The sequence below is a fragment of the Dama dama genome, chromosome 23 (assembly GCF_033118175.1).
Source record: "Dama dama isolate Ldn47 chromosome 23, ASM3311817v1, whole genome shotgun sequence".
NCBI classification, from domain to species: domain Eukaryota; kingdom Metazoa; phylum Chordata; class Mammalia; order Artiodactyla; family Cervidae; genus Dama; species Dama dama.
This window is the reverse complement of record NC_083703.1, coordinates 83005897-83124294: the sequence shown is the minus strand read 5'-3', so window position 1 is coordinate 83124294 and position 118398 is coordinate 83005897. Positions and strand designations below refer to the sequence as shown.

General features: G+C 44.5%; 2 protein-coding genes across 2 annotated transcripts; both read left to right on the top strand.

Annotated features, from left to right (window-relative positions):
- The first annotated feature begins 7426 nt into the window (after nucleotides 1–7426).
- On the top strand, nucleotides 7427–31845 carry LOC133044335 (histone-lysine N-methyltransferase PRDM9-like). The gene is made up of 14 exons (XM_061125726.1): nucleotides 7427–7502; nucleotides 7910–8026; nucleotides 8327–8434; nucleotides 12596–12645; nucleotides 14391–14547; nucleotides 15380–15481; nucleotides 22521–22792; nucleotides 23921–23988; nucleotides 25058–25251; nucleotides 26927–28118; nucleotides 29236–29293; nucleotides 29867–30025; nucleotides 30621–30804; nucleotides 31769–31845. Exons 1-14 carry the CDS (start codon nucleotides 7427–7429, stop codon nucleotides 31843–31845), a joined length of 2814 nt encoding a protein of 937 aa, XP_060981709.1.
- Nucleotides 31846–36458: 4613 nt separating this feature from the next.
- On the top strand, nucleotides 36459–77542 carry LOC133044332 (histone-lysine N-methyltransferase PRDM7-like). Its single transcript, XM_061125725.1, has 13 exons — nucleotides 36459–36493; nucleotides 36610–36753; nucleotides 37597–37817; nucleotides 64061–64158; nucleotides 64566–64689; nucleotides 64995–65102; nucleotides 69271–69320; nucleotides 71064–71220; nucleotides 72052–72153; nucleotides 72367–72638; nucleotides 73661–73728; nucleotides 74799–74979; nucleotides 77441–77542. The coding sequence occupies exons 1-13, from the start codon at nucleotides 36459–36461 to the stop codon at nucleotides 77540–77542; spliced, it is 1662 nt and encodes a 553-aa protein (XP_060981708.1).
- The last annotated feature ends 40856 nt before the right edge of the window (nucleotides 77543–118398 follow it).

Here is a 118398-nt window from a genome sequence, read left to right as displayed (position 1 = left end):
TAAATATAGCAGGCAATATGTAAAAACAAATTTGATATCCCATATGTGAGAGTAAAAGCTACTGGTTTTTGCAGTAGTCATGTATGGATGTGAGGGTAGGACCACAAAGAAGGCAGAGCACTGAAGAACTAATGCTTTTGAACTGTGGTGCTAGAGAAGACTCTTGAGAGTCCCTGGGTCTGCGAGGAGATCAAACCAGTCAATCCTAAAGGAAATCAGTCCTGAACATTCATAGGAAGTACTGACGCTGAAACCAAAGCTCCAATCCTTTGGCCCCCTGATGTGAAGAGCCGACCCACTGGAAAAGACATTGATGCTGGGAAAGACTGAAGGCAAATGGAGAAGGGGATGATAGAGGAAGAGATGGTTGGATGGCATCACTGATTCAACGGACAGCAGTTTGAACAATCTCCAGGAGATGATGATGGGCAAGGATTCCTGGCGTGCTGCAGTCCATGGGGTCACAAAGAGTCAGACACAACTTAGCCACTGAGCAGCAACTACAACAACATGAGAGTGAATGTTTCGTGTCAGACCTGCAGCTGGTACGCACACATTGGTTTAGAACACTCTCCAACACAGATTGTCTCTAAGCTGATGAAGTGTGTCACAAGTGCATGAACCAAAAGGTAATGGATTCAGTCCAGGATGGAAGAGAATGTAACTTTGAACAGTCTGTAAAATTTGCAGAGTCTGTAATCCACTCAAGATTTCAAATAATAAAACATTCACCTGAAATTTAAAGCCTCTTGGAAAGTTGCATCCTATCTATGAAAACATTCCATAGATTTCTTTTCATAATCATTTTTCACAGTGATAACACTGAGAGGGTAACAGGCAGGAAAGCCAGGGGTCTCCAAATGGAGGAAAGAGACTGCAAGTGCCAGACATTTTTATCTCTCTTAAGCAGCAGGAGGAAAAAAACCAGCGATATTTTCCTTCTCTATACAAATTTAAAAGGAGGTTTCTCTTAAAATGCTGTGTTGCCATGACACCTGATTTCACCTAAAGCTAACTACTCTCAAACCTAGAGTTAACCAATACGTTGCTTTTTCTTATGGAAATATTGTCTTAAGCTATGTTAATGAACCCCAGACTCTATCTTCAAGTTGGTTCCACCAAATGGCCCAACCTTCTTACTCAGGTATTCTTCCCCTAATCTATGTAAATGAAACTATTTGTTGGTATTCTGCCCTTCTACAAGATTCAAGTCAATGGTTTTATGGCCAGGGATGAATTATCTGGTGCCATTCTACATTTTATGACACTCCTTTCTTTTCATTAACAGACTGTGAGTGACTATATAACATACAGCTAAAGAGAAGGAGAGGGGTACTCTTTTGCCCCCTTCTGATGCCTATGTCAGAAACTTTCTCTATCTCCTTTATACTTTAATAAAACTTTATTACACAAAAGCTCTGAGCGATGCAGCCTCGTCTCTGGCCCTGGATTGAATTCGTCTCCTCCGGAGGCCAAGAATCCTGGTGTCTTATCCTTCAGCAACAACTTTTAAACATTTTAACTCTTCAGTTGCTGATATTATTACCAAGATAAACTTGTCCTCATGGGTTTGGGAGATGAAGTGGATCCATTGTGATTGCTCTCTGGTCAAATGACTGTCGCAATTTCTAATTATGTTCTATATCCACAATATTTATTTTTACATCCATCGAAGTCTACTTCTCAGATCTTTATGTACACCAAACAATAGATACCTTGTGTGTTCAGATTATATTAAACACTCCTTCCATAACTTTTCCAATGTCAATTGAATCAGAACAAGGTGAAGCAGGGAGAAGTGTTGAAATTTTAAACGATCTTTAAAGACCCCCCCCCCAAAAAAAAAAAAAATTAGACAGAAATCCTAACCATTACTGGTCTATACAAAAGAATCACAATGTGTCTTTTTCATGAAACTCCAACAGTTGACTTACTAGAGTTGCAACAAGTTGGAGTTATGCTTGATTTGAGTTGAAACAGTTTGGATGTGGGCATATGAGGATATATAGGATGATACATACTTAAGGAGGTAACAAGTATGAATCCAAAAATGTATAAGCTATACTTTACAAACAAAGATGAAACATTTAACTAGTTTTCACTATCTCACCCTTCCAGACTGTGCCATCATCTACTGACCCCCTGTGGACTTGTTGGTTTAGTGCCCTCAGATTAAAACTAGTCACATGCATCTTGCTTAGCTGTGTTCTCTTTGTTTGAAATTGTTTGTTTCTCTCTCCTAGTATGCTCTTATAAATGCCACTATCTGTATCACTTATTTTGTCTATAAGGTGGTCTCCTTCATTGTCCACTGTGTAAACATCCTCCGTGTATACAGATATTTACATGTCTATGTATATAGATATCTATGTCTATATGTATCTATAATAGATATTTATATCTGTATATACATAGATAGTTATGTCTATATGTACATATACATTTATATGTCTATGTATATAGATATTTATGTCTCTATGAACCTAAGTATTTATACATCTATGTACCTACAATGTGTATTTCTATGCATATAGACATTTGTATATCTACATACCTAGACATTTATATCTCTATCTGGACATTTACATATCGATGTACCTAGATATTTACATTTATGTACACTTATGCATGTACAAATAGATGTCTTACCAGTATAACAGGGCCTGTAGCAAAGGGAGCGCTCCTACAAAAAGACCTGACTTGGCAACTGAACAAAAACAAAATAGAAAATACACTCGGTTCACCTGCCACCAACAACACATGGTATATCAATGCTACTACAATATGAAATAAAGGTTACTTTAAAAAAATAATGCTTAGGGGGACTTCCCTGCAGTCCAGTGGTTAAGATTCTGTGCTTCAAATGCAGGGGGTGAGGGTTCGACACTTGGTCAGGGAACTAAAAATCCCACATGCCACATGGACCTGCCAGTAAATTTTTAAAAATTTAAAATAAATAAATAAGAATGCTCAGAAAGAACACACAAGGTTTTGGGTGTTTCTTCAGGTACATTCCATATTGAATTACACTCCTGGATTAAAACTTGAAAGTTTTCACTTTCAAGGCAATCACAACTGGGAATGAAAAACTCCTGACGCCTTGTGGCCACTTCCTGCAATAGCACCCTTAAAACTTATGCTTAAGATTTGCATTTCTCTGATAATGAGTGATGTTGAGAATCTTTTCATGTGTTTGTTAGCCATTTGTATTTCTTCTTTGGAGAAACCCACTACAATACTGTAAAGTAATTAGCCTCCAACTAATAAAAATAAATGGAAAAAAAAAAAAAAAACTTATGCTTATGAGAACATTTCACGCAAAGATGGGCTCAGTAAAGGACAGAAATGGTATGGACCTAACAGAAGCAGAAGATATTAAGAAGGGGTGGCAAGAAAACACAGAAGAACTGTACAAAAAAGATCTTCATGAACCAGATAATCAAGATGGTGTGATCACTCATCTAGAGCCAGACATCCTGGAATGTGAAGTCAAGTGGGCCTTAGGAGACAAAACTACAAACAAAGCTAGTAGAGGTGATGGAATTCCAGTTGAGCTATTTCAGATCCTAAAAGATGATGCTCTGAAAGTGTTGCACTCAATATGCCAGCAAATTTGGAAAACTCAGAAGTGGCCACAGGACTGGAAAAGGTCAGTTGTCATTCCAATCCCAAAGAAAGGCAATGCCAAAGAATGCTCCAACTACTGCACAATTGCACTCATCTCATACAATAGCAAAATGATGCTCAAAATTCTCCAAGCCAGGCTTGAACAATACATGAACTGCGAACTTCCAGATCTTCAAGCTGGTTTTAGAAAAGGCAGAGAAACCAGAGATCAAATTGCCAACATCCACTGAATCATCAAAAAACCAAGAGAGTTCCAGAAAAAATATCTATTTCTGCTTTATTGACTATGCCAAAGCCTTTGACTATGTGGGTCACAATAAACTGTGGAAAATTCACAAACGATGGGAATACCAGACCACCTGACATGCCTCTTGAGAAATCTGTATGCAGGTCAAGAAGCAACAGTCAGAACCAGACATGGAACAACAGACTGGTTCCAAATCGGGAAAGGAGCATATCAAAGCTATATATTGTCACCCTGCTTATTTAACTTCTATGCAGAGTATATCATGAGAAATACCACGCTGGATGAAGCACAAGCTAAATTCAAGATTGCCGAGAGAAATATCAGCAATGCAGATGGCACAACCCTTATGGAAGAAAGTGAAGAAGAACTAAAGAGCCTCTTGATGAAAGTGAAAGACGAGAGTGAAAATGTTGGCTTAAAGCTCAACATTCAGAAAACTAAGATCATGGCATCTGGTCCCATCACTTCATGGAAAATAGATGGGGAAACAGTGGCTGACATTATTTCGGGGGGCTCCAAAATCACTGCAGATGGTGACTGCAGCCATGAAATAACACTTACTCCTTGGAAGAAAAGTTATTACCAACCTAGACAGTATATTAAAAAGCAGAGATGTTACTTTGCTGACAAAGGTCTGTCTAGTCAAGGCTATGGTTTTTCCAGTGGTCATGTATGGATGGGAGAGTTGGACTGTCAAGAAAGCTGACTGCTGAAGAATGGATGCTTTTGAACTGTGGTGTTGGAGAAGACTCGAGAGTCCCTTGGACTGCAAGGGGATCCAACCAGTCCATTCTAAATGAGATCAGACCTGAGTGTTCATTGAAAAGACTGATGTTGAAGCTGAAACTCCAAAGCTTTGGCCACCTTATGTGAAGAGCTGACTCATTTCAAAGGACCCTGATGCTGAGAAAGATTGAGGGCAGGAGGAGCAGGGGACGACAGAGGATGAGATGGTTGGATGGCATCACCAACTCAATGGACACGAGTTTGGGTAAACTCCGGGAGTTACTGATAGACAGGGAGGCCTGGCGTGCTACAGTCTATAGGGCTGCAGAGTCAGACACGACTCAGTGACTGAATTGAACCGATAAGGGGAAAGACTATGAAGAAGAATAGATATCTATATCTATATCAAGAATAGATATCTATATGTATACCAGACAAGCTGGAATGTAAGGGATGCTGAGGGTGACTGGTTCTGACTCTCAAGACTTCAATCAACTGAAGCTTAGAGTCTCCCACAGCCCAAGACCCTTAATGAACATGCCTGTAAAGTTAAAGTGTTAGTCACTCACTCATGTCTGACTCTTTGCAACCCCATGGACCACCAGCCTCCTCTGTCCATGGGATTCTCCAGGCAAGAATACTGGAGTGGACTGCCCCGCCCACCTCTTGGGATCTTCCTCATTTAGGGGTTGAACCCGGGTCTTCTGCTATGCACAGATTGTTTACCATCTGAGTCAACACAGAAGCCGGAACATGCCTGTACTCATAGATTAAAGCTTACCCAACTTTGTGGTTTACAAAGACCCTGCTCTGGAAAGCTCGGTGGTGTTCTCCATGGTTCTGCAAGTAATACACTTTTCCTTCCCATGAGCTTTGGCTGTGTTGCACTTTCTGGTTCTACACCCACCAAGAGGTAAACTCGCTTTTCTGGTAACATTTCTCCATCCAGACTCCCAACCACCACTTGAAACTAATTTTACAGTCAGTCGCTTTGCTTCCAATACATGGAAATCACATTATTTTTCTGTGAGCAAAGCTACCTAAGGGCCAGAAACAGTGTCCCTATTTTATCTTGTGAAGCCAGTAGGTGTCAGGCAAACTCAGCTCAGTGGATCCACAGTCCTCCAGATCTATGTCTCGGCTTACAGAAAACACTTGCAGGGCTTTGAGGTTTTACTTATACCTCATTTCTGAAGGCTTTTCATACCTACATTACATATACAGATGGCTCATCAGTGCCACTTCCACTTTCAGGTTAAAAATCCTCCAAGTTTTTTCTAACATCTTTATTCCACGCGTTGTGTTTAAATCTTTGATCATACGGCCTTTATCTCATCAGAATATAGCTAATTACACCGTTTCCCTTGAATAATGCAGTACTCACCACATAAGAGTTCTTGCCAAAACTGGATTTGACAAGGTAGGGCATAGGGGGGCCTAGGATACACTCCGGGAGCACGGTTACAGTCTGGTGGAGCCGATATACCCGGTGAGGGAACTGGAAAGAAACATTCAGCCTGAGGACAACCCGCCCACTTGAGGATCCAGGCCTAAGAAGCCATGCATGAAAACAAAGAAACCAGCCACAAGGCGCATGCGCGCAGGAGGCTTGACAGACACGCCCACAGAGCAGCCAATCCCCGAGCAGTGGGGCGGGGGCTCCATCGCGCTCCCCACCCTCCGGGCACCTATTGGCCAGACTGCCTCAGTCACAACGCCGATTGGTCGCTTGTGCCTGACAGGGTACAGGCAAGCTGCTGGCCCTTCACTTCACCTCAGCGCCGAAGGACTGGACGTCGCTGAACCTCTAGCGCTCCTGGGGACAGGGTGGGCAGCGTGGCAGGACAGCGGGGAGGCTGACGGGAACGCGCCCTGCGCAGCCCTCATAAACTCTTAGCATGACGGCTTCAAATTCTAGGGTGGGAGGCCCGAAATCCGGTCAACTTTGAGGAACCTGAGTCTCGATCAGAAGGGGACTTGCCTCTCGTCAGCTTCAGGGATTACAAGTCCCTTCACCCACAGAAACACCGAATCCCCTAGTGCTGCGACCCTCAAATACCTAGATTAACCCCGGTTCCCCTCAGCCCGAGGCACCCTAAAAATAGCACCCGCAGAGAGACCAAATTTCCTCAACCTCGCAGACCCTGAATCCCTCCGCCTGCGAGCTCTTAAAACTCTCCCTCCTCAAGACCCTAAGTGTCCTGCCTGTGGGAGACCTAAAGTCCCTTAATAAGAAACCCCCGATTTCCTCAGCCTCACAGTTCCCAAGTTTTCTCACCCTGCGCATTCTACGTCAGCCAAAAGATCCCCACTCCCCTCTGTCTGAGGACCCCAGTTACTTCAGCCCGTGGGACCCAGATCTCCTCAGGCCGAGTGACTTGTCCCTTAGTCGTAGAAGCTACGTTATGCCCAGATTTTTCTGAGTCCCCAGGAGGAGATCCTCAAAACATTCTTGGAGAAACATTCCCTCTGCTGCACTGGAACAGAGCCCTGATTTCAGCCTGACCCCAGTCCAGCAGTTAGGGGTTTCTGGGTCTCCTCAAGAATCCCTCCGTCACCCACAGACACATCCCTTCCAGTGCCTTCCCTCAGAGGGGCTGAATTGTAGGGGAACCAAAGAAACCAAATCGAGTTCACATTAGGCTGATCTGTCATATCTAGTCAGGATCCATCCATCCCACCAATACCCTCACCCTGACTTTCCCCTCAACTTCCTGCCCTGGACACTCCACCCAAGGAAGACAGACCAGGCTCTGGACACTGGTCTGGGCTATCTCAGCACCTTCTTCTTCCACAGGCACCTTGGCCTTGAGCACTCCAATGGCCATGAGGCCGAACAGGTCTCCAGAGGAGAGCACTGAGGGAGATGCCGGGAGAACAGAGCGGAAGCCCACGGTGAGAGGTGGAGGCAGCAAAGCTGGGCTCTAAGCCAGCTCTATAGGAAGGACATGGTGCTGGTCCCTGAAGCACCACAGACTGCTTGCCTGGCCAGCTGAGTGAACTTCCCTGTGACCGTACACAGGATGGGAATGCCTGGTCCTGTCTGAGATGGTGGGGGTGGAGTGGGACAAAACAGGACACTAGCTTCGTCAACTGCTCTGTGTCCAGGGAGAGTTAGGAAAATGCTCAGCGTTTGTTCAGGTAAGCAGGACACAGTCGGGAAGGAAAGTCTTCATCCCTGTCTCACACAGACCATCCAGTAGCTTCAGGCTACTCCCTGCACAAAAGGTGGAGGAGAAGGCCCAGCTCTAAGGTCTGACTTAGATTAGTAAATCACTGATGAAATCTATTCTTTTCCTTAGGCCAAAGATGCTTTCAAAGACATCTCCGTATACTTCTCCAAGGAAGAATGGGAAGAGTTGGGAGAATGGGAAAAAATCCGATATAGGAATATGAAAAGAAACTATGAAGCGCTGATTGCTATAGGTAACAGGAAGTGCTGGGTGCCTGTGAGCCTGGGAAACATGAAACAGGTCTTCACCCTCAGTGTTCACTTGGCCAGCTCTTAGGTAGCTTCATCTGCTCACAGTTCCCTTTTGTGTGGAGACTAAGGAAATGTTTAGAGTTTTGTACCAAAGGGAGGTTGACCCTGCAGTGCAGAGCTCACCTCTTGCCTTGTTCTAGATTCCCCCAGCCCATCCTACTGATTCCCTGACTTTGTGACACTTCCCATTGCTTCTATGCTTTGTTTCTCCTTCTTATAACAAATGTTTTGCTTCTTTCCAGGTTTCAGAGCCACTCGACCGGATTTCATGCATCACCGCAGGCAGGTCATCAAGCCCCAGGTAGATGACCCTGAGGATTCTGATGAAGAATGGACACCAAGGCAGCAAGGTGAGAGGCCACGAGGATTTGGAGGTGTCTTCCTGAAACCAGCCTGGGCTTAGGTCTCAACTACATCTCAGCCAGTAGTAAGGAAAACATAATTTTCAGCATTCCGAAGTGGTTGTGGCTGAATATTGACATTAGCCTGAATGAAGATGAATGTATAGGTTTTCCAGTGTAATTCTCAGAAGTTTTATGGTTAAAATTTATCATTCTTTTTACAAAGAATTATTTTTGCTAAACATTCTTAGTGAAAGGCAGTTAAAGAAACCTTAGAAATAAATTCACCAAACAGATTTATTACTAATCTCATTGGTTACTGGATTAAATCTCTTCGAAGAAGAAATGATTAACATATTATGTCAAGATATATTATTTATGTATGTATATTAAACAAAACCTGTGATCTTCTTACCCTAAGGTTAAACTAATTCTATATTTTGATTCTGGGAAAGGGTTTGAGAGAACTATTTATTCTCCATGAACTTTCCCACATTTCACTGACCAGTGATGGCATCAGGTAAATAAAATGAAGTACACTTATTATAAAATAGAGGTGAGCAGCTCACTTCCTCTTCTGCTGCTCAAAGAGTTTAGAAGAGTTAATCTGCCTAGACTGGAGGAAACAATTTAGATAGTTCTATGATTCTCCATCTATGGATTTCTGTTCTCCCAGATTTTTAAAAATTATTTATTTAGTTTTGGCTGCACTGGGTCTTTGCTGCTGTCCATGGGCTTTCTCTGGTTGCGGTGAGTGTCTTCTTGTTGCAGAGCACGTGCAGGCTCTGTAGTTTGTAACACACAGGCTTAGCTGCCCCGCAGAAAGTGGAATCTTCCTGGACCAGCCATCCAACCTGTGTCCTCTGCATTGGCAGGCAGATTCTCATCCACTGTGCACCAGGGAAGTCCCTCTGTTCCCTGAGGTTATTAAAACTAGTGAAAGGGACATGAAAAGCAAACATTTGGTTGTCTGCAAAGGTTTTGACATAAGGAGAGATTCTTCATAGGGAACACAAACACCTCGGTTCACCATACGCCTGCACGTCTTGATTTACCTTTTTACCAATTTCTGAGTGTATGGCACACTGTTGCTAACTATGTGCACGCTAGTGTTAGTGGCCATAGTGCTAATCGCTCAGTCATGTCTGACTCTGCATACCCATAGACTGTAGCCCATCAGGCTCCTCTGTCCGTGGGATTCTCTAGGCAAGAATCCTGGAGTGGGTTGCCATCTCCTGCTCCAGGTGATCTTCCCAACCCAGGGATTGGGCCTGCATCTGTTGCACCTCCTGCATTGCAGGTGGATTTTTTACCACTGAGCCACAGGGGATATATATACACATTGCTGTACAACAAATCTGTAGAAATGATACATCTTGCATAACTGAAGCCCTAACCCACTGAGTAACAATTCTCCAATCCTTCCTCCTCACAGCCCTTGGCAACCACGATTTTATTTTCTGTTTCCATGGATTTGATTAATTTAGATACCTCATAGAAGTGGAATCGGGCAATATTTCTCTTTTTTGATTGGATCATTTCACTTAGTAAAGTATCATCAAGGCCCATCCATGATGTAGCATGTGACAGAATTATTTTTTAAAGCTTCAAAACATTCCGTTGTGTGCATGTGGATATAAGAGCTATAATATATATCTTATATATAGTCTTTATCTTTTATCCACCAATGAACATTTAGGTTGCTTACACATCTTGCATATTGGGAATAATGAGGCAATGACCATTCATGTGCCCACTATTTATTCAATAACTTCCTTTCAACTTTTTATGGAAATACACTTTTTAGTGGGATTCCTAGATCATACAGCAGTTCTAATTTTCTGTGGAAACTCCATACTGTTTTCTAGAAAGCTTGCAACATTTTACATTGCCAACAATAGTGTATAAGTGTTCCAATTTCTCTATATCCTTACCAAGCTTGCTATTGTCTTCTTATACATATTGCCCATCGCAGAAGGTTTCAATTTGTGTTTCCCTATTGATTAGTAATATTGAGCATCTTTTCATATGTTTGTTGGCCATTTGTGTATTTTCTCTGGAGAAATGTCTATTCAATTCCTTCTCTCACTGTTAGTCAGCTCAGACTGCCATAACAAAACAGACTGCATTCCTTAAACCACAGAAATTCGTTTTCTTACAATGCTGGAGCATGGAAATTTGATATCAAGGTGCCATCATGGTCAATCAGGTTCTCTTCGGGGCTTATAGGTAGCCTTCATACTGGTGTATGCTTAGTAACCCCTTATCAGATGCATAGTTTACAAATATTTTCTACCATCCTGTAGGTGACCTTTTCAACTCTGTTCAGTGTCCTTTGCTGCACAGAGGTTTTAAGATTAATCTCATTTGTCTATTTTTACTTTGTTACTAATACTTGTGCACTTGGTACCATATCTAAGAAATCATTGCTGTTTCAGTGTCCTGAAGCTTCACCCTTGTTTTCTTCTAAGAGTCTTATCAAGTCTTGCATTTAGGTCTTTAATCCATTCTGAGTTGATTTTTCTTCAAGATGTAAGATGTTCATTATTTTGAATATGGTTATTTTGTTTCCCCAGCACCATTCATTACAGGGATTAAACTTTCCCCATTTTCCTGACACCCTAGATGAAGATCATTACACCATGTATCCAAGAGTTTATTTCTGGCTGTCTATTCTGTTCCATTGATTGACATATCTGTCTTTATGCCAGCCAGCTTCTTCAGTGGCTCAGCAGGTGCAGAATCTGCCTTCAGTGCAGGAGACACAGGAGATGCGGGTTCACTCCATGGGTTAAGAAGATCCCCTGGAGAAGGAAATGGCAACCCTGTCCAGTGTTCTTGCCTGAGAAATCCCCTGGACAGAGGAGCCTGGTGGGCTACAGTCCAAAAGGTCACAAAAAGTCAAGAAGACTGAGCGACTAAGCATACATTTTTTGCCAAATCTACACTCTTTTGGTTCCTGTACCTTTGTAGTATGTTCTAAAATCAGAGGCCTCCAGCTTTGCTGTTCTTTCTAAGATTGCTTTGCCTATTTGGGGTGCTCTAGGATTCCGTGTTAACTGTTGGATGGATTTTCTATATCTGAAAAAAATTCCATTGGGATTTTAATAGGAATTGCATTGAATCTTTAAATTGCCTTGGGTAGTATGAACAGCTTAATAATATTAAGCCTCCAAATCCATAAACATGAGACACCTATCTATTTATTTATGTCAGATTCCTTTCAGCAATATTTTGTAGTTTTCAACATATAAGTCTTTCATCTCCTTAAGTTTACTCCTAATTACTTCATTCTTTTCAATGCTATTATAAATAAGATTATTTGTCCAGTGGCTAAGACTCCACACTCCCAATGCAGAGAACATGGGTTCAGTCCCTAGTCAGGGAACTAGATCCCACATGCCGCAACAAAGACCTGGCACAAACAAATAAATAAAAATAAATATATTGTTTTTTAATTTAGCTGTTCAGTATAGCTTTAAAAAAATAAAAAATAAATAGGATTGTTTTCTTACTTTCCTTTCTGGAATGGTCATTCTTCATGCATGGAAAGATATTTGAATGTTGATTTTGTACTGTGCAACTTTCTGTGCAGGACTTTTGTGTTTGTGGATTTAAAGATATTTCTGCACATAAAACCATGCCCCTGTGAACAGACATAATTTTACTTCTTTCTTTCCAAATGGAAGCCTTTTGTTTCCATTTCTAACCTATAGACCTGGCTAGGAGTTCTAATATTATGGTGAACAGAAATGTAGATATCAGGCATCCTTGCCTTTTTTTCTTGATCATAGAAGTTTTCAGCTTTTCACTGATGACTAGGATGTTAGAGATAGACTTTCAATATATGACCTTTATTATATTGCAGTCACTTCCTCGTATTTCTACATTGATGAGTAGTTTTCTCATAAAAGGCTACTAAATTTATTACTTTATGAACATCAGATGAGGCACAGATGAAGTTTCATTTTTTCTTTTTTAATTTTAAGAAAATTATGTAATGCTCCCAGTGGAAGCACAGAAGTTGATGATACAGAAATCATCTTCCATTCCTCCTTTGCTAATCATTGTCTTTGTCACTCTCTGGCTTAGATTTATGTCTTCTTAGTTAGAATACCCAGAGTTTGGAAATATTTACCAACCAAAACACTGATTCTCACCATTTTTTAGGTAAACCTTCTTCGATGGCCTTCAGAGTGGACCACAGTAAACACCAGAAGGTGAGTATTTCCCAAATCCTGTTGCCAAAATGTCCTCCTCATGGATCCAGTCACAGGTGAAAATAGGAGAAAACACAGAGATCCTGGAGACGGCTGCCTTCCTGCCCTGGATCTTTAGCATACTGTCTGACATCATCACCGTCTTTACAGTTGGTAAGAATAAGAACAGTAGTAGGCGGTTCTGTTGTTACACTATTTTCATACTATTTCAGACTTTAAGCATTTTATGTGAATAAACTTACCTAAACCTTAAATCAATCCTACAGTACCTATAAGCAGGTATATAGCTATCACCATTGTAGATCCACAAAATGAGGTAAAAAACCTTTGATTATATGCCCAAGATCACAGTATCACTGGTAGTGCAATCTAAACCAAAGCAATTTTTCTAAACTCCTTAAAAAATGATTAAAGCTTCCATGGTTCTATGAAGCTTATTCATACATCTTTATGTCATTCATCTGAGAGATGTTTTCAACCTCAGTTCTTTTGTGCTGTGCTAGGGAGGGATATGCTGAGACATCTGACTGAGGGAAGCTTAAGGACATGTTGGGCAGTTTGTAGAGTGGATGGTCCAAGATGAAGAAGGAGACAGGATCCCTACCTCAGAGCCTCCCACTCCAATAAGAGGAAGCAACTCGCAACCCTGAGAAGCCTCAGGTTTATGACTGAAAAGCAACAAATAAGAAAATAACAGAAGGACGTCACATAGATTACCCACTTTTGAGTAGAAACTCATCATCTGGGCATCATTTCAAATGCTCCTTCTTGCAGGAGGAGTAACAGCTCCTCCTCTGAGCTCTAACAGGCGACTCTCCTGTTTGGAATCATGTGTTTAGCCTGCCCCTGTGTTGTGAGCTTTGGAAGCCTAGCCCACACCCATTCATTCTCAGAAGTCCAGGCCCAGCTCAAAGCCCCTGAGGGACCCTGAATGTTTTGTGAATGAGTGACTCCACATTTGAGCATTCATCTAGGAGTAGAAAGGTCAAAGAATGCTGAAGATAGTGTCTGTGAGCTAGACTTCAAATATAGATGCAGTTTAGGGAATAAATTGATACCAGGGATGTACGCTCACGTTCTTACTGTATTAAATAGCTCACACAACAATTTGTTGAAGGTTATTAAATTTCATGTCCACTATAATATTAAGAATTAGCCTGTATACCAATGAATAGATCAGGAAAATGAGTAGAACCAGCTAGTCGTACAGCCTTGTTCAAGGAGAACTGATGAGACCAGCTACTTTAATTCCAAACATTGTATCTAGGACATGGCAACCTGCAACTCTCATCTCATTTTCTATATTGTCTAAATGTGTTTCTGCCGATCGTCTTTTCTCTTCTTAATCTCACTGCTTTGTCACCTTATTTTCCAGATGTGTTTTGTCCCCTCTGTAATTTTCCATACTTCCTCATCCATCAAAGGGCCACTAATTAATAGAACACCCCCGATTCTCTCTACGAGCTCTTACCCTCTTCTTTCCCTGACCTCCAGCTATTCTTCCTCCCTTGCTCTCACTTTTATGCAGAAAGTTGAAGGGGAAGAACCTTAAGATATGAATTCTAGCTTTGATTCACTATCCACCTAGGTCCTTTTGTTACACTCCAGTGTTCAGACCCACCCCCCCTCCAAATCAGGTATTTCTAAGAATTGTCACAGTATTAACTAAAATCATGCATGTGAAAACACTTCATAAAGTCCTAAAGAACTAAAGAACTGCATGTTGTCTCTTATTCACATGGAAGAGAATGTCCAGGGCACCATTAAGTAAGGAATCTAGTTTGAAGGAATTGCCGGGAGCAGCAAAATCGCTGAAGACAAGTGGCTCCAAGCAGGCTCAGAAACCAGTGCCCCATCACAGAAAAGCAAGGACCCCTGGACAGCACCCCAGACAAAAAGTCGGTAAGAGAAATTTGAGGGAGTTCCTCTAATTAGTTCCTCTAATCCCTGTAGAAAAACTAATAAGTATGGCCTAGGTGTGTGGCACGGACTTTGGGTAGGCATGGGTTTAAGCTGGACTGATCTGAGTCATGAAGTTAGCACTGGGGCCTTGGGAAAATCTTATACATTTTCTGAGGTCCCGATTGCTATGTGTAAAGTGAAGATAAGGATACATAACTCATACAGTGCTTGAAAGCCTTACATTAAATGCAAAAGTCTGACATCTACAAGTAGTTCAATAAATCCAGCTGTGATGATGGGATCCGTGCTTTGTTAGTGTTTATGCCCAGATCTCTGCTCATGTGCCCTTACATGTCATGTGCCCTTAACATATGTTTTCTGAGTAGATGTGTCAGTGAACTATTTCCTAAGTAGGAAGGTTTGGAAGTTAAACCTACTAACGGGAAGTGCAGGATGCTATCACTGAACTGGGCATCTGTGGTCAGTGGAGCCTCAGTCTCCTGAACCTGTAGTTAAAGGGAGAAGAAAGAAAGTATAGAGAAGGGACTTCTTGGGGGTGAAGTGGTTAAGGCTCCATACTTCCACTGCAGGAGGTGTGGGTTCCATTCCTGTTCGGGGAACTAAGATCCCACAAGCCATGCAGTGTGGCCAAGAAATAAATAATGTAACATGAAAACATAAAATTACAAAAGTAAAAGTTTGAAAAATACATGTAAGAAAGTTTTAACAAAGTGTATAGATGGACAGGTAGGAGAACTCACACTTTCTGATAAAACAGGGACTAACTCCCCAGACCCCATCAGCCTTGCTTAGCTTCTGTTCTCCATCTTAGAACTCAGAAGAAAGGAGACTGGAGTGAGGAGGTACAGTCTACGGGAAAGAAAGGGCCACGTGTACCAAGAGGTCAGCGAGCCCCAGGATGACGACTACCTCTGTGAGTGACCCCGCTGGCCCACTCAGGGAGAAGGGGCTACGAGGCCTTGGTCCACTAACCTCACCTCACCATCTGGTCCCCCGGTCATCCCCTTCCTCTATGACTTGGGGTGCAGGATCGAGGCCAAATGCCATTGTTGCAGGAAGGGGGACCCCTTCCAGGGCCTGAAACTGGGCTCTTGTCTAACACTCGGAAATGAATTGTCCAAGGAGACACATGCTGACAAAGCAAGAGATTTTATTGGGAAGGGCACCCAGGTGGAGAGCAGTAGGTAAGAGAACCCAGGAGAACTGCTCTGCCTCCTGGCTCACAGTCTCAGGTTTTATGGTGATGGGATTATTTTCCGGGTGGTCTTTGGTGAATCATTTTAATTCAGAATCTTTCCTGGTGGCGCACGAATCTCTCAGCCAGGATGGATGCTAGCGAGAGGGATTCTGGGAAGTGGACAGACATGCGGTGTCTCCTTTTGACCTTTCCCGAACTCTTCCGGTTGGTGGTGGCTTATTAGTTCTGTATTCCTTATCAGGATCTCCTGTCATAAAACAACTCATGCAAATGGTTACTATGGTGCCTGGCCAGGGTGGGCAGTTTCAATCAGTGTGCTTCCCCTAACAACTCCCCCCGAGAGACTTTATACTCAAGATGCTTCTTGGGAATTGGGGCGGAGGTCTCTTTCTTCTGTAAATTTTTCCTGCTGTGCCTGGGCATAGGCCTGCCTAGCAGAGCAGAAGTCTCTCTCTACCTGATCTAAGTTGGGGTGTTCTATATCTGAAACCAGCTTTGACTCTTGTAATAACAGCAATTTAGTTTGAAACTGTTGGCGCCTCTCAGAGATGAAATAGACAGGGGCCAAACAGGAGACCTTACAGGATGGTCATCACTGGTCCCCAGAAATAGGAGGCAACATTTGGAGTGAGGGCTGCAGGGTTTGTGACTTTTTTTTTTTTTTTTGCTTGGCTGGTGGTGAAGGAACAGAGCTGTGCTCCAGGAATCTTGTGTTTAGTCTGAAGTTACCATCTTCCACCTGGGTGGTGGCTCCAGCTCTGTAGAAGAACTCAAAAGACATTGTTATGCGTATTTCTTTGAGTAGGAACCAGGACCCTGTCTCAAGGCTGTACCACCATTTGATTGTTTCTCCTGTTTCTGTATTCTCTCCCTTCCCTGATTTGCAATCGTTTGAATCTACCCTTTGGAACTCAGGGAAGGTCAAGGAGGCTGAATGAAGCCTATATCTTACAGATAAGAAATGGAGAACACACAGCAGATATGTACTCCAGAGTCGCCACCCACAGAGTCCTGCTCAGTTTTAATTCAGGGAACAGGGCAACTATGACTGTGATAAGTTTTTGTCAAAATGGGTCATAGGACCGCCTCAGATTGGAGAAGAGACACTGAATTGGAAATATTCCTGAGTTCTAAGTCCTAGATCTGAGCCTTGTATGATTAAAATCTCAATCTTTTGGTCTGCCATTTTGTTGTAACAGACCCAATTAGTGGTAGCTGGAGTAGGGATAACTGGAATTTTAATAGACAAAATAAATCTCTTTTTTTTAAGAATAGGCCTGAAACCCAGTCTAGTCCTGGCACTTCACGGAGACTTTTAGCCAGGTGGCCAGTTGTCTAGTTTTATAAAAAGTAAGGTAGAAGTTATTAGCATCCAGCAGACATTGTTTTGAGAATGGTGGCATCTAAGCCTGACACGACTCAGAAAACTCAAGTGTTTAGCAATATAACATCTAATCTGAAATTACACCCATAGTAACACCTGGTTATTTTCCAGGATGTCTGAACCATAGCTGAGTACTCTATTTTGACTTTTAGTTGTAAAATTTTCCTTAATAGCCAAAGCAGATGGCACCATTACTGACGTCAGTGTTTCTCTAGGTATGAGAAGATGCAAGAATTGGGACTCATAAAATCTCTTGAAAAGATCTAACTATCTGAAGGCCTGTTCTGCCAGTTTTTTTCAGAGCACCGAGTGCCTCATTCCTGATTTTCACCCTGAACTCCTTTCAGGGCTGTTGAAAGTCAGCAGTTGCACAGGCCGTGATTTAATCTCTGTAGATGTAGATGGCAAGTGTCAATCTTCAGTTGGCAGAGCCCCTTTTTGCTCATAAACTTGACCATGATTTTGAGGGGGGCATTTCATGACCATTTTATCCCATGGTGCTGAGAATGTCCATTTTCAGGTTTGGCAAAGATTTTGTTGACAGGCCACTCAATGTGCTGTTACTGGACTAGGCCATTAAACAGTATCCAAAATTCTCTGGACCACCTGTCTTACTAGCCTCTTGGTCCAGGAAGACATTCCCTCTTGTTGCTTTTTTTCATATCTAGAGTTACACTGTTATCATCATCAATCTCATAGGGAACAATATATTATTTTATCAGAGGCCTCAGTCACACATTTGGCAGTGTAAGAAACAGCAGTTTTGTAAAACAGGTGAAATACAAAGAGCATAGCCAGCAGTATTAGTAAAGTCACAAGTAAGACTTAAGAGCTTCCATTAGATGTAGCCCAGTATATCCCAGGTCGTCTGACTTAGTCTACTCTGCACGAATCTTTATCTTGCATGGAAATTATACATTGGCACCACCATCTATGAGGCACATAGCCCAGTATATCTCAGGTCGTCTGACTTAGTCTACTCTGTACAAATCTTTATCTTTCAGGGAAATTATACATTGGCACCACCATCTATAAGGCACATAGCCCAGTTTTTTAGTGTTACTAGACTGATTATCCTTAGTATGATTTAATTGTTTCCAACACAGAGGAGACTTTAAACCTAAATTACCATAGCCTGGTGTTATCTATATAAATCCTTCTCATAATTGTGGGAGATTTTTTTTTTTTTTTTTTTTTGCTGAAACTTTTCTTGTTGCTCTGATTAAGCCTGAGTAATAGAAAAAACTCAAATTTATGGCCAGAGTCAGAGCAGGCATTATTAATTGGCCCAGTGAGGGGATCCCGTCTAGTAGCATCACAGTGACCTGAATATGACTATAATTTTTTTTTTTAAGGAAATTTTTACAGGGCCAACCAGTTAGAGTCTTATAGTAGAGAAATTTACCAAGGTAACCCAGAATTAGATACAGGTAATTGGCCACAAACCCAACAATTGGATTTCTAAAACTAGCATAGGATCAGGCCTATGAAAGAAAAACATTTGATTTATATGCAAAGGTCTAAGAAGTCAAGAAAACATTATAAATGATCATACGAAGCAGATCCAGCATCTTGGGCAAGCTGCCTACCTCTGATGTAGTTGTCTTTTCATCCTGGTATAGTGTAGTTTTTACTGTTTGAGCATCATTTGAAGGTGAGATCAGGTCGGCTGTCTTTTCTATAGACCAATCCAGTGTAGGGGCCTTTGGAAGTGGGAATTAATCTAAGAGTTAATTTTCCTTCAGTTTCATTGTGCATGAGCTAGTTAAGAGTACCTGATAAAAAGCCCTTCTATCCAGGTTGGAGACAGTCTCCTAAATTATGTCTTTTTCTAGTCCTGGTTGCAGGTCATGAGGCATCTGATCTTCATCCAAAGATAGATTACTGAGATAAGCTTCAGAAACAAATTTAGGGTGTTCTTTAAGAATTCAATTAAATTTTACATTAATATCACATAACAGCAAAGAACTATCTAAGAAATGAGTCTTACTACATGCAGACCTCCATTAACTGAGATTTAACATTTTTTGAAATATCTTTTTTTTTTTTCCTAAAGTTACCCTCATTTTTATCAAATATAACCAAATTAAGGCTAGTTTGTTTGCAAAACAGGTCTGTTCTCACTAATTTTGGTCTAATGATTTATATAACCATAATTGTTTATAGACTTTTTATTTTGCTGAAACATTTATAGAATCTCAGACTGAACTTTTACTATAAAACAGGGCTGGGAAACTCACACCAAAGGCTTATCACAGATTTTGTCTAACAAATCTAGGTGAACTCTTCCCTTTTTAAGGTCTCAAAAATTCCTTGAGATTTTTCTACCTGTTAGTGAGATAACCTTTCTAGCTCATTTGATTAACTTACTGGAAACCTAAGAGTTTCAAATTTCTGGAGGAGTCAGATAGAGAGAAAATATAATTGTTTTGTTCATAACGTATAATTTTACCAAATTATTTTCATAATTAGTTTGAGAGGAAGGTTTACCTTACTCCCGGAAAACACAAGATTCAAACCTGTAATTTTTTTAGATAGAAACCATAAGTTATAAGCATATTCGCTGGTTCATTCAGTACTTTGTTAACTTTTGTGAAGTCGTCAGGTTTCTAATTAGAACACCAAGACATATCAAAATGTTAAGAACTCCATATAATTTCTAGGATACCTGTATTAGTAATTTTATCATACATTATAACATGAGCAGATTTATTACTCATTTGATAATCTTTTTCATGTAATTTAACCAACCAAATAAACACAGTTTAATATCTCTCTTTGGGATGTTTCAGGGGCCCTCTGAAGCACCCCAAAGTTAGCTAGAGGTCAAAGGAACTTCAAAAGAATTCGATTTAGGAAGTTTTATTGAAAAGATCAATTAAAAGCGTTTAGAACATTTGGTCAGATTTAGTCAATGTTGATGGGTGTATCATTTAGCTTGTTGATATGTCACAATGGGCGCAAATACCAAGGCTCAAGGTCTAGTGAAAGTCAGCTCCGCCATCTTGGACCTAAGTGGCTCTAACCAGTTTTCTTATGACCCTGTCATTCCTAACAAAATTCATTTATCTAACTAATTGTAATCCAATTTTAGAAAATTCTGATCATGCATAACTCTTTTTAGTATTTTCTCATACTTTTTTACTGAAAGCACACTTCCTGCTTTCCTTTAGCAAAAAAGAGCTAATTTTATATTAGCATTTTATAGATTGGTGAGCATAAATACCAGTGATAATTTCTAAAACCCTTGCTTTCTTAAAACATTTTAGGATGGCATCAAACATTATTCATTTATAGTCCCAAATCTCTTTAGTTTTTCTGTAAAAGGAAATCAGTGTTTAGTAGTAAATGTTTCAAAATCTTATTTCATTTGGAAATGACATAATTATTTAATAGACTTCCAATACTTAGTTTAGCACAACTCTTAGAAATTCAAGTTACGCCAATCTGGGGAGACTATTGTAGACAGATATTTTTAAAGACTAATTATTCTTAATAGAGTTTATATACAAACTCATACCTCATTTACATTTTTTAGAAGTGTTTTCACGCGAGGTAATTTCCTTGTTGACAAACTTGTAAGAGGTATAATATTTAACTTATATTAAACCTAGGTACAATGAAAATATTCTACTTGATGTTAATTACTCTAAGACATGTCTATATTAGATAGGTCAACAAACAAACATTAATATCAGGTATTTAGTACTGAATATTTCCCAGTTCACCTAAACCTGGAATTTATTGTTTAATTTAGAATTATTTGATTTGTAAGCACTTACCTTTTTTTAAGCCAATTAAATAGAGCTAATTTACAAATTAACCTAAAAAATATTACCCAGAGACAAAGACATACCAAAACATATTTAGACAGACACAGCGCAAGATCTAGCTTCATTTTCTAAGTTTGGTCATGAATTAGATATTACAATATAAAATTTACTAGTTTATAAAAAAGTTGAAATAAATAACACTTTTAAAGGCTTTCTTCCTTTTTTTCTCAGTCTCAGGGGTTAGAGATGGTCTAGATAAGTGTTCCTGAGAGCCCTGGTCTCAAGGCACAGGGAAAGAAAATCAAGTTCTAACAAAATGGCAGCAGGTCTAAATGGTGGCCAGACAAAGCAAAATGGCCATCACAAATCACAACACAGAGCAGAGTTAAAACACACACATATAAACCTGGCAGTCCTCATCAGACACTCCCTTAAATACAAGAATACAGTCTCTCAGAAAACCTTCCATAGAGACACAAAACTTCAGATGTCTTCAACGATTTCAAAAGGAGGAAAGGAAGCCAGGTTGAAAGAAGGAGGAGGAGGAGGCGGGAAAGGGGGACAAAAGGGGTGGCCTTACAGACATTTCCTGCCACCTACAGACACCCAGGCATTACGGGACTTTTCCCTGGGCTTCCAGAAAAGGGAGGACTGGAACCCGGCCCTACCAGAAACCAGACCAGAAAATTCGAGTTCTCTGCCAAGAGGAGGTGATAGGTCTCCAATCCTCAGCTCAAGCTGAGGCCCTTCAACCAGATTCCTGCGTCCAGGACCGGGGGACTAGAAAAACGGGAAGGATAGGAAGGGCTAGGGAGAGGAAAGAGAGAGGGAAGGGGAGAGGTCAACAAAGTCTCTTGTTCCTTACCGGTCGGGGCACTCTGGCCAGTTGTTCGCATCAGGAGAAGACCAGGGACAAAAAGGTCCCAGTTGCAGTCACTGGGTCTGGCCCATTGGCAGACAAGCTGACCGCTGAGTACCCCGAGTGGTCAGGATGTCAGTCTCAGCGAAGAAGAGTCCCACCAGAGTCGCCATTTGTTGCAAGAAGGGGGACCCCTTCCAGGGCCCAAAACTGGGCTCTTGTCTAACACTCGGAAATGAATTGTCCAAGGAGACACATGCTGACAAAGCAAGAGATTTTCTTGGGAAAGGGCACCTGGGCGGAGAGCAGTAGGTAAGGGAACCGAGGAGAACTGCTCTGCCTCGTGGCTCACAGTCTCAGGGTTTATGGTGATGGGATTATTTTCCGGGTGGTCTTTGGCGAATCATTTTAATTCAGAGTCTTTCCTGGTGGCTGACGCATCCCTCCGCCAAGGTGGATGCTAGCGAGAGGGATTCTGGGAAGTGGACAGACATGCGGTGTCTCCTTTTGACCTTTCCCGACTCTTCCGGTTGGTGGTGGCTTATTAGTTCCGTATTCCTTATCAGGATCTCCTGTCATAAAACAACTCATGCAAGTGGTTACTATGGTGCCTGACCAGGGTGGGCAGTCTCAACCAGTGTGCTTCCCCTAACACCATGAGTGCCCCAGGTCTTTCGAGGAGGTCGTTACGACCAGCAACATCACGATACCTCCTCTCATCCCTGTTCTCACCTCCAGATTGTGAGGAGTGTCAGAACTTCTTCATCGACAGCTGTGCTGCCCATGGGCCCCCAAACTTTGTAAAGGACTGTGCAGTGGAAAAGGGGCATGCCAACCGCTCAGCCCTCACTCTGCCCCCTGGGTTGAGCATCAGACTGTCGGGCATCCCTGACGCTGGACTTGGAGTGTGGAACGAGGCGTCCGATCTGCCCCTGGGCCTGCACTTTGGCCCCTACGAGGGCCAGATTACAGACGATGAAGAGGCCGCCAACAGTGGATACGCCTGGCTGGTGAGAAGCACCCGTTTCCGTGTCCTCTGGGCTCTAATCGCTTGTGTGTGGTGGGGGGTACTTCATGTCTACATGCAAGGACGCAGATGGTGATAAGACAGTTGGCAATGACACAGTCAGCCCTGTGTACTGTGTGCCCTGGGCGTGAACACAGGACTTCCCTCTAAAGGTCAGAGGAGAGGTGGGACCACAGTGTACAGACACTCAGGACCTCTATCTAAAGGTCAGAGGAGAGGTGGGACCACAGTGTACAGACACTCAGGACCTCTATCTAAAGGTCAGAGGAGAGGTGGGACCATAGTGTACAGACACTCAGGACCTCTATCTAAAGATCAGGTGAGAGGTGAGAACTCAGTCTACAGACACACAGGACTTCTATCTAAAGGTCAGAGGAGAGGTGGGACCATGGTGTAGAGACACTCAGGACCTCTATCTAAAGATCAGAGGAGAGGTGGGACCACAGTGTAGAGAAACACAGGACCTCTATCTAAAGGTCAGAGGGGAGGTGGGACCAGAGTGTAGAGACGCAGAGGACTTCTATCTAAAGGTCAGAGGAGATGTGGGACCACAGTGTACAGACACTCAGGACTTCTATCTAAAGGTCAGAGGAGAGGTGGGACCACACTGTACAGACACTCAGGACCTCTACCTAAAGGTCAGAGGAGAGGTGGGACCACAGTGTACAGACACTCAGGACCTCTATCTAAAGATCAGAGGAGAGGTGGGACCACAGTGTACAGACACTCAGGACCTCTATCTAAAGGTCAGAGGAGAGGTGGGACCACAGTGTAGAGATGCAGAGGACTTCTATCTAAAGGTCAGAGGAGAGGTGGGAACACCTTGGTTCACAATCACAGGACTTCTATCTAAAAGTCAGAGCAGAGGTGGGACCACAGTGTACAGACACACAGAAGTGACTCCTCCCTTGTGGAGCCCTTGCCTTCAATGAACCAAGAGACTCAGAGTTGGAATGATGAGTAAGGGGCTTACCGTGTGGTCTGACTGGCAGGTGAATCCATGCAGGCTGAAAAGCACCAATGACTACACAGGAAATAGCTCTTCTATATCTTCCTACCAAGAAAAAATAAAAGAAAGAGGAAAGCTTGTAACTCTTTCTCTGACACTCAGATCACCAAAGGGAGGAACTGCTACGAGTATGTGGATGGAAAGGACACGTCTTGGGCCAACTGGATGAGGTGAGTGCAGTGAGTCTGCAGTGTGTAGACATTGAGACTCCCTCCATCCCACGCCCCTTTCCTTCTCAACCCGGCTCCCTCAACAGCTTTCACATCTTCTTTCTTCTTTTCCCTCCATTTCATGCTCTTTCATTTCAAAAGACACTAGAAAGAAGGAAATAAAAATATGGCATGTACCGTCAAGATACAAGTCTATATGCTGAACAAAACTGGTGGACTTGAAAACAACTTGAGGAGTCTAGATTCACCAGGGACACTTTAACTCACTTAATGGACACTTACCACGCATTTTATGGTTCAGATAGACAGTGAACTTCGTTACTGAAGCAGATCACACAACCCATGTCCTTTTGGAAAACATACTGCAAACAGATATTAGCGAATTGATTTTAGGAACAGTAACCTTATTTTTTTCTCTTTGAGTAACTGCACAGCGCCAGGATAACCTATATACAGGAGACCTTGACTCTATGTGGGCAAAAACCTCCTCAGGCCTGGTTCCAGTGAGAAGTGGGCCCTGAGGCCTCAGAAGGAATGGAGGGCAGGATGGCCCTAGGTGGGGCCATTCTCTGAGGGCCTCCCTTTCATCAGGACAAGCAGACAGTGAACAAACTATTACTGTTCCCTGTCTCAAGCTATATCAAAGCTCTCTCCAAGTTTCCATGGGAGGGGATGGGCAAGCGAATAGGACCCTGGATACACGTGGGGAGATGGGAGAAAGCCTCGGGAGAGAAAGCAGGCTGGGGTGAGTGCTGAGGGCTGCGTGTTAGCCAAGGAGCACCAAGTCCTGTGGATGGAAGAGAACTTAATTCAGAGTTTAGAGGAGCTGGAGGTCACCAGCCTCACGGACAGTCCAGGTGGAGATGAGTCTGGAACTGGGCTGTGGAAAAATGGCTAGTTAGGTAAGGAGAGAAAAGCATGGGAATTCATATGGCCTGGTTGAAGGTGTGAACAGAAGGTCCACATGAGGGGCGGCCTCAGAGGCGGAAGGCAAGGAGCTGGGCATGGTCGGAGAGTGGAGTGCACTCATCACCTGAGGTTTCTTTCCCCTTCCCGGCCTCGCCCCCAGGTATGTGAACTGTGCCCGGGACGACGAGGAGCAGAACCTGGTGGCCTTCCAGTATCACGGGCAGATCTTCTACCGAACCTGCCAGGTGGTCAGGCCGGGCTGTGAGCTGCTGGTCTGGTACGGGGACGAGTATGCTCAGGACCTTGGCATCAAGCGGAACAGCAGGGGGAAGAGTGAGCTCGCGACCGGGAGAGGTGAGTGTCAGCCCTCTTCCAGCACCCCACCCCATCCTGGGAGCCTCCGTGGTCCGATTTCGAAGCAGAGGACAATCCAGTCCAAAGTCAGTTGAGTTGCAATTAAAGTGCCTCAGAATTTGATTCTTTTCATATGATTGTTAGGAAAAATTTCATATTAAAAATGTTAGTTCTAATTTTTAATATTTCATGCAAAAAAAATGTGTAACATCACCTTCTGCTGAAAGGCTGAGAAGCAAAAAGCAACATTTCTAGCACCTACCAGCTCTCTGCCCTTTACCTGTTTCTTCCTCATTTCGTCCCATTTCTAAGCGACACATGTACAGTGATGTGCATTCAGTTACTGTTCCAGTTCGGTGTCATGTGAGTTCACACTCTGTGCCAGACGGGGCTCCACGCACCGAAACAGACAGAACCACTGCCCTGGGTCAGCACGGGCTTCACACCAGACAGGGGCTGGTGCTCTGAGGAAAACCAGTGCAGGGAGCGTGCCTCGGGTCAGCGTGAGCAGAGTGTGGGGTGTGGTGCAGGACGGTGGGGCAGGGTCTGTGCAGAGATAACACCCGTGGGTAAGGATTCCTGGCAGGGAAGCAGCCAGTACCACAGCCTCAGGGCCGGGAAGAGAGGCCATGCCAGGGCTCGCAGGAGGAAGCACAGAGGGAGAGAAGGAGGCTGGACGGGACACGGAAGCCTCAGGGCATGTGTCCACGTGCAGGCCCCAGGGGCCTTCCTGGGTGACACAGAACAATCGCGCGGCTTTCAGCTGCAAGCAGCCTGTTCTCTGTGCTAAGACGATGCTTTGGTTAATTTTGGGGACGAGACATCAGAGGGGAGTCCCCTCAGAGGTCAGTTCATTGCCAGACATGAGGGGAGAGTGGGCTGGCTGAAGATGCTTTGGAGTGAGGATGTGAAGAGTCTGGCTGGAGATGCATTTTTAAATAGGGCTTCCTAGTGCACGTTAAATGGACTAAGACTGAATGAAATAAATGAGGTATGACTACTGGTGAGGCTGGAGAAAGGATATGCCTCTTTTTTATGATTTATGGGAAACGGAAAGAGGAACAATTTGTGAACCTGTCTGGGCAGCAGGGGCCAGAGACCTGTAGTCAGTCGGACCTGGGCCGCTCAGTCTCGTCCAGTCTCAAACCCACTTCCTGCAGAGATCGGCACAAAGGCTGCTCTTTGAACAAGGAGCCACAAAGTCAGATTTACTCACACCTGCTGTAACCACCCCCTGTGCTGCCTCCCATATGCAGAGAGCTCCAGGACAGGCGCCCCTAACTTAATAGACCCTTTCCCCTCACAGGGAGCCACTCAGGGATTTCACCTAAGTCATCAAGTCTTATCCCTCAGTAGGTTAAATACCTGTGGCCACTGTGACATGACATTTCAGACACTTACACGCAGGGAAAGTCCCTACAGATCCACCTCTATCAGGAGAGATGCTGCCTCTGATGCTGCTGGAAAGTCCCTATCTGGGTGATATGTAGAAAAGGCCCCTGACACCAACTTCCTGGATTTCTGTAGAAGTAGAGAATAAGAGTGGAGTGGAAATGTGGACTATAAAGAGACTCGATGGGAGACCACTTGTGCACTGTCAACACTTAGGTGATTACTGGGGAGGGCCTAAATATGGCAAACCAGCTACCTGACCAAGACCTTCCTCTTTCAGCAGAACCGAAGCCCAAGATCCACCCATGTGCCTCCTGCTCTCTGGCCTTCTCCAGTCAGAAATTCCTCACCCAACACACCCAACGCAGTCACCCCTCTCAGACCCTCCTGAGACCATCCGAAAGAGACCTCCTCCAACCAGAGGGTCCCTGCCCAAGCAATCAAAATCAGCGATATTCAGATCCACACAGCCCGAGCGACAAACCTGAGGGTCAGGAGGCCAAGGACAGGCCCCAACATTTGCTGAAAAGCATAAGGCTGAAGAGGATTTCAAGTGTCTCTTCCTACTCACCCGGAGGACAAATGGGGGGTCCTGGGGTGCATGAGAGAATGAAAGACGAGCCCAGCACACGCCAGAAACTGAATCCAGAGGACACAGACACATTACTTACGGGGGCAGGGGTCTCAGGGATTATGAGGGTCACGTATGGAGAGTGTGGGCAAGCCTCCAAGGACAGGTCAAGTCTCAGCACACACGAGAGGACACACACAGGGGAGAAGCCCTATGTTTGCGGGGAGTGTGGGCGAAACTTCCGTCAGAAGTCGGTCCTCATCATACACCAGAGGACACACACAGGGGAGAAGCCCTATGTTTGCAGGGAGTGTGGGCGAAGCTTCAGTCATAAGTCCGCCCTCATCAGACACCAGAGGACACACACAGGGGAGAAGCCCTATTTTTGCGGGGAGTGTGGGCGAAGCTTCTGTCAGAAGTCAGATTTCATCAGACACCAGAGGACACACACAGGGGAGAAGCCCTATGTTTGTGGGGAGTGTGGGCGAAGCTTCAGTCACAAGTCTGCCCTCATCATACACCAGAGGACACACACAGGGGAGAAGCCCTATGCTTGCGGGGAGTGTGGGCGAAGCTTCAGTCACAAGTCCGTCCTCATCACCCACCAGAGGACACACACAGGGGAGAAGCCCTATGTTTGTAGGGAGTGTGGGCGAAGCTTCAGTCACAAGTCTGTCCTCATCACGCACCAGAGGACACACACAGAGGAGAAGCCCCATGTTTGCGGGGAGTGTGGGCGAACCTTCAGTCGGAAGTCCGCCCTCATCATACACCAGAGGACACACACGGGGGAGAAGCCCTATGTTTGTGGGGAGTGTGGGCGAAGCTTCAGTCACAAGTCCGTCCTCATCATACACCAGAGGACACACACAGGGGAGAAGCCCGATGTTTGTAGGGAGTGTGAGTGAGTCTTAACCAAGAAACCACACCTTAGCCACAGGAGGATTCCTGAAGCCACCCCATGTTTCAGCTCTAAGGGGGCCTCAGAAGAGACCTGTGACCCATTACTGTCCACAAGAGTAAGAAAAGAGACTTCCCATGTGGTCCAGGGGTCAAGACTCCAATGCAGAGACCCACGTTCAATACCTGATTGGGGAACTAGCTCCCACAGGCTGCAACTAAGACACAGCACGGCTGAAGAAATAAATATATAATAAATATTTTAAAGAAAGAGTGTGATAAGCACAGAATTACTTGTTAAATAGACCTTCCACTTTCGTGACAGGAGAGGAGGTAGATAAACAGCAGAGGGTTTCCTAAGTGTTCTGGAGATGTTCATGCCAATTGCCTTCATGGTTTTTTAGTACTTGTCTTCTAATAAATTTGTCTCCAAACAAATCTGAATCCCAGACTATGTACTCATTCCCCCCTTATCACTGACAGTAGTGGAGTCCAGTCATAGCTGAACCCCTGGGAAGGCATAATTCTGGAGCCAAGTCAGTTAGGTCACTGGACAGTCAGTTCCTGGGTCAAGGGAGAGGAATCCAAGGTTTGAGACAGACTCACCAGGAAAGGGATTCCCCGGCCTCCTGGGAAGTGGGGCCTCTCCTCCTTATAGACCCCGACTCTCCTTTGGCCTCCCCTGGTGGCCCTCTGGTTCCCTCTGACTTCTGTAGCCGCAAAGGTGAAGGCCATGTGCACGTGTGTGTGTGCGCGCGCGCCTGGTTCAGCATGGGCCATCTGGTCTCTGCCGCCCCCTCAGGGTCATCACAGCATCTGGACTCCAGATGCGACCACAGGGGTCCAGTTCTCAGCCCTGCCCCCAGCAGCTGTGTGAGCTGAGGCAAGATCCTCAACCTTTCTGTATCTCTATTCTCATCTGTGACATGAGGTGGGAGCACCAGCATTTTGGTCTGATGCATAAGCACAGGCGGAATCTGGCAGAGGCTGGCTGAGAATGCAAGCCACACCTTTGCTTTCCTTTTTGTTTTTTTATTCAATCGTTTTTTATTTTTTAATAGAAGGATAATTGCTTTACAGAATTTGTTTCCTGCATGTCCTCCAGCCCCCACACCTTCCAGGTCTTCAGAGCTAGACGAGGAAGGGGCCGTTGAGGCACTGGGCTGTCCTGATGACGGGGTGTGAGGTCAGGGGTGCTAAGGGAGGCCGACCTCCCTTCCCACCCCTGCCGTTCCTGCTGAGCTGGGCAGCCACAGGGCCCCTCCACAGACAGGCAGTCCTCACAGTCGTCCCCCCCTGCCGAGAACAGAGCCTGGAGCCGCGTTTGCAGGAAATCCCTGTCCGCCCCCATCCACCCCCACACGGAGGGTCCTCGAAGCCCACACCCCGGCTTCTCTATGCATGGGCCTCGTACCTTGCCCGTGCGCTCTGGGCAACGCTGTCGCGACCTTGAAATTCTTAACCATGGAATAGTTCCCTTTCATGAGTGAAGTCTGGTGGGCCCGGGTGTGTGCTGTGAGCAGAACAGATGCACACACAGCACGGGTCCCGGGGTGACCAGGCTGCACGAGAGGACAAGGTGAACACAAAGCCCCCCCACCCTGGGTGAGTGAGGGTGGGGACAGCACCAGGAAGCCACGCTTGCTCAGACCCGGAACTGAGCTCCAACGCAGAGTGGGGGCAATGGGGTTCTTAAGGTCGACCACACCCTCCCCTCTGTGAATGACCTCTGCCCTGGCCTGATCCTTCCAGAAGGGGCTCAGGAGGCTGAAGTCCGCCCGGCCACCAGAAGCCACCAAGGGGAGAGTGGGCCACACGGCGGGGGGCGGAGGGTGCGAAGTCCAGGACTCGGGCAACGGACCTCAGTTCCCTCCATGTGCCAGGCTTGTGAAGCGTCTCTACATGAACGGCGTCAGTGATAACCACCCAATATTATTTTCCGGTTTCTATGCTTTCTTAAAGGAACGTGTTTGTCTGTGGATTGGTTTCCCTACAGGAAGGGAAGCCACGTAAACTCCCCATCTTCTGTGGCTTCAGGCCGGAGCAACGGGAGGGAGAGTTAGGGGTGGTGTAGGGAGAGGGGCTTCAACTGAAAAGCGGTGGGGATCCAGAAACCTGCAGGGGCTTCTCACCTGCACCTCCCACCAGAGCTGGGCCTGGAATCCCCTGGAAGGCTGAGCAGGTCAAACCTTCTCCCTCCTCTCCCCTCTGCTTCCCTCCCCTCAAAAAGCTGACTCCTGGGGCCAGCCCACAACACCCCCAAATCCCCCATCACCCACAGCCCCACACAGGCCCTCCCTCACAGAAGTGGGATGACCTGGATGGTGGCACAGATGGTGTGTGACCCCAGAGCTGGGGGTCTCAGCTGACCTTGAGCAAGGGGGTTGATGCTTTACACAGCCTCCCAGCCCAGGGAGCTGCCAGCAGCCACAAGCCATGATCTGAAGCGGAGCTGGGGGATGGGGAGTGGGGATGCGAGCTCTCTGAGGTCCCATCCTGTCCCCAGGACAGCGGCCAGGTCCCACCTGACACCGGGACTGCCCTGCACGGTCACACAGGACACCAGCAGTCATGGGACGGACAGCCAGCTGCCTCCGCCGCACACTCCACCCTGACCACGGCGGCCCCGTGGCTGTACCAGCCCCGCCTGCGCGCGGCTCTGCTTGGCTGCCTGGGCTCGGGGACCCTGGGTGAGTCGGTGAGGGCAGAGCTCCAGAGGCCAAGCCTGTCTTCAGCCACCAGACCTGCCCTGCTTACTGGACTCATGAGCCCAGCCAGTATCTGAAGCCAAGATGCCTTTGGGAGAATGACACCCAGACGCTGACCTCAGAGCTCAGACTCCTGAAAACTTAGTAAACAGATTATTTTTAGCCTTTTTTTAAAATGGGATGTTGGCAGGGAGCGGGGAGGGGAATGACTCCCTTGGTGGTGCTGTGGTTAAGAATCCACCTGCCAGTGCAGGAGACACGGGTTCAGTCCCTGATCTGGGAAGACCCCACGTGCCGTGGAGCAACTAAGTCCGTTCACAACTACTGCAGCCCAAGAGCCTAGAGTCTCTGCTTCCCAAACAGAGTAGCCGCCACAGGGAGAAGTTCAGCGCAGAAACGAGAGAGCAGCCCCCACGCCCGACAGCCAGAGACAAGCCCACACAGCAGCGAAGACCCAGCAAGCCGAAATAAATAAATAACCTTGCTTTAAGTAGGAGATCGCAGCATTCCCTGCTGATCCAGAGCCTAGGACTCAGCTCCCAGCACAGGGGGCCACGTTCAATCTCTGGTCAGGGCACTATTTCCCACATGCTGCAACTGAAGGCCCTGCATGCCACAGGTAAGACCCAGCTCAGCCAATTAAAGGAATACTTAAAAGTAAGAGGCAGTTCATCTGTCACCATAAAAAACTACGACATTTTAGGAAAAGGAAAAAAAATAAGAGCTTATTGTGCAAGTGCTCATGGTTGATTGCAAAAATTTTCTCATAATATGCAGCTGTTTAAAAAAAAAGAAATTTTGAAAATACAGAAACTAAAACCCACCCATAAATGTGTGGGGAACATCAATTACTGCAGCATCCGGCCACCACACATGGGAACACACGTCCGTGTTTTTCCTCTACAAAGAAGTTTTTAGCCTCCACCCTCCTTCCCACCGGCCTCAGCTCTGCTCACCAAGAAGACTGCACTTTGGCCTCGGGACCGGGGGGTTTCTGTTGAACTCAGGGAGGTGGAGGAGTAGGGCTGTGTGGTTGGGGGCACCGTCTGGCCTGCAGTGAGGAGAGAAGCGTGAGTGCTCCGCCTCTGGGTCCGGTAACTCCAGGGGCCTCGGGGAGCCGCCCGGGAAGAAGCCTCTCAAACACCTTCCCTGCAGTCTCCACAGTTACAGCACGTCCCACGTCTCGGGGTTCAGCTGTGGGTTAACAAGACCTCGCTTGTTGGACAGAAAAGTGTTTCCACAGAGAATCTGCCTGGATCTTGGCCTCGGTTGGTACAGATGTAACAGGCAGTACGTTCAGGGCTCAGGGAAGTTAGTTCTGAAGCTCTCTGGGTTTAGGGCTACAGCACCTCCTCACCTCCACCCCTTCCACGGTCATGGAGCCTTCTCTTCCAGGGGAAGGTGTTTGGCAACATCAGCCACAAAGACACATACTGAAGAGGACAAAGCCCATGGCAGGCGGGGCTGGGTGTTCCTGGGGGAGCAGAGGGGCCTTGGACACTCCATACTGGACCCCTGCCCCACCAGCTTCTCCTCCTTCTCGCTGGGCATGCAGCTTTCACCTGCTGGGTGCCCGCCAGTGAGGGGCTCCCAAGACACCAAGCTGGGGTTGGCGATGGGGGAGCTGGATGCCAGGGAACCCGAGACCCTGCAGCAGGTCAGTGCACTGTGGACGAGGGCCGGCCTCACTGACCGGATAGGCCCTGTGCACTCAGGACACCCTCTCTGGACCCCAGGTGGAGGGCTGCTGCCCCCAGGGCCCACCTGAGTCTCAGGAGGTGGAAGAGAGGCCCTGTTGACCTTCCCACCTCCTGCCCAGAGAATGACAAAGGCCAGTTACCAAAAGTCAGAGCAGGGTGGGCAGAGTGAGTCTTGCGTCTCACAGGGTCCCTGTGAAGAGGGGTTCACTGCTCCCTGGATCCCTCTTGGTTGGTTCTCCTTTTGTGTTGTCTTCACACCAAATCTCACAAGGATGAGGCAGTCCAGGTGTCCACAGCATCACTGCCCAGGTGCTGACAAACCTCCTTATTTATTAAGGGCAGGGAGACAGGGTGGCTGATGTGATGCTCCCCTGGACCACAGAGGAGACCCCATAAGTTGTGTTTCTTCTACTCCTGAGACCCAGGAGGGCATTGGGGGCAGAGCACCTCCAGCTGGGGTCTGGAGAGTGTGTCCTGAATGGACAGGGCCTAACTGTCTACTGTGACTTCAGGGGATATTGGAAGAGGGGTACTAAATCCTTTCAAATTTTTCAGACAACCACTGAGTTCCTTTTGGTTTTTGGTTTCAGATCTTTTTATATGGTCCATTTTCAGAGTCTTTATGGAATCTCCTACAATATTGCTTCCATTTTATGTTTTGATTTTTTGACTGCAAGGCATGTGGGATTGTTACCAAGTCCAAGCTCACTCTGCATGCCTCACAACAGGGTGATAAATCAGAGGTGAGGTGCTGAGGCAAGGAATATGGCTTTACTTGGAAAGCTGGCAGACTGAGAAGATAGCAGACTAATATCTCCAAGAAACCATCTTGTCAGGGTCTGGATGCCAGTGTCTTTCATAGAACACGGAGCTGGGAGGTGAGGAAATAAAGTAAAAAGGCCATTAATCTGGCAAATATCTGGAATGGCCAGTCTCGGAGGGAGATGTGTTACTTTCTCCCTGCTGTAGCCATCCACAGGTGGACAGGTCCTGGACAGAGGCAGAGGGGCGGGGTTTCCTGGGGCAGGCCATTATGTATGGACAGCATCCCTGTAGCAAACAGGCCAACAGGAAGCAAAGGTTAAAGGAAAACATTCAACATGGAGTCACATGTTGTTCTTCCCCGTAACAATTCCCCAGTGTCAGCGTCCATTCCACAATCTTATGGGAAAAGGGGTGATGAGGTTTCTAATTGCCCCACTAGTTGCATCTTTTGGGGAGTGCCCACCACTGATGCCAGTGTGCTGAATGTTCAGATTTGTCTTTGATGTCCTTTGGAAAGTCTCTACTTCATATGGATAGACATAATAATATTATAATACAGGTGTTGAGAGTTGTTTTATACAGTACAAATCTTTTAGGACTTCAAAACCAGGTGGCAGCAGCTAAAGTTAAGGAACTTAGCACTTTTCTGTGTGTGGGAAGATGCACCAGCCATCTCACTGAAATCATCCCCTTTGATACACACCTTACCACCTGGGACCAGCATCCTGTCTTCTCCTTCCTGAATTTCCCCAGGGCTCACAGTGGGGAGTGGCTGAGTCTGATGGCTGCTGGAACGCAGGTATTCTTTCCTTTCCTGAGTTTCCTCAGAGCTCACCGTGAGAAGTGGCTTCAGTTTGATGGCTTCTAGACAGTAGGAGGGGGAACCTGGGTCCCCATTGAGATCATCTCAACAGAGAGACCAAGGAGGTCCTGTGACTCCAGACAACCTTCCAACGTTCAGGGCTCAGCGTTCAGCCTGCAGGATCCACAGCCGTCAGCTCAGCCACCATGCTCTGCACTTAGTTGCTATTTAGCCCTGAAATCTACACTGCAGGAGGCCCTCTAAATGTGGCATCCTGTCCAGCAAACTCTTGGTCACACCCTCCAAGCCTGACCCAGGCACAGCTCTGCTGAGAGGGTCTCACTGGGGACCCAGGTTCCCCCTCCTGCTCTCCCACATTCCGTACCTGATTGGGGAGAAGGCAGGGGCTGGGGGCACAGTGCCTCCAAGCAGGTAGGGCAGACCTTCTCCCATCGCCCCTTGTGGTCCATCCCTGGGAGCACAGTCTACTGTCACTTTTAGCAGCAGAGGACATGTGCCCCCAGATCCGGCCCACTCTCTAGGGGGTGTGAGCTGTGAGTATTAATACAGGAAACCCCGAGTGAGCTGCTTAGGCTGGAAGACTAGTTCTTGGGATGTGAGCTGAATTCTGAAAGTAGCTTCTCATTGGGATTAGCCTTCTCCAGACGTAGCTTGGGGGCAGCAAGAGTGCAATAAGTGGCCCCCAGCTGGGGCAGCCACACAGTGCCTCTCGATAGCCCTGTGGAAACTGCACCAGAGTGACCAGGAGCCCACATTCACCCAGCAGATGGCTTCTGAGAGGTCAGTGACAGACTAAAACAACCATGAGCCTGTACTCACAGCAGACAGACTCTAACAGGTCTGTGACAGACCAGAGTGACCACAATCGTACATTCACCCAGCCGATGGCCTCTGATAGGTCTGTGACAGAGCAGAGTGACCACGAGTCTGCACTCACCCAGTGGATGGCCTCTGACAGGTCTGTGACAGACCAGAGTGACCACGAGCCTGCATTCACCCAGTGGATGGCCTCTGACAGGTCTGTGACAGGACAGAGTGACCACAAGCATGTATTCACCCAGTGGACACTCTCTGATACGTCTGTGACAGACCAGAGTGACCACAAGCCTGCACTAACCCAGCGGATGGCCTCTGACAGGTCTGTGTTAGACCAGAGTGACCATAAGCATGCATTCACCCAGCAGATGGGCTCTGGGAGGTCTGTGACAGAGTAGAGTGCCCACGAGCATGCATTCACCCAGTGGATGGCCTCTGAGAGGTCTGTGACGGGCCATAGTGATTACAAGCCTGCACTCACCCAGCAGATGGCCTCTGGGAGGTCTGTGACAGAGTAGAGTGCCCACGAGCCTGCATTTACCCAGCGGATGGCCTCTGATATAGGTCTGTGACTGACCAGAGTGACCAGGAGCCCACATTCACCCAGCAGGTGGCTTCTGAGAGGTCAGTGACAGACCAGAGTGACCACAAGCCTGCACTCACATGTCGGACAACCTCTGAGAGGTCAGTGACAGGCCATAGTGACTACAAACCTGCATTCACCCAGCGGATGGCCTCTGAGAGGTCTGTGACAGGTGATAGTGACCAGAAGCATGCACTCTCCCAGTGGAGAATTCTTGCCTGGAGAATCCCATGGACAGAGGAGCCTGGTGGGCTACAGTCCATGGGGTCACAAAGAGTCAGAGATGACTGAACACCTGAGCACACACACATGAAACAGAAATGGACTCAGGGTCAGAGGGAACAGACTGGTTCTCTCCAAGGAGGAGGGGGCGGTGCAGGGATGGAGTGGGAGGCTGGGGTCAGCAGATGTAGCTTTTGTAAGAAGAGTGGATAAAGAAGGCCCTGCTGCATAGCAGAGAATAATATTCAGTATCCAATGACAAACTATAAAAAATATTTTTAAAAAGAATGTATATATGTGTATAAGTGTATCCCTGAGCTATGCAGCAGAAATTAACACATTGTAAACCAGCTATACTTCAAAAAAAAAAAAAAAAAAACAGACCCTAGCCAATTACAATAGACACTCAACCCAGGAGCACCAAGTCCCGAGCAGTCAGAACATGGACCAACCAGTCAGAAGAGGGGCCGACAGGAGACGGGGTCCCACGGCGGCCCACAGGCTGGCTGGGAGCCCTGGGCGCCGTAAGCCACAAGTGTCGCTGGAGGAAATGAGAACTCTACCCACACGACTCCCCCTCCAGCTCAAAACAAAGCGGCTCTGCTTCCCCTGACCCCTTAACTGAAGGGGCCCTGGGACGCCCTGGCTTGGTGCTGGGACCAGAAATGTACCGGTCAGACCCCAGTGCAGGGGAGGTCTGTGAGGGCAGCTCTGGAGCGGGTAGGCCATGATGAGCGCAGCAGCTCTGCCCATTCCTCGAAGGTCGGACAAAACAGAGCCCAGGAGGCCGGAAAGTGTCCTAATGGAGGGCAGGCCCCACGTCAGAGCCTCCGCTCTCTGGCTGAGGCCCAGCGCTGACCCCCTGTGCCGGTCTGCAGACATTCTGCACACGCCCTGACGGCTCAGCTGCTGAGCCCCAAGGAGAAGGCTTGTGATGGCAGCCATGCCCACAGGCACCAGCAGCACCGAACATCTGGCTCCCGGCCCAACAGCGAGGTCCACCTGAGACCAGTGGACACGTGGTCAGCGGTGCTCCAAAGTGGGCCCCATGTCACCAGTAAATGGCAGTGTCGCGATGCAGGCCAGCAGGACTCAGCCTGTCGGATTGCTAGAATCAGCGGGGACACACCGACTCATGAACACTCCCGGCCCTGGGTCAGGCAGACACCCGAACAGGCAGACAACTGCAGAGAGCAGAGCCCACGGCACAGACAAGGAGCACCCGTCCCCGGGCAGGGAAGGGGTCCCATCTCAGGGGGCGCCCTTGGGATCCCACAGCTTAAGCATAAAGAGGCTTCAGGCACAGGTGGGAGGAACAGACTTGGAGCTGCTTTTAAGTCATGCAGGGCAGGACACGCAGGTGAATGAAGGCCAGAGGGAATGTACCATAGAAAACAGAGTGTCTGGGGAACAGACGGGCTTGGGTGGAGCCGAGCCCAAGGGGGCTGGGAGTCCGGACTCAGAAACCCTGTATGTCTCTCTCCCTTCTCGGCCGCCTAATCTACTTAACCCCCACTCTGCAGCCTGACGCCGCCTGTCCTGCGCATCTCCACACTCGGACCGGCCACTCATTCACAGATATTTGCGTAGCACTTGCCTCTGGCCAGGTCGTGTTCCAGGCACGGGACAGCCGTGAGGAGACAGACAATAACCCCAGTCCGTGGGGAGCAGAAACTCTACCAGAGGCCAGATGCACCGCTTCTGGGGCTGAGCCCCGGCCTTGTCCTCCTCACCCACCGGCCGGCCCGATGGAGCTCCGGGCCCAGATGCAGTTCTGTCTGAGCATGCCCCCTCCTCCAAGAAGGCGCCTCTCTGGACTCGCCGCCCGTCAGCCCCTGCCTCCCCGAGTCCTGTGTCCTTCTCAGCACAGACCACCATCTGAAACGGCCTCCCCGCCACCTGCGTGACCTCAGTGTACCTGGCGATCTCACGTCCTCGGTGAAGGAAGGTCCCGGCTGCCCTCACGGCTTTCTGCTGAGTTCCCACCACAGATTCCCGTCACGACTGCCTGGAAGGACTCTCCAGACGGGTGTGGAGCAGGGCTCGGTGGGGCCCGAGAGAGTGGGCCCCCTGGGCCGCTCCAGTGGTCAGGGTAGACAGGGACCTCCCAGCAGTGGCTCGGACCGGCCGGCAGGCCGATCAGCTTCCTTCTCCCTGGGACCACGAGGGGCGAGGCTCTCATCGCTGCTCAGGGTCCTGGCTGCCCAGGAATGGCTGTCAGTTCCACAGTCGTGAGCACCCTGTGGGCTGTTACACGTTTTACCTGTGTGATCTCAGCTCCCTCAGGCAGAACGCTCTGGGCTACACACTTGGAAGAGTCTACTGGAGTGGTGTCAGTTCAGTTGAGTCGCTCAGTCGTGTCCGACTCTTCGCGACCCCATGGACTGCAGCACACCAGGCCTCCCTGTCCATCACCAACTCGCAGAGTTTACTCAAACCCATGTCCATTGAGTCAGTGAGGCCATCCAACCATCCCATCCTCTGTCGTCCCCTTCTCCTCCCACCTTCAGTCTTTCCCATCATCAGTCAGACATGACTGAGCAACTGAACTGAACTGATGCGACTGTGAATAAATGCAAGAGGAAGAAATCAAAGTCCTGTCCCTTTTGTTTATCATACTGCCTCCTGACTGTGAGCCCTTCCTTCTATGAGCCCCTAGACTCCTCAAGGGGGGCAGGCACAGGTCTTAAGGCATGAGCCTGCTGGGTTCCCCTCTCTGCCAGCTGAGAATTGAAGCCAGCTTTCTATTTCCTCCAGACTCAGTCTCCATGTTCTTTTATTCAGCTTCAACAGGCAGAGAAGGCCAAGATTATGGTCAGCAACTATACCACTAACCTGATCACCAGGTTAATCTGAATTAACACCACCACACATAGCCTACTAATTAGACTCACAAGCCTACTCCTCCTTAATCAATGATAACAGCCTCAATTTCTCATTAGTTTTCTCCCACTCCCTATGGACACCACCACTGATTTTAACTACATGGTTATGACCCCTTATACTAATAGTCAACACCACGTATTAAAAGAGTCTCTACCAGGAAAAGAAATATTATCACTGCTAGTCATACTATAATTACTTTAATTATAACATTTACTGCCATAAAATTAGTTCTTTTATATATTCTATTTGAAGCAACACTAGTTTCAACACTCATTATCATTACCCAAAGAGGAAATCAAGCAGAACACCTTAATGCAGGTCTCTATTTATTTTATACCCTAGTAAGTTCTCTCCCCCTCTTAGGAATACTTGTCTACATTCAAAATACAGTAGGACCTTAAAATATTCTAATACTGAGCCCAATCAGTATCCAACTCTTGATCCAATGGTTTCATAGGGTTAGTATGCATAGTTGCCTTTATAGTAAAAATACCATCTTATGGCCTCCACCTTTGACTACCTAAAGCACATGAAGAGGCCCCTATTGCAGGCTTCCGAGTTCTGGCTATGCTGCCAGCAGTACTAAACTTTGGATGCTATGGTATACTATGAATTACGAATTACAATAATTTGAAACCCTCTAAGAGACTTCATAGGGTATCCACTCATTCTATTGTCCTTATGAGGCATAATTATAACCAGCTCCATTTGCTTATGCCAGACAGACCTAAAATCACTCACTGCATACTCTTCTGTCAGCCACATAGCACTTTGCTAACCTTACCTGAACACCTTGAAGTTGTATAGGAGCCACAGCCCTAATAATTGCCCATAGTCTTACATCCTCGGTATTGTTCTGCCTGGCAAATTCAAATTACCAGGTCCATCACCAAACAATAATCCTAGCCTAAAGCCTACAAATGTTCCTCCTACTAGTAGCAACCTGATGATTACCAGCAAGTTAAACAAACCTAGCTCTACCCCCAACTATTAACTTGATTGGAGAGCTATTTGTAGTAATATGCTTCTCATAATCAAACATTGCAATTATTTTAATAGGAATTCATATAGTAATTGCTGCCCTATACTCTTTATATATAGTCATTACAACACAGTGAGGCAAATACACACACCACATAAACAGTATCTCTCCATCTTTTACATGAGAAAATGCTCTCATATCATTAGCCATCCTACCTCTTCTACTCCTATCCTTAAACCCAAAAATCATTCTACGCCACTATACTGTATATATGGTTTAGAAAAAAACACTTGATTATGAATCTAGTAAGAGAAGACAATACCTTCTTATTTACCACAGAAGTATATAAGAATTGCTGGCTCTATACTCCCATGACTAACAGCATGGCTTTTTCAAACTTTTATCCATTGGTGTTAGGAACCACATATTTGGTGCAACTCCAAATAAAAGTAATAAATTAAATTTCCTCTTTCACTCTAGCCTCACTATGTATATCATCCATCATAATAACAAGCACTAACATTTATAAAACCACCACATACCCTCTATATGTAAGATTATCTCATATGCCTTCACCATTAGCTTAGTTCCAACAATAATAATCATTTATACAGTCCAAGAGATAATTATCTCAAACTGACACTGAATCACACTACAAACCCTTAAGCTATCATTCAGTTCTAAAATAGATTATTTCTCAGTAATGTGTGCTGGTGGCCCTATTTGTCATATGATCAACTATAGACTTCTCAACATGATCCATTCACTCAGACCCCAATATTAACTGATTCTTCAAACACTCCTTTTCCTTGTTACAATACTAATTCTTGTTACCACTAATAATCTCTTCCAATGGCTGAGAAGGAGCAGGGATTATGTCCTTCCTGCTCATTGGATAATGGTGTGGATGGCAGATGCAAACACAGCGGCACTACAGGCAATTTTGTATAACTTCTCAGTCGCTAGATTGTGTCCGACGCCTTGTGACCCCATGGACTGTAGCCCACCAGGCCCCTCAGTCCATGGGATTTTCTAGGCAAGAATCCCGGAGTGGGTTGCCATTTCCTTCCCCAAGGCCAAAACACCTCAGCGAAGCCCAAAAACTGACTGGAAAGAGGAGGCAGATTGCTGGCTTGTGCTGCGTAGATGTGGGGATGCAGGGCACGGGGGCGTGGATGTGAGAAAGTGGGGCCAGGGGGGCGTGGATCTGTTTCGTATAACCCTGTTCTGCTGCTGCTGCTGCTAAGTCGCTTCAGTCGTGTCTGACTCTGTGCAAACCCATAGATGGCAGCCCACCAGGCTCCTCCGTCCCTGGGATTCGTCGGGAACAACACTGGACTGGGTTGCCATTTCCTTCTCCAATGCATGAAAGAGGAAAGTGAAAGTGAAGTCACTCCGTGTTTCTGATTCTTCACGACCCCATGGACCACAGCCTACCAGGCTCCTCCATTCATGGGATTTTCCAGGCAAGAGTCCTAGAGTGGGGTGCCATTGCCTTCTCCAAACCCTAGGCTGATACAGGTTTTATTAAAACAACAGCATGATTCTTACTTAACTTCAATGCATGACACAACAAATTTTTATCCTCAGCTCAGTTCAGTTGCTCTGTCGTCTCCAACTTTTTGCGACCCCATGAACCTCAGCACGCCAGGCCTCCTCGTCCATCACCAACTCCTGGAGCTTACACAAACTCACATCCATTGAGTTGGTGATGCCATCCAACCATCTCATCCTTTGCCGTCCCCTTCTCCTCCTGCCCCGAATCCCTCCCAGCATCAGGGTCTTTACCAATGAGTCAGCTCTTCGCATCAGGTGGCCAAAGTATTGGAGTTTCAGTTTTAACATCAGTCCTTCCAATGAACATCCAGGACTGATCTCCTTTAAGATGGACTGGGTGGATCTCCTTGCAGTCCAAGGGACTCTTCAAGCGTCTTCTCCAACACCACAGTTCAAAAGCATCAATTCTTTGGCGCTCAGTTTTCATTATAGTCCAACTCTCACATCCATACATGACTACTGAGAAAACCATAGCCTTGACTAGATGGACCTTTGTTGGCAAAGTGATATCTCTGCTTTTTAATATGCTGTCTTCGTTGCACGTAACTTTCTTTCCAAGGAGCAAGTGTCTTTTAATTTCATGGCTGCAATCACCATCTGCAATGATTTTAGAGCCCTGCTTCCACTGTTTCCCCAACTATTTGCCATGAAGTGATAGGACCAGATGCCATGATCTTAGTCTCCTGAAAGTTGAGTTTTAAGCCAACTTGTTCACTCTCCTCTTTCACTTTCATCAAGAGGCTCTTTAGTTCTTCTTCACTTCCTGCCATAAGGGTGGTGTCATCTGCATATCTGAGGTTATTGATATTTCTCCCAGTAATCTTGATTCCAGACTGTAATTCCTCCAGCCCAGCATTTCTCATGATGTACTCTGCATATAAGTTAAATAAGCAGGCTGAAAATATACAGCCTTGACATACTTCTTTTCCTATTTGGAACCAGTCTGTTATTCCATATCCAGTTCTAACAGTTGCTTCCTGACCTGCATACAGGTTTCTCAAGAGGCAGGTCAGGTGGTCTGGTATTCCCGTCTCTTTCAGAATTTTTCACAGTTTATTGTGATCCACACAGTCAAAGGCTTTGGTATAGTCAATAAAGCAGAAATACATGTTTCTCTGGAACTCCCTTGCTCAACTTAATTCAGGTTTACCTATATTAGGTTTAGTATTAGCTGCAATGGGAAAATTTGCCAATTTGGGCTACATCCATAATTACCCTCAGCAATAGAGGGCCCACATCAGTCTCAGCCCTACTCCACTCAAGCACAATAGTAGTAGCAGATATGTTCCTACTCATCCGCTTCTAGCCTCTGACAGAAAGCTATAAATGTACCCCATCAGTTACATTATGCCTAGGGGCTATCACAACATTTATAGCAATACGTGCCATTACCCAGAACGATATAAAAAAAAAATCATTGCTTTCTCCACCTCTAGTCAATTAGGCCTCATGATAGTAACAATTGGCATCAACCAACTCTACCCAGCATTCCTCTTTCTCCCAAAAAAATGCTCTTGCCTTTTTAAAAGCCATTCTATTTATGTAACCCAGATTATTCACAACCTAAATGATGAACAAGATATTCAAAAAATAGGAGGTCTGTTTAAAGCTATGACTTTTACTACAACCGCCCTTATCATTGGCAGCTTAGCATTGACAGGAATGCCTTTCCTCACTGGATTCTACTCTAACGACCTAAATATTGAAACTGCGAATATGCCTTATACCAATGCCTGGTCCCCTCCACAAACTGCCATCTCACTCACAGCCATCTCCAGCATCCTCACTCTCTTCTTCATGCTACTAGGACGGCCTCAGTTTTCTACTCTGATTATCATTAACAAGAACAACACCCTCCTCATCAATTAAATGCCTACTAGTTGGAAGGATTTTTGCTGGCTTTATTATCTCCAACAATATTCCCCCAATAGCAGTTCCACAAAGAACCATACCTTACTACCTCAAAATAACTGCCCTGGTCCTGAATATTCTAGGCTTCATCTTGGCACTCAAAACTAGCAGTAACACAAAACCTGAAGTACAACTATTCAAATGTATTCAATGATACTTTTCCACTATCATACACCGCCTGACCCCTTATTTAAACTTAACCAGCCAAAAGTCAGCATCCCCCTTCTAGACTGAATCTGATGAGAGGATATTTTGCAAAAAAACACCTCCCTTATTCAAATAAAAATGTCTATATTGGTATCAGATGGAAAGGGGCTAATCACACTGTATTTCCTCTTTCCTTATCACCTTACTCATCAGCATAATGTAAATTTGCAAAAGTAATTTCTGTAATAACAATTAATTATGACCAACTAGTATCATGGTTGGTTCCCCTTCTCTACAAGCTCATTTATGGCAGCACTTACTATAGTCCACTTACTATCTCTCCATGAAACAGGATCAAATAACTCAGTAGGAATTTCATCTGATAAAGACAAGATCCCATTTCATCTATATTATACATTGAAAGACATCTTGGGTGCCTTGCTACTAGTTCTGGGGTTAAAAACACTATCCCTATTTTCACCTGACCTACTAGGAGACGCAGATAGCTACACCCCGGCAAACCTCTCAACATACCTTCACACATCAAGCCAGAATGGTACTTCTTATTCACATATGCAGTCCTACGATCAAGCCCTGACAAACTAGGCAAAATTTTAGTCCGAATCTTTTCTATCCTAATCTGAGTATTAATGCCATTACTTCATACATGCAAACAATAAAGCATGACATTATGACCATTCAGCCAGTGCCTGTTCTGAATTCTAGTAGTGAACCTCTTAACACTCGTTTGAATTGGAGGACAACCAGTAGAACATGCCTTTATCATCACTGGACAACTAGCATCTATTATATGTTTTTCCTTATCCTACTATCAATGCCAGTAACTAGCATTACCTAAAATAATCTAAAATGAAGCGAAGTCTTCGTAGTATATCCATGCTTCTGGTCTTGTAAACCTGAAAAGGAAAACAATAAAACTCCCTAAGACTCCTTGCACAAATTTGTGTCAGCAACTAGTATTACTCCTTGATGGTGAACAGTAAATAAACATAATCTAATATTAGATTAATAATTGCAGTGTTAACCCAACAGAGGCATTCACTCAAGCAAAGAAGAAAAGAAGAAAAAGAACTCAGCAAACATAAACCCTGCCTGTTTACCAAAAGCATCATCTGTCATCACTAGTATTAGAGGCACTGCGTGCCCAGGGACAATCGTTAAACAGCTGTGGTGTCCTGACCGTGCAAATGTAGCCTAATCATTGGTTCTCTACATAAGGGCTTGTATAAATGGCCGCACAAGGGTTTTACTCTTACTTCTCATCAGTGAAACTGACCTTCCCATGAAGTCAGGAGAAAAAAACGAGACGAGAAGACCCTATGGAACTTCAATTAATTAGCCCCCCCCCAAATAAAATTAAACCATTAAGGGATAGCAAATATTTAATGAGCTAATGATTTTGATTGGGGTGACCTTGGAGAACAAAAGATCCTCCAAGTGACTTTTAAAGCCAAGACCTCCCAGTCAAATCAAATTATCACTTATTGATCCAAGAAATTGATCAATGGAACAAGGAACCCTAGGGATAACAGCACAGACCTATTTTAGAGTTCATATTAACAACAGTGTTTACAACCTTGATGTTGGATCAGGACATCTGAATGTTCTGACCAGTATTAAAGGTTTGTTTTGTTCAACAATTAAAGTTCTACATGATCTGAGTTCAGACCAGAGTCATTCAGGTTGGTTTCCATCTATTATACAATTTTCCCAGTAGGAAAGGACAAGAGAAATAAGGCCAACGTTAAATAAGTGTCTTAAAATAATGAATAACTTTATATTAATTGATAAGTAAAAATTTCCACCCCAAAACAGGCCTTATTTAAGGTGGCAGAACCTGATAACTGCATAAAACTTGAACCTGTATGATCAGAGATTTAAATCCTATCCTTAACAAACTGTTCATAATATTCTAATAGTTATTATGCCCATCCTCCTAGCTATAGCATTCTTATCACTAGTATAATGAAAAGTTCTAGGCTATACACAATTCTGAAAAGGCCCAAATGTACGGCCATACAGTCTACTCCAAACTATTGGCGATGCAGTCAAACTATTTATTAAAGAAGCCCTATGACCAGTCACATTCTCAGTTTCTGTACGGATCCTTGAACCTATCTTTTCCTTGAGCCTAGTTTGACCATATGAACTCCTTTACCCAAACCATCAGTTAAGTCGTTCAGTCATGTCTGACTCTTTGTGAGCCCATGGACTGCAGCACGCCAGGCCTCTGTGTCCACCACCAACTCCGGGAGTTTGCGCAAACTCATGTCCATGGAGTCAGTGATGCCATCTAATGCTCTCATCATCCTCTGTCGCCCCTTTCTCCTGCCGCCTTCAATCATTCCCAGCATCAGGGTCTTTTCCAATGAGTCACTTCCTCACATCAGGTGGCCAAAGTATTGGAGTTTCAGCTTTAGCATCAGTCCTTCCAATGGATATTCAGGACTGATTTCCTTTAGAATGGACTGGCTGGATCTCAATGCTGTCCAAGGGACGCTCAAGAGTCTTCTCCAACACCACGGTTCAAAAGCATCAATTCTCCAGCTCTCAGTTTTCTTTATAGTTCAATACTTACATCCACACATGACTACTCTATAGTCCACCTCACACACCCATACATACATGAAAAACCATAGTTTTGACTAGACAGACACTTGTTAGCCAAGCAATCTCTCTGCTTTTTAATATGCCTTCTAGGTATTCTTTTCTTCTTTTCTTTTCTTCCAAGGAGCAAGCGTCTTTGAATTTCATGGCTGAACTCACCATCTACAGTGATTTTGGAGCCCAAAAATATAAAGTCAGCCACTGTTTCCACTGTTTCCCCATCTACTTGCCATGAAATGATGGGACCAGATGCCATGATCTTAGTTTTCTGAATCTTGAGTTTTGAGCCAACTTTTTCACTCTCCTCTTTCACTTTCATCAACAGGTTCCTTAGTTCTTCTTCACTTTCTGCCATAAGGGTGGTGTCATCTGCATATCTGAGGTTATTGATATTTCTCCCATCAATCTCGATTCCAGTTTGTGCTTCATCCAGTCCAGCATTTCTCATAACGTACTCTGCATATAAGTTAAATAAGCAGGGTGACAATATACAGCCTTGACATACTCCTTTTCCTATTTGGAACCAGTCTGTTATTCCATGTCCAGTTATAACTGTTGCTTCCTAAACTGCATACAGATTTCTCAGGAGGCAGGTCAGGTGGTCTGTTATTCCCATCTCTTGAAAAATTTGCCACACTTAGTTGTAATCCACACAGTCAAAAGTTTTGGCATAGTCAATAAAGCAGAAGTAAATGTTTTTCTGAAATTCTCTTGCTTTTTCAATGATCCAATGGTTGTTGGCAATTTCATCTCTGGTTCCTCTGCCTTTTCTAAATCTAGCTTCAACATCTGGAAGTTCATGGTTCATGCTCTTTTGAAGCCCGGCTTGGAGAATTGTGAGCATTACTTTGCCAGCATGTGAGATGAGTGCAGTTGTACCCTAGTGTGAGCATTCTTTGGCATTGTCTTTCTTTGGGATTGGAATGAAAACTGACCTGTTCCAGTCTTGTGGCCACTCCTAAGTTTTATAAATTGGCTGGAACATTGAGCGCAGCACGTTCACAGCATCATCTTTTAAGATTTGAAATAGCTCAACTGGAATTTCATCACCTTCACTAGCTTTGTTCATAGTGATGCTTCCTAAGGCCCACTTGATTTCACATTCCAGGATGTCTGGCTCTAGGTGAGTGATCACAACATCGTGATTATCTGGGTTGGGAAGATCTTTTGTGTCCAGTTCTTCTGTGTATTCTTGCCATCTCTTCTTAATATCTTCTGCTTCTGTTAGGTCCCTACCATTCCTATCCTTTATCGTGCCCATCTTTGCATGAAATGCTCTCTTTTCTTATCTCTAATTTTCTTGAAGAGACCTCTAATCTTTCCCATTCTATTGTTTTCCTCTATTTCTTTGCACTGATCACTGAGAAAAGCTTTCTTATCTCTCCTGGCTCTTCTTTGGAACTCTGCATTCAAATGGGTATATCTTTCTCTTTCTCCTTTGCCTTTCACTTCTCTTCTTTTCAGAGCTATTTGTAAGGCCTCCTCAGACATCCATTTTGCCTTTTTGTATTTCTTTCTCTTGGGGATGGTCTTGATCACTGCCTCCTCTACAATGTCACAAAGCTCCATCCAAAGTTATTCAGGCACTCTTTCTGGCAGATAAAATCCCTTGAATCTATTTGTCACTTCCACTATATAGTCAAAAGTGTTTTGATTTAGGTCATACCTGAATGGTCTAGTGGTTTTTCTGATTTTCTTCTATTTAAGTCTGAATTTGGCAATACGGAGTTCATGGTCTGAGCCACAGTCAGCTCCCAGTCTTCTTTTTGCTGAATGTATAGAGCTTCTCCATCTTTAGCTGCAAAGAATATAATCAACCTGATTTCGGTATTGACCATCTGGTGATGTCCATGTGTAGAGTCTTCTCTTGTGTTGTTGGAAAAGGGTGTTTGCTATGATGAATGTATTCTTTTGGCAAAACTCTATTAGGGTTTGCCCTGCTTCATTCTGTACTCCACGGCCAAAATTGTCCGTTACTCCAGGTATTTCTTGATTTCCTACTTTTGCATCCCAGTCCCCTTTAATGAAAAGGACACCTTTTTTGGGTGTTAGTTCTAGAAGGTCTTGTAGGTCTTCATAGAACCATTCAATTTCAGCTTCTTCAGCATTATTGGTCAGGGCATAGACTTGGATTACTGTGATATTGAATGGTTCACCTTGGAAATGAACAGAGATAATTCTGTCATTTTTGAAATTGCATCCAAGTACTCCATCGGAATCTTTTGTTGACTATCAGGGCTGCTCCATTTCTTCTAAGGAATTTTTGCCCAAATGAGATAATGGTCATCTGAATTATATTCACCCATCCTAGTCCTTTTTGTTTCGTTGATTCCTGAAATATCAATGTTGACTCTTGCCATCTCCTGTTTGACCACTTCTAATTTGCCTTGATTCATGGACCTAACATGGAGGTTCCTATGCAATATTGCTCTTTACAGCATCGGACATTACTTCCATCAACAGTCACATCCACAACTGGGTGTTGCTTTTGCTTTGGCTCTGTCTCTTCATTCTTTCTTGAGTTATTTCTCCACTGCTCTCCAGGAGCATATTGGGTACCTACCGACCTGGGGAGCTTATCTTTCAGTGTCCTATCTTTTTGCCTTTTCATACTGCTCATGGGGTTCTCAAAGTAAGAATACTGAAGTGGTTTGCCATTCCCTTCTCCAGTGGCCCATGTTTTGTCAGAAATCTCCACCAGGACCCGTTCATCTTGGCTGGCTCTACACAGCATGGTTCATAGTTTCATTGAGTTAGACAAGGCTGTGGTCCATGTGATCAGATTGGTTAGTTTTCTGTGATTGTGGTTTTCAGTCTGTCTGCCTGCTGATGGAAATTCAATTTCATGTTGAAGGGCGAGGCTCTGTTCCCTCTCTGTTTTTTGACCTGAGGCCAAACTATGGTGGAGGTGATGAAGATAACGGCGACCTCCTTCAAAAGATGCCATGCGGGCCCTTCTACAGTCAGGCGCCCAACCCAGCAGCAGGCCACCACCAACCCACGCCTCCAGCAGAGACTCCTGGACACTCACGGGCAAGTCTTGGTCAGTCTCCTGTGGGTCACTGCTCCTTTCTCCTGGGTTCTGGTGTGCATTAGGTTCTGTTGTGCCCTCCAAGAGTCTGTTTCCCAGTCCTGTGGACGTCCTGGCGGCTCTGTAGTGGGTTAACGGTGAACTTCTCCCAGAGGGCTTATGCCATACCCAGGTCTACTGCCCCCAGAGTCCCTGTTCCTGCAACAGTCCACTGCTGACCTCTATCTCCTCAAGACATACCCAGACACAGTTCTGTCTCAGTCTCTGTGTGGCTGAGGTCCTGGTGTGCACAGGGTGTGTTTGAGCCCTCTGAGTGGCTCTGGCAGGTGTGGGGTTTGATTCTGAATGTGATTGTGCCCCTTGTACCATCTTTCTGGGGCTTCTCCTTTGCCCCTGGACGTGGGGTGTCTCCGCAGAGTCACTCGAGTGTGACGCAATTGCTGCTCTAGCATATGATAGAAATATCAGTCAGTCAGTTCAGTTGCTCAGTCGTGTCCGACTCTTTGCGACCCCATGTATTCCAGCACACCAGGCCTCCCTGTCCATTACCAACTCCCGAAGTTTACTCAAATTCATGTCCATTGAGTCGGTGCTCCCATCCAAGCATCTCATTCTCTGTCGTCCCCTTCTGCTCCTGCCTTCAATCTTTCCCAGCATCAGGGTTTTTTCAAATGAGTCAGCTCTTCACATCAGGTGGCCAAAGTATTGGAGTTTCAGCTTCAACATCAGTCCTTCCAATGAACACCCAAGACTGATCTCCTTTCGGATGGACTGGTTGGATCTCCTTGCAGTCCAAGGGACTCTCAAGCATCTTCTCCAACACCACAGTTCAAAAGCACCAACTCTCCTGTGCTCAGCTTTCTTTATAGTCCAATACTCACATTCATACATGACCACTGGAAAAACCATAGCCCTGACTCGATGGAACTTTGTTGGCAAAGTAATATGTCTGCTTTTTATATGCTGTCTTGGTTGCTCATAACTTTTCTTCCAAGTAGTAAGAGTCTTTTAATTTCATGGCTGCAATCACCATCTGCAGTGATTTTGGAGCCCCCCAAAATAAAGTCAGCCACTGTTTCCGCTGTTTCCCCATCTACTTGCCATGAAGTGATGGGGCCGGATGCCATGATCTTAGATTTCTGAATGTTGAGCTTTAAATCAACTTTTTCACTTTCCTCTCTCACTTTCATCAAGAGGCTCTTCAGTTCTTCTCTTTGCGCCATAAGGGTGATGTCATCTGCATATCTGAGGTTATTGATATTTCTCCTGGCAATCTTGATTCCAGCTTGTGCTTCCTCCAGCCCAGCATTTCTCATGAAGTACTCTACATATAAGTTAAATAAGCAGGGTGACAATATACAGCCTTGACATACTCCTTTTCCTATTTGGAACCAGTCTGTTGTTCTATGTCCAGTTCTAACTGTTGTTTCGTGACCTGCATACAGGTTTCTCAAGAGGCAGGTCAGTGGTCTGGTATTCTCATCACTTTCAGAATTTTCCACAGTTTATTGTGACCCACGTAGTCAAAGGCTTTGGCATAGTCAATAAGCAGAAATAAATGTTTTTCTGGAACTCTTACTTTTTTCATGACCCAGCGGATGTTGGCAATGTGATCTCTAGTTCCTCTGCCTTTTCTAAAACCAGCTTTAACATCTGGAAGTTCACGGTTCACCAATTGCTAAGCCTGGCTTGGAGAATTTTAAGCATTACTTTGCAAGCATATAAGATGTGTGCAGTTGTGGGTTAGTTTGAGCAGTCTTTAGCATTGCCATTCTTTGGGATTGGAATGAAAACTGACCTTTTCCAGTCCTGTGGCCACTGCTGAGTTTTCCAAATTTGCTGGCATATTGAGTGCAGCACTTTCACAGCATCATCTTTTAGGATTTGAAATAGCTCAAGTGGAATTTCATCACCTCCACTAGCTTTGTTCGTAGGGATGCTTTCTAAGGCCCACTTGACTTCACATTCCAGGATGTCTGGCTCTAGGTGAGTGATCACACCATCATGATTATCTGAGTCATGAAGATCTTTTTTGTACAGTTCTTCTGTGTATTCTTGCCACCTCTTCTTAATATATTCTGCTTCTCTTAGGTCCCTACCATTTCTGTCCTTTATTGAACTCATCTTTGCATAAAATGTTCCCTTGGTATCTCTAATTTTCTTGAAGAGATCTCCAGTCTTTCCCATTCCATTGTTTTCCTCTACTTCTTTGCACTGATTGCTGAGGAAGGCTTTCTTATCTATCCTTGCTATCCTTTGGAACTCTGCATCAAATGCATATATCTTTCCTTTTCTCCTTTGCTTTTCACTTCCCTCTTTTCACAGCTATTTGTAAGGCCTCCTCAGACCGCCATTTCGCTTTTTTGTATTTCTTTTTCTTTTCTGTATTTTTAGGGATGGTCTTGATTAGTGTCTCCTCTACAATGCCAAGAACCTCCATCCATAGTTCATCAGGCACTCTGTCTATCAGATCTTGTCCCTTAAATCTATTTCTCTCTTCCACTGTATAGTCATAAGGGATTTGATTTAGGTCATACCTGAATGGTCTAGTGGTTTTCTCCACTTTCTTCAATTTCACTCTGAATTTGGCAATAAGGAGTTCGTGATCTGAGTCACAGTCGGCTCCCAGTCTTGTTTTTGCTGACCGTATAGAGCTTCTCCATCTTTGGCTGCAAAGAATATAATCAATATGATTTCGGTGTCATGCATCTGTTGATGTCCATGTGTAGAGTCTTCTCTCGTGTTGTTGGAAGACAGTGTTTGCTATGACCAGTTCATTCTCTTGGAAGAACTCTACTAGCCTTTGCCCTGCTTCATTCTGTACTCCAGGGCCAAATTTGCCTGTTACTCCAAGTATTTCTTGATTTCCTACTTTTGCATCCCAGGCCCCTATAATGAAAAGGACATCTTTTTTGGGTGTTAGTTCTAGAAGGTCTTGTAGGTCTTCATAGAACTGTTCAACTTCAGCTTCTTCATCATTACTGGTTGGGGATAGACTTGGATTACTGTGATATTGAATGGTTTGCCTTGGAAACGAACAGGGATCATTCTGTCATTTTTGAGATTGCATCCAATTACTGCATCTCAGATTCCTTTGTTGACTATGATGGCTACTCCACTTCTGCTAAGGGATTCCTGCCTGCAGTAGTAGATATAATTGTCCTCTGAGTTAAATTAACCCATTCCAGTTCACCTTAGTTTGCTGATTCCTAGAATGTCGATGTTCACTCTTGTCATCTCCTCTTTGACCACTTCCAATTTGCCTTGATTCATGGACCTAACATTCCAGGTTCCTATGCAATATTGCTCTTACAGCATCAAACCTTGTTTCTTATCACAAGTCCCATCCACAACTGGGTGTTGTTTTTGCTTTGGCTCCATCTCTTCATTTTTTCTGGAGTTATTTCTCCACTGATCTCCAGTAGCATATTGGGTACCTACCCACCTGGGGAGTTCATCTTTCAGTGTCTTATCTTTTTGCCTTTTCATACTGTTCATGGGGTTCTCAAGGCAAGAATACTGAAGTGGTTTGCCATTCCCTTCTCCAGTGGACCACATTCTAAACCTAACACTAACCCATCCAACTTAGGTCACTTATTCTTCAAATGTCAATGCTCACTCTTGCTATCTTCTTCTTGACCACTTCTAATTCACCTGGATTCACAGACCTAACATTCCAGGTTCCAATGCAATATTGCTCTTTACAGAATTGGACTTTACTTATACCACCAGACACACCCCCAACTGTTTTTGTTTTTACTTAGTCTTTTCATTCCCTCTGGATTTATTTCTTCACTCTTCTCCAGCAGCATATTGAGCATCTACAAACCAGGGGAATTTATCTTTCAGTGTAATATCTTTTTGTCTTTTCATACTGTACAGCTGAATATTAAATGCCAGCTGAATTGCTAGGCAGTTACTATTCAGGAGGATTCAGGGTTTTGTAGTTGTTCAGTTGCTAAGTCATGTCTGACTCTTGGTGACCCCATGAACTGCAGCACACCAGGCCCCCCTGTCCCTGACTATCTCTGGGAGTTTGCTCAAACTCATGTCTGTTGAGTGGGTAAAGTCATCCAAACATCTCATCCTCTGCTGCCCACGTCTCTTCCTGTCCTCAATCTTTCCCAGCCTCAGGGTCTTTTCCAATGAGTCAACTCTTTGCATCAGGTGGCCAAAAGATTGGAGCTTCAGTACTTCCAGTGAATATTCAGGGTTGATTTCACAAGAACTTTCTTTTCAACACATACAAATTATTAGTACAGCTCAATTAAAAAAAAAAAAAAAAAACCAACAAAAACAATCAGCCAAAGGTCTAAATGCATGTTTCTCTAAAGACGTCATAGAGACGGTGATAAAAGCACATGAAAAGATGCTCAGCATCACTAGTGCTTTGAGAAACACAAATCAAATGTACCATGAAGTATCACCTCACATTGATCAGAATAGCCACATTAAAAACATACAACAATAAATTCGGCAGAGGGTGTGGAAACAAAGAAAGCCTCCTACACTGTTGGTGGGAATGTAAATTGGTACACCCAATAGGTAGAACATTATGGAGGTTCTTTTAAAAACTAAGCATAGAGGTACCCAGTGACCCAGAAATCCAATACCTAGAAGTAAATCCAGAAAAAAAGCAAAATTTTAAAAGATACCTGCACTCCAAAGATCATGGCAGCACTAGGTACAATAGCCAAGACAGGGGAGCAACTTAAGTATACAAGGACAGACGAATGGATACAGAAAATGAGGTACATATACGCAAAGCAATATTGCTCAGACATAAAAAAGGATGAAATTATGCCATTTCCAGTTACAGGGAAGAAACTAGAGGTGATCAAACGAAGTGAAATAACTGAGGAAGGGAAAGATAATAGAGAGTATCACTTCTGTGGAATCTAAAAATGGATACAAATGAGCGTCATTACAAAATGCAAACAGATTCACAGACTCAGAAACTTACGCTTACCAAAATGGAAAGGTGTCAAGTGGTGGGGGTAGTAATTAGCTGGTACAGATCAATATTTACATGTCAAACCTGGTGCGGTTTTTGTTGTTTAGTTGCTCAGTCCTGTCCGACTCTTTGCAACCCCATGGACTATACCTTGGCAGGACAAAGGATGTCCATGGATTCTCCAGGCAAGAATACTAGAGTGGTTTGCCATTTCCTTCTTCAGGGAATCTTCCCAACCAAGAAATTGATCCCAGGTCTCCTGAAAGTCTCCTGCATTGCAGGTGGATTCTTTTACCACTGAGTGAGCAGGGAAGCCATAAAATAGGTGCTGACGGGCTCTAAATAGTCACAAGTTTGACAGGGCTTTAAATGACATCCACCCTCAAGAAATGTCCTGGGGTATTTCATCAGAAAAGAATTCCAAACAGGGCCAAGGTTCAAGAGGACAGTTTCAAGAGATAAATTGTACTCACAAAGTATAAAATAATAAAGCACATGGATAGATAGTCCACACCTATAACTATTAAATCAATGCCAATCAAAACTATAATAAGGTATCACCTCATGCTGGTCATGGTGGCCATCATCAAAATGATCTACAAAGAATAAAGATTAAATAAATATATAAAATAAAACATCTGCAGAGAATATATGGAAAATGAAATCCTCCTGTAATCTTTTTGGGAATTGTAAATGGTGAAGCTACTTTGGGAAACAGCATGAAGCTTCCAAGAAATACAAGACATAGAGGTATCACATGACCCTGCAATCCCACTCATGGGCCTAGGTCCAGAGAATGTGAAGTGAAAGTCACTCAGTCGTGTTCAACACTTTGCAACACTATGGACTATACGGTCCACGGAATTCTCTAGGCCAGAACACTGGAGTGGATAAACTTTCCCTTCTCCAGGGGATCTTCCCAACCCAGGGATCAAGCCCAGGTCTCCCACATTGCAGGCAGATTCTTTACCAGCTGAGCCACAAAGGAAACCCAAGAATACTGGAGTGGGTAGCCCATCCGTTCTCCAGTGGATCTTCCTGTCCCAGGAATCGAACTGGGGTCTCCTGCATTACAGGCGGATTCTTTACCAAATGAGCTATAAAGGGAAGCGCGGTCCACAGAAAATCACCATTCAAAATGACATGTGCACCTTGATTTTCAGGGCAACACTCTTTCAATAGGCAAGACATGGAATCCACCAAAAGGTCCAGTGGAAGAAAAGTGAGGACAAGGCAGTACATCTATAACTGGAACACCACTCAACCGTAAAACAGAGTGAAACAGGGCTGCTGTCAGCAGTGTGGGTGTGCTAAGAAATCATCACACCAGGTGAGGGAACTCAGAGACAGAAAGACAAATATCATGAGACATCACTTACGGGCACAATCTATAAATTCATACCAATGACCTAATGTATAAAATGGACTTCACAGTGTGCGAAAATCAAATTATGATATCAAAAGAAAGAAAGAAGGGGTAAAGAGTTTAGGATTTATACACACACTAATATCTAACAAGTTGATAACCAAATAGGACCTAGTGAAAAGAATAGTGAACTCTACTAGAGAGACTGTAATAATGTATATGAGGGAAAAAATTGGAAAAAGAATAGATTCACTTCTATGTAAAATCAAATTCAGCTCCTGTACAGCTAAAACTAATAAAACAAAGGAAATCAACCTGATTCCAATAGAAAATAAAAATTAAATTACAGAAAATCCATCTAGGGGACCCCAGACAGTGGTGACCCTACAGATTAGGTCTGTGATACACTATGATGTTAATATGACACCGCCAAAGGATTTCACCCAGCAGAACACAGAGCAGAAACCCATTCAAAGGTGCCTGACCTCATGTGAATGTCCCAAGATGAAGAGAAGAAAGACCACAGGTTAATCAGGGCAACACCCTCAATTCAGAGGTTGGGGATCTGCAAGGGGCAAGACACACAGAGGTGAAGGGCAGACACGGGGTCTCTGGGCACAGGATCCGGACCCATGTGGATGGGGTGAGACCCACACGGTCCCCAAACCCTGCCTCTGGGGCCGCATGAGTCTTGGTTAGGACACCAGGTCCCTGATGGCTGGGCCCCAAAGGCAGAAATGAGTGGGTTCCTGGAAACTTCTCTGGTTCCAGAGAAGTCCTCCTCTCCTGCCCTTTGGTTCTGTCTGATACTAAATGTTTTCACAGCTGTCAAGATAGTGTTGAACACACTGCCTTGGTTCCAGCGGGCTCCATTCTTTGTTTCCCCACTGAGCTGTTGAGAAAATACACTGGGCGTGGGGCTAGAAGACGAGGGGCAGGTCTGGTGTCTGCTGAGCAGGGACGGCCAACGGGTAGGCGATCACATAGCAACCTCACCTGCTGCCCGTTGGATTTTTGCCTGATCCTTGTACCCCGGAATCAATTAGCCAGGTGAACCTGCCTCCCTACTCAAATTGAATGCACTGAAAAACTGGAATAATTACCAAGTAGCCCACCTGAGGAGTCTCCATAAGCCTCAGGGCAGGTGACCCTGGCAGGAGGAAAGACTAAGAGCCCTACTGCAGCACTGACCCTGGCAGGGCCATGGAACCCCACTCAGAGGAGGGCACATCACCCAGAGAAGCCCACCTCAGCTCCAGACCCCAGACCTCTGAGCACTGACATTCAGACACAGGCACGGAGTTTTCCAGGACGGAGGCCAGGCCCAGTCCGCACCCAGGTCTCCACGTCCTCATGCACACAGAACATGGTCAGGTGTCAATATTCTCATTGCAGAAAGCAAGCAGTCTTGTCTAAACATAATCAGTGCAGACAGGATTGAAAAGTCAAAGTGTTCTTCGTTCAGACATGTCTGACTGTTTATGACCACATGGATTGTAGACCTCCAGCCTCCTCTGTCCATGGGATTCTGCAGGCAAGAATACTGGATTCAGTCGTCATTCCCTTCGCCAGGGGATCTTCCAGATCCAGAGATGAACCCAGTTCTCCTGCACTGCATGCAGATTCCTTACCATCTAAGCCACCAGGGAAAATCCCAGACAAGACAGAGAGGTCAAAAGCTACTATGCAGACAGAACATGGTCAGGTTTAAACTAGCGTAAAGTTGCTCTACCTGGAGGCACAGGTCTCTCATCATTGGACAGGGGCCTCACCCTCAGGTGGGAACTGGCAAGTAAGTTTTTTAAAGAAAAAATCATCACTGGGCCCCACATGTCACCCACATCAGGAAACCGAAAGAATCTTTGTCATTAAAAACACTTTAACAGGCAAAACAAAACTGTTACCAGTATCTTTGGCCATGTGGTGGTCAGGATCCAGGGAAGATCCAGGGATTTCTTAGAGTTGAGTCCAGTGTCTTGTAAAGACAGACAGAAAGTGACCTGATTCCTTCTCCCATGCTTCCAGCAGGAGGCAGCCACACTGGAAGCCTTCTAGAAAAGGATATTCTGTATCAGAATTAAAATTGTTGAAATGGAAAGCATACTAGTTAGTATTTGCCAACCTAAAATATTCTTAAAAGCTTGGCCCCCAGATCTTTGCGATTCCCACTGGTTCCTTTGTGTTCAGATTGTCAGGGTAGAAACAATCCGTTGTTTCAAATTGGTTTCTTTTAATTCTGTTATTTGCTATTATATGAATGAAAGGTCACACTTGAAAAAATACATAAGAAAATTCTTGCAAAAAAATACTGAGTCAAGGAGCCCATAAGCTGTATGAACTCTGCCTTCTAACAATTTCAATTTCAAAGACTGAGGGCAGGAGGAGAAGGGGATGACAGAGGACGAGATGGTTGGATAGCATCACCAACATAATGAACAGGAGTTTGAGCAAACTCTAGTAGACGGTGAAGGACAGGGAAGCCCAGCATGCTGCAGTCTATGGGGTTGCAAAGAGTTGGACATGACTGAGCAACTGAACCACATCAAGCTTCAATTTTCTGCCTGGAGAAACCTGATAAAATAGGCACCCTGGTTTTGTCACTTCTCTGTTTAAACTCTCCTAAAATGAAATTAATATTCATATCAACATGTAAGAGTTTCTGAGTTTTGAGATGTCACACCAAGGTAAGAGGTGCTGGTGAGAATAGAACACTGCTGGTGGGCAAAACGTTCTTCAAACAAAGCTCTGTTTCAAACTGGATTTAAATACAACACTACATGGGTACATGAAGTATGAACCAAGAGCCTAAATATAGCAGGCAATATGTAAAAACAAATTTGATATCCCATATGTGAGAGTAAAAGCTACTGGATTTTGCAGTAGTCATGTATGGACGTGAGAGTAAGACCACAAAGAAGGCAGAGCAATGAAGAACTAACGCTTTTGGACTGTGGTGCTAGAGAAGACTCTTGAGAGTCCCTGGGTCTGCAAGGAGATCAAACCAGTCAGTCCTAAAGGAAATCAGTCCTGAACATTCATAGGAAGTACTGACGCTGAAACCAAAGCTCCAATCCTTTGGCCCCTTGACGTGAAGAGCCGACCCACTGGAAAAGACCCTGATGCTGGGAAAGGTTGAAGGCAAATGGAGAAGGGGATGACAGAGGAAGAGATGGTTGGATGGCATCACTGATTCAACGGACAGCAGTTTGAACAATCTCCAGGAGATGATGATGGGCAAGGATTCCTGGCGTGCTGCAGTCCATGGGGTCACAAAGAGTCAGACACAACTTAGCCACTGAGCAGCAACTACAACAACATGAGAGTGAATGTTTCTTGTCAGACCTGCAGCTGGTACGCACACATTGGTTTAGAACACTCTCCAACATAAATTGTCTCTAAGTCTGATTAAGGATGTCACAAGTGCATGAACCAAAAGGTAATGGATTCATTCCAGGATGGAACAGAATGTAACTTTGAACAGTCTGTAAAACTTACAAAGTCTGTAATCCACTCAAGATTTCAAATAATAAAACATTCACCTGAAATTTAAAGCCTCTTGGAAAGTTGCATCCTATCTATGAAAACATTCCATAGATTTCTTTTCATAATCATTTTTCACAGTGATAACACTGAGAGGGTAACAGGCAGGAAGGCCAGGGGTCTCCAAGTGGAGGAAAGAGGCAGCAAGTGCCAGATACTTTTATCTCTCTTAAGCGGCAGGAGGAAAAAAACCAGCGATATTTTCCTTCTCTATACAAATTTAAAAGGAGGTTTCTCTTAAAATGCTGTGTTGCCATGACACCTGATTTCACCTGAAGCTAACTACTCTCAAACCTTGAGTTAACCAATACATTGCTTTTTCTTATGGAAATGTTGTCTTAAGCTACGTTAATGAACCCCATCCTCTATCTTCAAGTTGGTTCCACTAAATGGCCCAACCTACTTACTCAGGTATTGTTCCCCTAATCTATGTAAATGAAACTATTTGTTGGTATTCTGCCCTTCTACAAGATTCAAGTCAATGGTTTTATGGCCAGGGATGAATTATCTGGTGCCATTCTACATTTTATGACACTCCTTTCTTTTCATTAACAGACTGTGAGTGACTATATAACACACAGCTAAAGAGATGGAGGGGGGGTACTCTTTTGCCCCCTTCTGATGCCTATGTCAGAAGCTTTCTCTATGTCCTTTATACTTTAATAAAACTTTATTACACAAAAGCTCTGAGCGATTCAGCCTCGTCTCTGGCCCTGGATTGAATTCGTCTCCTCCGGAGGCCAAGATTCCTGGTGTCTTATCGTTAAGCAACAACTTGGTCGGGGAACTAAAAATCCCACATGCCACATGGCATTGCCAGTAAATAAATAAAATTATTAAAATAAACAAATAAGAATGTTCAGAAAGAACACACAAGGTTTTGGGTGTTTCTTCAGGTACATTCCATATTGAATTACAGTCTTGAGTTAAAACTTGAAAGTTTTCACTTTCAAGGCAATCACAACTGGGCATGAAAAAGTCCTGACGCCTTGTGGCCATTCCCTGCAATAGCAACTTTAAAACTTATGCTTAATATTTGCATTTCTCTGATAATGAGTGATGTTGAGCATCTTTTCATGTGTTTGTTAGCCATCTGTATTTCTTCTTTGGAAAAACCCACTACAATATTGTAAAGTAATTAGCCTCCAACTAATAAAAATAAATGAAAAAAAAAAACAAAAAAAACTTATGCTTATGAGAACATTTCATGCAAAGATGGGCTCAGTAAAGGACATCAATGGTATGGACCTAACAGAAGCAGAAGATATTAAGAAGGTGTGGCAAGAAAACACAGAAGAACTATACAAAAAAGAACTTCATGAACCAGATAATCATGATAGTGTGATCACTCATCTAGAGCCAGACATCCTGGAATGTGAAGTCAAGTGGGCCTTAGGAGACATCACTACAAACAAAGCTAGTAGAGGTGATGGAATTCCAGTTGAGCTATTTCAGATCCTAAAAGATGATGCTGTGAAAGTGCTGCACTCAATATATCAGCAAATTTGGAAAACTCAGCAGTGGCCACAGGACTGGAAAAAGTCAGTTTTCATTCCAATCCCAAAGAAAGGCAATGCCAAAGAATGCTCCAACTACTGCACAACTGCACTCATCTCATACACTAGCAAAATAATGCTCAAAATTCTCCAAGCCAGGCTTGAGCAAGACATACCCTGTGAACTTCCAGATCTTCAAACTGGTTTTAGAAAAGGCAGAGAAACCAGAGATCAAATTGCCAACATCCACTGGATCATCAAAATAGCAAGAGAGTTCCAGAAAAAATATCTATTTCTGCTTTATTGACTATGCCAAAGCCTTTGACTGTGTGGGTCACAATAAACTGTGGAAAATTCCCAAAAGATGGGAATACCAGACCACCTGACCTGCCTCTTGAGGAATCTGTATGCAGGTCAAGAAACAACTTCATTGGAAGGACTGATGATGAAGCTGAAACTCCAATACTTTGGCCGCCTGATGTGAAGAGCTGACTCATTGGAAAAGACCCTGATGCTGGGAAAGATTGAGGGCAGGAAGAGAAGGGGATGACAGATTATGAGATGGTTGGATGGCATCACCGACTCGATGGACATGGGTTTGGGTAAAATTTGGGAGTTGGTGATGGACAGGGAGGCCTGGTGTGCTGCAGTTCATGGGGTCTCAAAGAATCGGACGCAATTGAGCAACTGAACTGAACTGAACTGAAAATCACTGCAGATGGGGACTGCAGTCACGAAATTAAAATAGGCTTGCTCCTTGAAAGAAAAGTTATGACTAACCTAGACAGCATATTAAAAAGCACAGACATTACTTTGTTGACAAAGATCTGTCTAGTTAAAGCTATGATTTTTCCAGTAGTTATGTATAGATGTGAAAGTTGGACTATAAAGAAAGCTGAGCGCTGAAGAATGGATGCTTTTAAACTGTGGTGTTCGAGAACTCTTGAGAATCCCTTGGACTCCAAGGAGATCCAACTAGTCCATGCTAAAGGAAATCAGTCCTGAATATTCATTGGAAGGACTGATGCTAAAGCTGAAACTCCAAAACTTTGGCCACCTGATGCCAAGAGCTGACTTATTTGAAAAGACCCTGGTGCTGGGACAGATTGAAGGCGGGAGGAGAAGGGGACGACAGAGGATCAGATGGTGAGATGGCATCACCGACTCAATGGACATGGGTGTGGGTCGACTCCAGGAGTTGGTGATGGACAGGGAAGCCTGGAATGCTGCAGTCCATGGGGTCACAAAGAGTCGGACGGGACTGAGCAACTGAACTGAACCAAATCACTATTATTAACAGTCTCCTTCCTATCAATTTGAGCATTAGACCCTTGATTCCAATATGGCCAATGAATACATTTACTCTCAAATATTTTCTATTCCTAACACTAAGCCCTATGCATATGACACATATCCTTATCCATCCTATTATCAAGTACTTTTCCACAAGCATAAGAAATGTGTCTGACTAGAGTTACTTTGAGAGAGTAAATAATAGAGATTTAAATCCTCTTATATCTAGAATGATAGGAATTGAACATACCCCTAAGAATCCAAAGTTCTTTGTACTACCAAATTACACCACATTCTATGAGTAAGGTCAGCTAATTAAACTATTGGGTCTGTACCCCAAAAATGTTCATTTATACCATTTCTGTACTAATAAGTCCCATCATCTTTATCATTATCCTATCAACTATTTTCTCAGGATCTATTGTCATTATAATTATCTCCATTGATTACTTATCTGATTTGGCTTTGAAATAAATATATTTGGCATGATCCCAATCATAATAAATAATTCAACCCAGGAGCAACAGAAGCATCAACTAAATACTTGACACAACCCACCACATCAATATTACTCATGAGAACTGTCATTATTTATTATTCTCATGCCAATGGACTGCCACAAAACTATTTAATCCAACAGCATCCATATTAATAACAATAGCCTTATGAATAAAACTGGAAATATCTGCATTTCACATTGGAGTACCAGAAGGTATACAAGACATTTTACTAACATCTGGCTTCATCCTATGACCATGACAAAAACTTGCACCCATGTCTGTGCTATACCAAACTTCACCATCAATTAATTTAATAGTGTACTGTGTGCTGGGCTTAGTCGCTCAGCTGTGTCTGACTCTTTTTGACCCCAGGGAATGTATCCCACCAGGCTCTTCTTCTATGGGCATTCTCCATATTCTGCTATGGGCTTTTCATACCTGCATTAAATATACAGATGGCTCATCAGTGCCACTTCTACTTTAGGGTTAAAAATCCTCCAAGTGTTTTCTAACATCCTTATTCCACGCATTGTGTTTAAATATTTGACCACACGGTGTTTATCTTGTGTCTCATCAGAATGCAGTTAATTACACCGTTCTCCCTTGAATAATGCAGTACTCACCACATAAGAGTTCTTGCCAAAACTGGATTTGACAAGGTAAGGCACAGGGGGGCCTAGGATACACTCCGGGAGCACGGTTACAGTCTGGTGGAGCCGATATACCAGTTGAGGGCATTGGAAAGAAACATTCAGCCTGAGGACAACCCGCCCACTTGAGGATCCAGGCCTAAGCGACCGTGCCTGAAAACAAGAGAAACCAGACAAGATGCGGCTGCGCGCTGGAGGCTTGACAGACACGCCCACAGAGCAGCCAATCCCCGAGCAGTGGGGCGGGGCCTCCATCACGCTCCCCGCCCTCCGGCCGCCTATTGGCCAGACTGCCTCAGTCACAACGCCGATTGGTCGCTTGTGCCTGACAGGGTACAGGCAGGCTGCTGGCCCTTCACTTCACCTCAGCGCCAAAGGACTGGACTTCCCTTAACCTCTAGCTCTCCTGGGGACAGGGTGGGCAGCGCGGCAGGACAGCAGGGAGGCTGACGGGAACGCGCCCTGCGCAGCCCTCATAAACCCTTAGCCAGATGGCTTCAAATTCCAGGGTGGGAGGCCCGAAATCCTGTCAACTTTGAGGAACCTGAGTCGTAATCTGAAGGGGGCTTGGTCTCGTCAGCTTCAGGGATTACAAGTCCCTTCACCCACAGAAACACCGAATCCCCTAGTCCTGCGACCCTCAAATACCTAGATTAACCCTAGTTCCCCTCAGCCTGAGGCACCCTAAAAATACCACCCGCTGAGACACCAAATTTCCTCAACCTCAGAGACCCTGAATACCTCTGCCTGCGAGCTCTTAAAACTCTTCCTCCTCAAGACCCTAAGTGTCCTGCCTGTGGGAGACCTAAAGTCCCTTAATAAGAAACCCCCGATTTCCTCAGCCTCACAGATGCCAAGTTTTCTCACCCTGCGCATTCTACGTCAGAAAAAAAGATCCCCACTCCCCTCTGTCTGAGGACCCCAGTTACTTCAGCCCGTGGGACCCAGATCTCCTCAGGCCGAGCGACTTCTCCCTCAGACATATAACCTACTTTATGCCCAGATTTTTCTGAGTCCCCAGGAGGAGATCCTCAAAACCCTTCTTGGAGAAACATTCCCTCTACTTCACTGGAACAGAGCCCTGATTTCAGCCTGACCCCAGTCCAGCAGTTAGGGGTTTCCGGGTCTCCTCAAGGATCCCTCCGTCTCCCACAGACACATCCCTCCCAGTGCCTTCCCTCAGAGGGGCTGAATTGTAGGGGAACCAAAGAAACCAAATCGAGTTCACATTAGGCTGATCTGTCATATCTAGTCAGGATCCATCCATCCCACCAATACCCTCACCCTCACTTTCCCCTCACCTTCCTGCCCTGGACACTCCACCCAAGGAAGACACACCAGGCTCTGGACATTGGTCTGGGCTATCTCAGCACCTTCTTCTTCCACAGGCACCTTGGCCTTGAGTACTCCAATGGCCATGAGGCCGAACGGGTCTCCAGAGGAGAGCAAGGAGGAAGATGCCAGGAGAACAGAGCGGAAGCCCACGGTGAGAGGTGGAGGCGGTAAAGCTGGGCTCTAAGCCAGCTCTATAGGAAGGACACGGCGCTGGTCCCTGAAGCACCACAGACTGGTTGCCCAGGCAACTGAGTGGACTCGCCTGTGACTGTACACAGGTTGGGAATGCCTGGTCCTGTCTGTGATGGTGGGGTGGAGTGGGACAAAACAGGACAGTAGCTTCGTCAACTGCCCTGTGTCCAGGGAGAGTTAGGAAAATGCTCAGTGTTTGTTCAGTTAGGCAGGACACAGTCGGGAAGGAAAGCCTTCATCCCGGGTCTCACAAAGACCATCCAGTAGCTTCAGGCTACTCCCTGCACAAAAGGTGGAGGAGAAGGCCCAGCTCTAAGGTCTGACTTAGATTAGTAAATCACTGATGAAATTTATTATTTTCCTTAGGCCAAACATGCTTTCAAAGACATCTCTGTATACTTCTCCAAGGAAGAATGGGAAGAGATGGGAGAATGGGAAAAAATCCGATATAGGAATGTGAAAAGAAACTATGAAGCGCTGATTGCTATAGGTAACAGGAAGTGTTGGGCGCCTGTGAGCCTGGGAAACATGAAACAGGTCTTCACCCTCAGTGTTCACTTGCCGGCTCTTAGGTGGCTTCATCTGCTCACAGTTCCCTTTTGTGTGGAGACTAACCTGGAGGAAATGTGGACAGTTTTGTACCAAAGGGAGGTTGACCCTGCAGTGCAGAGCTCACCTCTTGCCTTGTTCTAGATTCCCCCAGCCCATCCCACTGATTCCCTGACTTTGTGACACTTCCCATTGCTTCTATGCTTTGTTTCTCCTTCTTAGGACAAATGTTTTGCTTCTTTCCAGGTTTCAAAGCCACTCGACCGGATTTCATGCATCACCGCAGGCAGGTCATCAAACCCCAGGTAGATGACACTGAGGATTCTGATGAAGAATGGACACCAAAGCAGCAAGGTGAGGGGCCAGGAGGATTTGGAGGTGTCTTCCTGAAACCAGCCTGGGCTTAGATCTCACTACATCTCAGCCATTAGCAAAGAAAACATAATTTTCAGCATTCCGAAGTGGTTGTGGCTGAATATTTACATAAGTCTGAATGAAGATGAATGTATAGGTTTTCCAGTGTAATTCTCAAAAGTTTTATGGTTAAAATTTATCATTCTTTTTACAAAGAATTATTTTTGCTAAACATTCTTAGTGAAAGGCAGTTAAAGAAACCTTAGAAATAAATTCACCAAACAGATTTAATACTAATCTCATTGGTTATTGGATTAAATCTCTTCAAGGAGGAAATGATTAACATATTATGTCAAGATACAGTATTTATGTATGTATATAAAACAAAACCCATGATCTTCTTACCCTAAGGTTAAACTAATTCTATATTTTGATTCTGGGAAAGGGTTTGAGAGAACTATTTTTCTCCATGATATTTCCCACATTTCACTGACCAGAGATGGCATCAGGTAAATAAAATGAAGTACACTTCTTATTATAAAGTGGAAGTGAGCAGCTTACTTCCTCTTCTGCTGCTGAAACAGTTTAGAAGAGTTAATCTGCCTAGAATGCAGAAAACAATTTAGATAGTTCTATGATTCTCCATCTGTGGATTTCTGTTCTCCCAGATTTTAAAAAATTATTTATTTAGTTTTGGCTGCACTGGGTCTTTGTTGCTGTCCATGGGCTTTCTCTGGTTGCAGTGAGTGTCTTCTCGTTGCAGAGCATATGCAGGCTCTGTAGCTTGTGACGCACAGGCTTAGCTGTCCCACAGAAAGTGGAATCTTCCTGGACCAGCCATCCAACCTGTGTCCTCTGCATTGGCAGGCAGATTCTCATCCACTGTGCACCAGGGAAGTCCCTCTGTTCCCTGAGGTTATTAAAACTAGTGAAAGGGACATGAAAATAAATATTTGGATGTCTGCAAAGGTTTTTACATGAAGAGAGATTTTTCACAGGGAATACATAAGCCTCGGTTCACCATACACCTGCATGTCTTTATTTACCTTTTTAACAATTTCTGAGTGTATGGCACACTGTTGCTAACTATGTGCACGTTAGTGTTAGTGGCCATAGTGCTAATCGCTCAGTCATGTCTGACTCTGCGTACCCATAGACTGTGGCCCACCAGGCTCCTCTCTCCATGGGATTCTCTAGGCAAGAATCCTGGAGTGGGTTGCCATCTCCTGCTCCAGGTGATCTTCCCAACCCAGGAACTGGGCATGCATCTGTTGCATCTCCTGCATTGCAGGTGGATTTTTTACCACTGAGCCACAGGGGATATATATACACATTGATGTACAACAAATCTGTAGAAATGTTACATCTTGCGTGACTGAAGCCCTAACCCACTGAGTAACAATTCTCCAATCCTTCCTCCTCACAGCCATTGGCAACCACGATTTTATTTTCTGTTTCCATGGATTTGATTAATTTAGATACCTCATAGAAGTGGAATCGGGCAATATTTCTCTTTTTTGATTGGATCATTTCACTTAGTAAAATATCATCAAGGCCCATCCATGATGTAGCATGTGACAGAATTCTTTTTTAAGGCTTCAAAACATTCCGTTGTGTGCATGTGTATATAATAGCTATAACATATATCTTATATATAATCTTTATCTTTTATCCACCAATGAACATTTAGATTGCTTACACATCTTGCCCATTGGGAATAATGCAGCAATGACCATACATGTGCCCACTATTTATTCAATATCTTGCTTTCAATTTTTTATGGAAATACACTCTTGAGTGGGATTGCTAGATCATACAGCAGTTCTACTTTTCTGTGGAAACTCCATACTGTTTTCTAGAAAGCTTGCAACATTTTACATTGCCAACAGTAGTGTATAAGGGTTCGAATTTCTCCATATCCTTACCAAACTTGCTATTGTCTTCTTATACATATTGCCCATCACAGAAGGTTTCAATTTGTATTTCCCTATTGATTAGTAATTTCATATGTTTGTTGGCCATTTGTGTATTTTCTCTGGAGAAATGTCTATTCAATTTCTTCTCTCACTGTTAGTCAGCTCAGACTGCCATAACAAAACAGACTGCATTCCTTAAACCACAGAAATTTGTTTTCTAACAATGCTGGAGCATGGAAATTTGATATCAAGGTGCCATCATGGTCAATCAGGTTCTCTTCCGGGCTTATAGGTAGCCTTCATACTGGTGTATGCTTAGTAACCCCTTATCAGATGCATATTTTACAAATATTTTCTTTTTTTTTTTTTTTTTTCAAATATTTTCTACCATCCTATAGGTGGCCTTTTCAACTCTGTTCAGTGTCCTTTGCTGCACAGAAGTTTTAAGATTAATCTCATTTGTCTATTTTCACTTTGTTACTAATACTTGTGCACTTGGTACCATATCTAAGAAATCATTGCTGATTCAATGTCCTGAAGCTTCACCCTTGTTGTCTTCTAAGAGTCTTATCAAGTCTTGCATTTAGGTCTTTAATCCATTCTGAGATGATTTTTCTTCAAGATGTAAGATGTTCATTATTTTGAATATGGTTATTTTGTTTCCCCAGCACCACTCATTACAGGGATTAAACTTTCCCCATTATCTTGACACCCTAGATGAAGATCATTAGACCATGTATCCAAGAGTTTATTTCTGGCTGTCTATTCTGTTCCATTGATTGACATATCTGTCTTTATGCCAGCCAGCTTCCTCAGTGGCTCAGCAGGTGAACAATCTGCCTTCAGTGCAGGAGACACAGGAGATGCGGGTTCAATCTATGGGTTAAGAAGATCCCCTGGAGAAGGAAATGGCAACCCTGTCCAGTATTCTTGCCTGAGAATTCCCTTGGACAGAGGAGCCTGGTGGGCTACAGTCCAAAAGGTCACAAAAAGTCAAGAAGACTCAGCGACTAAGCATATATTTTTTGCAAAATCTACAACTCATTTGGTTCCTGTACCTTTGTAGTATGTTCTAAAATCAGAGGCCTCCAGCTTTGCTGTTCTTTCTAAGATTGCTTTGCCTATTTGGTGTGCTCTGAGATTCCGTGTTAACTACTGAATGGATTTTCTATATCTGAAAAAAATTCCATTGGGATTTTAATAGGAATTGCACTGAATCTTTAAATTGCTTTGGGTAGTATGAACAGCTTAATAATATTAAGCCTCCAAATCCATAAACATGAGACACCTATCTATTTATTTATGTTAGATTCCTTTCAGCAATATTTTGTAGTTTTCAACATATAAGTCTCTCATCTCCTTAAGTTTATTCCTAATTACTTCATTCTTTTCAATGCTAGTATAAATAAGATTGTTTGTCCAGTCGCTAAGACTCTAAACTGCCTATGCAGAGAACTTGGGTTCAGTCCCTAGTCAGGAAACTGGATCCCACATGCCGCAACAAAGACCTGGCACAAACAAATAAATAAAAAGAAATATTTTTTTTTAAATTTAGCTCTTGAATATAGCTTTAGAAACATAAAAAATAAATAGGATTGTTTTCTCATTTTCGTTTGTGGAATGGTCATTCTTCATGCACGGAAAGATATTTGAATGTTGATTTTGTACCGTGCAATGTTCTGTGGAAGTTTTTGGTGTGTGTGGATTTAAAGATTTTTCTGGACATAAAACCATGGCCCTGTGAACAGACATAATTTAACTTCTTTCTTTCCAAAGGGAAGCCTTTTGTTTCCATTTCTAACCTAAAGCCCTGGCTAGGACTTCTAATATTATGGTGAACAGAAATGTTGATAACGGGCATCCTTGCCTTTTTTTCTTGATCTTTTTCACTGATGACTATGATGTTAGAGATAGACTTTCAATATATGACTTTATTATATTGCAGTCACTTCCTCCTATTTCTACAGTGTTGAGTACTTTTGTCATGAAAGACTAGGAAATTTATTAGATACTTTATGAACATCAGATGAGGAACAGATGAAGTTTCATTTTTTTTTTTTTAATTTTTAAGATAATTATGTTATGCTCCCAGTGGAACCATGGGAGTTGATGATACAGAAATCATCTTCTATTCCTTCTTTGGTAATCATTGTCTTTGTCACTTTCTGGCTTAGAATTATGTATCCCTAATTAGAATACCCAGAGTTTGGAAACATTTACCAATCAAAACATTGATTCTCATCATTCTTTAGGTAAACCTTCTTCAATGGCCTTCAGAGTGGACCATAGTAAACACAAGAAGGTGAGTATTTCCCAAATCCTGTTGCCAAAATATCCTCCTCATGGATCCAGTCACAGGTGAGAACAGGAGAAAACACAGAGATCCTGGAGACGGCTGTCTTCCTGCCCTGAATCTTTAGCACACTGTCTGATACCATCACCACCTTTACAGTTAGTAAGAACTACAACAGTAGTAGGCGGTTCTGTTGTTACATTATTTTCATAATATTTCAGACTTTAAGCATTTTATTTGAATAAACTTACTTAAACCTTAAATCAATCCTACAGTACCTATAAGTAGGTATATAGCTATCACCATTACAGATCCAAAAAATGAGGTAAAAAACCTTTGATTATAATCCTGAGATCACAGTATCACTGGTAGTGCAATCTAAACCAAAGCACTTTCTCTAAACCCCTTACAAACTGATTAAAACTTCCATAGTTCTATGAAGCTTATCCATACATCTTTATATCATTCATCTGAGAGATGTTTTCAACCTCAGTTCTTTTGTGCTGTGTTAGGGAGGGATATGCTAAGACATCTGACTGAGGGAAGCTTAAGGACATGTTGGGGAGTTTGTACTCTGGACGGTCCAAGATGAAGAAGGAGACAGGATCCATACTCAGAGCCTCCCACTCCAATAAAAGGAAGCAACTCGCAACCCTGAGAAGCCTCAGGTTTATGACTGAAAAGCAACAAATAAGAAAATAACAGAAGGACTTCACATAGATTACCTGCTTTTGAGTAGAAACTCATCATCTGGGCATCATTTCAAATGCTCATTCTTGTAGGATGGAGTAACAACTCCTTCTTCTGATCTCCAATTAGGCAACTCTCCTGTTTGGAATCATTTCTTTAGCCTGCTCCTGTGTTGTGAGCTTTGAAAGCCTAGCCCACCCCCATTCATTCTCAGAAATCCAGGCCCAACACAAAGCACTTCAGGGCCCCCTGAATGTTTTGTGAATGAGTGACTCCACATTTAAGCATTCATCTAGGAGTAGAAAGGTCAAAGAATGCTGAAGATAGTATCTGTGAGATACACTTGAAATATACTGGCAGTTTAGGGAATAAATTGATACCAGGGATGTACGCTCATGTTCTTATTGTATTAAATAGCTCAGACAACAATTTGGTGAAGGTTATTAAATTTCATGTCCACTATAATATTAAGAATTAGCCTGTATACCAATTCATGGATCAGGAAAATGAGCAGAACCAGCTAGTCATACAGCCTTGTTCAAGGAGAACTGATGAGACCAGCTACTTTAATTCCAAACATTGTCTCTAGGACATGGCAACCTGCAACTTTCATCTCATTTTCTTTATTGCCTAAATGTGTTTCTCCCGATTGTCTTTTCTCTTCTTAGTCTCACTGCTTTGTCACCTTATTTTCCAGATGTGTTTTGTCTCCTCTGTAATTTTCCATACTTCCTCATCTGTCAAAGGGCCACTAATTAATAGAAACCCCCCGGATCACTCTATCAGCCCTTACCCTCTTCTTTCCCTGACCTCCAGCTATTCTCCCTGCCTTGCTCTCACTTTTATGCAGAAAATTGAAGAGGAAGAACCTTAAGATATGAATTCTAGTTTTGATTCACTATCCACCTAGGTCCTTTTTTTACACTCCAGTGTTCAGAGCCCCCCGCCCAATCAGGTATTTCTAAGAATTGTCAAAGTATTAACTAAAGTCATGCATGTCAAAACACTTCATAAAGCCCTAAAGAATAAAGAACTGCATGTTGTCTTTTACTCACATGGAAGAGAATGTCCAGGGCACCATTAAATAAGGAATCTAGTTTGAAGGAATTGCCGGGAGCAGCAAAATCACTGAAGACAAGTGGCTCCAAGCAGGCTCAGAAACCAGTGCCCCATCACAGAAAAGCAAGGACCCCTGGACAGCACCCCAGACAAAAAGTCGGTAAGAGAAAATTTGGGGAGTTCCTCTAATTAGTTCCTCTATTCCCTGTAGAAAAAGTAATAAGTATGGCCTAGCTGTGTGGCATGGACTTTGGGTAGGTGGGGGTTTAAGCTGGACTGATCTGAGACATGAAATTAGCACTGGGGCCTTGGGAAATTCTTATACATTTTCTGAGTTCCTGATTGCTATGTGTAAAGTGAAGATAAGGATACATAACTCATACAGTGCTTGAAAGCCTTACATTAAATGCAAAAGTCTGACACCTACAAGTAGTTCAGTAAATCCAGCTGTGATGATGGGAACCATGCTTTGTTAGTGTTTATGCCCAGAACTCTGCTCATGTGCCCTTAACGTGTCATGTGCCCTTAACATATATTTTCTGAGATGTGTCGATGAACTATTTCCTAAGTAGGAAGGTTTAGAAGTTAAACCTGCTAATGGGAAGTGCAGAACGCTATCACTGGACTGGGCATCTGTGGTCAGTGAGGTGCCTCAGTCTCATGGACCAGTAGTTAAAGGGAGAAGATAAAAGTATAGAGGAGGGACTTCCTGGGGGTGAAGTGGTTAAGGCTCCATGCTTCCACTGCAGGAGGTGTGGGTTCCATTCCTGGTTGGGGAACTAAGATCCCACAAGCCATGCAGTGTGGCCAAGAAACAAATAATGTAACATTAAAGCATAAAACTACAAAAGTAAAAGTTTGAAAAATACATGTAAGAAAGTTTTAACAAAGTGTATAGATGGACAGGTAGGAGATCTCACACTTTCTGATAAAACAGGGACTAACTCCCCAGACCCCACCAGCCTTGCTTAGCTTCTGTTCTCCATCTTAGAACTCAGAGGAAAGGAGACTGGAGAGAAGAGGTACAGTTTACGAGAAAGAAAGGGCCACGTGTACCAAGAGGTCAGCGAGCCCCAGGATGACGACTACCTCTGTGAGTGACCCTGCTGTCCCAATCACGGAGAAGGGGCTACGAGGCCTTGGTCCACTAACCTCACCTCACCATTTGGTCCCCCGGTCATCCCCTTCCTCTATGACTTGGGGTGCAGGGTCGAGGCCAAATGCCATGAATGCCCCAGTTCTTTCTGAAGGTCGTTATGACCAGCAACATCACGATACCTCCTCTCATCCCTGTTCTCACCTCCAGATTGTGAGGAGTGTCAGAATTTCTTCATCGAGAGCTGTGCTGCCCATGGACCCCCAAACTTTGTAAAGGACTGTGCAGTGGAAAAGGGGCATGCCAACCGCTCAGCCCTCATTCTGCCCCCTGGGTTAAGCATCAGACTGTCGGGCATCCCTGATGCTGGGCTTGGAGTGTGGAACGAGGCATCCGATCTGCCGCTGGGCCTGCACTTTGGCCCCTACGAGGGCCAGATCACAGACGATGAAGAGGCCGCCAACAGTGGATACGCCTGGCTGGTGAGAAGCACCCGTTTCCCTGTCCTCTGGCCTCTAACCGCTTGTGTGTGGTGGGGGGTACTTCATGTCTACATGCAAGGACGCAGATGGTGATAAGACAGTTGGCAATGACACAGTCAGCCCTGTGTACTGTGTGCCCTGGGCGTGAACACAGGACTTCCCTCTAAAGGTCAGAGGAGAGGTGGGACCACAGTGTACAGACACTCAGGACCTCTATCTAAAGGTCAGAGGAGAGGTGGGACCACAGTGTACAGACACTCAGGACCTCTATCTAAAGGTCAGAGGAGAGGTGGGACCATAGTGTACAGACACTCAGGACCTCTATCTAAAGATCAGAGGAGAGGTGGGACCACAGTGTACAGACACTCACGACCTCTATCTAAAGGTCAGAGGAGAGGTGGGAACACAGTGTACAGACACTCAGGACCTCTATCTAAAGGTCAGAGGAGAGGTGGGCCCACTGTGTACAGACACTCAGGACCTCTATCTAAAGGTCAGAGGAGAGGTGGGAACACAGTGTACAGACACTCAGGACCTCTATCTAAAGGTCAGAGGAGAGGTGGGCCCACTGTGTACACACACACTGGACCTCTATCTAAAGGTCTGAGGAGAGGTGGGAACACAGTAGTACAGACACTCAGGACCTCTATCTAAAGATCAGAGGAGAGGGGGGAACACCTTGGTTCACACTCACAGGACCTCTATCTAAAGGTCAGAGGAGAGGTGGGACCACAGTGTACACACACACAGGACCTCTATCTAAAGGTCAGAGGAGAGGTGGGACCACAGTGTAGAGACACACAGAAGTGACTCCTCCCTTGTGGAGCCCTTGCCTTCAATGAACCAAGAGACTCAGACTTGGAATGATGAGTAAGGGGCTTACCGTGGGGTCCGACTGGCAGGTGAATCCATGCAGGCTGAAAAGCACCAATGACTACACAGGAAATAGCTCTTCTATATCTTCCTACCAAAAAACAAATAAAAGAAAGAGGAAAGCTTGTAACTCTTTCTCTGACACTCAGATCACCAAAGGGAGGAACTGCTACGAGTATGTGGATGGAAAGGACACGTCTTGGGCCAACTGGATGAGGTGAGTGCAGTGAGTCTGCAGTGTGTAGACATTGAGACTCCCTCCATCCCACGCCCCTTTCCTTCTCAACCCGGCTCCCTCAACAGCTTTCACATCTTCTTTCCTCTTTTCCCTCCATATCATGCTCTTTCATTTCAAAAGACACTCGAAAGAAGGAAATAAAAATATGGCATGTGCCGTCAAGATACAAGTCTATATGCTGAACAAAACTGGTGGACTTGAAAACAACTTGAGGAGTCTAGATTCACCAGGGACACTTTAACTCACTTAATGGACACTTACCACGCACTTTATGGTTCAGTTTAGACAGTGAACTTCGTTACTGAAGCAGATCACACAACCCATGTCCTTTTGGAGAACATACTGCAAACAGATATTAGCGAATTGATTTTAGGAACAGTAACCTTATTTTTTTCTCTTTGAGTAACTGCACAGCGCCAGGATAACCTATATACAGGAGACCTTGACTCTATGTGGGCAACAACCTCTTCAGGCCTGGTTCCAGTGAGAAGTGGGCCCTGAGGCCTCAGAAGGAATGGAGGGCAGGATGGCCCTAGGCGGGGCCATTCTCTGAGGGCCTCCCTTTCATCAGGGCAGGCAGACAGTGAACAAAGTATTACTGTTCTGTGTCTCAAGTTATATCAAAGCTCTCTCCAAGTTTCCGTGGGAGGGGGTGGGCAAGCGAATAGGACCCTGGATACACGTGGGGAGATGGGAGAAAGCCTCGGGAGAGAAGGCAGGCTGGGGTGAGTGCTGAGGGCTGTGTGTTAGCCAAGGAGCACCAAGTCCTGTGGATGGAAGAGAACTTAATTCAGAGTTTAGAGGAGCTGGAGGTCACCAGCCTCACGGACAGTCCAGGTGGAGACGAGACTGGAAGTGGGCTCTGGAAAAATGGCTAATTAGGTAAGGAGAGAAAAGCATGGGAATTCATATGGCCTGGTTGAAGGTGTGAACAGAAGGTCCACATGAGGGGCGGCCTCAGAGGCGGAAAGCAAGGAGCTGGGCATGGTCGGAGAGTGGAGTGCACTCATCACCTGAGGTTTCTTTCCCCTTCCCGGCCTCACCCCCAGGTATGTGAACTGTGCCCGGGACGACGAGGAGCAGAACCTGGTGGCCTTCCAGTATCACGGGCAGATCTTCTACCGAACCTGCCAGGTGGTCAGGCCGGGCTGTGAGCTGCTGGTCTGGTACAGGGACGAGTATGCTCAGGACCTTGGCATCAAGCGGAACAGCAGGGGGAAGAGTGAGCTCGTGAGTGGGAGAGGTGAGTGTCAGCCCTCTTCCAGCACCCCACCCCATCCTGGGAGCCTCCGTGGCCCGATTTAAAAGCAGAGGACAATCCAGTCCAAAGTCAGTTGGGTTGCAATTAAAATGCCTCAGAATTTAATCTTGTCATATGATTGTTAGGAAAAATTTTTTATGGTAAAAATGCTAGTTCTAATTTTTATTATTTCATGCAAAAAAATATGTAACATCACCTTCTGCTGAAAGGCTTAGAAGCAAAAAGCAAGTTTTCTAGCACCTACAAGCTCTCTGCCCTTTACCTCTTTCTTCCTTATTCCCTCCCATTTCTTTTTTTTTTTTTTTCACTAAAATATAGACATTTTATTTTTAAATATTTATAGGACAAAGATATTTAAAGAGTCACACTAGGATATTTATGAATGACATCTGCCAATTTAAAGAAAGTAAATGGAATTCCTTAGTCATTAGTATTTTTTACATTTATTTATTTATTTCATTTACCTTTATTATTGGAGGCTAATTAGTTTAAAATATTGTAGTAGTTTTTGTCATACATTGACATGAATTAGCCATGGATTTACATGTATTCCCCATGCCGATCCCCCCTCCCACCTCACTCTCTACCCGTTCCCTCTGGGTCTTCCTAGTGCACCCGGCCCGAGCACTTGTCTCATGCATCCAACCTGGGCTGGTGATCTCTTTCACCCTAGATAATATACATGTTTCGATGCTGTTCTCTTGAAACATCCCACCCTCGCCTTCTCCTACAGAGTCCAAAATTCTGTTCTGTATATCTGTGTCTCTTTTTCTGTTTTGCATATAGGGTTATCATTACCATCTTTCTAAATTCCATATATATGTGTTAGTACGCTGTAATGGTCTTTATCTTTCTGGCTTACTTCACTCTGTATAATGGGCTCCAGTTTCATCCGTCTCATTAAAACTGATTCAAATGAATTCTTTTCAATGGGTGAGTAACATTTCATGGTGGATATATACCACAGCTTCCTTATCCATTCGTCTGCTGATGGGCATCTAGGTTGCTTCCATGTCCTGGCTATTATAAACAGTGCTGCGATGAACATTGTGGTGCACACATGTGCAGTGATGTGCATTCAGTTACTGTTCCAGTCTGTTGTCATGTGAGTTCACACTCTGTGCCAGACAGGGCTCCACGCACCGAAACAGACAGAACCACTGCCCTGGGGCAGCAGGGGCTTCGTACCAGACAGGGGCTGGTGCTCTGAGGGAAACCAGCGCAAGGAACGTGCTTCGGGTCAGCGTGAGCAGAGGGTGGGGTGTGGTGCAGGATGGTGGGGCAGGGTCTGTGCAGAGATAACACCTGAGGGGAAGGATTCCAGGCAGGGGAGCAGCCAGTGCCGCAGCCCCAGTGCCGGGAAGAGAGGCCATGCCAGGGGTCGCGGGAGGAAGCACAGAGGGAGAGGAAGGAGGCTGGACGGGACACGGAAGCCTCAGGGCCTGTGTTCACGTGCAGGCCCCAGGGGTCCTCCTGGGTGACACAGAACAACCGCAAGGCTTTCAGCTGCAAGCAGCATGTTCTCTGTGCTAAGATGATGCTTTGGTTCATTTTTGGGAAGAGACAGCAGCGGGGAGCCCCCACAGAGGTCAGTTCATTGCCACACATGAGGGGAGAGTGGGCTGGCCGAAGATGCTTGGGAGTGAAGGTGTGAAGAATCCTGCTGGAGATGTATTTTTAAATAGGGCTTCCTAGTGCATGTTAAATGGACTAAGCCTGAATGAAATAAATGAGGTATGGATACTGGTGAGGCTTGAGAAGGATATGCCTTTATTTTATGATTCATGGGAAACTGAGAGAGGAGCAATTTGTGAACCAGTTTGGGCAGCAGGAGCCAGAGACCTGTAGTCAGTGGGACCTGGGCAGCTCGGTCTCATCCAGTCTCAAACCCACTTCCTGCAGAGATCGGCACAAAGGCTGCTCTTTGAACAAGGAGCCACAAAGTCAGATTTACCCATACCTGCTGTAACCACCCCCTGTGCTGCCTCCAATATGCAGAGAGCTCCAGGCCAGGCGCCCCTAACTTAATAGACCCTTTCCCCTCACAAGGAGCCACTCAGGGGATTTCACCTAAGTCATCAAATCTTATCCCTCAGTAGGGTAAATACCTGTGGCCACTGTGACATGACATTTCAGACACTTACACGCAGGGAAAGTCCCTACAGATCCACCTCTATCAGGAGAGACACTGCCTCTGATGATGCTGGAAGGTCCCTATCTGGGTGATATGTAGAAAAGGCCCTTGACACCCGCTTCCTGGATTTCTGTAGATGTAGAGAATAAGAGTGGAATGGAAAAGTGGACTGGAATGGAAAAGACACTTGATGGGAGACAAATTGTGCACTGTCAACACTTAGATGATTAGTGGGGAGGGCCTGACCGAGGCAAACCAGCTACCTGACCAAAAGCTTCCTCTTTCAGCAGAACCGAAGCCCAAGATCCACCCATGTGCCTCCTGCTCTCTGGCCTTCTCCAGTCAGAAATTCCTCAGCCAACACACCCAGCGCAGTCATCCGTTTCAGACCCTCCTGAGACCATCTGAAAGAGACCTCCTCCAGCCAGAGGATCCCTGCCCAGGCAATCAAAATCAGCGATATTCAGATCCACACAGCCCGAGCGACAAACCTGAGGGTCAGGAGGCCAAGGACAGGCCCCAACAATTGCTGAAAAGCATAAGGCTGAAGAGGATTTCAAGGGCCTCTTCCTACTCACCCGGAGGACAAATGGGGGGTTCTGGGGTGCATGAGAGAATGAAAGATGAGCCCAGCACAAGCCAGAAACTGAATCCAGAGGACACAGGCACATTGCTCACGGGGACAGGGGTCTCGGGGAATATGAGGGTCACGTACGGAGAGTGTGGGCAAGGCTTGAAGGACAGATCAAGTCTCAGCACACACGAGAGGACACACACAGGGGAGAAGCTCTATGTTTGCGGGGAGTGTGGGCAAAGCTTCAGTCAGAAGTCAGCCCTCATCAGACACCAGAGGAAACACACAGGGCAGAAGCCCTATGTTTGCGGGGAGTGTGGGTGAAGCTTCATTCAGAAGTCAGCCCTCATCAGGCACCAGAGGACACACACAGGGGAGAAGCCCTATGTTTGCATGGAGTGTGGGCGAAGCTTCTGTCAGAAGGCCCATCTCATCACACACCAGAGGACACACACAGGGGAGAAGCCCTATGTTTGTGGGGAGTGTAGGCGAAGCTTCAGCGATAATTCAAATCTCATCACCCACCAGAGGACACACACAGGGGAGAAGCCCTATGTTTGTGGGGAGTGTGGGCGAAGCTTCAGTCAGAAATCCGTCCTCATCACCCACCAGAGGACACACACAGGGGAGAAGCCCTATGTTTGCATGGAGTGTGGGCGAAGCTTCTGTCAGAAGGCCCATCTCATCACACACCAGAGGACACACACAGGGGAGAAGCCCTATGCTTGTGGGGAGTGTAGGCGAAGCTTCAGCGATAGATAATTCAAATCTCATCACCCACCAGAGGACACACACAGGGGAGAAGCCCTATATTTGTGAGGAGTGTGGGCGAAGCTTCAGTCGGAAGTCCCTCCTCATCACACACCAGAGGATACACACAGGGGAGAAGACCTATGTTTGTGGGGAGTGTGGGCGAAGCTTCAGTCAGAAGCCTCATCTCATCTCACACCAGAGGACACACACAGGGGAGAAGCCCGATGTTTGTAGGGAGTGTGAGTGAGTCATGACCAACAAACCACACCTTAGCCACAGGAGGATTACTGCAGCCACCCCGTGCCTCAGCTCTAAGGGGGCCTCATAGGAGGCCTATGACCCGTTACTGTCCCCAAGTGTATGAGGACAGACTTCCCAGGTGGTCCAGTGGCCAAGACTCCAATGCAGAGACCCACGTTCAATACCTGATTGGGGAACTAGCTCTCACAGGCTGCAACTAAGACACAGCACAGCCGAATAAATAAATATATGATAAATAATTTAAAGAAAGAGTGTGATAAGCAAGAATTACTTGTTAAATAGACCTTCCACTTTCGTGACAGGAGAGGAGGTAGATAAACAGCAGAGGGTTTCTTAAGTGTTCTGGAGATGTTCATGCCAATTGCCTTTGTGGTTTTTTAGTACTTCTCTTCTAATAAATTTTGTCTCCAAACAAATCTGAAGCCCAGACTATGTACTCATTCCCCCCTTATCACTGACAGTAGTGGGGTCCAGTTGTAGCTGAACCCCGGGGAAGGCATAATTCTGGAGCCAAGTCAGTTAGGTCACTGGACAGTCAGTTCCTGGGTCCAGGGAGAGGTATGCAGAGTGGAGTCAGACTCACCAGAGAAGGGAATTCCCTGGGCTCCTGGGAAGTGGGGCCTCTCCTCCTTATAGACCTCGACTCTCCTTTGGCCTCTCCTGGTGGCCCTCTGGTTCCCTCTGACTTCAGTAGCCGCAAAGGTGAAGGCCATGTGCACGTATGTGTGTGTGCGCGCGCCAGTCTCAGCATGGGCCATCTGGTCTCTGCTGCTCCCTCAGGGTCATCACAGCATCTGGACTCCAGATGCGACCACAGGGGTCCAGTTCTCAGCCCTGCCCCCAGCAGCTGTGTGAGCTGGGGCAAGATGCTCAACCTCTCTGTGTCTCTATTCTCATCTGTGATACGAGGTGGGAGCACCAGCATTTTGGTTTGATGCATAAGCACAGGCGTAATCTGGCAGAGGCTGGCTGAGAATGCAAGCCACACCTTTGCTTTCCTTTTTGTTTTTTTATTCTTTCGTTTTTTATTTTTTAATAGAAGGATAATTGCTTTACAGAATTTGTTTCCTGCATGTCCTCCAGCCCCCACACCTTCCAGGTCTTCAGAGCTAGACGAGGAAGGGGCCGTTGAGGCACTGGGCTGCCCTGATGAGGGGGTGTGAGGTCAGGGGTGCTAAGGGAGGCCGACCTCCCTTCCCACCCCTGCCGTTCCTGCTGAGCTGGGCAGCCCCAGGGCCCCTGCACAGACAGGCAGTCCCCACAGTCATCCCCCTGCAGAGAACAGAGCCTGGACCAGGTTTGCAGGAAATCCCTGTCCGCCCCCATCCCACCCCCACACGGAGGGTCCTTGAAGCTCACACCGCGGCTTCTCTCTGCATGGGCCTCGTACCTGTGCCCGTGTGCTGTGGTCAACGCTGTCGCGCCTTGAAATTCTTAACCATGGAAAAGTTCATCCTTACACCTCCCTGTCATGAGTGAAGTCTGGTGGGCCCCGGGGTGCGCTGTGAGCAGGGCAGATGCACACACAGCACGGGTCCCGAGGTGACCGGGCTGCACGAGGGGACAAGGTGAACACAAAGCCCCCCCACCCTGGGTGAGTGAGGGTGGGGACAGCACCAGGAAGCCACGCTTGCTCAGACCCGGAACTGAGCTCCGACACAGAGTGGGGGCAATGGGGTTCTTAAGGTCGACCACACCCTCCCCTCTGTGAATGACCTCTGCCCTGGCCTGATCCTTCCAGAAGGGGTTCCAGAGGCTGAAGTCCGCCCGGCCTCCAGAAGCCACCAAGGGGAGAGTGGGCCACGGGGCGGGGGGCGGAGGGTGCGAAGTCCAGGACTCGGGGCAACGACCCTCAGTCCCCTCCATGTGCCAGGCTTGTGAAGCGTCTCTACATGAACCGTGTCAGTGATAACCACCCACTATTATTTTCCGGTTTCTATGCTTTGTTAAAGGAACGTGTTTGTCCCTACAGGAAGGGAAGCCACGTAAACTCCCCATCTTCTGTGGCTTTAGGCCGGGGCCACGGGAGGGAGAGTTAGGGGTGGTGTAGGCAGAGGGGCTTCAACTGAAAAGCGGTGGGGACCCAGAAACCTGCAGGGGCTTCTCACCTGCACCTCCCACCAGAGCTGGGCCTGGAATCCCCTGGAAGGCTGAGCAGGTCAAAGCTTCTCCCTCCCCTCACCTCCGCTCCCCTCCCCTCAAAAAGCTGACTCCTGGGGCCAGCCCACAACACCCCCAAATCCCCCATCACCCACAGCCCCACACAGGCCCTCCCTCACAGAAGTGGGATGACCTGGATGGTGGCACAGATGGTGTGTGACCCCAGAGCTGGGGGTCTCAGCTGACCTTGAGCAAGGGGGTTGATGCTTTACACAGCCTCCCAGCCCAGGGAGCTGCCAGCAGCCACAAGCCATGATCTGAAGCGGAGCTGGGGGATGGGGAGTGGGGATGCGAGCTCTCTGAGGTCCCATCCTGTCCCCAGGACAGCGGCCAGGCCCCACCTGACACCGGGACTGCCCTGCACGGGCACACAGGACACCAGCAGTCATGGGGACAGACAGCTAGCTGCCTCCGCTGCACACTCCACCCTGACCACGGCGGCCCCACGGCTGTACCAGCCCCGCCTGCGCGCGGCTCTGCTTGGCTGCCTGGGCTCGGGGACCCTGGGTGAGTCGGTGAGGGCAGAGCTCCAGAGGCCAAGCCTGTCTTCAGCCACCAGACCTGCCCTGCTTACTGGACTCATGAGCCCAGCCAGTACCTGAAGCCAAGATGCCTTTGAGTGAATGACACCCAGACGCTGACCTCAGAGCTCAGACTCCTGAAAACTTAGTAAACAGATTATTTTTAGCCTTTTTTTAAAATGGGATGTTGGCAGGAAGCAGGGAGGGGAATGACTCCCTTGGTGGTGCTGTGGTTAAGAATCCACCTGCCAATGCAGGAGACACGGGTTCAGTCCCTGATCTGGGAAGACCCCACGTGCCGTGGAGCAACTAAGTCCGTTCACAACTACTGCAGCCCAAGAGCCTAGATTCTCTGCTTTCCAAACAGAGCAGCCACCACAGGGAGAAGTTCAGCGCAGAAACGAGAGAGCAGCCCCCACGCCCGACAGCCAGAGAAAAGCCCACTCAGCAGCGAAGACCCAGCAAGCCGAAAATAAATAAATAACCTTGCTTTAAGTAGGAGATCGCAGCATTCTCTGCTAATCCAGAGCCTGGGACTCTGACCTCCCACCACAGGGGGCCACGTTCAATCCCTGGTCAGGGTACTAGATCCCACATGCTGCAACTGAAGGCCCTGTATGCCACAGCTAAGACCCAGTGCAGCCAATTAAATGAATACTTAAAAGTAGGAGGCGGTTCATCTGTCACCATAGAAAACTGTGACATTTTAGGAAAAGGAAAAAAAAAAATAAGATCTTATTTTGCAAGTGCTCATGGTTGATTGCAAAATTTTCTCATAATATGCAGCTGTTAAAAAAAAAAAAAAAGAAATTTAGAAAATACAGAAACTAAAACCCACCCATAAATGTGTGGGGAACACCAATTACAGCAGCATGCGGCCACCACACACGGGAACACACGTCCGTGTTTTTCCTCTACAAAGAAGCTTTCAGCCTCCAGCCCCCTTCCCACCGGCCTCTGCTCTGTTCATCAAGAAGACTGCGCTTTGGCCTTGTGAGCGGGGGGGGGGGGGGGGGGTTCTGTTGAACTCAGGGAGGTGGAGGAGTAGGGCTGTGTGGTTGGGGGCACCGTCTGGCCTGCAGTGAGGAGAGAAGCGCGAGTGCTCCGCCTCTGGGTCCGGTAACTCCAGGGGCCTCGGGGAGCCGCCCGGGAAGAAGCCTCTCAAACACCTTCCCTGCAGTCTCCACAGTTACAGCACGTCCCACGTCTCGGGGTTCAGCTGTGGGTTAACAAGTCCTCTCTTGTTGGACAGAAAAGTGTTTCCCCAGAGAATCTGCCTGGATCTTGGCCTCGGTTGGTACAGATGTAACAGGCAGTATGTTCAGGGCTCAGGGAAGTTAGTTCTGAAACTCTCTGGGTTTAGGGATACAGCACCTCCTCACCTCCACCCCTTCCACGGTCATGGAGCCTTCTCTTCCAGAGGAAGGTGTTTGACAACATCAGCCACAAAGACACATATTGAAGAGGAGAAAGCCCATGGCAGGCGGGGCGGGGTGTTCCTGGGGGAGCAGAGGGGCCTTGGACACTGCATGCTGGACCCCTGCCCCACCAGCTAATCCTTCTCACTGGGCATGCAGCTTTCACCTGCTGGGTGCCCGACAGTGATGGGCTCCCAAGACACCAAGCTGGGGTTGGCGATGGGGGAGCTGGATGCCAGGGAACCCGAGACCCTGCAGCAGATCAGTGCACTGTGGACAAGGGCTGGCCTTACTGACCGGTTAGGCCCTGTGCGTTCAGGACACCCTCTCTCGACTCCGGGTGGAGGTGCTGCTGCCCCAGTGCCCACCTGGTTCTCAGGAGGTGGAAGAGAGCCCGGGATGTCCTTCCCACCTCCTGCCCAGAGAATGACACAGACCAGTTGCCAAAAGTCAGCAGGGTGGGCAGAGTGAGTCTTGGGTCTCACAGGGTCCCTGTGAAGAGGGGTTCACTGCTCCCTGGATCCCTCTTGGCTGGTTCTCCTTCTGTGTTGTCTTCACACCAAATCTCACAAGGATGAGGCAGTCCAGGTGCCCACAGCATCACTTGCCCAGGTGCTGACAAACCTCCTTATTTATTAAGGGCAGGGAGACAGGGTGGCTGATGTGACGCTCCCCTGGGCCACAGAGTAGACCCCATAGGCTGTGTTTCTTCTACTCCTGAGGCCCAGGAGGGCATTGGGGGCAGAGCACCTCCAGCTGGGGTCTGGAGAGGGTGTATGAATGGACAGGGCCTAACTGTGCAGTGTGGCTTCATGGGGTACGGGCAAGAGGGGTTCTAACTGCTTTCTAAATATTTCAGACAACCACTGAGTTCCTTCTGGTTTTTGGTTTCAGATCTTTTTATATGGTCCATTTTCAGTGTCTTTATTGAATTTGTTACAATATTGCTTCCATTTTATGTTTTGATTTTTTGACTGCAATGCATGTGGGATTGTTACCAAGTCCAAGCTCGCTCTGCACGACTCACAACACGGTGAAAAATCAGAGGTGAGGTGCTGAGCAAGGAAGATGACTTTACTTGGAAAGCTGGCAGACTGAGAAGATAGCAGACTAATATGTTGAAGCAACCATCTTATCAGGGTCTGGATGCCAGTGTCTTTCATAGAACACAAAGCTGAGAAGTGAGGAAATATAGTAAAAAGGCCATTTATCTGGCAAATATCTCCTGGAATGGCCAGTCTTGGGAGGAGATGTGTTACTTTCTCCCTCCTGTAGCCATCCACAGGCAGACAGGTCCTGGACAGAGGCAGAGGGGCGGGGTTTCCTGACGCAGGCCATTATGTATGGACAGCATCCCTGTAGCAAACAGACCAACAGGAAGCAAAGGTTAAAGGAAAACATTCAACATGGCGTCAGATTTGGTTCTTCCCCGTAACAATTCCCCACTCTCAGCATCCATTCCACAATCTTATGGGAAAAGGGGTGATGAGGTTTCTAATTGCTCCACTAGTTGCATCTTTTGGGGAGTGCCCACCACTGGTGCCAGTGTGCTGAATGTTGAGATTTGTCTTTGTTGTTCTTTGGAAAGTCTCTACTTCATATGTATAGACATAATAATATTTAATACAGGTGTTGAGAGTTGTTTTATTCAGTACCAATCTTTTAGGACTTCAAAACTGGGGGGAAGCATCTAAAGTGAAGGAACTTAGCACTTTTCTATGTGTGGGAAGATGCACCAGCCATCTCACTGAAATCATCCCCTTTGATACACACCTTACCACCTGGGACCAGCATCCTGTCTTCTCCTTCCTGAATTTCCCCAGGGATCACAGTGGGGAGTGGCTGCATTCTGATGGCTGCTGGAAAGCAGGTATTATTCTCTTTCCTGAGGTTCCTCAAGGTTCACCATGAGGAGTGGCTTCAGTTTGATAGCTCCTAGACAGTAGGAGGGGGAACCTGGGTCCCCATTGAGATCATCTTAGCTCTGGACTCGCCGCCCATCAGCCCCTGCCTTCCCGTGTCCGGTGTGCTTTTCACCACGTACCACCATCTGAAACGGCCTCCCCATCACCTGGGTAACCTCAGTGTACCTGGCGATGCCATGTCCTCAGTGAAGGAAGCTCCCAGCTGCCGTCACGCCCTTTCTGCTGATTTCCAGCAAAGATTATCGTCACGATGGCCTGGAAGGACTCTCACCATGGGTGTGGACCAGGGGCGTGGTGGGCCCCGAGGGGGTGATCCCCTGGGCCTCTCCAGTGGTCAGGGTAGACAGGGACCTCCCAGCAGTGGCTCGGACCGGCTGGCAGGCCGATCAGCTTCCTTCCCCCTGGGACCACGAGGGGGCGAGGCTCTCATCGCTGTTCAGGTTCATGGCTGCCCATGAAGGGCTGCCAGTTCCACAGTCCTGAACACCCTGTGAGCTGTTACACGTTTTACCTGTGTGATCTCAACTCCCTCAGGCAGAACGCTCTGGGCTACACACTTGGAAGAATCTACTGGAGTGGTGTCAGTTCAGTTGAGTCGCTCAGTCGTGTCCGACTCTTTGCGACCCCATGGACTGCAGCACACCAGGCCTCCCTGTCCATCACCAACTCCCGGAGTTTACTCAAACCCATGTCCATTGAGTCGGTGAGGCCATCCAACCATCTCATCCTCTGTCGTCCCCTTCTCCTCCCACCTTCAGTCTTTCCCATCATCAGTCAGACATGACTGAGCAACTGAACTGAACTGATGCGACTGTGAATAAATGCAAGAGGAAGAAATCAAAGTCCTGTCCCCTTTGTTTATCATACTGCCTCCTGAATGTGAGCCCTTCCTTCTATGAGCCCCTAGACTCCTCAAGGGGGGCAGGCACAGGTCTTAAGGCATGAGCCTGCTGGGTTCTCCTCTCTGCCAGCAGACAATTGGAGCCAGCTTTCTATTTCCTCCAGACTCAGACTCCATGTTCTTTTATTCAGCTTCAGCGGGCAGAGAAGGCCAAGACTGTGGTCAGCAACAATACCAGTAACCTGATCATCAGGTTAATCTGGATTAACACCACCACGCATAGCCTACTAATTAGACTCACAAGCCTACTCCTCCTTAGTCAATGATAACAGCCTCAATTTCTCATTAGTTTTCTCCCGCTCCCTATGGACACCACCACTGATTTTAACTACATGGTTATGACCCCTTATGCTAATAGTCAACACCAAGTATTAAAAGAATCTCTACCAGAAAAAAAATATTATCACTGCTAGTCATACTATAATTGCTTTAATTATAACATTTATTGCCATAAAATTAATTCTTTTATATATTCTATTTGGAGCAACACTAGTTTCAACACTCATTATCATTACCCAAAGAGGAAATCAAACAGAACACGTTAAGGCAGGTCTCTATTTATTTTATACCCTAGTAAGGTCTCTCCCCTTCTTAGGAATACTTGTTTACATTCAAAATACAGTAGGACCTTTAGATATTCTAATGCTGAGCCCAGTCAGTATCCAACTCTTGATCCAATGGCTTCATATGGTTAGTATGCATAGTTGCCTTTAGAGTAAAAATACCATCTTATGGCCTCCACCGTTGACTACCTAAAGCACATTAAGAGACCCCTATTGCAGGCTTCATAGCTCTGGCTATGCTGCCAGCACTACTAAACTTTGGATGCTGTGGTATACTATGAATTACGAATTACAATAATTTGAAACCCACCAACAGACTTCATAGGGTATCCACTCATTCTATTGTCCTTATGAGGCATAATTATAACCAGCTCCATTTGCTTATGCCAGACAGACCTAAAATCACTCACTGTGTACACTTCTGTCAGCCACATAGCACTTTGCTATCCTTACCCGAACACCTTGAAGTTGTATAGGAGCCACAGCCCTAATAATTGCCCATAGTCTTACATCCTCTGTATTGTTCTGCCTGGCAAATTCAAATTACCAGGTCCATCGCCAAACAATAATCCTAGCCTAAAGCCTACAAACGTTCCTCCTACTAATAGCAAACTGATGATTACCAGCAAGTTAAACAAACCTAGCACTACCCCCAACTACTAACTTGATTGGAGAGCTACTTGTAGTAATATCCTTCTCGTGATCAAATATTGCAATTATTTTAATAGGAATTCATATATTAACTGCTGCCCTATACTCTTTATATATAGTCATTACAACACAGTGAGGCAAACACACACACCACATGAACTGTATCTCTCCATCTTTTACATGAGAAAATGCTCTCATATCATTACCCATCCTACCTCTTCTACTCCTATCCTTGAACCCAAAAATCATTCTAGGCCCCCTACACTATATACATAGTTTAGGAAAAAAACACTCGATTGTGAATCTAGTAAGAGAAGACAATACCTTCTTATTTACCACAGAAGTATATAAGAATTGCTGATTCTATACTCCCATGACTAACAGCATGGCTTTTTCAAACTTTTATCCATTGGTGTTAGGAACCAAATAATTGGTGCAACTCCAAATAAAAGTAATAAATTAAATTTCCTCTTTCACTCTAGCCTCACTCTTTATATCATCGATCATAATAACAAGCACTAACATTTATAAAACCGCCACATACCCTCTATATGTAAGATTATCTCATATGCCTTCACCATTAGCTTAGTTCCAACAATAATATTCATGTATACAGACCAAGAGATAATTATCTCAAACTGGCACTGAATCACACTACAAACCCTTAAGCTATCATTCAGTTCTAAAATAGATTATTTCTCAATAATGTGTGCTGGTGGCCCTATTTGTCATATGATCAACTATAGACTTCTCAATATGATCCATTCACTCAGACCCCAACATTAACTGATTCTTCAAACACTCCTTTTCCTTGTTACAATACTAATTCTTGTTACCACTAATAATCTCTTCCAATGACTTACTGGCTGAGAAGGAGCAGGGATTATGTCCTTCCTGCTCATTGGATAATGGTGTGGATGGCAGATGCAAACACGCCAGCACTACAGGCAATTTTGTATAACTTCTCAGTCTCTAGATTGTGTCCGACCCCTTGTGACCCCATGGACTGTAGCCCACCAGGCCCACCAGTCCATAGGATGTTCCAGGCAACAATCCCGGAGTGGGTTGCCATTTCCTTCCCCAGGGCCCAAGCACCTCAGCGAAGCCCAAAAACTGACTGGAAAGAGGAAGCAGACTGCTGGCTTGTGCTGCATGGATGTGGGGATGCAGGGCACGGGGGCGTGGATTTGGGAAAGCGGGGCCAGGGGGGTGTGGTCCTGTTTTGTATGACCCCGTGCTGTTGCTGCTGCTGCTGCTAAGTCGCTTCAGTCGTGTCCGACTCTGTGCAACCCCATAGACGGCAGCCCACCAGGCTCTTCCGTCCCTGGGATTCTTCAGGAACAACACTGGAGTGGGTTGCTATTTCCTTCTCCAATGCATGAAAGAGAAAAGTGAAAGTGAAGTCACTCCGTCGTGTCTGATTCTTCGCGACCCCATGGACCACAGCCTACCACGCTCCTCCATTCATGGGATTTTCCAGGCAAGAGTCCTAGAGTGGGGTGTCATTGCCTTCTCCAAACCCTATGTTGATATAGGTCTTATTAAAACAACAGCATGATTCTTACTTAACTTCAACGCATGACACTTACAACAAATTTTTATCCTCAGTTCAGTTCAGTTGCTCAGTCGTGTCCAACTTTTCGCGACCCCATGAACCTCAGCACGCCAGGCCTCCTCGTCCATCACCAACTCCCGGAATTCACACAAACCCATGTCCATTGAGGTGGTGATGCCATTCAACCATCTCATCCTCTGCCGTCCCCTTCTCCTCCTGCCCCCAATCACTCCCAGCATCAGGGTCTTTACGAATGAGTCAGCTCTTTGCATCAGGTGGCCAAAGTATTGGAGTTTCAGCTTCAACATCAGTCTTTCCAATGAACATCCAGGACTGATCTCTTTAGGATGGACTGGCTGGATCTCCTTGCAGTCCAAGGGACTCTTCAAGAGTCTCCTCCAACACCACAGTTCAAAAGCATCAATTCTTCAGCGCTCAGCTTTCTTTATAGTCCAACTCTCACATCCATACATGACTACTGAGAAAACCATAGCCTTGTCTAGATGGACCTTTGTTGACAAAGTAATGTCACTGCTTTTTAATATACTGTCTTGGTTGCTCATAACTTTCCTTCCAAGGAGCAAGCATCTCTTAATTTCATGGCTACAATCACCATCTGCAGTGATTTTGGAGCCCTTTTTCCACTGTTTCCCCAACTATTTGCCATGAAGTGATAGGACCAGATGCCATGATCTTAGTTTTCTGAATGTTGAGTTTTAAGCCAACTTTTTCACTCTCCTCTTTCACTTTCATCAAGAGGCTCTTTAGTTCTACTTCACTTTCTGCCATAAGGGTGGTGTCATCTGCATATCTGAGGTTATTGATATTTCTCCTGGTAATCTTGAATCCAGTTTGTACTTCTTCCAGCCAACCATTTCTCATGATGTACTCTTCATATAAATTAAATAGGCAGGGTGACAATTTACAGCCTTGACATACTTCTTTTCCTATATGGAACGAGTCTGTTGTTTCATATCCAGTTCTAACAGTTGTTTCCTGACCTGCATACAGGTTTCTCAAGAGGCAGGTCAGGTGGTCTGGTATTCCCATCTCTTTCAGAATTTTGCACAGTTTATTGTGATCCACACAGTCAAATGCTTTGGTATAGTCAATAAAGCAGAAATACATGTTTTCCTGGAACACTCTTGCTCAACTTAATTCAAATTTACCTATATTAGGTTTAGTATTAGCTACAATGGGAAAATTTGCCAATCTGGGCTTCACCCATAATTACCCTTAGCAATAGAGGGCCCACATCAGTCTCAGCCCTACTCCACTCAAGCACAATAATAGTAGCAGATATGTTCCTACTCATCCACCTCTAACCTCTGACAGAAAGCTATAAATGTACCCCATCAGTTACATTATGCCTAGGGGTTATCACAGCATTTATAGCAATATGTGCCATTACCCAGAACGCTATCAAAATAAATCATTGCTTTCTCCACCTCCAGCCAATTAGGCCTCATGACAGTAACAACTGGCATCAACCAACTCTACCCAGCATTCCTCTTTCTCCAAAAAAAAATGCTCTTGCTTTTTTCAAAGCCATTCTATTTATGTAATCCAGATTGTTCACAACCTAAATGATGAACAAGATATTCAAAAAATAGGAGGTCTGTTTAAAGCTATGCCTTTTACTACAACCGCCCTTATCATTGGCAGCTTAGCATTGACAGGAATGCCTTTCCTCACTGGATTCTACTCTAAAGACCTAAATATTGAAACTGTGAATATGCCTTATACCAATGCCTGATCCCCTGCACAAACTGCCATCTCACTCACAGCCGTCTCCAGCATCCTCACTCTCTTCTTCATGCTACTAGGACAGCCTCAATTTTCTACTCTGATTATCATTAACAAGAACATCCCTCTCCAAATCTATTAAATGCCTACTAGTTGGAATTATTTTTGCTGGCTTTATCTCCAACAATATTTCCCCAACAGCAGTTCCACAAATAACCATACCTTACTACCTCAAAATAACTGCCCTGGACCTGAAATTTCTAGGCTTCATCTTGGCACTCAAAACTAGCAGTAACACAAAACCTGAAGTTCAGATATTCAAATGTATTTAAGGATACTTTTCCACTATCATACACTGCCTGACCCCTTATTTAAACTTAACCAACCAAAAGTCAGCATCCCCCTTCTAGACTGAATCTGATGAGAGGATATTTTGCCAAAAACCACCTCTCTCAATCAAATAAAAATGTTTATATTAGAATCAGATTAAAAGGGGCTAATCACACTGTATTTCCTCTTTCCTTATCACCTTACTCATCAGCATAATGTAAATTTGCAAAAGTAATTTCTGTAATAACAATTAATTATGACCAACTGGTAACATGGTCAGTTCCCCTTCTCTACAAGCTCATTTATGGCAGCACTTACTATAGTCCACTTACTATCTCTCCATGAAACAGGATCAAATAACTCAGTAGGAATTTCATCTGATATAGAAAAGATCCCATTTCATCTATATTATACATTGAAAGACATCTTGGGTGCCTTGCTACTAGTTCTGGGGTTAAAAATACTAGTCCTATTTTCACCTGACCTACTAGGAGACCCAGATAGCTACACCCCGGCAAACCTCTCAACACACCTTCACACATCAAGCCAGAATGATACCTCTTATTCACATATGCAGTCCTACCATCAGGCCCTATCAAACTAGGCAGAATTTTAGTCCGAATCTTTTCTATCCTAATCTGAGTATTAATGCCATTACTTCATACATGCAAACAACAAAGCATGACATTCTGACCATTCAGCCAGTGCCTATTCTGAATTCTAGTAGTGAACCTCTTAACACTCGCATGAATTGGAGGACAACCAGTAGAACATTTCTTTATCATCACTGGACAACTAGTATCTATTAAATATTTTTCCTTATCCTACTATCCATGCCATTAACTAGCATTACCTAAAATAATCTAAAATGAAGAGAAGTCTTCGTAGTATATCCATGCTTCTGGTCTTGTAAACCTGAAAAGGAAAACCATAAAACTCCCTAAGACTCCTTGCACAAGTTTGTGTCAGCAACTAGTATTACTCCTTGATGGTGAACAGTAAATAAAAATAATCTAATATTAGATTATTAATTGCACTATTAACCCAACAGAGGCATTCATTCAAGCAAAGGTGAAAAGAGGAAAAAGAACTCGGCAAACATAAACCCTCCTGTTTACCAAAAACATCATCTCTGTCATCACTAGTATTAGAGGCACTGCGTGCCCAGGGACAATCGTTAAACAGCTGTGGTGTCCTGACCGTGCAAATGTAGCCTAATCATTGGTTCTCTAAATAAGGACTTGCATAAATGGCCGCACAAGGGTTTTACTCTTACTTCTCATCAGTGAAACTGACCTTCCCATGAAGTCAGGGGAAAAAACCAATGAGATGAGAAGACCCCATGGAACTTTAACTAATTAGGCCCCCAAATAAAATTAAACCATTAAGGGATAACAGAACTTTTAATGAGCTAATAATTTTGATTGGGGTGACCTTGGAGAGCAAAAGATCCTCCAAGTGACTTTTAAAGCCAAGACCTCCAAGTCAAAACAAATTATCACTTATTGATCCAAGAAATTGATGAAAGGAACAAGGAACCCTACGGATAATAGCACAGTCCCATTTTAGAGTTCCTATTAACAACAGTGTTTACAACCTTGATGTTGGATCAGGACACCTGAATGGTGTGACCAGTATTAAAGGTTTGTTTTGTTCAACAATTAAAGTTCTACATGATCTGAGTTCAGACCAGTCATTCAGGTCGGTTTCCGTCTATTGTACAATTTTCCCAGTATGAAAGGACAAGAGAAATAAGGCCAACTTTAAATAAGTGCCTTAAAATAACGAATAATTTTATCTTAATGGATAAGTAAAACATTTCCACCCAAAAACAGGCCTTATTTAAGGTGGCAGAACCTGATAACTGCATAAAACTTGAACCTGTATGATCAGAGATTTAAATCCTATCCTTAACAAACTGTTCATAATATTCTAATGGTTATTATGCCCATCCTCCTAGCTATAGCATTCTTACCACTAGTAGAATGAAAAGTTCTAGGCTATACACAATTCTGAAAAGGCCTAAATGTTGTAGGGCCATACAGCCTACTCCAAACTATTGGCGACGCAGTCAAACTACTTATTAAAGATGCCCTATGACCAGCCACATGCTCAGCTTCTGTACTTATCCTTGGACCTATCTTTGCCTTGAGCCTAGCTTTAACCATATGAATTCCTCTACCCAAACCATCAGTTAAGTCGTTCAGTCATGTCTGACTCTTTGTGACCCCATGGACTGTAGCATGCCAGGCCTCCCTGTCCACCACCAACTCCTGGAGTTTGCTCAAACTCATGTCCATGGAGTCAGTGATGCCCTCTAACCCTCTCATCCACTGTCGCCTCCCGCATTCAATCATTCTCAGCATCAGGGTCTTTTCCAATGAGTCAGTTCCTCACATCAAGTGGCCAAAGTATTGGAGTTTCAGCTTTAGCATCAGTCCTTCCAAGGGATATTCAGGACTGATTTCCTTTAGGATGGACTGGCTGGATCTCAATGCTGTCCAAAGGACTCTCAAGAGTCTTCTCAAACACCACAGTTCAAAAGCATCAATTCTTCAGCTCTCAGCTTTCTTTATAGCCCAATTCTTACATCCATACATGACTACTCTATAGTCCAACTCGCACACCCATACATACATGAAAAACCATAGTTTTGACTAGACGGACCTTTGTTAGCAAAGCAACGTCTCTGCTTTTTAGTATGCCTTCTAGGTATTCTTTTCTTCTTTTGTTTGCATTCTTTTCTTCCAAGGAGCAAGTGTCTCTGAATTTCATGGCTGAACTCAACATCTGCAGTGATTTTGGAGCCCAAAAATATAAAGTCAGCCACTGTTTCCACTGTTTACCAATCTACTTGCCATGAAGTGATGGGACCAGATGCCATGATGTTAGTTTTCTAAACATTGACTTTTAAGCCAACTTTTTCTCTCTCCTCTTTCACTTTCATCAAGTGGTTCTTTAGTTCTTCTTCACTTTCTCCATAAGGGTGCTGTCATCTGCATATCTGAGGTTATTGATATTTCTCCCAACAATATCGATACCAGCTTGTGCTTCATCCAGTCCACCATTTCTCATAATGTACTCTGCATATAAGTTAAATAACCACGGTGACAATATACAGCCTTGGCATACTCCTTTTCCTATTTGGAACCAGCCTGTTATTCCATGTCCAGTTATAACTGTTGCTTCCTGACCTGCATACAGATTTCTCAGGAGCCAGGACAGGTGGTCTGGTATTCCCATCTCTTGAAGAATTTTCCACTGTTGTAATCCACACAGTCAAAACTTTTGGAATAGTCAATAAAGCAGAAGTAAATGTATTTCTGAAATTCTCTTGCTTTTTCAATGATCCAATGGTTGTTGGCAATTTCATCTCTGGTCCCTCTTCCTTTCCTAAATCCAGCTTGAACATCTGGAAGTTCATGGTTCATGCTCCGTTGAAGCCTGACTTGGAGAATTTTGAGCATTACTTTGCCAGCATGTGAGATGAGTGCAGTTGTACCCTAGTGTGAGCATTCTTTGGCATTTTCTTTCTTTGAGATTGGAATGAAAACTGACCTTTCCAGTCTTGTGGCCACTCCTAAGTTTTATAAATATGCTGGAACATTGAGCGCAGCACTTTCACAGCATCATCTTTTAGAATTTGAAATAGCTCAACTGGAATTTCATCACCTCCACTAGCTTTGTTCATAGTGATGCTTCCTAAGGCCCACTTGATTTCACATTACAGGATGTCTGGCTCTAGGTGAGTGATCACACCATCGTGATTATCTGGGTCGGGAAGATCTCTTATGTACAGTTCTTCCGTGTATTCTTGCCATCTCTTCTTAATATCTTCTGCTTATGTTAGGTCCCTACCATTCCTGTGCTTTACTGTGCCCATCTTTGCATGAAATGTTCCCTTGGTATCTCTAATTTTCTTGAAGAGGTCTCTAATCTTTCCCATTCTGTTGTTTTCCTCTATTTCTTTGCACTGGTCACTGAGAAAGCCTTTCTTATCTCTCCTGTCTCTTCTTTGGAACTCTCCATTCAAATGGGTATATCTTTCTTTTTCTCCTTTGCCTTTCATTCTCTTCTTTTCAGAGCTATTTGTAAGGCCGCCTCAGACATCCATTTTGCCTTTTTGTATTTCTTTCTCTTGGGGATGGTCTTGATCACTGCCTCCTCTACAATGTCACAAAGCTCCATCCATAGTTATTCAGGCACTCTTTCTGGCAGATAAAATCCCTTGAGTCTATTTGTCACTTCCACTATATAGTAAAAAGGGTTTTGATTTAGGTCATACCTGAATGGTCTAGTGGTTTTTCTTATTTTCTTCTATTTAAGTCTGAATTTGGCAATAAGGAGTTCATGGTCTGAGCTATAGTCAGCTCCCAGTCTTCCTTTTGCTGACTGTATAGAGCTTCTCCATCTTTGGCTGCAAAGAATATAATCAACCTGATTTCGGTATTGACCATCTGGTGATGTCCATGTGTAGAGTCTTCTCTTGTGTTGTTGGAAGAGGGTGTTTGTTATGATGAATGCATTCTTTTGGCAAAACTCTATTTCGGTTTGTCTTGCTTCATTCTGTACTCCACGGCCAAAATTGTCCGTTACTCCAGGTATTTCTTGATTTCCTACTTTTGCATCCCAGTCCCCTTTAATGAAAAGGACACCTTTTTTGGGTGTTAGTTCTAGAAGGTCTTGTAGGTCTTCATAGAACCATTCAATTCAGAAGCTGAAATTCAATTTCAGCTTCTTCAGCCTTATTGGTCTGGGCATAGACTTGGACTACTGTGATATTGAATGGTTCGCCTTGGAAATGAACAGAGATCATTCTGTCTTTTTTGAGATTGCATCCAAGTACTGCATCGGACTCTTTTGTTGACTATAAGGGCTACTCCTTTTCTTCTAAGGAATTCTTGCCCAAAAGACATAATGGTCATCTGAATTATATTCACCCATTCTATTCCATTTTATTTCACTGATTCCTGAAATATCAATGTTCACTCTTGCCATCTCCTGTTTGACCACTTCTAATTTGCCTTGATTCATGGACCTAACATTCCAGGTTCCTATGCAATATTGCTCTTTACAGCATTGGACATTACTTCCATCATCAGTCACATCCACAACTGGGTGTTGCTTTTGCTTTGACTCTGTCTCTTCATTCTTTCTCGAGTTATTTCTCCACTGATCTCTAGAAGCATATTGGGCACCTACCGACCTGGGGAGCTTATCTTTCATTGTCCTATCTTTTTGCCTTTTCATACTGCTCATGGGGTTCTCAAAGTAGGAATACTGGAGTGGTTTGCCATTCCCTTCTTCAGTGGCCCATGTATTGTCAGAAATCTCCACCAGGACCCGTTCGTCTTGGCTGGCTCTACACAGCATGGTTCATAGTTTCATTGAGTAAGACAAGGCTGTGGTCCATGTGATCAGATTGGTTAGTTTTCTGTGACTGTGGTTTTCAGTCTGTCTGCCCTCTGATGGAAATCCAATTTTCTGTTGAAGGGTGAGACTCTGTTCCCTCTCTGTTTTTTGACCTGAGGCCAAACTATGGTGGAGGTGATGAAGGTAATGGCGACCTCCTTCAAAAGATGCCATGTGGGCCCTGCTACAGTCAGTGTCCCAACCCTGCAGCAGGCCACCACCAACCCACGCCTCCAGCAGAGACTCCTGTACACACACGGGCGCGTCTTGGTCAGTTTCCTGTGGGTCATTGCTCCTTTCTCCTGGGTCCTGGTGTGCACTAGGTTCTGTTGTGCCCTCCAAGAGTCTCTTTCCCCAGTCCTGTGGACGTTCTGGAGGCTCTGTGGTGGGTTAATGGTGAACTTCTCCCAGAGGGCTTATGCCATACCCAGGTCTACTGCACCCAGAGTCCCTGTTCCTGCGGCAGTCCACTGCTGACCCGTGTCTCCTCAGGACACACTCAGACACAGTTCTGTCTCAGTCTCTGTGTGGCTGAGGTCCTGGTGTGCACAGGGTGTGTTTGAGCCTCTGAGTGTCTCTGACAGGTGTGGGGTTTGATTCTGAATGTGACTGTGCCCCTCGTACCATCTTTCTGGGGCTTCTCCTTTGCCCCTGGACGTGGGGTATCTCCACAGAGTCACTCGAGTGTGACACAGTTGCTGCTCCAGCGTATGATGGAAACATCAGTCAGTCAGTTCAGTCTCTCAGTCGTGTCCGACTCTTTGCGACCCCATGGACTCTAGCACACCAGGCCTCCCTGTCCATCACCAACTCCCGGAGTTTACTCAAATTCATGTCCACTGAGTTGGTGATGCCATCCAACCATCTCATCATTTGTCGTCCCCTTCTGCTCCTGCCTTCAGTCTTTCCCAGCATCAGGGTCTTTTCCATTGAGTCAGTTCTTCACATCAGATGGCCAAAGAATTGGAGTTTCAGCTTCAACATCACTCCATCCAATGAATATTCAGGACTGATTATGTTTAGGATGTACTGGTTGGATCTCCTTGCAGTCCAAGGGACTTTCAAGAGTCTTCTCCAACACCACAGTTCAAAAGCATCAATTCTTCGGTACTCAGCTTTCTTTATAGTCCAACTCTCACATCCATGCGGGATTACTAGAAAAACAATACCCTTGACTAGACGGATCTTTGTTGGCAAAGTAATGTCTCTGCTTTTTAACATGCTGTCTAGGTTGGTCATAACTTTTTTTAAAAGCAGTGTCATTTGATTTCATGGCTGCAATCACCATCTGCAGTGATTTTGGAGCACAAGAAAATAAAGTCAGCCACTGTTTCCACTGTTTCTCCATCAATTTGCCATGACGTGATGGGACCAGATGCCATAATCTTAGTTTTCTGAATGGTGCTGCTACTGCTGCTAAGTCGCTTCAGTCGTGTCCGACTCTGTGCAACCCCGTAGATGGAAGCACACCAGGCTCCCCCATCCCTGGGATTCTCCAGGCAAGAACACTGGAATGGGTTGCCATTTCCTTCTCCAATGAATGAATTTGAAAAATGAAAGTGAAGTCGCTCAGTCGTGTCCGACGCTTCGCGACCCCATGGACTGCAGCCTACCAGGCTCCTCCAACCATGGGATTTTCAGGGAAGACTACTGGAGTGTGATGCCATTACCTTCTCCTCTAAATATTGCGCTTTAAGCAAACTTTTTAACTCTCCTCTTTCAGTTTCATCAACAGGCTCTTTAGTTCTTCTTCACTTTCTGCCATAAGGGTGGTGGTGTCATCCGCATCTCTGAGGTTATTAATATTGCTCCCAGCAATCTCGATTCCAGCTCGTGCTACCTCCAGCCCAGCGTTTCTCATGATGTACTCTGCATACAAGTTAAATAAGCAGGCTGACAATATACAGCCTTGATATACTCCTTTTGAATTTGGAACCAGTCTGTGTTCCATGTTCAGTTCTAACGGTTGCTTCCTGACCTGCATACAGGTTTCTCAAGAGGCAAGTCAGGTGGTCTGGCATTCCCAACTCTTTCAGAAATTCCACAATTTATTGTGATCCACAATCAGAGGCTTTGGCATAGTCAATAAAGCAGAAATAGATATTTTTCTGGAACTCTCTTGCTTTTTCAATGATCCAGTGGATGTTGGACATCTGTTCTCTGGTTGCTCTGCCTTTTCTAAAACCAGCTGGAACATCTTGATGTTCACAGTTCACGTATTATTGAAACTATTATATCTACTACTGTGGGCAAGAATCCCTCAGAAGAAATGGAGCAACCATCATAGTCAACAAGAGAGTCTGAAATGCAGTACTTGGATACAGTCTCAAAAACGACAGAAGGATTTCTGTTCATTTCCAAGGCAAACCATTCAATATCACAGTAATCCAAGGCTATGCCCTGACCAGTAGTGGTGAAGAAGCTGAAGTTGAACAGTTCTATGAAGACCTACAAGACTGGAATGCAAAAGAAAGAGGTCAAGAAACTCCTGGAGTAACAAGCAAATTTGGCCTTGGAGTACAAAATGAAGCAAAGCAAAGGTAATAGAGTTCTGTCAAGGGAATGCACTGGTAAAAGCAAACACCCTCTTTGGAAAAAAGTGTATTTAAAATCCAACAATCAGAAAACTAAGGTCGTGGCATCTAGCCCCAACATTTCATGGCAAATAGATGGGAGAACAACGGAAACAGTGACAGAATTTATTTGAGGGGCGGGGGGGGGGAGGGCTCCGCCAGGCTTTGGCAATATGTGAACTGTGAACATCCAGATGTTCAAGCAGGTTTTAGAAAAGACAGAGGAACCAGGGATCAAATTGCCAACATCCGCTGGATCATCAAAAAAGGAAGAGAGTTCCAGAAAAACATATATTTCTGTTTTATTGAATATGCCAAAGCCTTTGACTGTGTGGACCACAAAAAAAACTATGGAAAATTCTGAAAGAGATGGGAATACCAGGCCACCTGACCTGCCTCTTGAGAAACCTATATGCAGGTCAGGAAGCAATAGTTAGAGCTGGACATAGAACAACAGACTGGTTCCAAACATGAAATGGAGCACGTCAAGGCTGGATATTATCACCCTGCTTATTTAAATTATATGCAGAGTATATCATGAGAAACGCTGGGCTGGAGGAAGCATAAGCTGGAATCGAGATTGCCAGGAGCAATAACAATAACCTCAGATACACAGGTGACACCACCCTTATGGCAGAATGTGAAGTAGAACTAGAGAGCCTCTTGATGAAAGTGAAAGAGGAGAGTGAAAAAGTTGGCTTAAAACTCAACATTCAGAAAACTAAGATCATGGCATCTGGTCCCATCACTTCATGGCAAATAGATGGGGAAACAATGGAAACAGTGACAGACTATTTTGGGGGGCTCCAAAATCACTACAGATGGTGACTGCAGCCATGAAATTAAAACATGCTTACTATTTGGAAAAAAAAAAATATGACACACCTAGACAGCATAATACAAAGCAGTGACATTACTTTGCCAACAAAGGTCCATCTAGTCAATGCTATCGTTTTTCCAGTAGTCATATATGGATGTGAGACTTGGACTATAAAGAAAGCTGAGCACCGAAGAATGGATGCTTTTGAACTGTGGTGTTGGAGAAGACTCTTGAGGGTCCCTTGGACTGCAAGGAGATCCAACCAGTCCATCCTAAAGGAGATCAGCCCTGGATGTTCATTGGAAGGACTGACAATGAAGCGGAAACTCCAATAGTTTGGCCACCTGATGCGAAGAGCTGACCCATTTGAAAAGACCCTGATGCTGGGAAAGATTTAGGGCAGGAGGAGAAGGGGATGACAGAGGATGAGATGGTTGGATAGCATCACCAACTCGATGGACATGGGTTTGGGTAGACTCCGGGTGTTGGTGATGGACAGGGAGGCCTGGTGTGCTGCGGTTTATGGGGTCTCAAAGAATCGGACACGACTGAGCGACTGAACTGAACTGAACTGAAAGTCACTGCAGATGGGGACTGCAGTCATGAAATTAAAATAGGCTTGCTCCCTGGAAGAAAAGTTATGACTAACCTAGACAGCATATTAAAAATCACAGACATTACTTTGTTGACAAAGATCTGTCTAGTTAAAGCTATGATTTTTCCAGTAGTCATGTATAGATGTGAAAGTTGGACTATAAAGAAAGCTGAGCACTGAGGAATTGATGCTTTTGAACTGTGGTGTTGGAGAAGTCTTGAAAATCCCTTGGACTCCAGGGAGATCCAACCAGTCCATGCTAAAGGAAATCAGTCCTGAATATCCATTGGAAATACTGATGATAAAGCTGAAACTCCAATACTTTGACCACCTGATGGGAAGAACTGACTCATTGGAAAAGACCCTGATGCTGGGAAAGGTTGAAGGCAGGAGGAGAAGGGGACAACAGAGGATGAGATGGTGGGATGGCATCCCTGACTCAATGGATATGGGTTTGGTTGGACTCCGGGAGTCAGTGATGGACAGGGAGGCCTGGTGTGCTGCACTCCAAGGGGTCACAAAGAGTCGGACATGACTGAGGGACTGAACTGAACCAAATCGCTATTACTAACAGTCTCCTTCCTGTCAATTTGAGCATTATACCCCTGATTCCAACATGCTCAATGAATACATTTACTCTCAACTATTTTCTATCCCTAACACTAAGCCTTATGCATATGACACATATCTTATCCATCCTATTATCAAGTACTCTTCCACAAGCATAACAAATGTGTCTGGCTAGAGATACTTTGATTGAGTAAGTAATAGAGATTTAAATCCTCTTATATCTAGAATTATAGGAATTGAACATACCCCTAAGAATCCAAAGTTCTTTGTGCTACCAAATTACACCACATTCTATAAGTAAGGTCAGCTAATTAAACTATTGGGCCTGTACCCCAAAAATGTTCATTTATACCCTTTCTGTACTAATAAGTCCCATCATCTTTATCATTATCCTATCAAATATTTTCTCAGGATCTATTGTCATTAAAATTATCTCCATTGATTACATATCTGATTTGGCTTTGAACTAAATATATTAGGCATGATCCCCATCATAATAAATAAATTCAACCCAGGAACAACAGAAGCATCAACTAAATACTTGACACAATCCACCACATCAATATTACTCATGATAACTGTCATTGTTTATTATTCTCAGGCCAATGGACTGTCACAAAACTATTTAATCCAAGAGCATCCATATTAATAACAATAGCCTTTTGAATAAAACTGGAAATATCTGCATTTCACATTGCAATACCAGAAGGTATACAAGACATTTTACTAACATATGGCTTAATCTTATGAACATGACAAAAATTTGCACCCATGTCTGTGTTATACCAAACTTCACCATCAATTAATTTAATAGTGTACTGTGTGCTGGGCTTAGTCGCTCAGCCGTATCTGACTCTTTTTGACTCCAGGGACTGTATCCCACCAGGCTCTTCTGCTGTGGGCATTCTCCAGGCAAGAATACTGGAGTTGGTTGCCATGCTCTCCTCCAGGGAATCTTCCCAAGCCAGGGATCAAGCCCAGGTCTTCCACATTGCAGGCAGATTCTCTATCATCTGAGACACCAGGGAAGCCCAAGTTGATACAAGCTATACCCAAATTATCCACTATAATTGGAGGCTGAGGATGGTGAAATCAGATGCAGTATGCAAAATCACAGCCTAGTCATCAACGGCCCACATAGGATGTATAAACGCCATCCTATTATGTAATCCCACTCTAACAGCACTAAACCTGGTTGCTGCTGGTGCTGCTAAGTCGCTTCAGTCATGTCCGACTCTGCAGTCCCATAGACGGCAGCCCACCAGGATCTGCCGACTCTGGGATTCTCCAGGCAAGAACACTGGAGTGGGTTGTCATTTCTTCTCCAATGAATGAAAGTGAAAAGTGAAAGTGAAGTTGCTCAGTCGTATCCGACTCTTAGCAACCCCAGGGACTGCAGCCTACCAGGCTCCTCCGTCCATGGGATTCTCCAGGCAAGAGTACTGGAGTAGGTTGCCATTGCCTTCTCCACTAAACCTGGTTATATTATCTTAACTTCCACCATATTCAGAATGTTCATAACCAACTCCACCACTACCACATTATCACTATTACATACATGCATCAAGATACCTATCATAACAACCCTTATCCTCATCATTCTATTATCAATAGGGGCCTTCCACCACTATTAGGACTGAGACCCAAGTGAATAATTACTGAAAAAATAACAACAACAAAAAAAAGCATTGTTTTACCAACAGTAATAGCAATCATGGCACTACTGTACTTCAACATATGACTCACACACTCCAGGGCACTAACTTTATTCCTCTCCACAAATAACAGAGAAAACATGACGATTCTACACTATGAAACAAATAACACTCCTATCCACAATAATTGTAATAGCCACAATATTTTCACCCATAACACCAATTCTCTCAGTGCTGGAATAGGAATTTAGGTTAACTAGACCAAGAGCCTTCATGCCCTGTGTGCTGTGTGCTTAGTCGCTCAGTCATGTCCGACTCTTTGTGATCCCATAGACTGTAGCCCACCAGGCTCCTCTGTCCATGGGATTCTCCAGGCAAGAATCCTGGAGTGGATTGCCATTCCCTTCTCCAGAGGATCTTCCCGATCCATGGATGGAACCCAGGTCTCCTGCATTGCAAGCAGATTCTTTATTGTATGAACTACAGGAAAATTCCTGTACTACAGGGATGTTCCTTATATTTCAAAGCCCTAAGCAAGTATAATTTACTTAATTCCTGTTCATAAGGTTTCCAAGATTATATCTTACATCAATTGAATGCAAACCAGCCACTTCAAGCTAAACCCTCTCTAGATTGGTGGGCTATAACCCCATGAACTTTTAGTTAACAGCTAAATACCCTGGTCAACTGGCTTCAACCTACTTTTGTTGCAAAAGAAAAAAAGAAAAAAAAAAAAAGGTATAAGTCCCAGCAAATTGAACCTGCTTCTTTGAATTTGCAATTCAACGTGAAATATTCATCACAGGACTTAGTAAAAAAAAAGTGGATTAAACCCCTGTCTTTAGATTTACAGTTTAAAGCTTACTCAGCCATTCTGCCTATGTTCATTAACTGCTGATTATTTTCAACTAACTGTAAAGATATCAGTACTGTATACTTACTGTTTGGTGCTTGAGCCAGGAAGGCAGTGTTGCAGTGAAAGGGAAAAAGGAGGAATGAGTTTTTCTCTTTTCTTTTCTGAGAACAAAGAAGATAAAGAGAAGAGTGAGCAGGCCTGAACATTCCTAACTTTTCTTTTTACTGTAACTGCTCCTCACGCTGAATGTCTGTGACTAAGTTTGCTTTTCTGTCTCTTAACTCTGCAGAAGCTACACTTGGCACCTATTTTCCTTTGACTCTGTGCTAAATATATCCCCTATCTGGTGTTTACCCTTAGAATGCTCTTCCCCTTGTAGTTGAAGGCCACAGAGTCACCGAATGCCAGACTCAATTACTGGGTTATTGACGTCAGTCTCCTACTGTCTTTGAAACAATGCAAAAGGAAGAAATCAAGATCCTATCCCCTTTGTTCCTCATCACTGATCCCTGACTGTGAGCTCTTGCCTTCTATAAGCCCCTAGATTCCTCATGGGGGGCAGGGCACAGCTCTCGAGGCATAAGCCTACTGCATTTCTCCTCTCTGCCAGCTAAGAATAAAAGCCACCTTTCTATTTCCTCCAAACCCGGTCTCCATATTTTTCGTTCAGCATCACTGGGCGAAGAAGGCCAAGATTTTGGCTGGCAACAGTAGGCACAGCCCCAAGGTTGTTAATCTGGGCTGGGTTGGGCCAACCTGGAACTCGACTCGGAGACGACCAAATTTACAATGTAATTGTAACAGCTCATGCATTTGTAATAATTTTCATTATAGTACTCCCTATTATGATTGGAGTCTTTGGTAACTGATTAGTTTCCCTAATAACTGGAGTTCATGATATAGCTTTTCCCTGAATAAATAAGCTTCTGACTTCTCCCTCCCTCTTTCCTCTTACTGCTTGCATCAGCAATAGTTGAAGCAGGCACTGGCACAGGCTGAGCTGTCTACACCTTTAGCCAGAAATCTAGCTCATGCTGGAGCTTAAGTAGACTTGACTATTTTTTCTCTACACCTAACAGTTGTTTCTTCTATCTTGGGTGCTATCAATTTTATTACTACAACCATTAACATAACCCCCTGCCATATCCCAACATGAAACACTGTTATTCATATGATCAGTCCTAATCACAGCCATATTACTATGACTAACTGTATTGGCAGCTGGTATTTTTACTATGCTATTAACAGACTGAAATCTAAATACAGCTTTCTTTGATCCTGAAGGAAGAGAGGACCCAATACTGTATCAACATTGATCTGATTTTTCAGACACTCTGAAGTATATATTTTGATTTTTCCAGGATTTAGGATGATTTCACATATTGTAACCTATTACTTAGGGGGAAAGAACCTTTCAGGTGCATGGGAATGGTCTAAGCTATAGTGTCAATTGGATTCTTAGGATTTATTGTATGAGAACATCATATATTCACAGTAGGGATGTATGTTGACACAAGAGCCTATTTCACATCAGCCACTATAATTATTACCAGGCCAACAAGAGTAAAAATGTTCAGCTGATTAGCAATGCCTCATGACAGTAACATTAAATGACCCCCAGCTATAATGTGAGTCCTAGGTTTTATATTTCTTTTCACAGTCAGAGGGATAATAGGAATTATCCTTGCTAATTCATCTTTATAGACATTTTCTTCATGATACATACTATGTAGCTACATACTTGCATTATGTACTTTCAGTGGGAGCTTTGCTATTACAGGGGGCTTTCTCCACTGAATCTCATTATTCTCAGGCTATACTCAACTTTATATGAGCAAAAATTCACTTCATAAATGTATTTGTAGATGTTAACATAACCTTTTTCAAAAACACTTTCTAGGCCTGTTTGGAATACCACAACAATATTCTGACTACCCAGGTGCATACACAGTATGAAATACTATTTCATCTATAGGCCCATTCATTTCTTTAACCGCAGTAATACCAATAATTCTTATTATCTGGGAAGCATTTGCATCAAGACGAGGTCTTAACAGTAGACCAACAGTATCACACATTCAAAGAACCTATGCGCATTAGTTTAAAATAAATAAGGAAGGAATCGAACCCCTAAATACTTATTTCAAGCCAACATCATAACCATGATGTCTTTCTCTATTTATGAGATATTAGTAAAATATTATATCACTTTGTTGAAGTTAAGTTATAGGTGAAAAATCTGTATATATCAATGGCATATCCTCTACAACTAGACTCTCAAGATGCAACATCAGCCATCATAGAAGAATTCTCACACTTCATGATAACACATTAGTAATTGTTTTCTTAATCAGCTCGTTAGCAGTTTATATTATCTCACTTATTCTGACAACAAAACTCACACACACTAGCACTATAGACACATTAGAAGTAGAGACTATCTGAACAATCTTACCAGCTATTATTTTCATCTTAATTGCCCTTCTATCCCTATAAATTTTATACATAATAGGCAAAATTTTTTTAAAAATAGGCAAAATTAACACTCCACGCCTTACGGTATAAACTATCAGTCACCAAAGATATTGAAGCTATGAATATACAGATTATGAAGACTTGAATTTTGACTCCTATATAATTCCAACATGAGAGTTAAAGCCAGGGGATTTGGAAGTAGATAATTGGGTTGTTATACCTATAGCGATAGCTAACCAAATGTTAATTTCCACAGAAGATGCGCTACACTCATGAGCTGTGCAGGACTAAAATCAGATGCGATCCCAGGGCGCCTATATCAAACAATTTTTCTAACCCTAGTTCAGTTCAGTTCAGTCACTCAGTCATGTTTGACTCTTTGCAACCCCATGAACTGCAGCATGCCAGGCCTCCCTGTCCATCACCAACACCCGGAGTCCACCCAAACCCATGTCCGTCGAGTCAGTGATACCATCCAACCATCTCATCCTCTGTAGTCCCCTTCTACTCCTGCCCTCAATCTTTCCCAGCATCAGGGTCTTTTCAAATGAGTCAACTCTTCACATCAGGTGGCCAAAGTATTGGAGTTTCAGCTTCAACATCAGTCCTTCCAATGAACACCCAGGACTGATCTCCTTTAGGATGGACTGGTTGGATCTCCTTGCAGTCCACGGGACTCTCAAGCATCTTCTTCAACACCACAGTTCAAAAGCACCAACTCTCCTGTGCTCAGCTTTCTTTATAGTCCAATACTCACATCCATACATGACCACTGGAAAAACCACAGCCCTGACTCGATGGAACTTTGTTGGCAAAGTAATATGTCTGCTTTTTATATGCTGTCTTGGTTGCTCATAACTTTTCTCCCAAGTAGTAACAGTCTTTTAATTTCATGGCTGCAATCACCATCTGCAGTGATTTTGGAGCCCCCCAAAATAAAGTCAGCCATGGTTTCCACTCTTTCCCCATCTACTTGCCATGAAGTGATGGGGCCGGATGCCATGATCTTAGATTTCTGAATGTTGAGCTTTAAACCAACTTTTTCACTCTCCTCTTTCACTTTCATCAAGAGGCTCTTCAGTTCTTCTCTTTGTGCCATAAGGGTGATGTCATCTGAATATCTGAGGTTATTGATATTTCTCCTGGCAATCTTGATTCCAGCTTGTGCTTCCTCCAGCCCAGCATTTCTCATGATGTACTCTACATATAAGTTAAATAAGCAGGGTGACAATATACAGCCTTGACATACTCCTTTTCCTATTTGGAACCAGTCTGTTGTTCTATGTCCAGTTCTAACTGTTGCTTCCTGGTCTGCATACAGGTTTCTCAAGAAGCAGGTCAGGTGGTCTGGTATTCCCATCTCTTTCAGAATTTTCCACAGTTTATTGTGACCCACATAGTCAAAGACTTTGGCATAGTCAACAAGCAGAAATAGATGTTTTTCTGGAATTCTCTTACTTTTTTCATGATCCAGCAGATGTTAGCAATGTGATCTCTAGTTCCTCTGCCTTTTCTAAAACCAGCTTGAACATCTGGAAGTTCACGGTTCACGTATTGCTGAAGCCTGGCTTGGAGAATTTTAAGCATTACTTTGCTAGCATATAAGATGAGTGCAGTTGTGGGTTAGTTTGAGCAGTCTTTAGCATTGACATTCTTTGGGATTGGAATGAAAACTGGCTTTTCCAGTCCTGTGGCCACTGCTGAGTTTTCCAAATTTGCTGGCATATTGAGTGCAGCACTTTCACAGCATCATCTTTTAGGATTTGAAATAGCTCAAGTGGAATTTCATCACCTCCACTAGCTTTGTTCGTAGTGATGCTTCCTAAGGCCCACTTGACTTCACACTCCAAGATGTCTGGCTCTAGGTGAGTGATCACACCATCATGATTATCTGAGTCATGAAGATCTTTTTTGTCTAGTTCTGTGTATTCTTGCCACCTCTTCTTAATATATTCTGCTTCTCTTAGGTCCCTACCATTTCTGTCCTTTATTGAACTCATCTTTGCATAAAATGTTCCCTTGGTATCTCTAATTTTCTTGAAGAGATCTCTAGTCTTTCCCATTCTATTGTTTTCCTCTACTTCTTTGCACTGATTGCTGAGGAAGGGTTTCTTATCTCTCCTTGCTATCCTTTGGAACTCTGCATTCAAATGCATATATCTTTCCTTTTCTCCTTTGCTTTTCACTTCCCTCTTTCACAGCTATTTGTAAGGCCTCCTCAGACAGCCATTTCGCTTTTTTGTATTTCTTTTTCTTTTCTGTATTTTCTGTATTTCTGGGGATGGTCTCCTCTACAATGCCATGAATCTACATCCATAGTTCATCAGGCACTCTGTCTATCAGATCTAGTCCCTTAAATCTATTTCTCTCTTCCACTGTATAGTCATAAGGGATTTGATTTAGGTCATACCTGAATGGTCTAGTGGTTTTCTCCACTTTCTTCAATTTCACTCTGAATTTGGCAATACGGAGTTCGTGATCTGAGTCACAGTTGGCTCCTGGTCTTGTTTTTGCTGACTGTATAGAGCTTCTCCATCTTTGGCTGCAAAGAATATAATCAATCTGATTTCGGTGTCATGCATCTGTTGATGTCCATGTGTAGAGTCTTCTCTTGTGTTGTTGGAAGACAGTGTTTGCTATGACCAGTGCATTCTCTTGGAAGAACTCTATTAGCCTTTGCCCTGCTTCATTCTGCACTCCAAGGCCAAATTTGCCTGTTAATCCAGGTATTTCTTGACTTCCTACTTTTGCATCAGTCCCCTATCATGAAAAGGACATCTTTTTTGGGTGTTAGTTCTAGAAGGTCTTGTAGGTCTTCATAGAACTGTTCAACTTCAGCTTCTTCATCGTTACTGGTTAGGGCATAGACTTGGATTACGGTGATATTGAATGGTTTGCCTTGGAAACGAACAGGGATCATTCTGTCGTTTTTGAGATTGCATCCAATTACTGCATCTCAGACTCTTTTGTTGACTATGATGGTTACTCCACTTCTGCTAAGGGATTCCTGCCTGCAGTAGTAGATATAATGGTCATCTGAGTTAAATTCACCCATTCCAGTTCACCTTAGTTCGCTGATTCCTAGAATGTCGATGTTCACTCTTGTCATCTCCTCTTTGACCACTTCCAATTTGCCTTGATTCATGGACCTAACATTCCAGGTTCCTATGCAATATTGCTCTTACAGCATCAAACCTTGCTTCTTATCACAAGTCCCATCCACAACTGGGTGTTGTTTTAGCTTTGGCTCCATCCCTTCATTTTTCTGGAGTTATTTCTCCACTGATCTCCAGTAGCATATTGGGTACCTACCCACCTGGGGAGTTCATCTTTCAGTGTCTTATCTTTTTGCCTTTTCACACTGTCCATGGAGTTCTCAAGGCCAGAATACTGAAGTGGTTTGCCATTCCCTTCTCCAGTGGACCACATTCTAACCCTAACACTAACCCATCCAACTTAATTCACTTATTCCTCAAATGTCAATGTTCACTCTTGCTATCTTCACTTCTAATTTACCTGGATTCACAGACCTAACATTCCAGGTTCCTATGCAATATTGCTCTTTACAGAATCGGACTTTACTTATACCACCAGACACACCCCCAACTGTTTCTGTTTTTACTTAGCCTTTTCATTCCTTCTGGATTTATTTCTTCACTCTTCTCCAGTAGCATATTGAGCACCTACCAACCAGGGGAATTCATCTTTCAGTGTCATATCTTTTTGTCTTTTCATACTATACAGATGAATATTAAATGCCAGCTGAATTGCTAGACAGTTACTATTCAGGAGGATTCAGGGTTTTGTAGTTGTTCGGTTGCTAAGTCATGTCTGACTCTTTGTGACCTCATGGACTGCAGCACACCAGGCCTCCCTGTCCCTGACTATCTCTGGAAGTTTGCTCAAACTCATGTCTGTTGAGTGGGTAAAGCCATCCAAACATCTCATCCTGTGCTGACTGCTTCTCCTCCTGTCCTCAATCTTTCCCAGCCTCAGGGTCTTTTCCAATGAGTCAATTCTTTGCATCACATGGCCAAAAGATTGGAGCTTCAGCTTCAGTCCTTCCAAAGAATATTCAGGATTGATTCCACAAGAACTTTCTCTCCAACACATACAAATTATTAGTATAGCTCAATTAAAAAAAAAAAAAAAACTCAACAACAACAACAAAAAATCAGCCAAAGGTCTAAATGCATGTTTCTCTAAAGAGGTCACAGAGACGGTCATAAAGGACATGAAAAGATGCTCAGCATCACTAATTCTTTGAGAAAGGCAAATAAAATGTGCCATGAGGCATCACCTCACATTGGTCAGAATGGCCACATCAAAAACCTACAACAATAAATTCTGCAGAGGGTGTGGAAAGAAAGAAACCCTCCTACACTGTTGGTGGGAATGTAAATTGGTACACCCATTAGGTAGAACATTATGAAGGTTCTTTTAAAAACTAAGCATAGAGGTACCCAGTGACCCAGAAATCCAATACCTAGAAGTAGATCCAGGAAAAAAAGCAAAATTTTAAAAGACACCTGCACTCCAAAGATCATGGCAGCACTAGGTACAATAGCCAAGACAGGGGAGCAACTTAAGTGTACAAGGACAGACGAACGGATACAGAAAATGAGGTACATATACGCAAAGCAATATTGCTCAGACATAAAAAAGGATGAAATAGTGCCATTTCCAGTTACAGGGAAGAAACTAGAGGTGATCAAACTAAGTGAAATAACTGAGAAAGGGAAAGACAGATAATAGAGAGTATCACTTCTGTGGAATCTAAAAATGGATACAAATGAACATCATTACAAAAGGCAATCAGGTTCACAGACTCAGAAACTTATGGTTACCAAAATGGAAAGTAACTGGCTGGTGCAGATCAATATTTAATTGTCAAAACCGGTGCTGCTGTTGTTGTTTAGTTGCTCAGTCGTGTCCAACTCTTTGCAATCCCATGGACTGTAGCCTGCCAGGCTCCTTTGTCCATGGGATTCTCCAGGCAAGAATACTGGAGTGGTTTGCCATTTCCTTCTTCAGGGAATCTTCCCAACCCAGGGATTGAGCCCAGGTCTCCTGAAAGTCTCCGGCATTGTAGGTGGATTCTTTTACCACTGAGTGAGCAGGGAAGCCCTAAAACAGGTGCTGAAGGGCTCTAAATAGTCACAAGTTTGACAGGGCTTTAAATGACATCTGCCCTCAAGAAATGTCCGTGGTATTTCATCAGAAAAGAATTCCAAACAGGGCCAAGTTTCAAGAAGCCAGTTTCAAGAGATAAATTGTACTCACAAAGTATAAAATAATAAAAGCACATGGAAAGATACTCCACACCAATAATTATTAAATCAATGCCAATCAAAACTACAATAAGGTATCACCTCACGCTGGTCACAGTGGCCATCATCAAAATGATCTACAAAGAATAAAGATTAAATAAATAAATAAAATAAAAGATCTGCAAAGAATATGCAGAAAATGAAATCCTCCTACAATCTTTTTGGGAATGTAAATGGTGAAGCCACTATGGAAAACAGCATGAAGCTTCCAAGAAATACAAGACATAGAGGTGTCATATGACCCTGCACTCCCACTCATGGGCCTAGGTCCAGAGAATGTGAAGTGAAAGTCACTCAGTCATGTCTGACACTTTGCAACCCTATGGACTATACAGTCCATGGAATTCTCCAGGCCAGAACACTGGAGTGGGTAGCCTTTCCCTTCTCCAGGGGATCTTCCCAACCCAGGGATCAAGTCCAGGTCTCCCGCATTGCAGGCAGATTCTTTACCGGCTGAGCCACAAAGGAACCCCAAGAATACTGGAGTGGGTAGCCCATCCGTTCTCCAGTGGATCTTCCTGTCCCAGGAATCGAACTGGGGTCTCCTGCATTGCAGCTGGATTCTTTACCAACTGAGCTATTAGGGAAGTGTAGGTCCACAGAAAATCACCATTCAAAATGACACGTGCACCTTGATTTTCAGGGCAGTGCTATTTCAATAGGCAAGACATGGAATCCACCAAAAGGTCCACTGAAAGTAAAGTGAAGACAAGGCGGTACATCTACAGGTGGAACACCACTCAACCGTAAAACAGAGTGAAACAAGGATGCTGTCAGCAGCATGGGTGTGCTAAGAAATCATCACCCCAAGTGAGGGAACTCAGAGACAGAAAGACAAATATCATGAGATATCACTTACAGGCGTAGTCTATAAATTCATACCAATGACTAATGTACAAAATGGACTTCACAGCCTGAGAAAATCAAATCATGATTATCAAAACAAAGTTATAAAGAAAGGGTAATTAAGAGTTTAGGATTTATATACACACTAATATCTAACAAATTAATAAGCAAATAGGACCTAGTGAAAAGAACAGGGAACTCTACTAAAGAGACTGTAATAATCTATATGAGGAAAAAAATGGAAAAAAAAATAGATTCACTCTTATGTAAAATCAAATTAAGTTCCTGTACAACTAAAACTAATAAAACAATGGAAATCAACCTGAATCCAATAGAAAATAAAAATTAAATTACTGAAAATCCATCTAGGGGACCCCAGACAGTGGTGACCCTACAGATTAGGTATGTAATACACTATGATATTAATATGACACCACCAAAGGTTTTCACTCAGCAGAACACAGAGCAGCAACCCATTCAAAGGTGCCTGACCTCACGTGAATGTCCCAAGATGAAGAGAAGAGAAAGACCACAGGTGAATCAGGGCAACATCCTCCATTCAGATGTTGGGGATCTCCAAGGGGCAAGAAACACAGAGGTGAAGAGCAGACACGGGGTCTCTGTGCACAGGATCCGGACCCGTGTGCATGGGGAGGGACCCACACAGTCCCCGAACCCTGCATCTGGGGCCGCATGACTCTTGGTTAGGACACCAGGTCCCTGATGGCTGGGCCCCAAAGGTGGAAACGTGTGGGTTCCTAGAAACTTCTCTCGTCCCAGAGAAGTCCTCCTCTCCTGCCCTTTGGTTCTGTCTGATACTGTTTTTACAGCTGTCACGATAATGCTGAACACACTGCCTTGGTTCCAGCAGGCTCCGTTCTTTGTTTTCCCACTGAGGTGTTGAGAAAACACACCAGGCGCAGGGCTAGAAGACGAGGGGCAGGTCTGGTCTCTGCTAAGTAGGGACGGCCGATGGGAAGGCGATCACATAGCAACCTCACCTGCTGCCCGTTGGTTTTCTGCCTGATCCTTGTACCCTGGAATCAATTAACCAGGTGAACCTGCCCCCCTACTCAAACTGAATGTGCTGGAAAACTGGAATAATTACCAAGTAGCCCACCTGAGGAGTCTCCATGAGCCTCAGGGCAGGTGACCCTGGCAGGAGGAAAGACTAAGAGCCCTACTGCAGCACTGACCCCTGGGAGGGCCATGGAACCCCACTCAGAGGAGGGCACATTACCCAGAGAGGCCCACCTCAGCTCCAGACCCCAGACCTCTGAGCACTGACATTCAGACACAGGCACGGAGTTTTCCAGGATGGAGGCCAGGCCCAGTCCACACCCAGGTCTCCACGTCCTCCTGCGCACAGAACATGGTCAGGTGTCAATATTCTCATTGCAGAAAGCAAGCAGTCTTGTCTAAACATAATCACTGCAGACACGATTGAAAAGTCAAAGTGTTCATTGTTCAGACATGTCTGACTGTGACCACATGGACTGTAGCCCTCCAGCCTCCTCTGTCCATGGGATTCTGCAGGCAAGAATACTAGAATCGGTTTCCATTCCCTTCCCCAGGGGATCTTCCTGATCCAGAGACCAAACCCAGATCTCCTGCACTGCATGCAGATTCTTTACCATCTAAGCCACCAGGGAAGCCCCTAGACAAGACAGAGAGGTCTAAATCTACCATGCAGACAGAACTTAGTCAGGTTTAAACTAGCATAAAGTTGTTTTCCCTGGAGGCACAGGTCATACACATGCAGGGTCTCTCATCCTTGGACAGGGGCCTCACCCTCATGTGGGAGCTAGCAAGTAAGTTTCTTAAAGAAAAAATTACTGGGCTCCACATGTCACCCACATCAGGAAACCGAAAGAATCTTTATCATTAAACACTTTAACAGGCAAAACAAAACTGTTATCAGTATCTTTGGGCACGTGGTGGTCAGGATCCAGGGGAGATCCAGGGATTTCTTAGGGTTGAGACCAGTGTCTTGTAAAGACAGACAGAAAGTACCCTGATTCCTTCGCCCAGGCTTCCAGCGGGAGGCAGCCACACTGGAAGCCTTCTAGAAAAGGATATTCTTTATCAGAATAAAAATTGTTGAAAATGAAAGCATATTAGTTAGTATTTGCCAACCTAAAAATTCTTAAAAGCTTGGCCCCCAGATCTTTGTGGTTCCCATTGGTTCCTTTGTGTTCAGACTGTCAGGGTAGAAACAATCCATCATTTCAAATTAGTTTCTTCTAATTCTGTTATTTGCTATTATATGAATGAAAGGTCACACTTGAAAAAATACATAAGAAAATTCTTGCCAAAAAAATTGAGTCAAGGAGTCCATAAGCTGCATGAACTCTGCCTTCTAACAGTTTCAATTTCAAAGACTGAGGGCAGGAGGAGAAGGGGATGACAGAGGACGAGATGGTTGGATAGCATCACTGACCTAATGGACATGAGTTTGAGCAAACTCTGGTAGATGGTGAAGGACAGGAAAGCCCAGCATGCTGCAGTCTATGGGGTTGCAAAGAGTTGGACACGACTGAGCAACTGAACAACATCAAGCTTCAATTTTTTGCCTGGAGAAACCTGATAAAATAGGCACCCTGATTTCTTCACTTCTCTGTTTAAACTCTGCTAAAATGAAATTGATTTTCATATCAACATGTAAGAGTTTCTGACTTTTGAGATGTCACACCAAGGTAAGAGGTGCTGGTGAAAATAGAACGCTACTGGTAGGCAAAACATTCTTAAAGCTTTGTTTCAAGTTGAATTTAAATACAACACTACATGGTTACATGAAGTATGAACCAAGAGCCTCAATATAGCAGGCAATATGTAAAAACAAATTTGATATCCCATATGAGAGAGTAAAAGCTACTGGTTTTTTCAGTAATCATGTATGGATGTAAGAGTAGGACCACAAAGAAGGCAGAGCACTGAAGAACTAATGCTTTTGAACTGTGCTGCTAGAGAAGACACTTGAGAGTCCTTGGGTCTGCGAGGAGATCAAACCAGTCAATCCTAAAGGAAATCAGTCCTGAACATTCATAGGAACGACTGATGCTGAAACCAAAGTTCCAATCCTTTGGCCCCCTGATGTGAAGAGCCGACCCACTGGAAAAGACCCTGATGCTGGGAAAGACTGAAGGCAAATGGAGAAGGGGATGACAGAGGAAGAGATGGTTGGATGGCATCACTGACTCAACTGTCATGAATTTGAGCAAGCTTCGGGAGTTGGTGATGGGCAGGGATTTCTGGCGTACTGCAGTCCATGGGGTCACAAAGAGTCAGACACAACTTAGCAACTGAACAGCAACTACAACAACATGAGAGTAAATGTTTCTTGTCAGACCTGCAGCTGGTACACACACATTGGTTTAGAACACTCTCCAACACAGATTGTCTCTAAGCTGATGAAGTGTGTCACAAGTGCATGAACCAAAAGGTAATGGATTCATCCTGGGATGGAACAGAATGTAACTTTGAACAGTCTGTAAAACTTACAAAGTCTGTAATCCACTCAAGATTTCAAATAATAAAACATTTACCTGAACCTTAAAGCCTCTTGGAAAGTTGTGTTCTATCTATGAAAACATTTCATAGATTTATTTTCATAATCATTTTTCACAGTGATAACACTTTAACTCCTCAGTTGCTGATGTTATTACCAAGATAAACTTGTCCTCATGGGTGTGGGAGATGAAGTTGATCCATTGTGATTGCTGTCTGGTCAAATGACTCTTGCAATTTCTAATTATGTTCTATATCCACAATTTTTCTTTTTACATCCATCAAAGTCTACTTCTCAGATCTTCATGTACACCAAACAATAGATACCTGGTGAGTTCAGATTATATTAAACACTCTTTCCATAGCTTTTCCAATGTCAATTGAATCAGAACAAGTTGAAGCAGGGAGAAGAGTTGAAATTTTAAATGATTTCTAAGGACCCTAAAAAACATTAGACAGAAATCCCAACCATTACTGGTCTATACAAAAGAATCACAATGTGTCTTTTTCATGAAATTGCAACAGTTGACTAACTAGAGTTGCAACAAGTTGGAGTTATGCTTGATTTGAGTTGAAACAGTTTGCATGTGGGCATATGAGGATATATAGGATGATACATACTTAAGGAGGTAACAAGTATGAATCCATAAATTTATAAGATATACTTTGTAAACAAAGATGAAACATTTAACTTGTTTTCACTATCTCACCCTTCCAGACTTTGCCTTCATCTACTGACCCCCTGTGGACTTGTTGGTTTAGTGCCCTCAGATTAAAACTAGTCATATGCATCTTGCTTAGCTGTGTTCTCTTTGTTTGCAATTGTTTATGTTTCTCTCTCCTAGTATGCTCTCATAAATGCCACTATCTGTATCACTTATTTTGTCTATAAGGTGGTCTCCTTCATTGTCCACTGTGTAACCATCCTCCGTGTATACAGATATTTACATGTCTATGTATATAGATATCTATGTCTATATGTATCTATAATAGATATTTATATCTGTATGTACATAGATATTTATGTCTATATGTACATAGTTATTTATATGCCTATGTATATAGATATGTTATGTCTCTATGAACCTAGGTATTTGTACATCTATGTACCTAGAATGTACATTTCTATGCATATAGACATTTGTATATCTATGTACCTAGACATTTATATCTCTATATAGACATTTATATATCTATGTACCTAGATATTTACATTTATACACTTATGTATATACAAATAGATGTCTTGCCAGTATAACAGGGCCTGGAGAAAAGGGAATGCTTTTGGCTTGGCAACTGAACAACAACAGAATAGAAAATACATTCAGTGCCACCACCAGCAACACATAGTATATCAATGTTACTACAATAGGAAATAAAGTCTAATTTAAAAAAATAATGCTTAGGGGGACTTCCCTGCAGTCCAGTGGTTAAGATTCTGTGCTTCAAATGAAGGGGGCGAGGGTTCAATACTTGGTCGGGGAACAAAAAATCCCACATGCCACATGGTATGGTGAAAAAATAAATTAAATTATTAAAATAAATAAGAATGTTCAGGAAGAACACACAAGCTTTTGGGTGTTTCTTCAGGTACATTCCATATTAAATTACAGTCTTGAGTTAAAACTTGGAAGTTGTTGCTTTCAAGGTAATCACAACTGAGCATGAAAAAGTCCTGACACCTTGGGGCCATTCCCTGAAATAGCAACCTTAAAGCTTTTGCTTATGAGAACATTTCATGCAAAGATGGGCTCAATAAAGGACAGCAATGGTATGGACCTAACAGACGCAGAAGATATTAAGAAGAGGTGGCAAGAAAACACAGAAAAACTGTGTAAAAAAAGATCTTCATGAACCAGACAGTCATGATGGTGTGATCACTCATCTAGAGCCAGACATCCTAGAATGTGAAGTCAAGTGGGCCTTAGGAGGCATCACTACAAACAAAGCTAGTAGAGGTAATGGAATTCCAGTTGAGCTATTTTAGATCCTAAAAGATTATGCTGTGAAAGTGCTGCACTCAATGTGTCAGCAAATTTGGAAAACTCAGCAGTGTCCACAGGACTGGAAAAGCCAGTTTTCATTCCAATTCAAAAGAAAGGCAATGCCAAAGAATGCTCAAACTACTGTACAATTGCACTCATCTCACACGCTAGCAAAGCAATGTTCAAAATTCTCCAAGTCAGGCTTCAGCAATATGTGAACCGTGAAATTCCAGATGTTCAAGCTGGTTTTAGAAAAGGCAGAGGAACCAGATATCAAATTGCCAACATCGCTGGATCATTGAAAAAGCAAGAGAGTTCCAGAAGAAAATATCTATTTCTGCTTTATTGACTATGCCAAAGTCTTTGACTGTGTGGGTCAGAATAAACTGTGGAAAATTCCCGAAAGATGGGAATACCAGAGCACCGGACCTGCCTCTTGAGAAATCTGTATGCAAGTCAAGAAGCAACAGTTAGAACCAGACATGGAACAAGAGATTGGTTCCAAATCAGGAAAGGAGTATATCAAGGCTATATATTGTTACCCTGCTTATTTAACTTATATGCAGAGTACATCATGCAAAATACAGGGCTGGATGAAGCACAAGCTGGAATCAAGATTGCCGGGAGAAATATCAGTAACCTCAGATATGCAGATGACATCACCCTTATGGCAGAAAGTGAAGAAGAACTAAAGAGCCTCTTGATGAAAGTGAAAGAGGAGAGTGAAAATGTTGGCTTAAAGCTCAACATTCAGAAAACTAAGATCATGGCATCTGGTCCCATCACTTCATGGCAAATAGATGGGGAAACAGTGGCTGTCTTTATTTGGGGGAGAGGGGGGCTTCAAAATCACCACAGATGGTGATTGCAGCCATGAAATTAAAAGACACTTACTCCTTGGAAGAAAAGTTATGACTCACCTAGACAGCATATTAAAAAGCAGAGACGTTACTTTGCCAAAAAAGATATGTCTAGTCAAGGCTATGGTTTTCCCAGGAGTCATGTATGGACGTGAGACTTGGACTATAAAAAAAGCTGAGCACTGAAGAATGGATGCTTTTGAACTGTGGTGTTGGAGAAGACTCTTGAGAGTCCCTTGGACTGCAAGGGATTCCAACCAGTCCATTCTAAAGGAGATAAGACTTGAGTGTTCATTGGAAGGACTGATGTTGAACCTGAAACTCCAATACTTTGGCCACCTGATGTGAAGAGCTGACTCATTTGAAAAGACCCTGATGCTGAGAAAGATTGAAGGCAGGAGAAGAAGGGGAC

Bases quoted from the DNA above. Each gene is read 5' to 3' on its own strand.
- LOC133044332 (XM_061125725.1), top strand. From the start codon at position 36,459: ATGATGAGCGCAGCAGCTCTGCCCATTCCTCGAAG. The intron at 37,818-64,060 runs GTCAGGGTAGAC...CTTCTTCCACAG, and splicing joins CCCCCTGGGCCGCTCCAGTG to GCACCTTGGCCTTGAGTACT. The intron at 69,321-71,063 runs GTGAGTATTTCC...CTCACATGGAAG, and splicing joins ACCATAGTAAACACAAGAAG to AGAATGTCCAGGGCACCATT.
- LOC133044335 (XM_061125726.1), top strand. From the start codon at position 7,427: ATGAGGCCGAACAGGTCTCCAGAGGAGAGCACTGAGGGAGATGCCGGG. The intron at 22,793-23,920 runs GTGAGAAGCACC...TCTGACACTCAG, and splicing joins ACAGTGGATACGCCTGGCTG to ATCACCAAAGGGAGGAACTG. The intron at 30,026-30,620 runs GTCAGTGATAAC...TCCTGTCCCCAG, and splicing joins AGCGTCTCTACATGAACGGC to GACAGCGGCCAGGTCCCACC.